Consider the following 117,946-nt stretch of genomic DNA (forward strand, 5'->3'; position numbering starts at 1 on the left):
GCGCGAGAGCATGGTGGACTGAGCTGTTGAAGCGGAGGGAAGGCAGCTGGAGGAAGGTGGCGGCAGCAAGCTGCGAACCCAAGTAGGAAACGGCTGCAGATCATCTCAGACTGACCTCTGGGGACGAGGGAGGGGAAGAGACCGGCCCAAGGTCACCCAGCAAGCGAGCAGCAGAGCACACAGGAGCCAGCCCACCGACTCGCCTCTTTGAAGACCAGCAGAACCCGGGGGGCTCTAAGCCCATTGATACTCCTCTCCTGCCCTCCACTGAGCTCTCCTCCAAGGGACAACCCCAGAGGAAGCCAGGACACACCAGCCGACAAAGCTACAGCCGTGGGGGCAAACGGGCAGCAGGGTGTGGCCGAGACCAAGTCAGACCATTCATGTGAGGGGCCGCTGTGATCTCTGGCTCTTACCCCTTGGTTCTAACAACTGGGGACACAGGCTGCAAGAGGGCAGACCAACCTCCACCTTGCCAACCACTTTTAATTAGTGGCCAAGCTGACCGGGCCCTCCAAGGTCACAAAGCCCACGGAAGGGAAAGGACTTGAGTTACGTTCTCAGCATATTTATTGAGCATCCCCTGTACAGGGAGCAGTGACTGTCAGTCCCACCTCCCACCCTATCTTCCTAGCCACGGGGACTGCACTTCATTAAGGTCTGAGGTCTTCATCAACCCTCACATCAGCTTCTGCAGGACCCAAGACATGCAGGCCCTCAAGTTCAGTCCCACAGGAGGTGGGACTAGGGCCACAGTACCTGGCCAAGACCCTCACCCCAGGGGAGAGTTTAGAGGGAGGCAATGACTCATCCCATCCCCCATAAACGTAAAAGCTGGCAGGGAGCAAGCACTCCTTCCCTGCAGTCAGAATTTTTTTTTTTCTTGCGGGGTGGGTGGGGGGAGTACCCGGGATTGGACTCAGGGGCACTGGGTCACATCTCCAGCCCTATTTTGTATTTTATTTAGAGACAGGGTCTCCCGGAGTTGCTTAGTGTCTCGGCTTTGAACTCAAGGTCCTCCTGCCTCGGCCTGAATTTCTTCTTGGGGGAAGCTCACGCAGCTGTGGGTGGGGGAGAAGCTCCATCCCGGGGTGCCTCGAACTTCGAAGAGCACAGGAGTGGCCAGCGGATGCCAACTCCTGTCCAGCGATTCTGGGGCCTGAGCTCTGTACACGGTGATACAGCTTCACAATGGTGCTGGCGCAGCCAACCCTGGACATTTCTAGTCTAAGTTGTCAGGGTGGGAGGAAGAGGCTGAGGCTCTGGCGAGACCCCGGGAGCACCGCCACTCACCGTGGGCCTCCCCAACGTCTGGAGGCCTTTTCACTTCCTGCCTGGGAATGTATGAGGACTATGCAGTTGGTCCAAAATTGAAAAACGGAACCCAATGTCGGCCGATGCCCTTCTGGGATGGTGGCCAAAACTGTGGAGCAGCAACTGCCAGGACGCGTAGGTCCTGCTAAGCACTGGTCCAGCGAGCTCCTTGGTGAGATAAGTACTACCTGGGAAAGGACACCGGATGCTTAGAGACCCTCGACAGCAGCATGGACTGGCTGCATTGCCATCTCAGAAGTCCAAATTCCAGGGTTCTCTTGAGAACCACATCGCCTCCCATCTTTTATTGAGTTTTGTCACAGTGAGCTGCGCTGGTCCTTGCTTTCAATTTTAAGCTGGACAGCATTGCCTCTTCCTGCTTCTGTACTTTTCTTACAAGTTGAGAGAGACCACCACCAATTCCTCAAGTCTCCTGAGGGAGGCCCTGCTGATGGTCCACTCCAGGTGTCCGAGTGGAGACAGAGGTGCCCCACCGAGCCACGGGGAGGGGCAGGCTGAGGCAGTGGTGGTGAACTCAGGTCTGGACCCAGGGGTCTTGGCATCTATTGGCATGGCGGACGGAACGTGCTGATGCCGAGTCGACCCCGGAAGGCAGGCTCTGCTGGGCCAGGCCCACTTCTCTTCATAATGGAAGCTTTTCAATCACAGCATTTTCCTCCGTGCATAAAACCTCAACAAGAGGATTCTAATCGCCCGTGTCCTGGGGGGCTCCGATCTGAGGGGGCCGGGGCCCCAGGGGAGACAGCAACACGTGCTGTGGGGGCTGGGCATGGAGCCTGGCTACTGAAGGGAAGACTGACAAAGGCCCCGGAGGTTTGCACTGTCCTGTTTCAATCCAAACCACTCAGGGCTGACCGCTCACGCATGGCTGCCTGTGGGCACAAGCCTTCTCTTTCTCACTTACACACTGCAACCCGGACACCACCCCTTCCCTCCCGATTGCTGAGAGATGAAAGCTGGCTTCAAACACTCCGACATCCGAGTTGGCTGGAGAATGGAACTGTCAGGATACGGCAGTGAACCCCACATGTGGGCGGGGGCTGTCGATGGAGAGCCCTAACATGGGGATGATGCCCCTTGGAAATAACTCCCCCTATGCCCGTCCTGCCCAGCCAGGTCAAGGGGGAGAAAAGCTGGGCAGGCTGTACACTGGAACCCACAGGAGAGAACACACAGCAGCGAGCCCTCCAGGTGTGCTATGCAGAGCAGAGAGGCCTTGGGGGCCCAGGTAGGAAGTGTGGGCAGGATGGCTGACAGCAGCTGCACTCGGGGGTGTGAGACGGCTCCAGGCACCTGTCAGGTAAGGACCGGTCCTGCCTGGGTGGGAGGTTGGCTTGCAGGTGCTCAATCAGTAAGAGGTAGAGAGGATGTGACCCTGGGGGACCCACCCTTGGGAGTTGGGGTTTTGGGTCACAAATGCAAACACAGCAGAGGCTCCCTTTTTAAACACAAAGTCAAAAGGTAGGGAGCATCCTGGTCAAAGCCTAGAAAGCTTTCCCCAGGGTTTCTCTAGTGGACCCCGAGTGTGCATTCATGTCCCCGACTGAGCACACGCCAGGGAATCAGTGGCAAATTAGACGGCCAGAGCCCTGTTCTCAGCTAAATCAGTCTGGCACTATGCTGATTGGTTTTCTGGGATGGCGATTTTAGATGCAGACATGAAATCCAGCTCAAAAATCAAACAGTACACTTTACCTTCATTATTCTACCCTGACTAGCACCACTGAGGCCTCCCACCCAGAGAACCAGCGATGTGCTGCAGATGGGTGAGAAGATGCCACTCAAACTCCAGACGAAAACCAGAGGCGACTTGCAGACTGATAAGCCAAGCTCTCAGAAGCAGCCCTGACTGGCGACTTCACAAATGCATTCCCTGGAACTTCCATGAGGGAGCAGGAGTGCAGGAAGAGGAGGAGGATCTGACGTGACAGGGGGCACTGAGCTCCTGTTGACTTCAGCACACCCCAACTTCCTGGTGGACAGCATTGAGGCTCAGAGGCAAACAGACTTGTCCAGGGTCATAAAAGGAGCTGATTGCTAGTTGCAGCTTGGAGTTTCCTTGGTTACACCAGAGTAAGGGCGGGGGCAGATGCAATCGCGAGTGGCCAGAGTGCCAGCGGCAGTGTTCCAACGCGGCCAGTGGCGGCCTAGGCCTCTGGCTTCCCTGGAGCGCTCCGCACTTCCTGTGGCCCAGGGCCCGCCTGGCCGGGCAGCACTGCCGCGGGTCTGGAATCCAGCTGCTGTTCCGGCAGCAGTTTCACTTCACAGGCCCCAGCCTAGAAGTCCTGGCCACGCCCTTAAGAGCAGGCTTCTCCCCTTCCTTGAAGCACGTTGGGAGGCAGACGCTGAACACCGCAATTGTGCTGGACCAGCTCTTAGGGCTGACCCTGGAGGAATTCGGACAGCCTCCTGAGCAAGTGTGAAGACGTAGTGTGAGGAAGACCAACGGGTCACAAGTGCTGGCGGGATGGAGTGCAGGAAGGAACAGTCGCCTGTGCAGGAACCTTGGTGTCACCTCTGTTGCATGACACAGCAAAGACTTGGTCCAGTATGAACTGGTGCAGACATATGTCACCTCAAGGTCATACGGGGCCTGTCAAGTCCCGAGTTCTACAACCTCCTTCCTAAAATCTAGTCAAGCTCAAAAGCACTTCACCTCACCATCGGGGCATGTGACCCGCTTGGCAGTGTGCGCAGTTTGACAGAACTGGTTCTGAGGTCTTCTTGTTGGGGGAGGGGAAACGCACACAAGAAATACCTGTTTTGAGCCCTTCACTCTTCTTGAACAGTGCTATTCACTAAGCCTCAGCATCTAAACAAACAATGAAAAATCACCCATTCTCAGACAGGAAGTGGCGTCTGGCCTGGCAATAGCCACGGCCTTGTGCGTTGCCTGCTGCTGCCCGAGGCTGGAGGCATCTCCTGATGTTCTCGTCAGTGACAGTCAAAAAACAACTGAAGCTGCCCCAGAGGAACTGTCCGTCACAAAGGCATAAATCTTCAGCAAACATTCTAGCCATGTTTCAAATACCGTGACATGATCCTGCACGTAAGCAGGGGCTGGAGCTGGTGGCCGCTGTCCTGGTTTTTGTGGGCTGAACCCTGCCCACCACCACCAGCCGAGGGGCTCCTGGTGATGTACGGCCAAAGCCCTTGGAGCAGGACTCTGGGGAGCAGTGCTTAAAGGCCTCTTTTTAAGAGACTTGCAGGCGGAAAAAAACAATCCCATATTTTTTCGGAAAGTTCATTTACTTGCAAAGAATAATGCAGAACATTTTAAACCAACAACATTGATTACTGCTTAATTCTCAGTGCAAAGAGAGATGAGGCGAAGTCAGAGTTAAGTAACCTTTGTTGGTTATGAGATAAATGGCAAGATGACCTGGAACAGAGGTGACCCAACTTCTCACACCCTTTCAATACCTCCTAAACTTGTGCTTGCTGTTGGGAGGGTCTCGGCCCACATGACTCCTCTGTAGTCCTGGAAAGTCACCCAGTTTAGGTTATGCCAGTGGAGAGGTGGGCTTCGTGTCTCCATACTGGGCTGTCCCCAGGCACACAGTTGCTGCTCAGTGAACTCATTGTTCAAACTGGTGTCTACCATTCTGCAAATGTTAATCTGGGACCTAATGAATAAAGGGTTCCAATAACGTCAAGGCCAATGTTCTGCTCATTGCATGGTGAGGGCAGGGACAGTGGTGGCTGCAAGAACCTTCTTAAGATGAAAGTGACACTTCTCATAGGCCTGCACCGTGTTCTCAGTGCCCTGCACACAGTGGGCCCAGCGTGCGCACAACCCTCCTCCCTCAAGCCTGTGACAGGAAAGACAGGCTTTCCTGCTCAGCTGACTCTAAGTTTGGGTAAACAGGTAAGTCATCCCTTGGGTATTAGAACAGATTGTTCAAGGTACGCATTAGCTTCTAAGGGTAACCAGGCTCTGATCAAGGGCTGTAACTACACAAACCCAGCCACTGGACCGCATGGAAACCTCGCGCTGGATGACGATTCCAGAGAGAGAGAGAGACAATCATGGCCTCTTGATCTGGCAGGAAGTTAACAGTGATTCTAAACAATGAAGCTCCCAGATACACCCCTGCCTCCCCCGGGGAGGAAGAGGTGCGCATCCACCTGGGATTAAAAGGGTCAGAATGTGGGGGGACCCGAGCTTCCTGGCCCTCGGTCCTCACCTGTACCTGCTGCCCACATCGTGGCGGGGGGGGAGGCCACAGGGGCCATTCGGATTGCACGTTCACCTTGTGATTTCCTGGGGTGGGTGGAATGGAGGCCTCAGTCCCGGCACCGCAAAGTTCTGACCCCAAACTCCTTTTCTGGTAATGCGGCTCTGCTCAGATGCTGGTGCTGCCAGACCCCAGGTGACATTCCGAACAGCACTGGAGATCCCGGCAGATTGTCAGAGTGCCAGAAAGAAGATTCTGGGGAAAGACTCCTGGAAGAGCATCACCAGCTCACTCTGGATCCAGGGCAGAGTTAATAAAAGAGCAAGGACCTGGTGGGGGCTGGGGCTCAGTGGTGGGGCACTTGCCCAGCACGTGTGAGGCACTGGGTTCCATTCTCAGGATTGCATATAAATAACAGTCCATCAACAAACCACAACAACAAAAGCAAGGACCGAGATCAGGAAGCAGCCTGAGGGCAGTATTTTGTACCACTGCATGAAGGAAAAACAAAAAACTTTTAAGTGAGAAAATCAAAAAACAGTTTCAACATCAAATTGGGAAAACTTGATTTCTGGGATGCTGTTGACACGTCCATATTGGTCCCCAAATGACCTCCCTTGGCCATATACATGGTAGGTGCTAAGCACTCGACCACAGAGTCACATCCCAGGCCCAGAAAAGCCTCTGTTAAGAAAGCAAGCCACTCTCTCAAGCACCACTGCACTTCCACACGACTTACCTTGGAAAAGAATACGTTTCTTTGTTATAAAGTTTAGGCACCAGCTTCATTTATTTGGAGCTAAATAAAAGACCAAGATCTAAAAACCAGGATTAGCTACCCTGGGGCTCAACCTCAGTCCCGCCCAGAGGCCTGCCGCGCCCCCACAGTGGGTGCTGAGGCAGCTGCACTCAGGGTTCTTGCTCCCCGCAGGCTCATTACACCGCCCACCTTCTGGGGGTACAGACTGAACACACTACAAACACAGAGGGGACACCAACACCAAGCCACAACCCACCAACCCCCCGTTACCCTGATGAGCAGCTATGCACACGGGATACTGCTCAGGCAACTGGTACTCAAGTTGAAATCTGCCTCCCCCATCCGATATGTGAATTCAGATTTTTGAAAGGGGAGAGGAGGGAGGAAAAAGCCTGGCACAAACTGGAGGCCAAAAATGCAAGAGACCTGCGTCAGCATCTCAGCCACAAACACATACAGACGCACTCGAGAGAAAGCTGGTTGTTTTTTTTTTTTTTTTTTTTTTTTTTTTTTTTTTTTAAAGAAACTCTAATCCAAGGTTTCATTTAAAAATCCTTCGACATTCTTCAGTATATTGCTTTGATTATTTGTCACTAGTAACAATGATCCTGAGGTGGATAAAATAGGATACCCCCTCTACACACTCATTTTTTTCCTTTTCTCAAACAAAGTGATCTAAAAGATCCTTTCATGGTATTTCAGAAGAACATTTTCAAAGGGAAGCGAGATCCAAGAACTAGCAGACTTGGAGACTGGAAAGAACACGCTCTTTAAGAACCTCGTGTTATCCAAATGTACTTCAGTTCAACTCACTCTTCTGGGAAGGTGGTGAGATTGTTCAAATGCACAAGGAATATTTGATTTCCCACTTCAGAATATTAGCAAAAAGCCCCTGAGGCCAGCACTGAGACAGTCCCTTGCTCACTGCAGGCCACATGCAGCTGCCCCTCCTTTAGACACTGGGACCAACAGCTGGCCGGCGGGGCTGTGCTGGCCCGGAGGGGAGTCTAAATCTGAAGACACTTTTCCACAATGACGGCAAGTTCTTCACTTTCATGCTTTATTGAAAGTAGGATATGAGTCAAAGACAGGTATTGGTAAGCAGGTTATGTCTCTAAAGAATCACTGTTAGTTCAGAGCAGAATGCTGTCCCATCTACTGTGACACACATCCCTTCTGGACCAGCGCATCTGTATGGAACTTGAGCAAGAAGTAGAACAGAACTTCACTGCTGCCAGGACTACAGATCTCCTTTGTAAACATGATTCACGGTCACTGCTACTAAACTTGTTCAATCTTTACTTACCCGCCCTGCCACCGCCCCCCTTAAATATAAAATCTGAAACATTTCCTTTAAGTTTGATGTCCATCAGTGCAATCTGCTTTATTTGACATAAGGCATTTGGGACAGTCACTTTTGAATGGATCTTGCCTTTTGGAAGAGTCATGTAATGGTTTAATTCTTAAATCCACCTTTTCTTTAATGCCCTAACGTCAAATTCCTCTTCCCCTCTGGTCATTTCTTGGTGTCAGCAAGTGTTCAAAGATTAATGTCCAAGTAGACCAGTACCTGAGGAAAGAAGCACATGTGGAGGTACAGCTGTGAACCAGACACGAGTGCGCATGTTCCATCTGCCGGGAACACATCACCAACAGTCAACACACAACAGATGCACACAGCAGGCCCAGGGCCCTGCAGGTAGAAAAGCATGGGCAGGCTCCAGGCCTTTGGCTAAGCCACAGTTTTGTTGAAAGCTGTTTCCTATGCTTATCTTCGCACAAGTTCATCAGATTTTACTGATGCTTTCATTTGGTGGCCGTTTTTCATAAAAAAAAACTTTTTGCTTTAACCACCGGAGTTCCTCTGTAGTGGTAACATGGACACAACAAAGCCCCACGGAGAGGAAGACTTTAAATCTAGGCCAGCAGCTTTACTGCATATTTGCTTTAGCAAAGGGCCCCTGGTACTCAATTTAAACTTACTTCTTGGTAAAATCACTACCTGCTAGGACTCGGGGGTGGCCGGCCAAGAACCAACATGGCAACAGTCAAAGCTGGGAATGTCCAGCGTCTGTGTTTGAAGGATCACTGAGTATTGCCAGTGCATAATTACACTGGCCAAAGTGTACGAGGAGGAACCGCCACGTCTCCACCCAAAGTGAACAACCCAATAGTGCCCGAACTCCAGGTGGATGCAATGGGCCTTTCCTCAGGGAAAGGCATCTTCTCCTACTCCTTCTACCAGCCACGTACAACTGTGCTGGTCTGAGACGGGACAAACAGGAGGAGTGGGAAGTGCCGAGTATACAGTGGGAAACAGCCCTAGATCACTCCCAACCTCCTGTGAAGACGGAGGGGCTCAATGCAAGTAAGGGAAAGCCGGTGCCCTGGGCCCGAGCTCAAGGCCATGAAGCCCGAATAAAAACGCTCTTAAGTAGAATTAATTCCAGTCATGAGACTCGGATGGGATTAAATTTTAAAATCAAATTATAACCTTCACTTTAATAGAAAATTACAGTCTGACTCTGACATTCATGCACAAAAACATGACAAATGTAACTTACCTTTAAACCCTTCTTCTGGCATACAAACTAGAGAAAGAAAAAAAGAATTCCAAAGTCAAACGACTGTCATGCCAGACAGTCATGTCAGCAACAAGATCACTTCATGCTTCAAGATGAAAAGTCTAAAATAACTTTTAATTACCTCAGTCACCTGCAAATGATTGCTTTTGAACTGACGGATGACATTAATCTGATGATGATTTTTCTGTTTTTATTTTTATCAAAGTAATACACATGCATTTAAAAAGTCAAATTCTAGTAGAATTAAGTCTGTGAGAGGGTCCCAATACTGCAGGACTTCAAGGAGTGTCCTGGGAAAGACGGTATGACTGACTCCCAGGGAATTATGTCTCTCCCCATCCTCCTCCAGGTCCCAGATTCTAGAAGCCACTCTTGACTCTAGTACCAACTTCTTCTGGTACTTAGCCTCCTTGTTCCTAAATAACAGGCTTCTATTGCTGTTTTATATAAGAACTAATATTTTCCTCAATGGAAAATAAATTTAGTCCTCTGACACCTCCCACACACTACCTGCCCCTCCAGGACTCCAGGCACAGAGGTCCTCGCTGCTGCTCAGCCAGTCTCCATGCTGACCTTAGCTCTGACTCCATTAACTCTCATGGCTAATGCCCCGGTGTGCTTCAGCTGCACTGGGTGTGCGTGACTGTCCTTCTGGGCCTGCTCACCCCAGCCCCATTCATGGACTGCATTTTATCGTGTGTGTTTTCTGTTTTTTGCAGTGCTGGGGATGGAACCCAGGACCTCAAGCATGCTAGGCAAGTGCCCTGCCGCTAGGCCACACTCCGAGCCCTATCCAGTGTAAATCCGTAAAGGACCCAGAAGTCCCTTCAAGGCAGTTACCACCACTTCCGCTTTTTCTTGTGGATATCCTCTTCCCAAGTCCCGTCCCACACCCACGGGCCGGGCGGGAGGCCCCCCTGCCTGCTGCAGAACGCTCCTGGGACTTCCCTTCACCATCTGCTAGGACGCTGGGTCCTACAGTGGACCCACGTTTTAACAGTTGCCCTGTCAAACTCCTTCCTGGCTTGCTCTCGTTTCATTCTGTCCTCCTCCGAATAATCAGCTGACAGGGGTCTAGTAGTTTGCTGCTCCCTCTTCTCGTACTATTGTAGGCGATTTTTAAGCTTCCTCTCGCTGCCTGCGCTAGTCCCTTTCCAGCTGGCTGCCTGACATGTCTTGGTTCCAGGCTCTCCGTCTTCAATCGTCTGGTGCCCACTTCTACCTACCACAGAGGGTTACTAAACAGGTGCCTGGAGGCGCTGCTGGGTGGGTACTGGTGGGCATCACTGGAAGGTGCCTGGGAGATGAACCAGCTTTTTCTCATCTACAGGTTTTGTTCTTAAAGGGAGCTGTTCCCTGGAGAGAAGCTCCCTTGCCTCCAGCGTGGGAGGCAGGGGAAGTGCTGCCGGCCTGTGAGCAGAGGGCTGGGTCCTGCCTGAAGCTGGCTCCAGAAGGCCTCATTCCCACTTCCCAGCTCAATTTCTTCAAAACGTAGAAACACAAACCCCAGGCTGCTATCCTGAGAAGGTGGGGCGGGCTCTGTGCCAGGATGTGAAGGGAGGGTGGCAAGGATGAGCAAGGGGGAGCCGCTGTCCGGCTGCTCTTCTCACACCCAAGCCCACCGGCAGAGGTGCCCGGCTGGGGCGGGGGACCGAGTTCCCCTGCTTCCTGACCTTGGCCCCTGAAGGCTCACACCTACCACAGCTGTCTGCTCACTGAACAATTCCCATTCCCCATGCTTTCCACACTTGGGGACACTTTCTCTGCTTTCTACCATCTGTTAAAACTAATAGTGCAGATTCCACCATAAAAACACACAGAAACACTCTCAAGTTGAACAGTGAAAGAACCATGCACTAGAGCTCGGCACTGGGGCCCAGCTCCTAAGTCCACCAAGACTCCGCAAAGAGCCGTCTTTACCTTGCATGACGTCATCCATTGCAGCATAATCTGCAATCGGTTCATCAGCCTGGAAAACAAAGGAGACAACTGAGAACCACAGGGAGGGGGCACACGCTGAAGTTGGGGACCCACACGCCTGCAGACAGCAGGCTGCTCAAGTCACAGTCAGCAGGGGCGGCTAACTGCGGGCTGAGACTTGTCACCTTGGTGCTGTTTCCACCCTCCCAAAACAACTTTGGATGTGAAAGGTCTGAATGTCTAGATGCCCCAAGTCACCAGACCACTTTAACCATCATGAGTCAAGACCCATTGGTGGCACTAAGACTCAGGTAGAAATAAAAGGTCAGAGGCCTCTTCTCAAGATACCAACTGGGGTAGGTCACGATTTTTCCTCCTCTTCATCATCAAGAACAAAATATCCACTTTTATTAAGGCAGCGTCCACACTGAGGTCAAGCTCAGGATGAGATTAGCTCTCAGGGCAAAGAGGCCGATGAACAGCCCAGGCTCCAGCTGTGCAGCTGCAAGCACAAACCCTTCATAAAAGGGGTCACTTTAAAGAGTTTATCCAGGAGCGTTAGGATTTAGCAACTGAACAGTTTTCAACATCATTCTGCAAACTGTGCAGCAAAAAGCAGCCTGGGAGTTGTGGGAGGAGGGTGGCGTGTGTATGTCATGAGTGAGTGCCAGGCGACACTGCGCCAGGGCCACCTTACCACATCTGAACCGGGACCTGGGCACGGAAGGCACTAACCTCACGAATACCTGAAAACTCATTCTACATGTGACAAAGTACACAGGCCACAAAACAAGCGCCTTGAGGAGGGGAGAATGGGACCAAGGAGGTCTCAGGGACCCTGTGTCCTCACATGTCTTCAATGGCCACTAAATCCAAAGCCATGCCTGGGCAAGAAACCCATTAGGCGCCAGGGCATTCTGGCTTCTGTCAGACCCCGGGTCCTACAAGTGCTGCCCAGCTCCACAACTGGTACCAGCTGAGCATCACTAATCTAACACACAAAATGCTCACAAACCTGAAACTTTCTAGGTTGTGACATGAAGCCAACTGAAAAATTCTAACACCTGACCTCATGATGGGCTGGAGGGAAAACAGAGGCACTGAAACGATCACATTATATCAGCTCCAGGTGGACGCATGACAGACAAACGGACCGAACGCTTAGAGATATGTACGTGTGAACATTTCTGAGTACCTGGAGAGAAGGGGGGAAAGAAAGAAAAACAACCCTAAATCCAAGTCACTGCTGGCCCAAGCGCTTCGGGTAAGGGACCCTTGACCTTTCCTTCGGAACCAAGACAACGCATAGGTTCACGGGACTGTGGTCATTCTGCCAATCCTGAAGTTAGGTGGAAGGTGGGGAGAGGGATAAATGCATAATCATTACGTACACAAAAATCACACACCCCTCCTGTCTTCACTGAGACTATTTTTCTTAAAAATGGTAGAGGTGCCATTCACACTGATCACATCACCTGCTCCCTGCTCCATCTCGGGAGGACTGAGGCTGCATTTTAAAGTAAGTTACAGGCATCAGCACAAGCGTTTTTCCTATTGTTAAAGGACAGACTTTCCAGCTAGTCAAAACAAAATGTGTGTGTGTGTGTGTGTGTGTGAGCGAGAGAGAGAGAGAGAGAGAGAGAGAGAGAGAGAGAGAGAGAGAGAGAGAGAGAGAGAGAGAGAGAGAGAGAGAGAGATGGACAGACACAGACTGAGACACAGAGACAGACATGGCCCACAGAAACTCAGTGACCAGACACCAAGAGCCCAGCTGGCCCAGTAGAACACGGTGGCTGCTTATGTGGCTGACAGTCAATCCTTACTGCTCGCGGGGCACAACGCTCCCTTCCTCCCCGTATGAAGGGGATAAGCACCAGTCTAGGTCTGGAGGAAGTCACAAGAAGTCCGCCAGGAGAAATGGGGGGCGGGTGAGGGAACAGGAGGTCAAGGTGCAGCCTGAGCTGGGAGGGGCTTACAGTCAGGGCAGGGGCTGCTTTGCAGTGTCACCATAGCCTGCTCTGACACCCAAGAACAAGACCAGGTGATGCAGTGACCTTGCTGAGCCTCTGGAGGCTGGGCGGACACTGGGTAACCCAGAAATGGGCCAACGTCCACAGCAGGGGCTGAAGACCTCGCCCGGGGAGGCCCAAGGCAGCTCTAACCACCATGCATGATGTGGCCTTGAAAACCCAGAGCTCCTGGGCCCTGGAGTTCTTACTTACCTTTAATAAAATCACAGACTCAGGAATAACGCCGAGGGTCCCAAGGGTGGCACAGTCGTCACTTAGAATCTTTCCATCAATAGACAAATTCTGATCGAAAGGAGCGACTGAAAACGCGTGCATGATCTGTGCCAACACAACAGAAGCAGAGTCTGAATAAGGCAAAACAGACCCATGCCTCCTGCGAACCGAAAGCAGAGATTCTAAGATCACAAAGGAAAAGGCTGCAGAGTAGCAAAGACCCTACTGCTTGCGGCCAGCCCGCCAGCTACTGGGCTGCTGAGCCTGCAAGTCCCTCGGAGGCCAGGGGCATCGTGAGCAGGTCCAGGAGAAAGCCGGGAACAGCCGCACACACGGACCCTGTGTTCTTCCTGTGCTGCAGTGAGGTGGAGGGGCTGGCGCGAGGACTGGGCTGGGTAGTCACTGTCCTCCTGCCACGCTTGGGCCCCACATCCTTTCCCACACAAGTTGAGTCCGATTCTATCTTAAAACCATCTGTAAATCAGCCAGCAGCCTATTTGGACTTTTCTGCCTTATGTTTTTACTTCTTCAGCAACAGCTTGGTGATGTCAGCGCTTGGGACTGTCATGCCTTATCTCTAGGAATCAAAACACAAGGCAGGGGCCATGTGCCCCACCCCAACTCTGGCCCAGAGTTAAAATTTAAATGCTTTCTTAATGACTTACGCATAATAATAATATTTAAACACTTTTTCAAATTCATAAAGTTTTTAAAAACTTTTATCGTATCTGGATAGTATTTACCTTGAGGTCAAGTAGGCACTGGGCTCAGAAAGGCACATACAGGTACCTTCAGTGATGCTGCTCTAATTCAAGTTTAAGAGAACTCATTTTACTTCCTCTGTAGCTGAGTGACAATGCCATCAAGTGCAAGCAGTGCATGTGTCTTCTGCTGGCCAGCATCCATGACGTCACTGGCAATACACTGCTCTCCCTGCACTCCATCCGGTAGATCCCAAAGGGAAAACCGACTCTACCCTCCGTTTGCCCTGCTCTCTGAGCACCCTTTGTCATAACCGAAACCCAGCCCGAGCCAGGTGCCCACTGGCCTAGCCCCACTTTCACCACGGCTTGTGGCGATGCTGACAGGCAGAAGCGGATAAAGCACGCGATGGCTATCACTGAACAAGAAGCCAATGAGAAATCTGTGGAAACAGGCAAAGGCAGAAGAGTCTGACACAGAAAGGTCGTCTGTGCAAACCCAAAGACTGAAGATCGTGGAATATAATGAGAGGACAGAAAAACACATTGAGCCGCAGAAGAAAATTCAGATGTCCAATGTGATGAATCAAGCAAGGCTCAAAGTCCTCAGAGCAAGAGATGACCTATCACTGACTTACTGGACAAAGCAAAACAGACTCAGCGAGACTCGTCAAGGTGGTAAGAGATACAACCAGGTACCAAGTGCTGCTGCATGGACTGTTCCTCCAGGGTCCGTACCAGTTGCTGGAGCCCCAAATGATTGCTCATGGCAGGAAACAAGACTTTCCTCTAGTAAAGACTGCAGTGCAGAAAGCTATTCCTCCGTCCTAAATCACCACCAAGGAGGATGCAGATGTCCAAATTGATCAGAGGCTTAGCTGCCTGAGGAAATAGCTGGTGGAGTTGAGATCAATAATGGGGATCGTAAAATGAAGGTTTCCCACACCCTGCAAAGCCAGCTGGATCTCACGCCCAGCAGATGGTGCCTGAAGTACAAGGAGCCTCGTCTGGTGCAAATGCCAACAGGAGATCTTTGGACGAAGCCCTTGGGAGGTGACATTAACACCCTGCTCTACTTCTAAGAGGCAAGATGGTCTACGTAGCCTCTTCTTTGTTGTTCTGATATTGTACTTATCAGTGGACATCCTTCTGTAGCTAAGGACCTTGGCCTAAAGTTAACCATGGGAGGTTTCCTCGGTGGGATCAGGACCCACTTGTAGTTTGTCTGAGGTACCACAGCTGTGATCTGGTTCTGCAGCGTGTACAGGAGGGGTCAGACAGTGCTCCCTGGACTACACCAAGTGCCCGTTCTTTTCACGATTGTGCTTACCTAGTCTACACGGTGGTGTGCATGGTGTTCCTTGCCCCTCATGTGGGGGGGGTGCCTTCCAGCAGGAGGACCTTCACTGGTACCTACTTGGACCTAGAATTTTTCTTCATCTGTAAATGTGATTTAAAATCTAAGCCATGAACCAAAACAAAATATCTATGCGGAAACAAACAGAGAACCCAAGTTCAGCACAGCAGCCTAGACTAGCTTTCTCCTGCCTCAGCCTCCTGAGTCACTGGGACTGCAGTGTGCACTACTGCGCCTGGCAAACGCTCCCCTTTCTAAGGCAGGCAAAGCCAATTCACTGAATAAAATAAGAACTATGGGGCTCGTGGTATAGCTCAGTGGTGGAGCACAGGCCTAGCTTGTGTTAGGTCCAGGGTTTGATCCCCGGGCTCCACAAAAACGAACTCAAACAAGAATAAAAAATAATGCAATTAAACACTAAGCACCTTCTAAGAAAAGAAATAAACTATACTTCCTTTACTTTATGGCACCAGAGAGGTGGTGGGCAAATTAGTAATTAGGTAAATCAACTGTTTATGGTGCATAGGTCTAGTATCTAACATTTAGCTTGCAAAGTTTTTTCTATTGTTTTTTGAGAAACAGGAAAAAAATTTTTATTGCTTTGCTAGCAAAGGAGAAACACAGGGGGACTCCTGACCCAGAGGCTGTGATTCTCCTCATCGAGGGAACAGAGGACTCTAAAAGACGGAATTCAAAGGCCACACTCCATGTATTCTGTCGGGAGTTGTAATTCACTTGTTCATTTGGAAGACGTTGATTATGGGTTGTCATCACATTGGTTAATATTGATGACGTACAGTATCCCCATAGGAAAGCTTCATCAAACATTTAAAAATGAGGGAGGGCTGTGGGTGTAGCTCAGAGGGAGAGTATTTGCTTAGCAGGCCAAAGGCTCTGACTTCCACGTGCAGTGCTGCAAAAAAAACCCCTAAACAACAACTGAAAAGGGAATTACACCTTTTTTTGGTACTGGGGATTGAACACAGGAGCACTTGACCACTCAGCTGGGAGGGGGTCTGGCTATGTTGCTCAGGCCTCGTTAAGTTGCTGAGAGTGATTTTTGAACTTGAGATCCTCTCAGCCTCCTGAGTCGCTGGGATCACAGGTGAGCGTCACCACATCCAACCATCATGCCCTTTGTTTAAAAAACCACCCAACAACAACTGAAGCTCACACAGAGTCTACCACAAACTCTCATGCTACCCAGGAAGCCCTGCGACAGGGTCATCTCTAGTTGAAGCGCTAAAAGCTACAGCCACTGAGCAGTGAGGGAGTCACATCCCACTGCTGGCTCCTTCAGTTCTGCCTGATCCCAGTGGTCCTGGACATGAGAGGAAAGCAGGAGGGCCGCTGCAGAGGGAGCACCCGAGGGGAGCACGCCTTCAGCAGCTCACAGAGCAGGCACCTGGCTCCTGCTCCCAGGAGAGGTTATTTCTGTTGGTTTCTGATTTATTCTTCAAAAATAGTCGTCCACAATAAGAACAGCACAGGCTTTTAAAAATGTCCTTATCCACAGGGGCTCTTTTTGTAATTGAAAGGTTCTGAATGTTCGAGGTTTACCGCTGACAACCAGAGAGCAGGCAATGGAAACAGGCCTGCTCAGATGGGAAGGGCACAAGGACAGCGAGAAGACATCATGCCAACACGCTTATTTTCAGAGCCATGGGCTCAACCAAGGGAAATACTGTTCTCAAGACGATCTGGAACACATAACACCCTCAAAGAAAGCCTGTACTTTTGCCTCAATTACAACGAAAAATATCAGTAAGGAGAAAAATGCGTAACCAGTAAACTACACCACATGAAAGTAGCAGAGAGGGGAACTCAGTCAACTTTTTGATATCAAGCAGCGACTGAAACAGATCGAGGCCAGATTTTCTTTCACGGACATCTTGAATGAATCAGCTCCTTGTGCTGATGTTTTGAGACACCAGCAGGATGCTCATGAACAGCACTTTCAGTATTGATAACACGTGGGGACACGATCACGAGCACTCTCACGAAGCCTGCACTGCCACCACCGATGACCTGCAAGCCATGCGGGACGCAGCGGGAGATCTGAGGTGAGCCTCTATCAACAATTTGAAAACACCACCCTACAAATATAAAAGGTAGAGTTGGGCGTGGCAGCACACGCCTATTGCCCCAGTGATTTGGGAGGCTGGGGTAAGAGGTTCGCCAGTTCAAAGCCAGCCTCAGGAACATAGTGAGACCCTGCTCAAAATAGGACAAAAAAGGGGCCGGGGATGTGGCTTAGTGGCTATGTGCCCCTGGGTTCAATCCCTGGTACTGAAAAGGAGGAGGAGTGGGGTGGGAGCAGGGAAAGGTAAAGATACTGAAAATTCTATCAAACACTATTCGGGCAACAAAAGTACTGATAAAAGAATTTGACTCATCCTAATAAACAGGCTATCAGAAGATATTATCTCCCTAAACTTCACAGCTGACTCTGATAATAGGCCAAATGTCTATTAAGTGGTCAAAGAGTGCATGGGGCACCTTAGAGGGGGTGAACAATTATTCAGGAACAACTCGACAGGTGATAAATTGAAAGATTCTCAATGTTTCTCATTGTTGGAAAGCTACTCAAAGCTGGTTCAAGGTTTTAGATCTTAAAAAAAAAAATCACTTTCACCTTCACAGAAAGGTTCATGGCTACTTTGAAAACTAAGTCTTTTTAAAGAGTCACTCTGATTTGGGGGCATTATTTTGAAATGAAAAAAGCCTCTTCTCTCAATGGCTTAATACTATCCAAGCAAAGGGCTGTTTTAAAGGTCAAACTGAAAGTAAACAGATGTTCGCATGAACATAGATGCCAAGCAGGAATTCACAAAGGCCTCGAATCCAGAGACCAACTGAACAAATGTTAGATTTTCTCACCTGAATTTTCAACTCTTTCAGTGTTTGATTAGCAGAAACTAGAAGTGCCTTCTCTCCGCGGACCTTCCTATGCCGCATACTCCGCCGAATGACTTGCTTCTGATAGGCTGTGTAACTCGGATGCGCTATCTTCTGCCGCTTTGCTCCGCCACTGCTCTACAATGAAAATCCAAACCAAAGAAAGTCCTGAAATTATCCAGGGTGACCTTTGCTCATGAAGTTCTTTAGGCAAACAAAATCACTGGGCTTACTGACCCCTTAACCCTATGAAATTCAAAATAAACAATGAGCAGAAATTCCCCGAGAGGCTAGCTGTGCTGGAACCCCACCAACTCTTGAGAGATGAGCAGGAGAATCACAAGTCTGAGGCCAGCCGTGGCAACTCAGTGAGACCCCGTCTCTAAAGGAAAAAGACAAAAGGCTGAGGACCTAGCTCAGTGGCAAAGCAACACCGGGCTCCTTCCCAGCTGTCCTCCACCTCCCACAAAAAAAGATTATAAATTCAGTCCTAATTTCTTTGTTTTATGTTTTTTTTTTTTGTTTTGTTTTTTTCAGTTTTACATGGAAGCCAAGCATATACCATTGAGAATTTTAATTCTAAGACTGCACCTTAAACAAGAAATCAAACCTAGCTTAACTAAAAATAAGAAGTGACCTAGTGCCTCTGGTCATATTAGTGACATACGCAGTTTTACGTTATTTTTCCAAGAAAAGAATTAAAGCCAAATGTAACCAAACACTCAGAACTTAGAGTAATTGGAATGTAAAGCATAGGCAAAAAAGTTAAAAATGAGTATGGAAGCCACCAGTCAACTCCAGAACGTGGAACAATCTCCAGGAGATCAAACTGGTCTGAAAGTCAAGTCAAGGAAGGCAAAAAGGGGGCAGAAGGGGATTGGGAAGGTACAGGACAGCTGTAACAGTTCACGGTGACATAAAACCATGCACGCTGCAATTGCAACATGGTTTAAAAATTCCAGTATGGGTATTAGATAATTAATACAGGTGTTAGGAGTATTTTGCTAGTTTTCTTCTTCTGAGCATATTACAAGGATTATATAGGACACTGTCGTTACTTTTAGGATATGCAGGATTGAGCATTTAGAGGTGAAATGTCATGACAGTTTTGAAATGCTTACAGGTTTGATGAAAAATTACAGACATGTATGGGTTTAATGCACACTGTAGTCACCTAAGCAAAAAAACAATATTAGCCAAATGTCCTAGAAATCTGTCCCCTTCTTACCCCAGTGCTGGATCAAACAGGGTCTCATGCAAGCTAAACAAGCATTCCACCACTGAGCTACACCCCAGGCCCCCAAAATATGCTTATAAATGCTCAAGAGGTTAATGCCCAGCACAGTGGTATACACCTGTAATCTGAGCTACTGGGGAGGCTGAGGCAGGAGGATTCGAGGCCAACCTCAGCACCTGAGGGAGACCCCATCTCAAAATAAAATAAAATCCCCAGGGCTGGGGATGTGGCTCAGGAGCTAAGCACCCCTGGGTTCAATTTCTCGTACCAAAGGAAAAGAAAAAGAGGTTAACAAATGACCAAGGTCCGTTCTCTGGTTGCACAGTTGTCACTGAGCACCAGCTGTGATAAGCAGAGTGGTCAGGGGTCAGTATGGACACAGAGGCCCCATGTGCACCTCCAGTGGAACCCCGCAGGTTGATCAGGACACAGACACAGAGAGCAGTGTTCTGCGGCTGCACATTAGTACGGCTCAGGAAGCGTCAGTCACCTCTACGCAGCACTGATACACAGGTGAGTCAAAGATTCACTTAACAAAACACTGAGTGACCTACGGGGAATGGAAGGTGTGTTGATAAAATGTTTTTTTCTCAATCTCGACTGGTGAAGGAAAGAAAGGTCAAACTGAACCTACGTTCCACACTTGGGAATATAAGGAAAAATATCTACATTGTATTATTTGACTTTAGAAGCACAAAACACAACCGAAAACCAAAGCCCTGAGTATTTAAAAACACTGGTGACATACTGGCTTAAAGGAGTCGAAAGGCTTCTGCTAGAACTATTTTCCTTTTAAATCCATAGAATTTATATCCAACCTAACTGACAAACACCAGTACCCCTGCTCCATAAGACTTCCCATTACCTAAGTGATACCCAACGCCAAGCGTATTGTTAACCTACATTTCAGATAACATCGAAGGCACTGGGTTGATGGAGCTTAGAGGAGGAGGAAGGGGATTTGTTCAACTCCATTAAGGACAAACAGAAATGCATCATTTTTTATTGCAGGGATTAGCAGTGGTAATCGCGGCAGCTATCTACAGGCGGAAACACCATGAGACTCTTCAGGGATTACCTACTCTTTTCCAAACTAGGACAGTTAGACTTGAGATTTTTTTGTGAACCAAAAACATTTAAAACATTCTTGAGAATTACAACATCCAAACAAGGAGAAGGAAGACAGAGGAAAATTACAAAGTATAAAAAATAATTACAGCATAAAAAGCAGTGTTCCTCCACATTCTCTATCGTATTTATAAATGTAAAATCTGTTGTCATCCACAACTGAGGAGAACGATTCCACATCTAGTTTAAAAAGCATTGCTGTGGTTATGACCACAATGAATAAAACTAGACATTCAAAAAAAAGCCTTTCAAAAACTAAATCACTTGAAAATGGAAACAGTTTCTAAGCAACTCTTAGATTGAAAAGCAAATCATGAAATAACAGGAACTAAGGACAATAAAAATATATGTATCGATCACACCTAGATTATTTACTAGGGAATAAACTGGTGACAACAGACAATAGAAGATTTGAAAACAGAAGAGAGTCCCAACTGATTATTAAACCATACTACTAATCGACAGTAACTAGGCCAGTATGGCCCTGTAGGCAAAAAGATATGAAGGGGAACAGCCTGAATCCAGAGGCGTGTCCAGTCCTGGGGAGCACACAAGGCATGTTTGTAACCTATCAACCAAAAAGTGAAAAGTCTGCTTGGAGATAAGTGACTTAGAAGGTTGATTGTATATGGAGATGAAGACAAAAACAATGGGTGACAACAGGTTAGAAGGCACAAATTTTTTGTTAGCAAACTCCTGCCAAGAGAAACAAGAGCCTGGTGTGGTGGCCCACACCGCCATCACAGTGACTGCGGAGGTTGAGAGAGGAGCTCCAACTCCAGGCAGCAAGCTAGTGAGAGCGATCTCCAGATAAAAAATGAACAGGGCTGGGGCTGTAGCTTAGTGTCAAATGCTGCGGGGATCCATTCCCGATACCAAAAAAGGAAATGGGAAAAGCAGAGGCCAGAATATTAGAGTACCTGCGTGTGCAATCTCAAGGAACACAAGACACGCACACGTACATAGATTTTAGTAAGGCCATTATCTATTATAGGAAAGTAGCCCCTCGAAAATAAAAACCTACATTCCTACGAAATGCATGGATTTGACTAGCACGAAAGCAAAGGGCAGGCCAAAGTGCACAAATTAAAAATTCAAAATTTAGGAGAACTTTAACACTAGAGCTGTCAGCACAGGGGTTCAAGCGGCTGGGCCTTGACAGGTGGTTTAAGCTTAGTTTATGAGATCCCAATGAGCTGGGAAAATGAATTCCGATACGTCCTTACAACACTGGGAAAACTACAAGGACACTCTCCTTGGATAGACTAAGGTTCAAGACCTGATCTACACTGAGGGAAAGGAAGTAGCAGTGGCCAAGAAGCCCAGCTGTCTCTGCCCTGCAACACACAGCCGATGGAACACCTTCTGGTTTTCACAGAAAATGCTAGCCATAATTTGACTACCCCTCGAGACAAAAAGAAAGATACCTCATTCTTTAAAACTGAACCTGGCCAGGTGCAGTGGTGCACAACTGTAATCCCAGCAGCTCAGGAGGCTGAGGCACAAGGATTGTGAGTTCAAAGCCAGTCACAGCTAAAGCAAGGCGCTAAGCAACCCATCGAGACCCTCATCTCTGAATAAAATACCAAAAATAGGGCTAGGGATATGGCTCAATGGTTGAGTACCTCCGAGTTCAATCCCCAGTACCCACCCCCCATCCCAAAAAAGAAAGAACTGAGGAGAAATTCAATGGATTTAAAATATGTATAGAACATGCTGGGAACAGGGTGGTCTGACCTTCTGAGAACTGAAACTCATCTACGCATACATCAACCAAATGCCTACACTGTCCTGAACACATGCCGAGACTATTCTTCAGACAATTTCCTCTGGGAAAGGGTAGGAAGTCTTAACTAAAAAGGTCAATCTTGATGGAAAAGTTAAAGTTGTTCACAATGGCGAACAAGAGCCTATGCGTCAGATGATCTGGTCATCTGACTAACACTGCAAGGAAGACAGGAGGGTCCACTCTGTAAACTCCACTGTTCAGACTATTGCTTATTTTCTTTGAAATATCAGAATCCGAGTTAAATAAATTCTTGCATTCTTGAATAACCCAAGAATCAAAGCAACATGCCACAATACGGGGCCTATTTTAAGTATCTTCTTTCCGAGCTGAATATGTTACATTATACTTCAGCCTTCCTTTCTCAATGGTAAGAATCGCATTAATTCTGGAAGAAATGTGGTCCCCAGCGTTTCTGAAGTAATCAGGACAGCTGCAGCAAACCATCAAAACTAAGGAAATGGGTGGGGGGCACCCCACCCTGACAGAGACACGCCAGGCTGGGAGTGCCCTTCTGAGACCAGAGGGACCTGTGGCGATGAGCAGCAGCTTCAACACATACTTGGTTGAAGTCCGGATCTTTCTCTCCGTCTGGTTTGGCCTCTTCCTTGTCCTCCTCCGTCTCAGAACTACTCACGTTCAGCTCTGGAGCTGCATCCTTCATCACCTGCAAGTATGAGGACCACAAAGGAAGTGGCTGAGAACACCAGGCCATCGCCACCTTTGTCAGGAGGACTCGTTTCTCGTGGTGGGATAACAGACACAAAAGTGTATCAAGAACCACGTGCTGTTTGCTTTGCTTTTTAATGTTAGTTTTCTGACCCTATCACTTATTCTCCTCTTTAATGTGCTCACCATGAATTTAAGAGCTCTCTACAAAACAGGTGTTACTATCAGTCTGATATGATGATTTTACTGTACAGAACTTCAAAGTGTCATATACATTGCCAATACTGATAGTCGACCCTTTTCAAGCTCTGAAATGGCTGAGGCGCAAGGAGCCCAAAGAGAAATGAGACAGGTGCGGTGGCACACACCTATACTCCCAGAGACTGGGGAGGCTAAGGCAGGAGGATCATGAGTTCGAAGCCAGCCTCAGCAACAGTGAGGTGCTAAGCAACTCAGTAAGACCATCTCCAAATAACGAAGGCCTTAGCATTAATTTGTGAGGCAGAACCCTAGACATCTAGTGCATAATTTTTAAGTTATTGTTCTAAAAGAAATAACTAGCATCAAATAACATGCATTCTAGCATCTTTAATCACCAAATTCTGGAAACAAATTAATGAGATCTCCAGAGATCCAGGTCGGGATTCACCCAAGGGCCATTCTAATAATTATAGCGAGAACGGTCTACAATCCAACCTGCCCTTATAGATGAACACTTGATGCCTCAACTACCTTTTCTTGGTCCTGTCACACTCTTACCAATTCCAAACACAATGGCCAGAGTGACTATCTAAAACCATAAACCGGGTCATACCCTAACCTTGATTAATACCCTCCAGTGACCAACACCTATACTTGCAGTACAATCTCGAATCCAAGTGCACGTAAGACTCACTGAACTCAGTCTGTCGTTCCAGGTCACTATCTGTCCTTGGAACGAACATCACTGGAGAAGAACAGTGGGTACTACGGAGGCCACCAGCCACATGTGGCTACTCAATTTAAATGGATTAAAACCAAGTTCAGTTCCTCAACACAAGAGTCACATTTCAGGTGCTCCAAAGCCACACAGGGTTATGGCTACTGTGGTGCTGAGCAGACCCGAAACATGTCCTCTGCCCCCGAGCACACTAGTGGACAGCGCTGGTCTAGATAGGTTTCCCTGGGCACATCAGGGTCCAGCACTCCTTTGCCTGGAACACCTGTCCCAGACTGAATCCCTGGCAGCGAGTGACCCAACAAACAGCACCTCCCGACTCACCCTCTGGAACACTGGGACCTCTGCTCCACCAGCCTCTCACTTCACCCTCGAGAATTCCTTACACACACGCCCTGCTCTGCGACGTCATCGTGTGGACGTCGTCTAGTCTGGACCTTCCCATCTGTCGTCTTTATCACTGCATCCCTAGCACCAAGCCCTTTCCTGTCCACAACTGATGCTTAGTAAATACACAGCAGATTAACCACCAGATGAATCCACAAACAATTCCGTAACTATTTCCAACTCTGTCCAATTTCAAGTCTGATTCCAAACAGCTCTGGTACAAAACTGTGGTATGGTCCCCACAGTCCTCAGTGGAAACACAAATGCACGTCTGATCCCGACAGTCACGGCCCCAGGAAAGCACCAGTACCTTTTTATTGTCCACGACTTTGTGGACGTAGATGGTGGCTTGAGTGTACTCACGAAGGTCTCTCTGCTGCTGGCACAGTAAGCCTTCCCTGCATTCTGGACAGAGTTCTAAAAAGAAGTGAAGCAGAAGTGCATGAGGAGGTACCATTCAAGAACTGTGGGCCCAGTGGGCCCAGGGGCACACACTGTGATCCCAGCAGCTCAGAAGGCTGAGGCAGGAGGATCGTGAGTTCAAAGCCAACCTCACAAAAGCAAGATGCTAAGCAACTCAGTGAGACCCTGTCTCTAAACAAAATAGGGCTGGGGATGTGACTATTATTAATTATTTACGTTGATTGTTTTATGCTGCATGCAAATAATGACCATAAGGAAATCCATTTACTGTCCGCAAATAAACATACCTGAGTTATTTGGTAGTTCCCACTTAGGGAGTCTGAATCACTACAGGATCTTTAATTTTCAGTAGAGAAAATATTATTGACTTAGTCTTCCCTTTCCCCTTAAAATGTCAACATCGAACAATAGAAACCAAGAAAAATATGAAAACTTACTAGGCTCAGAAATATACTGCTTCTCTGAAGGGTTTGCATCTTCCACTTCAATTCTTGTGATTTTAATTACATGATCCACAACAAAGAGCTTTTGAATCAGTTGCCACTCGGTGGGCCATACGAGAGCTATACTGTGCAAAACAACACAACATGCCTTAAGACACAAGGGGCATGAGAGAAACGACCCACCCATTAGTCTGCCGACTGCAAGAACCAACACCAATGTTCAATGCAAGGAAACCGGGGAAAGGGTACAGAGGAAACCAGGTTTTTCATACAAAAAGACATTACAGCAACAGGGAAACACTTCAATGGTGGACACCACATGACTCAGTATGTTTCAGTAGAAACACAAGCTGGGTGAACATGGTCTGATGCAATTTTCATAGAAAATCCTCAATATGCAAAACATTACTGCAGGTATTATTCTTTAAAAGAATATATTCTGAGACTGACAGCCCTCAAATTTAGGGCAGTGATTACTAGAGAAGGGCAGGAAGGAGAGAAGAGAAGGAAGCACATGGGCCTTCGATTGTATTTGCACTGTGTGCCCTTTACGCTGACGGTAGCGTACATCGACTTGCTTATTATTAGGTATTTTCCTAAATGTCTGGCATTTACAATAACAGGAGCGGGAAGGAACTGGCTAAGAACACAGAAGAAAATACACATTCACACTTGGTTCCTTCAGATGATTTTAAAGAGCAATAAACTAATCCAGCATGGTCCTGAGGGACTGGGACGAGATGACTGGCGGCTGGCCTCACACACGTGGCGCGTGCGCTAACAGGAGCTCCACCCCCGCGTGGGAACTTCCTATGTGTGTCTTTCAATTTGTTCTCCCATGGCCTCCTCACCATGTTGGGGGCATACCACCTTCGTGTACACAGGGAACTAAAAATTATTTAACAAAATGAAACGGCCACACCCAGGCAATCCTCTCAGATGCGTTCCTCTGGAGGCACGTGGGAAGTGGAATACAACTCAGTGTGAAATGTTCAACTTCCAGATGGACAGCTCCACGGCACGGCGCTGCTGCCACAGCCCCTCCTCTTTCTCTGTTTTCTGAAGCTTGGCAGCCGCAGGAAAAAACTATAACCAAGACTGTGTTGATTCTGATTCTGGAAAAGATGTCTGCCTAGAGACACGGTGCTGGCTGCCAGCCGCTTGGGAGGAGGAAGTGGGACGAGTCTGGTCAACAGGACAGACAAGGAAGGAGCACAAGGAACACAGCAGCCCAGGAGGCCGTGGCCTCGTGGGAACAGTCTCTTGGTCTTTCTCTTTTCAAAGACAACTGCTCTCTCTACAGAGCATCCAAAAGACTGTAATTTAGTGAACAACCAGATTCTTAAAATAGAATGCTTATGTTGGATGAGAAGTTTCCAGAACATATTTTAAAAACCATTAGAAGTAGACAATCATAAGAAGAGAAGAAACTCACAGTTTCGAATCTTCTTTGGTCATGGAAGCAAATGTAAACATGAGTCCCCCATGGGGACACAGAAGGGCGCTGTTTCCAACTGATGACACAGGGCTGCATCTGGTAGGTTTTCTATTCAGAAGAGACAGAGGATAAACACACCTCACCATTACATGAAGGGAAGATTTAAAAAACGGTGATTATATAAAACTTAAAAGATATACGTAAAAGGGTCCTTGGTAATTCAGTGTTTGAGATAATTTAATAGAAAAGAAAAATTTCAGCGTATGTTCGTGAAAATAACCAAGAAGGGTGCCACAGACACCAATGCAAACCACGAACACTTCAAACAGCACGAGTCAGCTCCAAGAAGGGGAGTAGGTCTCTACCTGACAAACTTCCGCCATTCTTCTACGAAGAACTGGGACACGACATAGAGCACATCCGTATCCTAGAACACAAGAAGTCACAAGAAGACACGTTGATTCACCCCATTCTTCACTAAAATCCCTCGCACTATAACGTGGGTTTCCTTATTCAAATCCTACAGTAACATGGACGCAGCCCTCTGCCGACAGCACCTGCTGGAGGGAGCCCATCAGACCCCTGAAGGAGGGGATGGGTGCAGCTCAGGCGGCTCTGGGACAACTCACTGGGATGCAGCAAAGGCCTCAAGAGAGGCTTCTGGTCCTTAAGGGATGCGCTGTACCTCTGGCCAGTTACTGAGACAGGGTCTGTTTTTGTCCTGGAACAAATTTGGAAGAGAAGTCTTTTGCTCGTTGGCAATCATCTTATGTAAGGCTTCATTTTCTTCACCTTCTCTTTCTAGAATCTGAAAGACAACGAAGCGATCGGCTGTCTGCTGTGACAGCTCCAGCATGCCTCCTCTGCCCACCCACTGGAAGCACGCCCTGACTTCCCCTGGGATAGGGCGGAGGCGCCCTCACTCCGTGGAGAGCGCAGTACCTTGCACTGGGAGCAGCACTCTCTGTAACTTGGAAACTCGGGCGCCTTTGGGAAGTACTGCTGCAGTTTGCTCCAGGCCTCTTTAGAAACAAGTCTTCTTTCATTTTCTGATATGCACAACTCGCCTGAAGTTTAAAAAAAAAAAAAAAAAAAAAAAAAAAATTACATTAAAAAAAGATGAAAATATTTACTTTTCATTTATTAAATTTCAGAAAATTTCCCCCAAATCTATTTCCTACTCCTCGGACTTAATAAAAACTACAGGTCCTCTTTATCTCTTATTTGCAAAAATCTCTGATTTGTTCCTGGGGTCTGGCACACCCACATGCAACAAAAATCAAAAACAACAACAAAAAAACCCTCTAAATTTTTTATTTCACTTTAATTCTCAAAAAGCTACCCACTGGGCTGGGGATATAGCTCAGTTGGTAGAGTGCGTGCCTTGCAAGTACAAGGCCCTGGGTTCAATCCCCAGCACCGCAAAAAAAAAAAAAAAAAAAAAAAAAAAAAAAGGCTACCCACTAACCCCAATTTTCAGTCCTCATTCTAAGTCTGTGGTTGGAGAATCGAGAGAGAGAAAGAGGACATGAGGCTAGAAGCATGCATTTTCAAACCTTTCTCCCTGCAATTAAGGGGGCGTGGAGAGGGCCTGGGGTCTTGGAGCCCCAGAGTTCGCAGCACTTCATCTCCATAGTCTCAAAGGCCTGCAGGGTACTCTGCAGACCTCATGGGCTACCGTTCGGGAGTTACTGAAACCATCTTGTACTGAATTGACGGCTGTCATGGTTGGCTTGGCCTCACAGGGCCTGCAGTTCCCAATTCCATAAGCAACCTACTGATCAATCTGGAAAACTTCCAGGCAGGCTCCAATTTGCTATGTGCAGTCTATCTTCAAGAACCACTGCAATGTTCACAACTTCCAAGGACAACAAGAATGACGCTAGTCATGGCCACCTGCCTCTTCTCAGATCCCAGAAGTGTCAAGCGACCTGTAACCTCAGCAGACCTTCCAGAGTTTACATTTTGTTGCACACACTGAGCTCTTCAGGGACTTTCTCCTCTGACTCTAATTGTGGTATTTTCTACTCTTTCAACTGTTCCCAGAGACAAATTAGTGAACCACACTTGTCTCCAGACACACCTTAAGTTTCCCAAACCACTTGTTTCTACGCCCATTGGCAACGTACCTATATGTGTATTAAGAGTAATGAAGCCAAAGAGTTTCTAAATACACAATACGTACCATGCAAAAAATCCATAGAGGGATAAACAGAAATGTGAATTTTCTATCAGTATAAGGTTGTACCAAATTGTGATTTGATAATTGATTTGATCCTTTTTTTCCCCCCTCCCCAATAAATTCCTTAATTATATCTGAGAATAGGCATGTTGGATTAAGTTTTTTTTTAATTTCATGAAATTAAGATGAATAACCTTCTCAGAAAATAAACATACATATATTGACTGTACCACAGGCAACACAGGAGGTGAACACAGCTGGAAGGACACACAGGTCTGTCTGAACCACATCCCATAATCCTAACACATCAAAACCATCTTCTCAACTTCTAGCCCTCACCTCTTACTGTGCTTTGAATAATCCAAAGAAAAGATCATTTTGTTTTCATAAACTTACTTCCAGATAGACTAGTCATAATATATATATATATGTGTTTATTTTCTTTCTGAGGCTATTCATTATTCATCTTAATTTCCTGAAATAAAAAAAAAAAACTTACTCCAACATGCCTATTCTCAGATATAATTAAGGAATTTATTGGGGAGGAAAAAAAGGATCAAATCAATTATCAAATCACAATTTGGTACAACCTTATACTGATACACAATGCAGTCATTGTTAAAAAAAAAAAAAAAAGATTTAAGGTAGACTTCCACAACCCGATTCAGAAAGAACTGTGCAGTACCCTCTATTTTAAAGAGAGAAAAGCCAGGAAAGGGGGGCTAGATCAGCGTGAGCCCTTGTCCAGCAAACCCAACGTCTTGGGATCAAGGTGGGCACCAGGCCAAAAAAAAAGGGGGCGGCGGCTGGGGGCAGAGACTCTTCCTTTGTACTTTTGTGGTACAATTTCATGTGGTTCAGAAAAGAAAATGAAGGAAACAGGAACACACACACACTTTAATATGTCAATCAGCAGAAGGCTGGTGTGCAGCTCGGAGATAGAGCACGTGCCTGGCACATGTATAACTCACAGGGATAGGAAAAACAATCCTAACTTACTTCTGCAATCAGTATTCTCTCTTCAATTTTTACATCTTATTAATTTTTTTATGCAGTGCTAGGAATACAAAAGATTGTGTGAGTTTTTTGGGTGGGTGGGTGGGTTCTGGTTAACTAAGGATTGAACCCTGTGGTGCTGTATAACTGAACTACATCCCCAAGTCTTTTTTATACTGTTGTTGTTATTATTATTATTACTTTTAAATCGAGACAGGTCTCCTTAAGCTGCTAGGGCCTCACTAAGTTCCTGAGACTGACACTGAACTTATGATCTTCCTGCCTCAGGTTTCTGAGTCAGTGGGATTACAGGTGTGTGCCCCCCCCCCCCCCCCGCCCCCGGTGCCCCCATGCCCGGATAAAAGTATTTTAATAAGTCATTTACTGCAGTTTAATAGGTAATAAACAGAAAGTCACTCTACTTAGTCATGTTTCTAAATTTAATTTTCTGTCATTTTTTAAAGGAGTAGGATTCATTCAAGTGTGAAGAACAGAAACAGAAGTCTTGCAGAAGTAACGGGGACCCAATAGCATGTTGCTCTATCATTTAACCTATTGGTTTATTAATTAGAATTGATTAGCATATCAATTAGTATGTTAATATATTAGAATAGTGCCTGCAACTTCACCATAATCAACTTGAACATGTAACATACACATTTTTAGACATTAGATTAGTACCCTGCCATAAGAAACGTTTCTAAAATATCAAAAGAGAACGCCAACCTAAATTCGTCCTCTGAACACTCTTTCAATATAAGATCGAACCAGTTGTGAGGGATGTAATCCAAACATAACTGGATATCCTAATACGCAAAAGCTTCTTCTGGCAAAAATATAAATCCACTTTAGGGAATGGGGATATAGCTCAGTTGGTAGAGTGCTTGCCTTGCAAGCACAAGTCCCTGGGTTCGATCCCCAGCACCGCAAAAAAGAAAAAAAAGTGTATATAAATAAATCTACTTTAAAATGAGATTTGATTCTGTATAAACAGCCCTCCCTCCCCATCCCCAATAAAATCTAGTTCATACTATAATAATTTTGGCGAAAGAACATCCAAAGAGGAATTAAAAAGTCCCCAAACAAGAACTGTACAAGTTCTAAGCAAATTAGGAAATAAAAAAGATATGTTACAGGAAGATCAGAGGTTACTCACTTAAAGGAGTACATGGGGGGCTGGGGAGATAGCTCAGTTGGTAGAGTGCTTGCCTTGCAAGCACCAGGCCCTGGGTTTGATCCCCAGCACCACAAGAGTATATGGATATGGAAGATCCATGGATTTATTACATCTGCCAAACACGCTAAACATAAACAAAATTGGAAGAGAAAGGAAAAAAAGCCAGAAAAACGCACCAGCTGATGCCAGAACCTTGGATAATACTGATGTGTAGGTCTGTGGGGATGGAACCCAGGGCCTCGCGCATGCCACACGTACCCCCCAATGATTGTGCCCCCAGTACAAAGTCAAGTTTCAAAACTCTTTTTCAGTGCCTACCAAAACATCACTAAAATACAATGCAAAGGTTTTCTTAAATATACCAGCCACAATGATGAACAGAGAATAGAAGAAACAAAACTTTTAAAAGGCTAAATAAAGATGGATGAGAACTAAAAACAAATTAAGTTGGAAAAGTCAAGAAGTATTCAGACTTACTATAATGCATAACTGCTCGCCCAACCCAGAATCAGGCACGTGCAAGTCAGAAAATGCATTGCCTATTTAATTTTTAAAAAATAGTCTAAGAGGACAGGTAGGATTGGTGGCTCATGCCTACGTTCCCAGTGGCTTGGGAAGCTGAGGCAGAAGAATTTTGAGTTCAAAGGCAGCCTCAGCAATTTTGTGAGACCCTAAGCAACGAAATGAGACCCAGTCTCAAAAAATAAAAGGGCTGGGAATGCAGCTCAGTGGTTAAGCATACCTGGCTTTAATCCCTAGTACCAAAAAAAGAAAGCATGGCCGGACACAGGCACCACGTGTAGACCCAGCCACGTGGAGGACAGTGGGAGCCCAGATGTTCAAGGCCAGGTGGCCAACATGTTGAGACACCATCTCAAAAAAGGGCGAAAGCTTTGGAAAGTAGACCCTTGCATAGAACGACTCTCATCCCACACGGTGAATCCCTCGTGGGACCACGGTGCAAGTGTGTTGTAATCGAGGGAGCACTCGCCACGACCAAGGAAGAAACCCACAGGATTAAGTAAGGGTTAGATTTATTGCTCACTAACAGCAACCAGCTCATGGCATGTGGCATGTAGCAAATAGAAAGTACCAAAGAAACCAAACCAGAAAGAGCCCTAACAATAAAGGAAAATCTTTTCTTAAAGTGTTTAAGTTCAATGAAGGTGTAGACATGGAAACAAAGTCTTCCCACCAAACTCAAACGCCTTTGATGCCATAGGTGACAAGGAACCTGCTTGCTAGGGACTGCCTCTAAATACAGGTGAGACGGGAGGTTATATTTTGTGCAAGGTAAGAAGAAAAGGCGTGCAAGACTGGCAAGCCAGGCAAGAGAAACCCGTGGTTAAGACGGGCAGGACAGCAGAAGGTTAACCTCGAGCGCAGTTCAGATCCGGGTCCTGCAGGACACTGCCACACCGGATGAGGTACCTGGAGCAAGTGTAGGACAGTCACCAAGGCACGTACCATTCACCGAGGTCGAGCTAATAACAGGTTCATGCTTCCAGCTTACCATGTGGACACAAAATGTCTTCATTGAAATTTAATTCCTCCTCCTCTTCTTTTCTTTCTTCCTTTGATTCATCTAATCAAAAGAAATACAGATAACTGCACTCACAGATGGACTTAAGTTCAAGGCAGCAGACACACTACTGTGCACAATTTGGAACAAAGAAAACTTTCAATAATTTTGAAAATTAGATTCAATTGATTCCTACACAATTCTGTTCAAAACTATTACATTTTGCTCCCTTAAAAGGAATGAAAAATACCTCAATGACAGCTAACTTTAACAATTTAGGTTATGCAAGAAAATGTGCCGTTTTTCAATATGAAAAATAATTTACATACCCTATTAATTCTCGTTAAAGTCTTCAGAATATTTTGTTATAAACCACGTTACTCATCTACACGACATGCCACTTTCACCGACCTACTCTTGTAGGGGTTGAACACAAAGCTCCAAAGGCAAATCAAGTGAGAACTTTAGCATCAAACATACTACAAAAAATTTGCTTCTTTTCCTATTAACATTTCTCTTTCCTTATCTGCTTTTCCTACTTCACTACATACTATGGTACTACCAATTTATAGCTATTGTATCTACAAAGACCAAATTTTGTATACATAGGGAACATGAATAAAGACGTCTTAAGTACTGGGGGATTAGAATAAAATATTCTTTATACACACAAGGACCACTTGCTAACCAACAAACGCCTCTAGTACGGCGAGGGGTAGTGTGGAGGTAGAACACTTGCCTCGCATGCACGGCCCTGGGTTTGATCCCATTGCTGCAGAAAGCAAAGGAAACAAACAAAAAACTCAGGCAGAGCCAGGCAGAGAGCTTTGAGGGAGGCGAAGGCGGAAGCACCATAACTCTGAGGTCAGTCTGGGCGATTTAGTGAGACCCTGTACCAAAACAAAATATTTTTAAAAGGCCGGGGCATTAAGTGGTTCAGTGCCCCTGGGTTCAATGCTCAGTACTAGGAAAAAGAGAGGAGGATGTGGGGCAGGAATGCAGTTCAGGGTGGGATGCTCCTGGGTTCAGTGAAGCACTGCAAAACAAACAAACGAACAAAACACCAAAAACAAACCAACCTAAGGGCCTGGGGGTACTGGGGAGAAAAGGACAAAGGCCAAAGAAAAGATGTGACATCGTAACTGTGTCTATTTGCTGGGTCACACACAAACACAAGGAACTTTTCAAATGAGAAGCTGGTTAATCTCAATGGAAACTTTTGGAAAACAAAGCTCAACACTTCTACGTCATTTTCCTATATCAGACAGATTAAAAACTAATGTGTTTGATATATTCTTTTCTTTTTTTTAGTATTCTTATTAGTTGTTGATGAATCTTTATTCTATTTACTTATTTATATGCAGTCTGAGAATCGAACCCAGCGCCTCACACATGCTAGCAAGTGCTCTACTCCTGAGCCACAGCCCAGCCCTGATACATTTCTTCATATTGAAAAAAGGATGCAGAAACAAAACTCTAATACGCTTTCTGAAGGAAACTTATTAATATGTCCCAGTATGTGGCAAATGTAAGTAATTTTTTAACCCAAAAATTTCTTGGATTTTATCTCAGAAATAATCTGAAAATTTGTAAAAATGTCAGTGCAAGAACGTACAAGGGTGGGAACTACTTCTATACTTTACAGACTAGTTATGAAGAGTTGAAAGAGAACTGGGAGAATAAATGTAATATATTCACATCATAAAATAGAGCCACCAAACTAAAAAAGCTATGTTATTGTGCCTGGAAGGGGTACACAGCTGTGCTTGTAAGAGCTGTTATTAAAAGCCACTACGTCCGGGGACCAGGTCTTGTGGGAGGGCTTTGAAGTGCTACATTGTTACATTTATGCTGCATCAAGCTTTTAAATTTTTCCAAAGGGGGAAAGGAGAGAAGCCTATTATCCTGAAAGCAACAAGAAAAAATATTTTTTCAGCTAGGCCAACATCAAGGTGCTTTTTATTATGACATCCCACTTTACTTAAAACGAAGAGACCGATATTGATAAACAAGGAGGCTCAAAGAAACCGCCAACACTCAACACACACTGTTGTGGCAACACCCGCAACAGGTGTGCTTTTTAAAAAGATGGGGGGAAAATAGAAACCTGAAATCAATGTCAAATTCATAAATATTCTAATCAAAAGGCAAAACTCTTCATATTTGAAAATGTTTTTTTAGCAGCACAACGGAAGGGGCTGACGGTGTTGCCTGTGCCCCCTGACATCGCCCACCGGCCCCAGACCGAGGACGTGCTCAGAGTGCTGAAGAGGAATGGTGACAACCGTGCTTCCATTTTCTTCAAAAATGTGATGACCACGTGGCAAGGTCTATGCCAGATGAATGACAACAGAACACAAGATGCTTGATGTAGAGAGTACCAGATAGTTCAGGTAAAAGGTCATGAACATTAAGGTAATTAGAAATAAATACATGTTATGTGAACACTAATATTTGGAAATGAGAAATTAAGTGGGGTTGGGCATACAGCTTAGTGGCAGAGCACTCGCCTTGCATGTGGGAGGCCCTGGGTTAAAACCCCTGCACCACAAAACAAAAAAGAAAACAGAAAAAGGAAATCAAGTGAAGTAATTGCACATGGATTCCTAAATGTGGGTTAATGCTTAGGGTAACTATGCTCTGACTGAGTAAGTATCATCAAATCTCCAGTCCCATTTTAAACCTAAAAATAATTTCAATGCCTTAATTTCCTTTGTGTACTAAGTGCTAATTACAAAATAAAATTTAGTGATTTCAGTTACAGTTAACACAATTTCCTATTTGAAAAATGTTTCAGAGGGCTGGGGAGATAGAGTTGGTAGAGTGCTTGCCTCGCAAGCACAAAGCCCTGGGGGGTTCAATCCCCAGTGCCACAAAAAAAAAAAAAAAAAAAAAAAAAAAAAAAGTTTCAGATTTCTTGGGTGTCTCTTAAGAATTTACAAGCAAACAGCTATTTGAAACCTGCCCTCTCTCAATGGAAAGCACAGAAGTGCATACACGTTTTCTTGACCAGAGCAGCCCCAGAGTGTAGCATAGAACTACAACATAACAAACTTAATATATGCTCTGCAATTTCCAGATTTGCCTTTCTTAAAACGTTTAAGGTACAGCTAAATTAACATTAATTTTCCATGTGATTAAGTAGACGGATCTTGTACCCAGAAGCATAACTGACTATTAAAGAATTCCAGGTGAAAGTGAGTCTGTTTAAAAATCTTTTATTTGTCTGGGTACAGTGACAGACAGTAATCCCAATGACTGGGAAAGCTGAGACAGGACTGCAAATTCAAGCTCAGCCTTGACAACTTAGAGAGACTGTCTCAAAATAAAAACAAAAAGGACTGGGGGACGTAGCTCAGTGCCCCACGGTTCAATACCCGGAACCCACCAAAAACAAAAAACAAAAAACAAAACAAAAAACACATATTATTTGCCCTTACATCTCTTTTGAGATATTTAGACTGAACCAAGGTTGTCTTTACAGAGGGGTATTAAACCAACTCTACTGTGAACAAATGTTTCCAGTTTCACAACGAGCCCCTCGGTACCTTTACTGAAGCTGCTGCCGTTCACTTTACCATTGCTTTGGTCTGCTTCGCCATCTTGCTCATCTAGTTGTTCAAGGGCGAGCTGGCGCCAACTCCGCAAGGAGGATTTCCCCACCCAGAATCCATCCGTGCTGTGCAACAAAGCGACTGTTAGGATCACCGGTAACACTTCCTCTCATGCTCCTCCTTTCTATCCCTGTGCTGACCGCGCCAACGTGAATCCCTTTCAGAGTCAATCCCATTCAGAGTTGGCTGGGGAGCGGTTTTCTTTAACCCATTCCTCATTTCCACCCTGTTCACGCCTCCTATGCAGACTTGCAGGTATCTGGCGGTTTGTTTCCGTCCTGTCCTGCCTCTCCCACGTCCTATACACTTACGCTAATCATACCAGTTAAATAGGCACATTCTTTCACTCAGGTTCTACTCACAATTACATACAGCCTTACATTTATAGATCTGTGCTCCACGTCTACCCACACATGCATTCACATCACTCCGTGTGCTGTTTGTGAAATGACCCAAAATAGTCAACTACATTAATCTTCATTGCAGAGATATAGAAATTAAACTCAGGTACCATGAGTCCCATCCATGAGTCATTCACTGGTCTCTGAGCAGAGGCCCCTGGTAGGGTGGGGCTCAACACACCCCAATGCACCGGACTTGTCTGACAAAATGTCCCACTGGGCGCGCCGGCGGCCACGCTTCCTTCATCCTCCCTCAGGGGTCCCCAACACCCACAGGATGCTTTTTCAACCCAAGGACGCAAATCACTGCAAAATTTGCTTTTGATCTGGTTTGGCCATCTACCACAACCTTCTCATGGAAACCCCAACTCCTTTTTTTTCCCATCAGATGCTTAATTATTACTTGGAGATTTTCAGTATACCATTATCAATATGCTGTGCAACATACCCCTTTACTGTTGCTTTTAGGAGATTATTGACAGCTTTGTAATCTTCATTTAGCTGGTTCTTCAGACGCAAAACGCGACAACGCTCTACTACACATTCCTTACACAGGGCTTTCACTAGAAGAAAGTGAAAAGACACTTCATTCACACATGCTTCCTTAGGAATTGCTGTTAACACTTCATAAAACAGATGAATTCTGAATTGTCACAAACTTTGGTAACATAGTATATGGGTATATATCTTCAATTATTTTGGTGATTTGAATTTCAAGACAGCAATATTGTATCTGTATGAAGAGATAAAATGTTATAATTCACTATAACTATCTAAGCACAATGCGAATGCAATAAGATGATAATCACATAATTAAGGCTGGGGGAAGTCATTATATCTAACAACTATACATGGAAGGACCTTCATGCAGAGGTCATCTTCCAAGTAAAGAGCAGTTAAAAAAAAAGAAAGAAAGAAATATAAAGGGCCGGCTTTCCTTTCCGATAACGCTCCCGCAAACATGGTGAACGTTCCTAAGACCCGCCGGACGTTCTGTAAGAAGTGTGGCAAACACCAACCCCACAAAGTGACACAGTACAAGAAGGGCAAGGATTCTCTGTATGCACAGGGAAAGCGGCGCTATGACAGGAAACAGAGTGGCTATGGTGAGCAGACTAAGCCAATTTTCAGGAAAAAGGCTAAAACTACAAAGAAGATTGTGCTGAGGCTTGAGTGTGTTGAGCCTAACTGTAGATCTAAGAGAATGTTGGCTATTAAGAGATGCAAGCATTTTGAACTGGGAGGAGATAAAAAGAGAAAGGGCCAAGTGATTCAGTTCTAAGTTCATTGTTTTGTTATGAAGATAATAAAATGTTGAAGTTATCTTCAAAAAAAAAAAAAAAAAAGAAAGAAAGAAAGAAATATAAAGGGCCTGACTGAAATATTCACAATTCTAGGAATCATATAAAATGTGATTCTCTGAAAAGACCTTTCTGTTGTCGTTTGTTCCCTGGAACAGCTTATTAATTTTCACCAGATTTAGAATGGAAATTTAGAAAGCAGAACTCCAGGTGTGTATGTAAGAAGGACAGAAGTCTGTAGTTCAATGTCAGTTAAGAGTAAGTCGTACACAACCAGAAAACAGCATTTACTTTAGAAAGAAGGAGGGGCTCGTGTAATTTCCTCAGCCTCATGTGCAAACAGGAAGGGGCCTGTGCAGCCAGTTCTTCACTGAAAAGGAAAACGTTTCCAGGCGGCCAGAATCCAATAGACTCGGGATACTTTGTGGCCGGTCACAGCTCTACGCATTCACAGAGTCAAGCAGCTGCCATTCATGAACTAAGAAACAACCTCCAGTACAGACAGTTGCCTAGGGGGCTCCACAACCTGTCAGCAATCCCCAAGAGCCTGGGAGGAACAGGATGCTGAATTGACCAAAGGTTCAATTATCTTGAAGAGAATAATGTGAAACAAACTACCAGGGAGTAGTTTTTTTCAAAGGCTCCTATTTTGTTTACTTGGTAGGGGACACTGGGAGGGGACCAAGACCAAGCTTCCTTGAGTGACACTGATGGTTTAACTTCTACTCTGTTCAACAAACCCTCTTCCAAAGGACGAGAACATGTGGTCTAGACCTTTGGGACAAATCGCCAGACCCACTGAGAAGGCCCACGTACACCATGGTTTTTTTAAACCCGGGATTGAACCCAGGGGTGCCTGACCACTAAGCCACACTCCCAGCCCAGTTTTAATTTTCACTAAGATACTTAAGGCCATCCTAAATTGCTGAGGCTGGTGCTGAACTTGCAACTGTCCTGCTTCAGCCTCCTGAGCCACTTGGATTACAGGCATAGGACATCATGCCTGGCCCCCACGAATTCTTGATGCAGAAAAGTCATCCAGAGTTACCAGTTAGTCTTGGGCCTCCTCCGTATCTACTGTAGAAAATGTCCGCTGCATACTCAGATATTCTCTTCATAATTGATATTTTGTCTGGATGAAGCTTGTCATGGGAGCACAGGCAAGCGTGATTGTCAATAGGCTTGGTGGGTGTCGACTCATCCAGCCACTTTTGAAGCCATTCAAGGGAGACGAACTCATAGGGCTCTGGGGAAGAGAGCAACAGAAAGACACTATGTATTCTACAGTGTTTGTACCAAGAGATCCAGTCATTCTTCTCAAAAGACAATGCGGACTCTGTCCAAAGTTAGCAGCATCGTAGGATCACTGTTCAGAGGTGTCTAAAGAGCGAGGCCAAGCCCCAGTTAATTGCCTCCTCTGCATTAGGGACCAGGTGTGACGCACCTGCACAGCGCCCTAAGAGATCGGCTGGTATTATTAACCACATTCTACAAGACGCATCCACAGAGAGAAGTGTCTTGCTTGGTAGCACAGCAGAGCTTCGATCAGGACACCCATGTCTGGGGACTACCAGTCATGCTCCACACTGGCTCATAAATAACACAACATCATCCTTCACTATGTTTACTTCATCAATTACTTTTATAAACACTTCTCACAAATGTGTGACATATATTTGAAATTTTTTTAAAAACCAAGACTGAGCTCTAAGACAGTGATTATTCTCATTGGTTACTACCACCCTTAAAAAGCCTATTGCAACTACTGGACTTTTCTGCATCCAAGATAATACTGGTGTCAATTTGTCAATTAAGAAAAGTTATTTATTTCCCCCTCCGAAATCCATGTCACGATCCATTCATTATCACTTATTTCAAGAAAGCAACCTATTTTAAACAAGTTCCAGGGGAAAGCACACTACAACTGAATTATGATCAATTTTTCTGTTGCAGAAATAGAAAGATAAACCAAGCATGAGTTTTAATTTGGGGAAAGGGAATTCCAGCATTCCCTAAAAGCCAGAATTAAAAACAAAGGGACAGCTTTGATTACTTACAAAGGTCTCCAGTGAGTCCCAGCATAAAACATGGAAGAAAACATACAGAGGTTGAATCCATATGCTTGTATTAGATGCTACTTTAGGTGCGATCTGAAGGACAGATGCTTCAATTCAATGCCATTTTGACCGATTTTACACTCCAGAGAGTTACATGTCTAGAAAACTAACTCATTTTAGACTTCTCAATTTTTACAAAATCAAAATGTCGAACTGTCAGGTCTCTACTTGTGCTAAAACTGGACATCGTCAAAGAGCTTTCAACAGGGAGGCTCTAGGACAGGCAGGAAGGAAGAGCATGAGACCTCCAGGTGGGACCAAGGCCAATCCAAGTTCTGCCAATGAGAAACTGAACTTGAGCAAGTCACTTAAACTCTATGCTTCAGGTCTTTTATTTGTAAAATGAAGGTAATAATACCTGCCTTCTACCTACCTCACAGGGATGTTGTTGAGTGTAAAAGATAAGATATATGAAGCATTTTGAGCTTTTTGGAAGGAAAGAGATATAGAAAAGTTAATTATGCATTCACACAATATATAAACGAGGAGACCTTAAGATGCGGTACAGGTAACAGTTCTGGCATCTTATAACATAGTAAGATTAATTATTTTCTAGATACCTTGGAATTTCATTTGTTGTTTATGCAGTTTAACCTGCAAGGACAGAGCACACTGGGTATATAAAGAATGCAAGATAAATGATCACTAAGAGCAAAAATAAAAGGCTCAGCATATGTAATCTTGCCCCAGGTACATCACATACATTAAAACTTTGAGTCATGTGCAGACTCTCAAAGAAGGGAAAATCAGATCATGATACACAGTAATTATTCAAAAAAATTTACTAGGTGTTCTAGTTCACCCAGAAGCTAGAGATGGGTGAAGAGAAAGCAGTGTCTACCTTTACCAACTGAAAGAATAAAAGATCAGAAACCACCCATTAAAAGGAAAGGATTTAAGAAAATTCAAATGTACACAACATTTCTTTCCCAGGAAGTATCTGCTGGAAGCAAGGCCCAGGATGACCCTAGCGCCCTATGACTCAATGGCAGGTAGTTGAACCATTTCCATTCCCCTATTAGAGTCCTACTGAAAACTTCCCAACGAAGTTTGCTGTTCGAGCTTTTGAATAGGTCAAGATAAGATACAAAGATTTAGAAAAGCATGTGTGGTTTGGTTTTATAAGAGTAGAAGAGAACAGAGGCTGGGTTCATACTGTGATCTAACAGCACACATATTATACTCAGCCTGTTTTCCAGATTTCATTTTAGTGTGCTGGGGGACCCATAGTGGCTGTGTTCACGGGTCTTTCCATTTTCAATTTATTTTTAAGAACTGCATGGATCTCTCCAAGAGTTTCCCTGAGAACAGGGGTGGAGCACAAGGCTTATAACCAAGACAGACTTCGCTTGTGGCAAAGTTTTCACGCTACAGATTATCTCTCCTTAAAAGAGATTCGTAGCAAAGCTGTTAAAGTTGGCCCCTCGTATCAGTCAACTGCCAAAGTGTTACTTTCCGAAGGCATGGCAGCCCGCTACCAAGTAGGAGAATACACTCTCATGGTCAACTTGAGGATATCAGACTGTATGTCATCTCAGTGACCGAACCAGGAGAGCAACTGTTAAAATATTTACCAAAGGGAAATATCAGAAGTAACTCTGAACCAAAGGTGGGGAAAAAAAAAAAAAAAAAACAGATTCTGAAAGCAACAATTTTTCTTTTGGAAAGATAGAAGCCTAGAACAATCATAGTATCAAAGATATTTGAACAATTACAATACCAAAATATTTGAAACACTTTACCTAGAGATAATTTAAGTATGTTTCAAATTAAATAACAAGAGCCAAAAGGTTCAAGTCCTCAGTGATATTGGGGTAAGTGGCCCTTTTAAAAATAGTTCACAAAGATTTAGAAAATGCACAATAAAGACTTTACCAGCACAAAACCATAATCATTGACTTTGAGATTCTACATCATTTTAGGACAATGGAACTTCCCACATTGTAAATAAATTATTACTAATGGACAAAAAAATTATAAACTTTGTAATTGATAAAAGTGTAAACATGGAAAAATACTCTAAACATCAGCACAAGTTCATATATACTAACTAAGACAGCCATGGGATGCACAGTGACAATTTGACATATAACATCTTTGGACCATAAAGTTTATAGAGTGGTTCACAATATTCACAGCATTTGTTTCTTTCTTTCTTTGTTTCTTTCTTTTTTCTTTGTTTAGTGCTGGGATCCAACTCATGGCCTCTCGCGAGCCAGGCAAGCAGTCTACCACTGAGCTACACCCCCAGCCCTCACAACAGCATGTCACTTTAGATCCAGGAAGTCTTTTTCTCTTGTGCAGAATTCAGGAAACTGTGAATAAAGTTCAGAAAACATATTTCTAGGTTCCAGCTCCATTGAACAAAGGCGTATAAATTTAGAGATGTGAATCATGGGTTCATTTCCAAAAAAATTTCCTGTTGAATTAGCAGTCCAATTCTTTAGGATAATCCCAACCCTCAAACAACGTTCAAGTAACAGTTTACAAAGAAGGGTCAGAATCAAATGAAGAAGCAGTTAGAAAACTTTTTTTTTTTTTTTTTTTTTTTTTTTTTAAATAAAGTCGTGGGGGATTGAACCCAGGGCCTCACACATGCTAGGCAAGCGCTCTGCCATTGAGCTAAACCCTAGCCCCTAGAAAGATTTTTTTAAAGCTATTTCTTATGGCAATTTATAGTTATCTTTTGTTTAAAATTATAACCGTAATGGAAAAACATATCAAAAAGAAAACCGCAGTGCAAGCTGCCTAGAACTAAATTGCCTTCCATCAGCTGGAACTGGGTTTGGGGAATTGATGTCTATGAAATGACAAACATAACTTATAACCAAAGGCATGTCAGCCTTTCAAAAGGTTGGTTTCCTTTTTGAGACACTGGATACATTTGGAAACTTAGTAAAAAGGATGAGCTGGACTATGAGCAACAATCCGAATAAATCAGCAGTGAGCTAAAAAATATTCTACTCTATTGTAACACCTGATAATAAATACCAAGTTAATCAAAAGACTGTAAAAAATCATACTCATAATGAGTACATATGACTATTAATACCATTAGGGCACAGAGTATGCAAACCAACAAAACAAACTGTTTCCACTGAAATGCTATGAGATATGTCTTCAGAAATGAATGCATATCTCATCCAGGGGGGAGTCCTGTCTGCAGAATGCTGGCCTACACCTTACAATTGATTAACAGCTTCCCTTGAAAGTACATGATGAAAACCATAGGGAATGCCACACACCAGGTCATTACTGGTTTACATAGTAATTTCAAATGTATAAACTGGCTGTAGTTGGGTATCAGGAAGAGCAGGAAAAGCCTGCTCAGATACATTTTTTTGTGAACATAAACAACACAAGCCACTTAATGACAACAGTGCTGTCCTAGAATATCTTACAGACCAGCTCCAGGCAGGTAACTTTGGTACAGCTCCTTAACCTCTTCGTGTTTTGCTTTTCCTTTATCCACACTTGCTTACGCATCTCAGCCATTTCAATACACCACTCCTCAAATTGGAATTATCCCGATCTACCAGCTCTTGAAGAAAGGCTATTGAAAAAAAAAAAGATGAAAAACAACTTTATCCATATTAATCCCTTGATTATATCAAGTATTGGCTAAAGCTTTGAGGTCAACTTCCTACTGTGGTCTCCCCTTCTGGTAGAGGTTCTCTTTGACATCACAGTCGCCTAGAACCACCAAATGGCTCAGAAACACCACTTTGAACAGATGGTGCAGTGAGTGACTCTTTGCTCTACTGACTGAACATGATAAAACCAAAGGTCTTAATGGTTTCTCTAATTGTTTTAAGATTGTTCTTTCCCATTTTTGGGTTGGGGTGGCGAGGGGCAATGGAAGCTTTCTGTCCAAGGCTCTTTACTTCAAAAGCTCACAACTTAAAAAAAAAAAAAAAAAAAAAACCCCAAAAAAAAACAACATAATTACTCTTTTGTTTCATAACATTTATGACATAGAAACAGCCTATCATAATAAATTCATCGGGTGCTTATCATTGACCTTTGATCATGGCATTCCAAACATGTTCCCAGTATAATCCAAGGGAAAGGGGATTACCTGGAACTTCGACCATCGTGTTGGGCTTTTCTTGGGTCTGCAGCCGATAAACGCAGCATGTATGCATTTCGAGAGCAATGAGTCCCTTTGCCACACTTTGGTTCCGGGTCTGGGACTTAGAAGGTTCTGCGGGGTAGAAACACCAAAAGACAGCTTAACTAGAATGCCCACGGTTTGCTCATTCATTGGGTGGGGGCACCACAAAAACAATTCCAAACATACTTTAACATGGATCTAAATCATTCAAAGGCCATACAGGTTCTTTAGAGCTACTTAATTGATGATGAAAAATGTGGATTTTTAAAAGTTCAACATTCCTTCAGATAATACCTGAGCAACAAAGTCAGAAGACCACTGTACTACCATAGGGAATCAAACTATTCCAAGAGGGCTGGGGAGGTAGCTCAGTTGGTGGAGTGCTTGCCGCACATGCACAAGCCCTGGGTTCAATCCCCAGCACCACAAACAAACAACAACAAAAAACCACCAATTATTTGGAAGACAGAGGGAAAGGGAAGATGTTCACCTCCACCTGAAGAGTACCCAAGGCTTAAGATGTTCATTATTTTGTATAACAGAGGATATAAAATGACTCACACAAGTTCAGGATAGAGCACAGTAAGAGATGTCGAAGAGGACTTTTTTTTTCCCTTTTGTGGCACTGGGGACTGAACTCAAGACCTCACACATGCTAGGCACGTGCTCTACCAGCTACACCTCTTCTAACAGTTCAAGACCATCTGCATGTAGAAGATGGGACAACAACATAAGGAGACTTTTAACCCTAAAATTCTGACTAAAATGAATATTAATGAAATGAACCTCAGTTAAGAAGACTCAAACAGCTGGGCACCAAGGCACACCCCCTGCAATCCCAGCAATTCAGGAGGCTGAGGCAGGAGGACTACAAGTTCAAAGCCAGCCTCAGCAACTTAGTGAGACCCTGTCTCAAAAGTCAAAAAGGAATGAAGATACATCTCAATTTTGTTCCTAGGAAGAATCGCACAATAAAAAAATATAAATGAATATTAAGAACTGTGTACTCCCTATGTAAAATAGAAGATTGATAAAAGTCTGTAACCATGTGAATGTGACTTAAAATCAGAAAGTACTTCTCCAGTCTACAAGACATAGTCAGGGCCTGAGCATATACAGAGGCAACCGCGTGACTCGAGAGCACCCCGCCTGCCAATGCCCCTCCCTGTTGGACACCAGGGAAATCTGGCTCCGACCCATTAAACAGTAGTGGCCGTGGGGACGTGGGCCGACTCACATTCCTTTTCACCTATCCAGATCCCAACCTCTGAACCTCACCCAAAATGACAGGCAGAAGAAAATGCTTAAAAACTCCAGTAAGATGGTTCCAACAGGAAATAGTGTCCACAATTTGGGGCGGTAAATGGGTACAACTGGCCAAAGACAAGGAGATGAAGAGAGCTACGTGCTAGGATAGCATTCAAGGAGCTTTCCTGGGGGACTTAACCCCTACCTAACGCCAGGCAGCCGCTCCTCAGAGGCACCTCCTCACACTGGAGGGGGTGGATAAGTCACTCACAGGGAAGAGGAAACACTATTTCGACAGAATGAACTTCCCTTCCCAGAATTAAATTTCTTGACCCAAGAGAAAGGACTACAAATCTCACATTAAATCTACTCTTTATCTTATTCAGCTTAATTCTCATGGTCCTCACCTGCCCGGTGAAATACTCCTGGCAAAAGAAAAACTAATTATTTACCATTGAGTTTTCCTGAAAGCATGACATTATGGAACCATCTCTAGAACAAAACAAGTTTTCTTTTAAAAGCAGACATTACTAAGAAAGATTTTTTCAGTGGCTTTATGAGCACTTAAATGCAGACATCCTTGATAGTCCAAAACAATCCTGGGCCATAATAATGTATCACAAATATTTCCATTTTGTAAAAAAAAAAAAATTTATATTTTAAAAGGGCACTCACAACTTAAGGTTTTACCTAGATCTTCCTCAATCCCTAGCTGTAATTCTTCCCCTCCATCTTTTCTATGTCTTCATCATTAAACTTATACCATTCACCGGACTGTGGGTCTTTCACATGGGCGATGTAGTGGCCGGAATAAGCACTCACTCCTCTGTGTATGAGGACTGCGCTGAGTTCATAGGCATAGGACCCGGCCTAGAAGAGGAGAGAAGACAAACTTGAGCCCCATCTACGCAGGAACTGTGACGACCACGATTCTTCCCATCTTCCGAAATTCAAAGCGTGTCATCAAAGATTTTTAAAAAACTTTTAGTTTTACAAAACAACATAGATGAGAGCATCTTAAGCAGCATGCCTTTTGGTCTCCATTCCCTCTATAAACGTACTGATAGACACCAGGGTACTCGGGGCAGTCAGGGTTGATAAGCTACCAAGAGCCTTGCTGAGCTACATGCTTACCAAGAACTGATTGTTCCTACTCTCCATGCTGGAAATATGGGTTAAAACCTATACAAACCAATCAGATATGAGAGTGAATGAAAAGATTGCTGTTTAAAAAGTTAAAGGATAATATTTTAGGACTGGCTTGTGGCTCAGTGGTAGAGCACTTGCCTAGCCTGTGTGAGGCACTGGTTCAATTCTCAGCACCACATATATATAAATGAATAAAGTAAAGGTCTACTGAATCTTAAAAATTAAAAAAAAAAGAAAAGAAAAGAAAAGAAAGGAGTAGTTTACAAGAGACTGGAGGCAAGTGATTCAAGAAAAACTGCTTTCAGAACAGGTGTGCAGGGCGGGTTGTGGCCTCAGTGGAGGAGCACTTGCCTAAGCGCGCATGAAGCACTGGTTCCATCCCAGCACCCGCATTAAAAAAACTAAACAAAATAAAGGTATTTTAAAAAAAACAGGTGAGCAAGGGCATTGGTCAAAGGGTACAAATTTCTAGTTACAAAGAGGTTAAGTTCTGGGGATCTAAAACAGCATGGGAGATGACACATGCAAATTAACTCAATTGTGCCACATAATCATTTGAGAAAACACAAGTGTCAGCAGATTGTATACCTGAAGATCATGCAATTTTATTCTCCCATCATGCTGCAAGGAAGCTGGAAAAAGTAAAATACAAAACGTGTATACAAGACAATTAGAACAGGTCCAAGAGGACACTCTCTTGGTCAATGTTGTATCTCCCTTATCCTGGAGCAAGAAGTTCCAACAGAGCCTTGATTCAGGAGGGGGAGAAGAGAAAAGAGAAAACAAAGAATCTGCAGCGACTCTGCACTCAATTTCTTCAAAAGAATTTTATATGCCAATATCACTTAAAATAAAACCTGCAAATCATAGCCTTTATTATACATATGGTTTATGCAAGAAAACACTATGTGTGCATCAACATTTTGTTAAGACTGTCTCAAAATAAAAATAAAAAGGACTAGGGATATAGCTGAGTGTTAAAGTACCTTTGAGTTCAATAACCAATACAAAAAAGAAAAAAATGAGGAAATGTGTAAAGCTCTGGAAAAATCTTCTGAAAAGCCCAAACTTAAGTCAATTAGAAAGGGTAGAAAAGTTCTGGAAAAGATCACTTCTACTATACATAATTTATTAAAAATCAGAAAAGAAAGAGGCCAGGTGTGGTGGCACACGCCTGTAATCCCAGAGACTCAGGAGGCTGAAGCAGGGGTATTGCAGGTTTGAAGCCAGTCTAGGCAATTTACCAAGGTTGAAAGTGACCTAGTGAGACCCTGTCTCCAAAAAAATAAGAAAAAAGAAAAGAAAAAAAGAAGTACTGGGGATGTGGCTCAGTTGCTAAATGCCTCTGCATTCGGAAGAAAATCAGAACGTGGGCTGAGATGAGTGCGATGAGCACACCTAACACAGGTGAGCTCCTGATTCCCTCCCCAGCACTGCAAAATAAAAAAAAAAGAGTCCAGAGCAGTGATGCAAAACCATAAGCCCAGCTCCTGGGGAAGCTGGAAAGTTCAAGGACAGCCTGGGCAACTACGCAAGACTCTGTCAAAACAAAAAATCAAAAGGGCTAGGGGTGTAGCACAGTGGTAGAGGATCCTGGGTTCAATACCTACAACAGTGGGGTGGGGCATGGGGACAACCCAGTAATAATTACTCAAACTCATACAGTCAAGTAAAACACCAATTTCACAAACACATTTCTGGACTCTGAAAAGCCAGTAACCCATCAGATTTCCCTAATTTCACACAATAACCCAAAGGAAGGAGACAAGAAGCAAACTACACGATGTGTCTAGAGCCACGTTCGTTCATAATGACTTAATGATGAGGTCAAGAAGCAGAGTGGGTGGCGGCTCCCTCCTGGGGAAGTGCAGATTGGAGACCACAGGACCAATAGAGCATCACATCTGAAAGCCTATTTACTTATTTAACATTCTTCCCCAAAAAGTCTCAAATTCTTTAAAAGGTTTTTACAGCTTGTTTTGATTTTAAGATGCCTCTGAAACTTATCGGGGGCAAGTGACGGTTTATTGAATGTTTTCAATATTAAAAATTACATTAGTAGTAAGATCCGCGTTGAGAGTAATATAGTCCTTCTAGTCAAGGCAAGAAGAACACAAGCATAAGATGTTTTCTCTAACAGAAACCATGTGTCTGATAAGATAAATAGAACCCCCCCCCCAAAAGAAGCAATAGTTAGTTCTTATTCAAATTATACACAGCACCCTGGGGCACAGCAGTCATAGTTATGAAGAACTAGTTCCAGAGAAACACTGGAACTGTGCCATATAATGTTTCTCGTAAAGTAGGGCTTTTTGTTTGTTTCTTTGTTTTGCAAAATGTGAATCAGGCTGAGGGTGTAACTAGTGGTGGAGCATGCGTTCATCAGCACGTGTGAGGCCCTGAGTCGATTCCCAGCACCAAAATCTCAAACAAAATGTAAACAGGTTCGAAACTCTTAGTTTTATGAGACACATATAAACAATATTCAGACTAAGGTAATAAGGGCAGATTCAGAAAAAAGTAGAGTACCCTTTCCATTTTGCCAGATCCTTGTTTTTCCCAGTCCTCTGGGTTGAACCTGGTGACACTCATCACTGAGCTCAACCACCAATTGTTCTTTATTTGGAGAAAGGGTCTTGGTAAGTTGTACAGGTAGCACTTGAACTTAACCATCCTCCTGTCTCATGCTCCCAAGTAGCTGTGATTGCAGGTTACAAATTATAAAGTCCTTCATTATGTAAGTGTTGATGGATTATCTCATCTTTTATGTGCTCACTCACAGAAAATGAAATAACATATTGTCTCACCTCAGAAAATGTTTGTTCCCAGAAAGATTAGCGAATAGAAATTAGCAGTAAGTTGTTACTCTATATTTATCAGAAGCAGATCACAAGTTATCATCTCTCTCATAATTTTAACTCCTTGGTAAAAATATTACCTTTATGTTCCACGTAAGGCTCCATGTCCAGAATTTCTGAGAAGCCAATGTAGGTATTCAGTTTTTTCTTATGTCCAGTTTGCCTGATCGAGAGGAAGCCGGTTGTATTTAAAACAATCAGAAAACAATAAGCTCTATCAGCTACTTCAATAAACTCAACCGTAGCTAGGATTTATTTAGAATCTTGCATAAGAGTCTGTACCATTAGATAAGGACATAAATAATCCTTAACAGATTAAAAAGGTCTCAATGCAAAGTACTGATTCCCAAATACAAACTTTCAGAAGTGTAAAACATGAGCCTATGAATAAAACTGCCTTGACTTTAAATACGAAATGAATATCCTCATGGAAGTGGAAATTATTATAGTAAGTAAAAAGAATTTACTTAAAATCTACAGTAATAAAGAATGTCAAGGTGATTCAATTCATTGCAGCTTTTACCAATAATTCTTAAGATAAAAAGATTCCCTGATCTTCTAGTTCCTGGTTACATACAGTTGACTTCAAGAATTTTATGATAAAATCATAAAATGCTAACTTTTCAAAATCACAGGCTCCATCTATAACTTCCACATTCATATCTAGAGTTTCACTCGCCATCATTTTACTATCCCGTCCATGCCAAGTCTCATGCACCTACCACTTGCGCTTTCTCACCTGTCAAAGACAAAGCGCATCAGCTGCAAGTTCAGCGTGCAGGGAAGGCTAAGGAGCCGGATCTTCCTTGTGGCGTTCTGTTTACTTTGACAGTTTTCACAAAAGTATCGATTGTCTCCTTCTAATTTTTCTTCCTGATCAAGAACATGAGATATTTGTTTTTAAAAAGTAAAAGCTAGGATTTAAAACAAGCAAAAAACTCTATGTGAAGCAGAACTGTGGGTAGTTAACAGTTCCTATTAGGCAGTTTAAAACCAGGAATGACAATGACCAAAAGGCCCTGTTTGCAAGTCACCAATGTGTGCACGACGATATTCAAATGGATGAGCCTCCTTCCAACTTGTGAGTGTAAAAATATAAGTAGGTTTTTAAAATACGTGTCACATGTATTTTGATGCAAAATTAACTTAAAAATAGTGAAAGGGGGTAGAAACTACATTTATTTGTATATATTTGCGTAAAATTACTAAACCATGTTCATGAGATGAAGCTAAGAATACCATCCCCCAAAGAAGAAAAGCTATAGCTCAATGGGTTTCTTTGTTTTTTTGGTACCAGAGATTGAACTCAGGGGCGTGCCTAACCACTGAGCCACATCCCCAGGCCTTCTGGTGTTTCGTTTAGAAACAGGGTCTCATTGAGTTACTTAGGGCCCTGCCAAGCTGCTAAAGCTGGCTTTGACTTGCAATCCGATCCTCCTGTCTCAGACTCGAGAGCCGCAGGGATCATAGGTGTGCGCCACGGCGCCCGCTGGTCTTATTAAAGTTTTCCTATCTATTTCTGTAATACTTCTGAGATACAGATTAGTACAAGTAATGCTGCTGCCCTTCCTTTCCTCTCTTGCCTTCAAGGACACCAGCTCACCTACTGCGCTCCCAACTCACTGGCCATCTGCCACCACACACCTCTGGTGGCTCCTGGGTAAGCATCCTGGGCTCAGCAGCAGCCCTTGTCAGTCAGTGCACCCCTGACTTCTACCTTTGAACTATACCTATCAAAGGTAGCGAGCGCAAAATCAAACTTTTCTTTTGGGGAGGCAGAGATGCTGAGGGTGTAACCAGGGCCCATGCCTGCGAGACTGATCTGACTGAGCTACAGCCCCAGCCTGGACTCTTGGCTCCTCTCCCCCTGCCCCGCCTCCAGTCCCCCCATCCCAGTGATGACAACTCCACCCTCCAGCTCATCAGGCCACAAACCCTTGTAATCCGTGCCTCGCTCTCTCCATAATCCATACGGAAATGTTATTAGCTCTACTTTGAAAATGTATGTAAAGGCAAATAGCTTATCACCTCTCAGCAAACCCAGGCCCCTGCAGCCTCTTCCAAGACCCCACCCACAGTCTGGTTCAATGCACTGTATCACTCCTGTGCTCACACGCGACTGGCACCTGCCTCTCACAGTCAAAGCTGGACAAAGGTCTGCTGGCCTGTTTGCTACAAGCCGTCGCTACCTCAGGTACTCACTTTTCATCGTCTCCCCTGAGCTTATTTGGTCCACCCTGCCACACCCAGCCCCCCGCAGACTCCCCGCTCTTCTCCAGCCACAGACCTATCATCATCTCAGGCTCTAAACTCGGAGTTTCATCTGCCCAGAAGGTTCTTCTCCAATTCTCGTATGGCTCACTCTTTACTTTTGGTCATTTCTTTTCAAACTGCAACCAGCTTGCGCCCTCCCTGGCCTCCTGCCCTGCTCTCCTCTCCGCAGCACTCATTGCATGCTTTACGGAGGCCTGTGCTTCTGACCCTCTCTGAGATTCATGACACTGCACTGCCGGGTCCACAAAGGCTGGCTTCATCTGGCTCGTTCACTACTGTCATTCCCAACAGCTCAGTCAGCGCTTGGTACAAAGCAAACACCCAATGAGAGTTCTGGTTGTATGAATTCAAAAGATGGTAACCTTAGGCCTGCCAAGTATGATGGAGAAGCAGAAGCACAGGATAGTTTTAAGACAGGAGGGTATGCAATAAGCACATCTATTATGCTGTGTCTGTTTCCTCTTAGCAGTTTTCCACTCAGAACAAAAGGGAACACTTTCATTACCTCCGTGTAAATAATCATTGATATAAAATATTTGCATTTAATGCGTTTTCATTCTCATGACATGAAAAAGTAAATCAGTTGTATGATCAGAGCTCAGATTTCCTTAAACCCTCAACTAACCTCTCATTGCACACATATAAAACTTTGCATGACTGGCAATAGCCAAAAATCACGTTAAAGATGCAGCCTGCTTCAGTACCTTATCCAAAGTTTTAGATCATCACTGAAACTTCTTACATCAAAAAGGTTGAGATTAATACAATTAAATATCATTCAGAACATCATTTAACACTTAAAAACACAAACAATATATATGCCAAAATGTGAATACCTTTAAAAATTCTGAGATACAATCTGTTAACTGTTTGTGGCCTTGGATATTTAACTCCAGTTCATAGAACTTTGATAAAAGCTTAGACTCTCTGCCACAATGACTGCAACTACAATAAAATGAGAGCGACAAAATTAAGATCAGAGTGAGAAAAGCAGTCATGTTCACCACAGCACATCCTAGAAAGGGGGAAAGAAGCATTTGTACCCTTAATTAGTTCTTTCACAAAAATTTTGTACAATACATGTTTAAAAAAAATTAAATAAAAACAGAAAGTGGTAAGGTCGTGTTATTTTATGACTGGAAATTGTCAAAGAGGTACTGCCCATCTCTTAGTGTTCTGTCCGGCCAATCTTACTCTCTCAATTCACTCCACACACCCATAAAGGAAACGGCAAAAGCTTCACCAAGCACAGCTCTTGACGCCTGGATGGTTCTACTGCAGTCATCAAGTGGTTTGCTTCCAGGTTCCCGTGGAGGCATACGACCGTAACCACTGCAGGTCCCATGATCACCCACGCAAGCCATGCCTGGCCCTGAACCACGAGCAAGCAAGCGTCTTAGGAGAATAGGAGCCATGCAACGCTGAAGCACTTACACAGTTACATACGCATACTCCCCGCAGAACTGCTGCTGCACGATGTTCCGCACATCTGGATTCTTTTGTTTAGACAAAGTATCTTCCAATAAGGACATAAAGAGCTTTGAAAATTCTTGGGCATCCTACAAGTTTGGATTAATGAAAAGAAAAATTGTATCTTGCATGTCAACCTCTAATACAAATAGTAATCATTTTTCTAGAAACTGCCTGTGCATTCAAGTTAGCACTTTTGAACTAGAACTACCTGCTATATGGAACCAGTTTGTACCCACATGTGAATTTTCAGAAATGAAATCAAGTATCACGTGTAAATAAAGGATTATATATAACATCAATTAATTCAAAAGAAAAAAAATGTGTATTTTTTGGCAATACTGTGAATCAACCCCTGGTCTTTACTGCATGTTAGGCAAGAGCTCTACTACTGGACTATACTCCCCCCCCCCCCCCAGTTTTTTCTTTTTTAATGTCCCAATTCATCTTCCCTTAAAAGATTCCAAAGAACACTTAAGGTGTGGTGTTGCATGCCTGTAATCCCAGCAACTCAGGAGGTTGAGTCAAGAGGATCACAAGTTCAAAACTAGCCACAGCAATTTAGTGAGGCACTTAGCAACTCACTGAGACCCTGTCTCTAAATAAAATACAAAAAAGCGCTGGGGTGAGGTTTAGAGGTTAGGCATCCCTGGGTTCAATCCCTGATACCAACAACAACAAAAAAAGAACACTTGACATTCCTGCAGTACTGGGGCTGTAGCTCGGTGGCACAGCCTTTGCCTAGCACATGTGGCACTGGGTTCAATCCTTAGAATCACATAAAATAAACATAAAATAAGAGCATTCTGTCCATCTACAATTACAAAAATATTTTTTAAATTAAAAAAGACTTCTCTGAATATGAAAAAACAAAGTTCTTACCTGCTGTTGCCCAGTGTCCAATCCCAAGGCTTTAACAAATCCAGATGGATCAATGTATCGTCTATTACTGTTTTGCAACAAGGCAAACAAGTACTGCAGATGCTCACAAATCGTCTGAGGCTCATAATCTATTTAAAAAGTTTGTTTATTAAAAGTTGCTACTTTTCCACTTTAAAAATCCTACTTCCTTTTCACTTCAGTACATAATTAAACACCCCTACATTCAAACTACATTGTTTTATTATGGTTTTAAAACTTCAAATGAGGGCCAAGCACGGTGGTACACCCCTATGAGCCCTACAACTAGGGAAGCCGAGTCAGGAGGATGACAGTTCAAGGCCAGCCTGGGCCACAGGTAAAGCAGGAGTCTGCTTCAAAAATTAAAAGGGGCTGGGGCCCCTTCAGGCCAATCCCCAGTACAGCACCCCCAACATACACAGACAAGACACACACACACACACACACACACACACACACACACTTTTAAAGAAAAAAGTTAGCCATCATGCTTTGGAGGTAAGGAAGCAGCAAAGGCTGCCCTAAAGCAAGAGCCTGTGCACGCTTTGCACCATTAACAGCAATCGTGACCAATTTCTAGAGTATCAAATCATATCGAGACATCCATTCCTGTATCAAAAAACCTACCATATCTACCACCTGCATATGACGGCCAAATACTCTGAAATAATCTCATTAATATGGACTTGCCACAAATGGAAAAAGTAACAGGAATCTCAAACATACAATCCCCACTTGAGTGAAGAACACAAAATCCTAGCCAGGCGTGGTGGTGCATGCTGGTTATCCTAACTACTGGAGGGGCTTAGACGGGAGGACCCCAAGTAAGAAGTCAGTCTGGACCACACAGAACTGGTTTCATAATTTAAACTATACACACACTCCAGAATTTTCAAATGTTTTTGTGTTTTTCATTCTGTGTACTGGAAACCAAATACAGAGATGCTCTACCACTAAGCTCCATCCCCAACCCCTTCTATTTTTTAAGACAGGGTTGCCAAGATGCTCATATTGGCCTTGAATCTGTGATCCTCCTGGTTCATCCTCCCAAGTAGCTGGGGTCACAAATTCTTAAATTTGAAGATTTAGGGAGGATACGTAACTAGGGAGCCTGAATCTCAAGAGCCCTAGAAGACCCGAGTCGTACCTTCTATGCCAAATACTAACTGACTGCTTCTGAGCTCCAAACCCATCATTCTTGTCCTGCGCTGTGATGAGATAAGCTTTACAAACATGTCTCCTCTGCAGGCATCAGGAAATCCGGTCTCTGCACCAGAGGGCACCAGAGTGTGGAGCTGATCAGCCTCAGCACTGGCCCTCCTGGGGGCCAGCTTTCTTCAGAGCTCCAGGGTTTCCTGCAGGGATGCCCAGGAAGGCACCCAGGGGTCACTGCACTGCAGGCTGGGTGCTCAGGGTGGCACAGGTGCCCCACACCTGCTAGGCCTGCGTTCCTTAAAACCCTCTGCAGTCCGCACTAGCCATCCCCCATTACTCCCTCTAATAACCCTCCCCAAGCTTTTCCTTATTTGAATCATGGCATAGCTTCTCTCTTCTGACTGGACAGTGTTTATCTCTTCATCACAATTATAACTTTCAACAAATTGATCTGTCACATATAAAATAAAATACATGAAGTCTTCCTACTTGAACTGGGTGCAGTGGTGCACAACTATTAATCCCAGTGACTCAGGAGGCTGAGGGAGGAAAACGGCAAGTTCAAGGCTAGCCTCAGCAAATTCGAGGCCCGTCTGGGCAACCTGGTGAGACTCTATCTCAAAATAAAAAATAAAAAAGGACTGGGGATTGAGTGCAGTGATAAATCACCCCTAAATTCAATCTCCATTACTGTAAAAAATGAATAAATAAATCAAAATCTTACTCCTTGGGATGCAAGAGCTTTCTAAGGTGTTAAAAGTCATTCAAAGCTGGGTGTAGGGCTGGGGCTGTGGCTCAGTGGTAGAGCACTTGCCTAGCATGTGTGAGGCCCTGGGTTCGATTCTCAGTACCACATATAAATAAATGAGTAAAATAAAGATCTATCAAGACCTAAAAACAAAATTAAAAAAAAAAAAAACTGGTATGGAACATGCCTTTAACCCTAGCCACTCAAGAGGCTGAGGCGGAAGATCACGATCAAGGCCCTACGAGACTTGGCACCTTAGTATCCTGTCTGGAAAGAAAAGAAATCCTGCGCCGCCCGCTCCCCCCTCAATTTTTTTTTCTCTTGCGGTGCTGGGGATCGAACCCAGGGCCCTTTGTTTGAAAGGCAGCCAACTGGGCTATAAACCCAGCCACCCCCCTCAATTTTTAAATAAAAAAAAGAAAAGGGGCTGGAGATTGGGGAGCACAGCTCACTGAGTTCATGTGGTTTCAACCTGCAGTAAAAAACAAATTTGTATCTGACTCGTTTTATAGACTATTCTACACGGTTGAGCATCTCTAACCTGAAAACCTTAAATCCAAACTCTGACTTTTTTGGGCATCATGTAAGTGCTCCAAAAACTGTGGATTCTGGAACATTTTGGATTTTGGATCTAGTTAAGGATCATCAACCAGCAAAGCCAACGCAAATATTCCAAAAGCCAAAAAGCTCAAACATGTCTGATCCCAAGAATTTCTTTTTTTAAGATGAGGTTTATTTACTTTTTTGTTTGTTTATATGCGGTGCTGAGGATCGCACCCAGCGCCTCACACGTGGCAGCCAAGTGCTCCACCACTGAGCCACGACCCAGCCCCTCGGAGAAGATTTACTCAACCTGTGTGAGATCTTAAATACCTCAAAACCCTGTTGGCTTTCCTGTCTATAAAACAAGAAAATGGTTGAGCTGCAAAGAGAATTCAGATCCCACGATTTCTTAAAAAACACCCTTCCCATTATACTGTAAACATCAGCATAAGGGTGCAAATTTTTATTCAGAGAGCACTGTCAATGACTGGTAAAACATAAAATTTATGTATTTAAAAATGTTCTTGTAATTGCTTAAAGATATACTTTAAAAGTCATAGAACCAAAAACCAGGGCATATCATTTCATAAGACAAATTTAAATTTTCACTATGTTCTCACTAGCCCATTAATAAATTTACACATCAGCAAGACTATGCTAAAAATTGAAAATAACCCATTTAAAATTATTTATCTTTCTTACACACTATTTCCTTTCCTTTCCTTGGGTACTAGGGATCCAGTCCAGGGGGACACTTTAACACTGAGCTACATCCCCAAGCCCATTTTGGTTTCTGGTTTTGAGACAGGGCCTCACTAAAGCTGAGAGGCTTGTCAAGTTGCTGAGGTTGGCCTGGAACTTACAATCCTCCTGTCAGTCCCCGAGCCACCAGGATTACAGGTATGCACCACTATGCCAGTCACACTACTACTTTAAAGAATATACTATGAACACAAATTTAGACGTGCACAACTAGCCGGGCATGGTGGTGCACGCCTGCAATCCCATCTATTCAGGAGGCTGAAGCAGCAGGATCACGTTTCAGACCAGCCTCAGCACCTTAGCAAGACTAAGGTTAGTCTCAAAAAGGGATGGGGATGTAGCTCAGGACAGAATGCCCTTGTGTTCAATTGCCAGATTAAGAAAAAGAAGAAAAGGGGGCTGGGATATATTTCAGTGGGTAGAGCCCTTGCCTTGCAGGCACAAGGACCTGGGTTCAATCCCCAGCACCGTCAAAAAAAGAAAAAAGAAAAAAGAAAAAAAAACTTTTGGGTTTGGAATTTGTTTTTGTTTTTCTTTTCTCTGGTGCAGGGACCAAATCCAAGCATGTCAGGCAAACACTACCAGTCAGCAATACCCTCAGTCCTAAAGAATTTTTCAGCTGGGCTTGGTGGTGCATGCCTATTATCCCAGCAGCCTGGGAGGCTGAGGCAGGAGGATCAAAGTCAGCCTCAGTGATTTAGGGAGGCCCTATGCAACTCGGTAGACCTTGCCTCTAAATTAAATATAAAAAAGGGCTGGGGAGGTAGCTCAGTGTTAAAATACCTCCGTGTTTAATTCCTGGTACCCTAAAACTTTTTTTTTTTCTTTCTTAAGAGTTTTTTTGAGCACCATGTTTTGAAGCCAAGATTGATATTAACAAAGACTAAAGTATTACCATTGTCTAGGCAGCCGCATGATGTCATGGGCCTAAGAAGCCTGTTTTCTATCTTGGAGCCCAAGACTGGCCATGCGCCTCAATCAGAGCATATAAAACAACAGCACAGGTCTTGCAGAAGGGAGTAAGAGTGGAAAGTTCCCACGTGGAGCTCCCAGACCTGCATGATCTTAAAATACACCCCCCACCTGCCATCTCTGGGAAGAATCTGGTTCATTCCAGAAAGCCCCAACTCAAATAGGAAATTCCTAAACATAAAGCAATTACTGTACATGAAAGTAAGTGATTACAGTAGCAACAGTTTGAAACTAATTCTGTCCAAATTACAATGAGGATAGTAACACCAGTGGGTGGCTTTGCTATGGTTAATGAATTTAATCTTTATTTTAGAGAATTTCACTTAAGTCTGCCTTTTGGGAATGAGGACCAAAGACTGTGGTCATATTGAAACCGTGGCCTCGTGGGAACAGTCTCTTGGTCTTTCTCTTTTCAAAGACAACTGCTCTCTCTACAGAGCATCCAAAAGACTGTAATTTAGTGAACAACCAGATTCTTAAAATAGAATGCTTATGTTGGATGAGAAGTTTCCAGAACATATTTTAAAAACCATTAGAAGTAGACAATCATAAGAAGAGAAGAAACTCACAGTTTCGAATCTTCTTTGGTCATGGAAGCAAATGTAAACATGAGTCCCCCATGGGGACACAGAAGGGCGCTGTTTCCAACTGATGACACAGGGCTGCATCTGGTAGGTTTTCTATTCAGAAGAGACAGAGGATAAACACACCTCACCATTACATGAAGGGAAGATTTAAAAAACGGTGATTATATAAAACTTAAAAGATATACGTAAAAGGGTCCTTGGTAATTCAGTGTTTGAGATAATTTAATAGAAAAGAAAAATTTCAGCGTATGTTCGTGAAAATAACCAAGAAGGGTGCCACAGACACCAATGCAAACCACGAACACTTCAAACAGCACGAGTCAGCTCCAAGAAGGGGAGTAGGTCTCTACCTGACAAACTTCCGCCATTCTTCTACGAAGAACTGGGACACGACATAGAGCACATCCGTATCCTAGAACACAAGAAGTCACAAGAAGACACGTTGATTCACCCCATTCTTCACTAAAATCCCTCGCACTATAACGTGGGTTTCCTTATTCAAATCCTACAGTAACATGGACGCAGCCCTCTGCCGACAGCACCTGCTGGAGGGAGCCCATCAGACCCCTGAAGGAGGGGATGGGTGCAGCTCAGGCGGCTCTGGGACAACTCACTGGGATGCAGCAAAGGCCTCAAGAGAGGCTTCTGGTCCTTAAGGGATGCGCTGTACCTCTGGCCAGTTACTGAGACAGGGTCTGTTTTTGTCCTGGAACAAATTTGGAAGAGAAGTCTTTTGCTCGTTGGCAATCATCTTATGTAAGGCTTCATTTTCTTCACCTTCTCTTTCTAGAATCTGAAAGACAACGAAGCGATCGGCTGTCTGCTGTGACAGCTCCAGCATGCCTCCTCTGCCCACCCACTGGAAGCACGCCCTGACTTCCCCTGGGATAGGGCGGAGGCGCCCTCACTCCGTGGAGAGCGCAGTACCTTGCACTGGGAGCAGCACTCTCTGTAACTTGGAAACTCGGGCGCCTTTGGGAAGTACTGCTGCAGTTTGCTCCAGGCCTCTTTAGAAACAAGTCTTCTTTCATTTTCTGATATGCACAACTCGCCTGAAGTTTAAAAAAAAAAAAAAAAAAAAAAAAAATTACATTAAAAAAAGATGAAAATATTTACTTTTCATTTATTAAATTTCAGAAAATTTCCCCCAAATCTATTTCCTACTCCTCGGACTTAATAAAAACTACAGGTCCTCTTTATCTCTTATTTGCAAAAATCTCTGATTTGTTCCTGGGGTCTGGCACACCCACATGCAACAAAAATCAAAAACAACAACAAAAAAACCCTCTAAATTTTTTATTTCACTTTAATTCTCAAAAAGCTACCCACTGGGCTGGGGATATAGCTCAGTTGGTAGAGTGCGTGCCTTGCAAGTACAAGGCCCTGGGTTCAATCCCCAGCACCGCAAAAAAAAAAAAAAAAAAAAAAAAAAAAAAAAAAAAGGCTACCCACTAACCCCAATTTTCAGTCCTCATTCTAAGTCTGTGGTTGGAGAATCGAGAGAGAGAAAGAGGACATGAGGCTAGAAGCATGCATTTTCAAACCTTTCTCCCTGCAATTAAGGGGGCGTGGAGAGGGCCTGGGGTCTTGGAGCCCCAGAGTTCGCAGCACTTCATCTCCATAGTCTCAAAGGCCTGCAGGGTACTCTGCAGACCTCATGGGCTACCGTTCGGGAGTTACTGAAACCATCTTGTACTGAATTGACGGCTGTCATGGTTGGCTTGGCCTCACAGGGCCTGCAGTTCCCAATTCCATAAGCAACCTACTGATCAATCTGGAAAACTTCCAGGCAGGCTCCAATTTGCTATGTGCAGTCTATCTTCAAGAACCACTGCAATGTTCACAACTTCCAAGGACAACAAGAATGACGCTAGTCATGGCCACCTGCCTCTTCTCAGATCCCAGAAGTGTCAAGCGACCTGTAACCTCAGCAGACCTTCCAGAGTTTACATTTTGTTGCACACAGTGAGCTCTTCAGGGACTTTCTCCTCTGACTCTAATTGTGGTATTTTCTACTCTTTCAACTGTTCCCAGAGACAAATTAGTGAACCACACTTGTCTCCAGACACACCTTAAGTTTCCCAAACCACTTGTTTCTACGCCCATTGGCAACGTACCTATAGTGTATTAAGAGTAATGAAGCCAAAGAGTTTCTAAATACACAATACGTACCATGCAAAAATCCATAGAGGGATAAACAGAAATGTGAATTTTCTATCAGTATAAGGTTGTACCAAATTGTGATTTGATAATTGATTTGATCCTTTTTTTCCCCCTCCCCAATAAATTCCTTAATTATATCTGAGAATAGGCATGTTGGATTAAGTTTTTTTTAATTTCATGAAATTAAGATGAATAACCTTCTCAGAAAATAAACATACATATATTGACTGTACCACAGGCAACACAGGAGGTGAACACAGCTGGAAGGACACACAGGTCTGTCTGAACCACATCCCATAATCCTAACACATCAAAACCATCTTCTCAACTTCTAGCCCTCACCTCTTACTGTGCTTTGAATAATCCAAAGAAAAGATCATTTTGTTTTCATAAACTTACTTCCAGATAGACTAGTCATAATATATATATATGTGTTTATTTTCTTTCTGAGGCTATTCATTATTCATCTTAATTTCCTGAAATAAAAAAAAAAAACTTACTCCAACATGCCTATTCTCAGATATAATTAAGGAATTTATTGGGGAGGAAAAAAAGGATCAAATCAATTATCAAATCACAATTTGGTACAACCTTATACTGATACACAATGCAGTCATTGTTAAAAAAAAAAAAAAAAGATTTAAGGTAGACTTCACAACCCGATTCAGAAAGAACTGTGCAGTACCCTCTATTTTAAAGAGAGAAAAGCCAGGAAAGGGGGGCTAGATCAGCGTGAGCCCTTGTCCAGCAAACCCAACGTCTTGGGATCAAGGTGGGCACCAGGCCAAAAAAAAAGGGGGCGGCGGCTGGGGGCAGAGACTCTTCCTTTGTACTTTTGTGGTACAATTTCATGTGGTTCAGAAAAGAAAATGAAGGAAACAGGAACACACACACACTTTAATATGTCAATCAGCAGAAGGCTGGTGTGCAGCTCGGAGATAGAGCACGTGCCTGGCACATGTATAACTCACAGGGATAGGAAAAACAATCCTAACTTACTTCTGCAATCAGTATTCTCTCTTCAATTTTTACATCTTATTAATTTTTTATGCAGTGCTAGGAATACAAAAGATTGTGTGAGTTTTTTGGGTGGGTGGGTGGGTTGTGGTTAACTAAGGATTGAACCCTGTGGTGCTGTATAACTGAACTACATCCCCAAGTCTTTTTTATACTGTTGTTGTTATTATTATTATTACTTTTAAATCGAGACAGGTCTCCTTAAGCTGCTAGGGCCTCACTAAGTTCCTGAGACTGACACTGAACTTATGATCTTCCTGCCTCAGGTTTCTGAGTCAGTGGGATTACAGGTGTGTGCTCCCCCCCCCCCCCGCCCCCGGTGCCCCCATGCCCGGATAAAAGTATTTTAATAAGTCATTTACTGCAGTTTAATAGGTAATAAACAGAAAGTCACTCTACTTAGTCATGTTTCTAAATTTAATTTTCTGTCATTTTTTAAAGGAGTAGGATTCATTCAAGTGTGAAGAACAGAAACAGAAGTCTTGCAGAAGTAACGGGGACCCAATAGCATGTTGCTCTATCATTTAACCTATTGGTTTATTAATTAGAATTGATTAGCATATCAATTAGTATGTTAATATATTAGAATAGTGCCTGCAACTTCACCATAATCAACTTGAACATGTAACATACACATTTTTAGACATTAGATTAGTACCCTGCCATAAGAAACGTTTCTAAAATATCAAAAGAGAACGCCAACCTAAATTCGTCCTCTGAACACTCTTTCAATGTAAGATCGAACCAGTTGTGAGGGATGTAATCCAAACATAACTGGATATCCTAATACGCAAAAGCTTCTTCTGGCAAAAATATAAATCCACTTTAGGGAATGGGGATATAGCTCAGTTGGTAGAGTGCTTGCCTTGCAAGCACAAGTCCCTGGGTTCGATCCCCAGCACCGCAAAAAAGAAAAAAAAGTGTATATAAATAAATCTACTTTAAAATGAGATTTGATTCTGTATAAACAGCCCTCCCTCCCCATCCCCAATAAAATCTAGTTCATACTATAATAATTTTGGCGAAAGAACATCCAAAGAGGAATTAAAAAGTCCCCAAACAAGAACTGTACAAGTTCTAAGCAAATTAGGAAATAAAAAAGATATGTTACAGGAAGATCAGAGGTTACTCACTTAAAGGAGTACATGGGGGCTGGGGAGATAGCTCAGTTGGTAGAGTGCTTGCCTTGCAAGCACCAGGCCCTGGGTTTGATCCCCAGCACCACAAGAGTATATGGATATGGAAGATCCATGGATTTATTACATCTGCCAAACACGCTAACATAAACAAAATTGGAAGAAAAGGAAAAAAAGCCAGAAAAACGCACCAGCTGATGCCAGAACCTTGGATAATACTGATGTGTAGGTCTGTGGGGATGGAACCCAGGGCCTCGCGCATGCCACACGTACCCCCCAATGATTGTGCCCCCAGTACAAAGTCAAGTTTCAAAACTCTTTTTCAGTGCCTACCAAAACATCACTAAAATACAATGCAAAGGTTTTCTTAAATATACCAGCCACAATGATGAACAGAGAATAGAAGAAACAAAACTTTTAAAAGGCTAAATAAAGATGGATGAGAACTAAAAACAAATTAAGTTGGAAAAGTCAAGAAGTATTCAGACTTACTATAATGCATAACTGCTCGCCCAACCCAGAATCAGGCACGTGCAAGTCAGAAAATGCATTGCCTATTTAATTTTTAAAAAATAGTCTAAGAGGACAGGTAGGATTGGTGGCTCATGCCTACGTTCCCAGTGGCTTGGGAAGCTGAGGCAGAAGAATTTTGAGTTCAAAGGCAGCCTCAGCAATTTTGTGAGACCCTAAGCAACGAAATGAGACCCAGTCTCAAAAAATAAAAGGGCTGGGAATGCAGCTCAGTGGTTAAGCATACCTGGCTTTAATCCCTAGTACCAAAAAAGAAAGCATGGCCGGACACAGGCACCACGTGTAGACCCAGCCACGTGGAGGACAGTGGGAGCCCAGATGTTCAAGGCCAGGTGGCCAACATGTTGAGACACCATCTCAAAAAAGGGCGAAAGCTTTGGAAAGTAGACCCTTGCATAGAACGACTCTCATCCCACACGGTGAATCCCTCGTGGGACCACGGTGCAAGTGTGTTGTAATCGAGGGAGCACTCGCCACGACCAAGGAAGAAACCCACAGGATTAAGTAAGGGTTAGATTTATTGCTCACTAACAGCAACCAGCTCATGGCATGTGGCATGTAGCAAATAGAAAGTACCAAAGAAACCAAACCAGAAAGAGCCCTAACAATAAAGGAAAATCTTTTCTTAAAGTGTTTAAGTTCAATGAAGGTGTAGACATGGAAACAAAGTCTTCCCACCAAACTCAAACGCCTTTGATGCCATAGGTGACAAGGAACCTGCTTGCTAGGGACTGCCTCTAAATACAGGTGAGACGGGAGGTTATATTTTGTGCAAGGTAAGAAGAAAAGGCGTGCAAGACTGGCAAGCCAGGCAAGAGAAACCCGTGGTTAAGACGGGCAGGACAGCAGAAGGTTAACCTCGAGCGCAGTTCAGATCCGGGTCCTGCAGGACACTGCCACACCGGATGAGGTACCTGGAGCAAGTGTAGGACAGTCACCAAGGCACGTACCATTCACCGAGGTCGAGCTAATAACAGGTTCATGCTTCCAGCTTACCATGTGGACACAAAATGTCTTCATTGAAATTTAATTCCTCCTCCTCTTCTTTTCTTTCTTCCTTTGATTCATCTAATCAAAAGAAATACAGATAACTGCACTCACAGATGGACTTAAGTTCAAGGCAGCAGACACACTACTGTGCACAATTTGGAACAAAGAAAACTTTCAATAATTTTGAAAATTAGATTCAATTGATTCCTACACAATTCTGTTCAAAACTATTACATTTTGCTCCCTTAAAAGGAATGAAAAATACCTCAATGACAGCTAACTTTAACAATTTAGGTTATGCAAGAAAATGTGCCGTTTTTCAATATGAAAAATAATTTACATACCCTATTAATTCTCGTTAAAGTCTTCAGAATATTTTGTTATAAACCACGTTACTCATCTACACGACATGCCACTTTCACCGACCTACTCTTGTAGGGGTTGAACACAAAGCTCCAAAGGCAAATCAAGTGAGAACTTTAGCATCAAACATACAAAAAATTTGCTTCTTTTCCTATTAACATTTCTCTTTCCTTATCTGCTTTTCCTACTTCACTACATACTATGGTACTACCAATTTATAGCTATTGTATCTACAAAGACCAAATTTTGTATACATAGGGAACATGAATAAAGACGTCTTAAGTACTGGGGGATTAGAATAAAATATTCTTTATACACACAAGGACCACTTGCTAACCAACAAACGCCTCTAGTACGGCGAGGGGTAGTGTGGAGGTAGAACACTTGCCTCGCATGCACGGCCCTGGGTTTGATCCCATTGCTGCAGAAAGCAAAGGAAACAAACAAAAAACTCAGGCAGAGCCAGGCAGAGAGCTTTGAGGGAGGCGAAGGCGGAAGCACCATAACTCTGAGGTCAGTCTGGGCGATTTAGTGAGACCCTGTACCAAAACAAAATATTTTTAAAAGGCCGGGGCATTAAGTGGTTCAGTGCCCCTGGGTTCAATGCTCAGTACTAGGAAAAAGAGAGGAGGATGTGGGGCAGGAATGCAGTTCAGGGGGGATGCTCCTGGGTTCAGTGAAGCACTGCAAAACAAACAAACGAACAAAACACCAAAAACAAACCAACCTAAGGGCCTGGGGGTACTGGGGAGAAAAGGACAAAGGCCAAAGAAAAGATGTGACATCGTAACTGTGTCTATTTGCTGGGTCACACACAAACACAAGGAACTTTTCAAATGAGAAGCTGGTTAATCTCAATGGAAACTTTTGGAAAACAAAGCTCAACACTTCTACGTCATTTTCCTATATCAGACAGATTAAAAACTAATGTGTTTTGATATATTCTTTTCTTTTTTTTAGTATTCTTATTAGTTGTTGATGAATCTTTATTCTATTTACTTATTTATATGCAGTCTGAGAATCGAACCAGCGCCTCACACATGCTAGCAAGTGCTCTACTCCTGAGCCACAGCCCAGCCCTGATACATTTCTTCATATTGAAAAAAGGATGCAGAAACAAACTCTAATACGCTTTCTGAAGGAAACTTATTAATATGTCCCAGTATGTGGCAAATGTAAGTAATTTTTTAACCCAAAAATTTCTTGGATTTTATCTCAGAAATAATCTGAAAATTTGTAAAAATGTCAGTGCAAGAACGTACAAGGGTGGGAACTACTTCTATACTTTACAGACTAGTTATGAAGAGTTGAAAGAGAACTGGGAGAATAAATGTAATATATTCACATCATAAAATAGAGCCACCAAACTAAAAAGCTATGTTATTGTGCCTGGAAGGGGTACACAGCTGTGCTTGTAAGAGCTGTTATTAAAAGCCACTACGTCCGGGGACCAGGTCTTGTGGGAGGGCTTTGAAGTGCTACATTGTTACATTTATGCTGCATCAAGCTTTTAAATTTTTCCAAGGGGGAAAGGAGAGAAGCCTATTATCCTGAAAGCAACAAGAAAAAAATATTTTTCAGCTAGGCCAACATCAAGGTGCTTTTTATTATGACATCCCACTTTACTTAAAACGAAGAGACCGATATTGATAAACAAGGAGGCTCAAGAAACCGCCAACATCAAACACACACTGTTGTGGCAACACCCGCAACAGGTGTGCTTTTTAAAAGATGGGGGGAAAATAGAAACCTGAAATCAATGTCAAATTCATAAATATTCTAATCAAAAGGCAAAACTCTTCATATTTGAAAATGTTTTTTAGCAGCACAACGGAAGGGGCTGACGGTGTTGCCTGTGCCCCCTGACATCGCCCACCGGCCCCAGACCGAGGACTTGCTCAGAGTGCTGAAGAGGAATGGTGACAAACCGTGCTTCCATTTTCTTCAAAAATGTGATGACCACGTGGCAAGGTCTATGCCAGATGAAGACAACAGAACACAAGATGCTTGATGTAGAGAGTACCAGATCGTTCAGGTAAAAGGTCATGAACATTAAGGTAATTAGAATAAATACATGTTATGTGAACACTAATATTTGGAAATGAGAAATTAAGTGGGGTTGGCATACAGCTTAGTGGCAGAGCACTCGCCTTGCATGTGGGAGGCCCTGGGTTTAAAACCCCTGCACCACAACAACAAAAAGAAACAGAAAAAGGAAATCAAGTGAAGTAATTGCACATGGATTCCTAAATGTGGGTTAATGCTTAGGGTAACTATGCTCTGACTGAGTAAGTATCATCAAATCTCCAGTCCCATTTTAAACCTAAAAATAATTCAATGCCTTAATTCCTTTGTGTACTAAGTGCTAATTACAAATAAAATTTAGTGATTTCAGTTACAGTTAACACAAATTCCTATTTGAAAAATGTTTCAGAGGGCTGGGGAGATAGAGTTGGTAGTAGTGCTTGCCTCGCAAGCACAAGCCCTGGGGGGTTCAATCCCCAGTGCCACAAAAAAAAAAAAAAAAAAAAAAAAAAAAAGTTTCAGATTTCTTGGGTGTCTCTTAAGAATTTACAAGCAAACAGCTATTTGAAACCTGCCCTCTCTCAATGGAAAGCACAGAAGTGCATACACGTTTTCTTGACCAGAGCAGCCCCAGAGTGTAGCATAGAACTACAACTAAACAAACTTAATATATGCTCTGCAATTTCCAGATTTGCCTTTCTTAAACGTTTAAGGTACAGCTAATTAACATAATTTCCATGTGATTAAGTAGACGGATCTGGTACCCAGAAGCATAACTGACTATTAAAGAATTCCAGGTGAAAGTGAGTCTGTTTAAAAATCTTTTATTTGTCTGGGGTACAGTGACAGACAGTAATCCCAATGACTGGGAAAGCTGAGACAGGACTGCAAATCAAGCTCAGCCTTGACAACTTAGAGAGACTGTCTCAAATAAAAACAAAAAGGACTGGGGACGTAGCTCAGTTGCCCCACGGTTCAATACCCGGAAACCCACCAAACAAAAACAAAAAACAAAACAAAAACACATATTATTTGCCCTTACTCTCTTTGAGATATTTAGACTGAACCAAGGTTGTCTTTACAGAGGGGTATTAAACCAACTCTACTGTGAACAAATGTTCCAGTTTCACAACGAGCCCCTCGGTACTTTACTGAAGCTGCTGCCGTTCACTTTACCATTGCTTTGGTCTGCTTCGCCATCTTGCTCATCTAGTTGTTCAAGGGCGAGCTGGCGCCAACTCCGCAAGGAGGATTTCCCCACCCAGAATCCATCCGTGCTGTGCAACAAAGCGACTGTTAGGATCACCGGTAACACTTCCTCTCATGCTCCTCCTTTCTATCCCTGTGCTGACCGCGCCAACGTGAATCCCTTTCAGAGTCAATCCCATTCAGAGTTGGCTGGGGAGCGGTTTTCTTTAACCCATTCCTCATTTCCACCCTGTTCACGCCTCCTATGCAGACTTGCAGGTATCTGGCGGTTTGTTTCCGTCCTGTCCTGCCTCTCCCACGGTCCTATACACTTACGCTAATCATACCAGTTAAATAGGCACATTCTTTCACGTCAGGTTCTACTCACAATACATACAGCCTACATTTATAGATCTGTGCTCCACGTCTACCCACACATGCATTCACATCACTCCGTGTGCTGTTTGTGAAATGACCCAAAATAGTCAACTACATTAATCTTCATTGCAGAGATATAGAAATTAAACTCATGGTACCATGAGTCCCATCCATGAGTCATTCACTGGTCTCTGAGCAGAGGCCCCTGGTAGGGTGGGGCTCAACACACCCCCAATGCACCGGACTTGTCTGACAAAATGTCCCACTGGGCGCGCCGGCGGCCACGCTTCCTTCATCCTCCCTCAGGGGTCCCCAACACCCACAGGATGCTTTTTCAACCCAAGGACGCAAATCACTGCAAAATTTGCTTTTGATCTGGTTTGGCCATCTACCACAACCTTCTCATGGAAACCCCAACTCCTTTTTTTTCCCATCAGATGCTTAATTATTACTTGGAGATTTTCAGTATACCATTATCCAATATGCTGTGCAACATACCCCTTTACTGTTGCTTTTAGGAGATTATTGACAGCTTTGTAATCTTCATTTAGCTGGTTCTTCAGACGCAAAACGCGACAACGCTCTACTACACATTCCTTACACAGGGCTTTCACTAGAAGAAAGTGAAAAGACACTTCATTCACACATGCTTCCTTAGGAATTGCTGTTAACACTTCATAAAACAGATGAATTCTGAATTGTCACAAACTTTGGTAACATAGTATATGGGTATATATCTTCAATTATTTTGGTGATTTGAATTTCAAGACAGCAATATTGTATCTGTATGAAGAGATAAAATGTTATAATTCACTATAACTATCTAAGCACAATGCGAATGCAATAAGATGATAATCACATAATTAAGGCTGGGGGAAGTCATTATATCTAACAACTATACATGGAAGGACCTTCATGCAGAGGTCATCTTCCAAGTAAAGAGCAGTTAAAAAAAAGAAAGAAAGAAATATAAAGGGCCGGCTTTCCTTTCCGATAACGCTCCCGCAAACATGGTGAACGTTCCTAAGACCCGCCGGACGTTCTGTAAGAAGTGTGGCAAACACCACCCCACAAAGTGACACAGTACAAGAAGGCAAGGATTCTCTGTATGCACAGGGAAAGCGGCGCTATGACAGGAAACAGAGTGGCTATGGTGAGCAGACTAAGCCAATTTTCAGGAAAAAGGCTAAAACTACAAAGAAGATTGTGCTGAGGCTTGAGTGTGTTGAGCCTAACTGTAGATCTAAGAGAATGTTGGCTATTAAGAGATGCAAGCATTTTGAACTGGGAGGAGATAAAAAGAGAAAGGGCCAAGTGATTCAGTTCTAAGTTCATTGTTTTGTTATGAAGATAATAAAATGTTGAAGTTATCTTCAAAAAAAAAAAAAAAAAAAGAAAGAAAGAAAGAAATATAAAGGGCCTGACTGAAATATTCACAATTCTAGGAATCATATAAAATGTGATTCTCTGAAAAGACCTTTCTGTTGTCGTTTGTTCCCTGGAACAGCTTATTAATTTCACCAGATTTAGAATGGAAATTTAGAAAGCAGAACTCCAGGTGTGTATGTAAGAAGGACAGAAGTCTGTAGTTCAATGTCAGTTAAGAGTAAGTCGTACACAACCAGAAAACAGCATTTACTTTAGAAAGAAGGAGGGGCTCGTGTAATTTCCTCAGCCTCATGTGCAAACAGGAAGGGGCCTGTGCAGCCAGTTCTTCACTGAAAAGGAAAACGTTTCCAGGCGGCCAGAATCCAATAGACTCGGGATACTTTGTGGCCGGTCACAGCTCTACGCATTCACAGAGTCAAGCAGCTGCCATTCATGAACTAAGAAACAACCTCCAGTACAGACAGTTGCCTAGGGGGCTCCACAACCTGTCAGCAATCCCCAAGAGCCTGGGAGGAACAGGATGCTGAATTGACCAAAGGTTCAATTATCTTGAAGAGAATAATGTGAAACAAACTACCAGGGAGTAGTTTTTTTCAAAGGCTCCTATTTTGTTTACTTGGTAGGGGACACTGGGAGGGGACCAAGACCAAGCTTCCTTGAGTGACACTGATGGTTTAACTTCTACTCTGTTCAACAAACCCTCTTCCAAAGGACGAGAACATGTGGTCTAGACCTTTGGGACAAATCGCCAGACCCCACTGAGAAGGCCCACGTACACCATGGTTTTTTTAAACCCGGGATTGAACCCAGGGGTGCCTGACCACTAAGCCACACTCCCAGCCCAGTTTTAATTTTCACTAAGATACTTAAGGCCATCCTAAATTGCTGAGGCTGGTGCTGAACTTGCAACTGTCCTGCTTCAGCCTCCTGAGCCACTTGGATTACAGGCATAGGACATCATGCCTGGCCCCCACGAATTCTTGATGCAGAAAAGTCATCCAGAGTTACCAGTTAGTCTTGGGCCTCCTCCGTATCTACTGTAGAAAATGTCCGCTGCATACTCAGATATTCTCTTCATAATTGATATTTTGTCTGGATGAAGCTTGTCATGGGAGCACAGGCAAGCGTGATTGTCAATAGGCTTGGTGGGTGTCGACTCATCCAGCCACTTTTGAAGCCATTCAAGGGAGACGAACTCATAGGGCTCTGGGGAAGAGAGCAACAGAAAGACACTATGTATTCTACAGTGTTTGTACCAAGAGATCCAGTCATTCTTCTCAAAAGACAATGCGGACTCTGTCCAAAGTTAGCAGCATCGTAGGATCACTGTTCAGAGGTGTCTAAAGAGCGAGGCCAAGCCCCAGTTAATTGCCTCCTCTGCATTAGGGACCAGGTGTGACGCACCTGCACAGCGCCCTAAGAGATCGGCTGGTATTATTAACCACATTCTACAAGACGCATCCACAGAGAGAAGTGTCTTGCTTGGTAGCACAGCAGAGCTTCGATCAGGACACCCATGTCTGGGGACTACCAGTCATGCTCCACACTGGCTCATAAATAACACAACATCATCCTTCACTATGTTTACTTCATCAATTACTTTTATAAACACTTCTCACAAATGTGTGACATATATTTGAAATTTTTTTAAAAACCAAGACTGAGCTCTAAGACAGTGATTATTCTCATTGGTTACTACCACCCTTAAAAAGCCTATTGCAACTACTGGACTTTTCTGCATCCAAGATAATACTGGTGTCAATTTGTCAATTAAGAAAAGTTATTTATTTCCCCCTCCGAAATCCATGTCACGATCCATTCATTATCACTTATTTCAAGAAAGCAACCTATTTTAAACAAGTTCCAGGGGAAAGCACACTACAACTGAATTATGATCAATTTTTCTGTTGCAGAAATAGAAAGATAAACCAAGCATGAGTTTTTAATTTGGGGAAAGGGAATTCCAGCATTCCCTAAAAGCCAGAATTAAAAACAAAGGGACAGCTTTGATTACTTACAAAGGTCTCCAGTGAGTCCCAGCATAAAACATGGAAGAAAACATACAGAGGTTGAATCCATATGCTTGTATTAGATGCTACTTTAGGTGCGATCTGAAGGACAGATGCTTCAATTCAATGCCATTTTGACCGATTTTACACTCCAGAGAGTTACATGTCTAGAAAACTAACTCATTTTAGACTTCTCAATTTTTACAAAATCAAAATGTCGAACTGTCAGGTCTCTACTTGTGCTAAAACTGGACATCGTCAAAGAGCTTTCAACAGGGAGGCTCTAGGACAGGCAGGAAGGAAGAGCATGAGACCTCCAGGTGGGACCAAGGCCAATCCAAGTTCTGCCAATGAGAAACTGAACTTGAGCAAGTCACTTAAACTCTATGCTTCAGGTCTTTTATTTGTAAAATGAAGGTAATAATACCTGCCTTCTACCTACCTCACAGGGATGTTGTTGAGTGTAAAAGATAAGATATATGAAGCATTTTGAGCTTTTTGGAAGGAAAGAGATATAGAAAAGTTAATTATGCATTCACACAATATATAAACGAGGAGACCTTAAGATGCGGTACAGGTAACAGTTCTGGCATCTTATAACATAGTAAGATTAATTATTTTCTAGATACCTTGGAATTTCATTTGTTGTTTATGCAGTTTAACCTGCAAGGACAGAGCACACTGGGTATATAAAGAATGCAAAGATAAATGATCACTAAGAGCAAAAATAAAAGGCTCAGCATATGTAATCTTGCCCCAGGTACATCACATACATTAAAACTTTGAGTCATGTGCAGACTCTCAAAGAAGGGAAAATCAGATCATGATACACAGTAATTATTCAAAAAAATTTACTAGGTGTTCTAGTTCACCCAGAAGCTAGAGATGGGTGAAGAGAAAGCAGTGTCTACCTTTACCAACTGAAAGAATAAAAGATCAGAAACCACCCATTAAAAGGAAAGGATTTTAAGAAAATTCAAATGTACACAACATTTCTTTCCCAGGAAGTATCTGCTGGAAGCAAGGCCCAGGATGACCCTAGCGCCCTATGACTCAATGGCAGGTAGTTGAACATTTCCATTCCCCTATTAGAGTCCTACTGAAAACTTCCCAACGAAGTTTGCTGTTCGAGCTTTTGAATAGGTCAAGATAAGATACAAAGATTTAGAAAAAGCATGTGTGGTTTGGTTTTATAAGAGTAGAAGAGAACAGAGGCTGGGTTCATACTGTGATCTAACAGCACACATATTATACCTCAGCCTGTTTTCCAGATTTCATTTTAGTGTGCTGGGGGACCCATAGTGGCTGTGTTCACGGGTCTTTCCATTTTCAATTTATTTTTAAGAACTGCATGGATCTCTCCAAGAGTTTCCCTGAGAACAGGGGTGGAGCACAAGGCTTATAACCAAGACAGACTTCGCTTGTGGCAAAGTTTTCACGCTACAGATTATCTCTCCTTAAAAGAGATTCGTAGCAAAGCTGTTAAAGTTGGCCCCTCGTATCAGTCAACTGCCAAAGTGTTACTTTCCGAAGGCATGGCAGCCCGCTACCAAGTAGGAGAATACACTCTCATGGTCAACTTGAGGATATCAGACTGTATGTCATCTCAGTGACCGAACCAGGAGAGCAACTGTTAAAATATTTACCAAAGGGAAATATCAGAAGTAACTCTGAACCAAAGGTTGGGGAAAAAAAAAAAAAAAAAAACAGATTCTGAAAGCAACAATTTTTCTTTTGGAAAGATAGAAGCCTAGAACAATCATAGTATCAAAGATATTTGAACAATTACAATACCAAAATATTTGAAACACTTTACCTAGAGATAATTTAAGTATGTTTCAAATTAAATAACAAGAGCCAAAAGGTTCAAGTCCTCAGTGATATTGGGGTAAGTGGCCCTTTTAAAAATATGTTCACAAAGATTTAGAAAATGCACAATAAAGACTTTACCAGCACAAAACCATAATCATTGACTTTGAGATTCTTACATCATTTTAGGACAATGGAACTTCCCACATTGTAAATAAATTATTACTAATGGACAAAAAAATTATAAACTTTGTAATTGATAAAAGTGTAAACATGGAAAAATACTCTAAAACATCAGCACAAGTTCATATATACTAACTAAGACAGCCATGGGATGCACAGTGACAATTTGACATATAACATCTTTGGACCATAAAGTTTATAGAGTGGTTCACAATATTCACAGCATTTGTTTCTTTCTTTCTTTGTTTCTTTCTTTTTTCTTTGTTTAGTGCTGGGATCCAACTCATGGCCTCTCGCGAGCCAGGCAAGCAGTCTACCACTGAGCTACACCCCCAGCCCTCACAACAGCATGTCACTTTAGATCCAGGAAGTCTTTTTCTCTTGTGCAGAATTCAGGAAACTGTGAATAAAGTTCAGAAAACATATTTCTAGGTTCCAGCTCCATTGAACAAAGGCGTATAAATTTAGAGATGTGAATCATGGGTTCATTTCCAAAAAATTTCCTGTTGAATTAGCAGTCCAATTCTTTAGGATAATCCCAACCCTCAAACAACGTTCAAGTAACAGTTTACAAAGAAGGGTCAGAATCAAATGAAGAAGCAGTTAGAAAACTTTTTTTTTTTTTTTTTTTTTTTTTTTAAATAAAGTCGTGGGGGATTGAACCCAGGGCCTCACACATGCTAGGCAAGCGCTCTGCCATTGAGCTAAACCCTAGCCCCTAGAAAGATTTTTTTAAAGCTATTCTTATGGCAATTTATAGTTATCTTTTGTTTAAAATTATAACCGTAATGGAAAAACATATCAAAAAGAAAACCGCAGTGCAAGCTGCCTAGAACTAAATTGCCTTCCATCAGCTGGAACTGGGTTTGGGGAATTGATGTCTATGAAATGACAAACATAACTTATAACCAAAGGCATGTCAGCCTTCAAAAGGTTGGTTTCCTTTTTGAGACACTGGATACATTTGGAAACTTAGTAAAAAGGATGAGCTGGACTATGAGCAACAATCCGAATAAATCAGCAGTGAGCTAAAAAATATTCTACTCTATTGTAACACCTGATAATAAATACCAAGTTAATCAAAGACTGTAAAAATCATACTCATAATGAGTACATATGACTATTAATACCATTAGGGCACAGAGTATGCAAACCAACAAAACAAACTGTTTCCACTGAAATGCTATGAGATATGTCTTCAGAAATGAATGCATATCTCACCAGGGGGGAGTCCTGTCTGCAGAATGCTGGCCTACACCTTACAATTGATTAACAGCTTCCCTTGAAAGTACATGATGAAAACCATAGGGAATGCCACACACCAGGTCATTACTGGTTTACATAGTAATTTCAAATGTATAAACTGGCTGTAGTTGGGTATCAGGAAGAGCAGGAAAGCCTGCTCAGATACATTTTTTTGTGAACATAAACAACACAAGCCACTTAATGACAACAGTGCTGTCCTAGAATATCTTACAGACCAGCTCCAGCAGGTAACCTTTGGTACAGCTCCTTAACCTCTTCGTGTTTTGCTTTTCCTTTATCCACACTTTGCTTACGCATCTCAGCCATTTCAATACACCACTCCTCAAATTTGGAATTATCCCGATCTACCAGCTCTTGAAGAAAGGCTATTGAAAAAAAAAAAAGATGAAAAACAACTTTATCCATATTAATCCCTTGATTATATCAAGTATTGGCTAAAGCTTTGAGGTCAACTTCCTACTGTGGTCTCCCCTTCTGGTAGAGAGTTCTCTTTGACATCACCAGTCGCCTAGAACCACCAAATGGCTCAGAAACACCACTTTGAAACAGATGGTGCAGTGAGTGACTCTTTGCTCTACTGACTGAACATGATAAAACCAAAGGTCTTAATGGTTTCTCTAATTGTTTTAAGATTGTTCTTCCCATTTTTGGGTTGGGGTGGCGAGGGCAATGGAAGCTTTCTGTCCAAGGCTCTTTACTTCAAAAGCTCACAACTTAAAAAAAAAAAAAAAAAAAAAAAACCCCAAAAAAAAACAACATAATTACTCTTTTGTTTCACTAACATTTATGACATAGAAACAGCCTATCATAATAAAATTCATCGGGTGCTTATCATTGACCTTTGATCATGGCATTCCAAAACATGTTCCCAGTATAATCCAAGGAAAGGGGATTACCTGGAACTTCGACCATCGTGTTGGGCTTTTCTTGGGTCTGCAGCCGATAAACCAGCATGTATGCATTTCGAGAGCAATGAGTCCCTTTGCCACACTTTGGTTTCCGGGTCTGGGACTTAGAAGGTTCTGCTGGGGTAGAAACACCAAAAGACAGCTTAACTAGAATGCCCACGGTTTGCTCATTCATTGGGGTGGGGCACCACAAAAACAATTCCAAACATACTTTAACATGGATCTAAATCATTCAAAGGCCATACAGGTTCTTTAGAGCTACTTAAATTGATGATGAAAAATGTGGATTTTTAAAAGTTCAACATTCCTTCAGATAATACCTGAGCAACAAAGTCAGAAGACCACTGTACTACCATAGGGAATCAAACTATTCCAAGAGGGCTGGGGAGGTAGCTCAGTTGGTGGAGTGCTTGCCGCACATGCACAAAGCCCTGGGTTCAATCCCCAGCACCACAAACAAACAACAACAAAAAACCACCAATTATTTGGAAGACAGAGGGAAAGGGAAGATGTTCACCTCCACCTGAAGAGTACCCAAGGCTTAAGATGTTCATTATTTTGTATAACAGAGGATATAAAATGACTCACACAAGTTCAGGATAGAGCACAGTAAGAGATGTCGAAGGGACTTTTTTTTTCCCTTTTGTGGCACTGGGGACTGAACTCAAGACCTCACACATGCTAGGCACGTGCTCTACCAGCTACACCTCTTCTAAACAGTTCAAGACCATCTGCATGTAGAAGATGGGACAACAACATAGGAGACTTTCAACCCTAAAATTCTGACTAAAATGAATATTAATGAAATGAACCTCAGTTAAGAAGACTCAAACAGCTGGGCACCAAGGCACACCCCCTGCAATCCCAGCAATTCAGGAGGCTGAGGCAGGAGGACTACAAGTTCAAAGCCAGCCTCAGCAACTTAGTGAGACCCTGTCTCAAAGTCAAAAAGGAATGAAGATACATCTCAATTTTGTCCTAGGAAGAATCGCACAATAAAAAATATAAATGAATATTAAGAACTGTGTACTCCCTATGTAAAATAGAAGATTGATAAAAGTCTGTAACCATGTGAATGTGACTTAAAATCAGAAAGTACTTCTCCAGTCTACAAGACATAGTCAGGGCCTGAGCATATACAGAGGCAACCGCGTGACTCGAGAGCACCCCGCCTGCCAATGCCCCTCCCTGTTGGACACCAGGGAAATCTGGCTCCGACCCATTAAACAGTAGTGGCCGTGGGGACGTGGGCCGACTCACATTCCTTTTCACCTATCCAGATCCCAACCTCTGAACCTCACCCAAAATGACAGGCAGAAGAAAATGCTTAAAAACTCCAGTAAGATGGTTCCAACAGGAAATAGTGTCCACAATTTGGGGCGGTAAATGGGTACACTGGCCAAAGACAAAGGAGATGAAGAGAGCTACGTGCTAGGATAGCATTTCAAGGAGCTTTCCTGGGGGACTTAACCCCTACCTAACGCCAGGCAGCTCGCTCCTCAGAGGCACCTCCTCACACTGGAGGGGGTGGATAAGTCACTCACAGGGAAGAGGAAACACTATTTCAGACAGAATGAACTTCCCTTCCCAGAATTAAATTTCTTGACCCAAGAGAAAGGACTACAAATCTCACATTAAATCTACTCTTTATCTTATTCAGCTTAATTCTCATGGTCCTCACCTGCCCGGTGAAATACTCCTGGCAAAAGAAAAACTAATTATTTACCATTGAGTTTTCCTGAAAGCATGACATTATGGAACCATCTCTAGAACAAAACAAGTTTTCTTTTAAAAGCAGACATTACTAAGAAAGATTTTTTTCAGTGGCTTTATGAGCACTTAAATGCAGACATCCTTGATAGTCCACAACAATCCTGGGCCATAATAATGTATCACAAATATTTCCAGTTTAAAAAAAAAAAAAATTTATATTTTAAAAGGGCACTCACAACTTAAAGGTTTTACCTAGATCTTCCTCAATCCCTAGCTGTAATTTCTTCCCCTCCATCTTTTCTATGTCTTCATCATTAAACTTATACCATTCACCGGACTGTGGGTCTTTCACATGGGCGATGTAGTGGCCGGAATAAGCACTCACTCCTCTGTGTATGAGGACTGCGCTGAGTTCATAGGCATAGGACCCGCCTAGAAGAGGAGAGAAGACAAACTTGAGCCCCATCTACGCAGGAACTGTGACGACCACGATTCTTCCCATCTTCCGAAATTCAAAGCGTGTCATCAAAGATTTTTAAAAAACTTTTAGTTTTACAAAACAACATAGATGAGAGCATCTTAAGCAGCATGCCTTTTGGTCTCCATTCCCTCTATAAAACGTACTGATAGACACCAGGGTACTCGGGGCAGTCAGGGTTGATAAGCTACCAAGAGCCTTGCTGAGCTACATGCTTACCAAGAACTGATTGTTCCTACTCTCCATGCTGGAAATATGGGTTAAAACCTATACAAACCAATCAGATATGAGAGTGAAATGAAAAGATTGCTGTTTAAAAAGTTAAAAGGATAAATATTTTAGGACTGGGCTTGTGGCTCAGTGGTAGAGCACTTGCCTAGCCTGTGTGAGGCACTGGGTTCAATTCTCAGCACCACATATATATAAATGAATAAAGTAAAGGTCTACTGACATCTTAAAAATTAAAAAAAAAAGAAAAGAAAAGAAAAGAAAGGAGTAGTTTACAAAGAGACTGGAGGCAAGTGATCAAGAAAAACTGCTTTCAGAACAGGTGTGCAGGGCTGGGGTTGTGGCTCAGTGGAGGAGCACTTGCCTAAGCGCGCATGAAGCACTGGGTTCCATCCCAGCACCGCATTAAAAAAACTAAACAAAATAAAGGTATTTTAAAAAAAACAGGTGAGCAAGGCATTGGTCAAAGGGTACAAATTTCTAGTTACAAAGAGGTTAAGTTCTGGGGATCTAAAACAGCATGGGAGATGACACATGCAAATTAACTCAATTGTGCCACATAATCATTTGAGAAAACACAAGTGTCAGCAGATTGTATACCTGAAGATCATGCAATTTTATTCTCCCATCATGCTGCAAGGAAGCTGGAAAAAGTAAAATACAAAACGTGTATACAAGACAATTAGAACAGGTCCAAGAGGACACTCTCTTGGTCAATGTTGTATCTCCCTTATCCTGGAGCAAGAAGTTCCAACAGAGCCTTGATTCAGGAGGGGGAGAAGAGAAAAGAGAAAACAAAGAATCTGCAGCGACTCTGCACTCAATTTCTTCAAAAGAATTTTATATGCCAGTATCACTTAAAATAAAACCTGCAAATCATAGCCTTTATATTATACATATGGTTTATGCAAGAAAACACTATGTGTGCATCAACATTTTGTTAAGACTGTCTCAAAATAAAAATAAAAAGGACTAGGGATATAGCTGAGTGTTAAAGTACCTTGAGTTCAATAACCAATACAAAAAGAAAAAAATGAGGAAATGTGTAAAGCTCTGGAAAAATCTTCTGAAAAGCCCAAACTTAAGTCAATTAGAAAGGGTAGAAAAGTTCTGGAAAAGATCACTTCTACTATACATAATTTATTAAAAATCAGAAAAGAAAGAGGCCAGGTGTGGTGGCACACGCCTGTAATCCCAGAGACTCAGGAGGCTGAAGCAGGGGTATTGCAGGTTTGAAGCCAGTCTAGGCAATTTACCAAGGTTGAAAGTGACCTAGTGAGACCCTGTCTCCAAAAAAATAAGAAAAAAGAAAAGAAAAAAAAGAAGTACTGGGGATGTGGCTCAGTTGCTAAATGCCTCTGCATTCGGAAGAAAATCAGAACGTGGGCTGAGATGAGTGCGATGAGCACACCTAACACAGGTGAGCTCCTGATTCCCTCCCCAGCACTGCAAAATAAAAAAAAAAGAGTCCAGAGCAGTGATGCAAAACCATAAGCCCAGCTCCTGGGGAAGCTGGAAAGTTCAAGGACAGCCTGGGCAACTACGCAAGACTCTGTCAAAACAAAAAATCAAAAGGGCTAGGGGTGTAGCACAGTGGTAGAGGATCCTGGGTTCAATACCTACAACAGTGGGGTGGGGCATGGGGACAACCCAGTAATAATTACTCAAACTCATACAGTCAAGTAAAACACCAATTTCACAAACACATTTCTGGACTCTGAAAAGCCAGTAACCCATCAGATTTCCCTAATTTCACACAATAACCCAAAGGAAGGAGACAAGAAGCAAACTACACGATGTGTCTAGAGCCACGTTCGTTCATAATGACTTAATGATGAGGTCAAGAAGCAGAGTGGGTGGCGGCTCCCTCCTGGGGAAGTGCAGATTGGAGACCACAGGACCAATAGAGCATCACATCTGAAAGCCTATTTACTTATTTAACATTCTTCCCCAAAAAGTCTCAAATTCTTTAAAAGGTTTTTACAGCTTGTTTTGATTTTAAGATGCCTCTGAAACTTATCGGGGGCAAGTGACGGTTTATTGAATGTTTTCAATATTAAAAATTACATTAGTAGTAAGATCCGCGTTGAGAGTAATATAGTCCTTCTAGTCAAGGCAAGAAGAACACAAGCATAAGATGTTTTCTCTAACAGAAACCATGTGTCTGATAAGATAAATAGAACCCCCCCCCCAAAAGAAGCAATAGTTAGTTCTTATTCAAATTATACACAGCACCCTGGGGCACATAGCAGTCATAGTTATGAAGAACTAGTTCCAGAGAAACACTGGAACTGTGCCATATAATGTTTCTCGTAAAGTAGGGCTTTTTGTTTGTTTCTTTGTTTTGCAAAATGTGAATCAGGCTGAGGGTGTAACTAGTGGTGGAGCATACGTTCATCAGCACGTGTGAGGCCCTGAGTCGATTCCCAGCACCAAAATCTCAAACAAAATGTAAACAGGTTCGAAACTCTTAGTTTTATGAGACACATATAAACAATATTCAGACTAAGGTAATAAGGGCAGATTCAGAAAAAAGTAGAGTACCCTTTCCATTTTGCCAGATCCTTGTTTTTCCCAGTCCTCTGGGTTGAACCTGGTGACACTCATCACTGAGCTCAACCACCAATTGTTCTTTATTTGGAGAAAGGGTCTTGGTAAGTTGTACAGGTAGCACTTGAACTTAACCATCCTCCTGTCTCATGCTCCCAAGTAGCTGTGATTGCAGGTTACAAATTATAAAGTCCTTCATTATGTAAGTGTTGATGGATTATCTCATCTTTATGTGCTCACTCACAGAAAATGAAATAACATATTGTCTCACCTCAGAAAATGTTTGTTCCCAGAAAGATTAGCGAATAGAAATTAGCAGTAAGTTGTTACTCTATATTTATCAGAAGCAGATCACAAGTTATCATCTCTCTCATAATTTTAACTCCTTGGTAAAAATATTACCTTTATGTTCCACGTAAGGCTCCATGTCCAGAATTTCTGAGAAGCCAATGTAGGTATTCAGTTTTTTCTTATGTCCAGTTTGCCTGATCGAGAGGAAGCCGGTTGTATTTAAAACAATCAGAAAACAATAAGCTCTATCAGCTACTTCAATAAACTCAACCGTAGCTAGGATTTATTTAGAATCTTGCATAAGAGTCTGTACCATTAGATAAGGACATAAATAATCCTTAACAGATTAAAAAGGTCTCAATGCAAAGTACTGATTCCCAAATACAAACTTTCAGAAGTGTAAAACATGAGCCTATGAATAAAACTGCCTTGACTTTAAATACGAAATGAATATCCTCATGGAAGTGGAAATTATTATAGTAAGTAAAAAGAATTTACTTAAAATCTACAGTAATAAAGAATGTCAAGGTGATTCAATTCATTGCAGCTTTTACCAATAATTCTTAAGATAAAAAGATTCCCTGATCTTCTAGTTCCTGGTTACATACAGTTGACTTCAAGAATTTTATGATAAAATCATAAAATGCTAACTTTTCAAAATCACAGGCTCCATCTATAACTTCCACATTCATATCTAGAGTTTCACTCGCCATCATTTTACTATCCCGTCCATGCCAAGTCTCATGCACCTACCACTTGCGCTTTCTCACCTGTCAAAGACAAAGCGCATCAGCTGCAAGTTCAGCGTGCAGGGAAGGCTAAGGAGCCGGATCTTCCTTGTGGCGTTCTGTTTACTTTGACAGTTTTCACAAAAGTATCGATTGTCTCCTTCTAATTTTTCTTCCTGATCAAGAACATGAGATATTTGTTTTTAAAAGTAAAAGCTAGGATTTAAAACAAGCAAAAAACTCTATGTGAAGCAGAACTGTGGGTAGTTAACAGTTCCTATTAGGCAGTTTAAAACCAGGAATGACAATGACCAAAAGGCCCTGTTTGCAAGTCACCAATGTGTGCACGACGATATTCAAATGGATGAGCCTCCTTCCAACTTGTGAGTGTAAAAATATAAGTAGGTTTTTAAAATACGTGTCACATGTATTTTGATGCAAAATTAACTTAAAAATAGTGAAAGGGGGTAGAAACTACATTTATTTGTATATATTTGCGTAAAATTACTAAACCATGTTCATGAGATGAAGCTAAGAATACCATCCCCCAAAGAAGAAAAGCTATAGCTCAATGGGTTTCTTTGTTTTTTTGGTACCAGAGATTGAACTCAGGGGCGTGCCTAACCACTGAGCCACATCCCCAGGCCTTCTGGTGTTTCGTTTAGAAACAGGGTCTCATTGAGTTACTTAGGGCCCTGCCAAGCTGCTAAAGCTGGCTTTGACTTGCAATCCGATCCTCCTGTCTCAGACTCGAGAGCCGCAGGGATCATAGGTGTGCGCCACGGCGCCCGCTTGGTCTTATTAAAGTTTTCCTATCTATTTCTGTAATACTTCTGAGATACAGATTAGTACAAGTAATGCTGCTGCCCTTCCTTTCCTCTCTTGCCTTCAAGGACACCAGCTCACCTACTGCGCTCCCAACTCACTGGCCATCTGCCACCACACACCTCTGGTGGCTCCTGGGTAAGCATCCTGGGCTCAGCAGCAGCCCTTGTCAGTCAGTGCACCCCTGACTTCTACCTTTGAACTATACCTATCAAAGGTAGCGAGCGCAAAATCAAACTTTTCTTTTGGGGAGGCAGAGATGCTGAGGGTGTAACCAGGGCCCATGCCTGCGAGACTGATCTGACTGAGCTACAGCCCCAGCCTGGACTCTTGGCTCCTCTCCCCCTGCCCCGCCTCCAGTCCCCCCATCCCAGTGATGACAACTCCACCCTCCAGCTCATCAGGCCACAAACCCTTGTAATCCGTGCCTCGCTCTCTCCATAATCCATACGGAAATGTTATTAGCTCTACTTTGAAAATGTATGTAAAGGCAAATAGCTTATCACCTCTTCAGCAAACCCAGGGCCCCTGCAGCCTCTTCCAAGACCCCACCCACAGTCTGGTTCAATGCACTGTATCACTCCTGTGCTCACACGCGACTGGCACCTGCCTCTCACAGTCAAAGCTGGACAAAGGTCTGCTGGCCTGTTTGCTACAAGCCGTCGCTACCTCAGGTACTCACTTTTCATCGTCTCCCCTGAGCTTATTTGGTCCACCCTGCCACACCCAGCCCCCCGCAGACTCCCCGCTCTTCTCCAGCCACAGACCTATCATCATCTCAGGCTCTAAACTTGGAGTTTCATCTGCCCAGAAGGTTCTTCTCCAATTCTCGTATGGCTCACTCTTTACTTTTGGTCATTTCTTTTCAAACTGCAACCAGCTTGCGCCCTCCCTGGCCTCCTGCCCTGCTCTCCTCTCCGCAGCACTCATTGCATGCTTTACGGAGGCCTGTGCTTCTGACCCTCTCTGAGATTCATGACACTGCACTGCCGGGTCCACAAAGGCTGGCTTCATCTGGCTCGTTCACTACTGTCATTCCCAACAGCTCAGTCAGCGCTTGGTACAAAGCAAACACCCAATGAGAGTTCTGGTTGTATGAATTCAAAAGATGGTAACCTTAGGCCTGCCAAGTATGATGGAGAAGCAGAAGCACAGGATAGTTTTAAGACAGGAGGGTATGCAATAAGCACATCTATTATGCTGTGTCTGTTTCCTCTTAGCAGTTTTCCACTCAGAACAAAAGGGAACACTTTCATTACCTCCGTGTAAATAATCATTGATATAAAATATTTGCATTTAATGCGTTTTCATTCTCATGACATGAAAAAGTAAATCAGTTGTATGATCAGAGCTCAGATTTCCTTAAACCCTCAACTAACCTCTCATTGCACACATATAAAACTTTGCATGACTGGCAATAGCCAAAAATCACGTTAAAGATGCAGCCTGCTTCAGTACCTTATCCAAAGTTTTAGATCATCACTGAAACTTCTTACATCAAAAAGGTTGAGATTAATACAATTAAATATCATTCAGAACATCATTTAACACTTAAAAACACAAACAATATATATGCCAAAATGTGAATACCTTTAAAAATTCTGAGATACAATCTGTTAACTGTTTGTGGCCTTGGATATTTAACTCCAGTTCATAGAACTTTGATAAAAGCTTAGACTCTCTGCCACAATGACTGCAACTACAATAAAATGAGAGCGACAAAATTAAGATCAGAGTGAGAGAAAAGCAGTCATGTTCACCACAGCACATCCTAGAAAGGGGGGAAAGAAGCATTTGTACCCTTAATTAGTTCTTTCACAAAAATTTTGTACAATACATGTTTAAAAAAAATTAAATAAAAACAGAAAGTGGTAAGGTCGTGTTATTTTATGACTGGAAATTGTCAAAGAGGTACTGCCCATCTCTTAGTGTTCTGTCCGGCCAATCTTACTCTCTCAATTCACTCCACACACCCATAAAGGAAACGGCAAAAGCTTCACCAAGCACAGCTCTTGACGCCTGGATGGTTCTACTGCAGTCATCAAGTGGTTTGCTTCCAGGTTCCCGTGGAGGCATACGACCGTAACCACTGCAGGTCCCATGATCACCCACGCAAGCCATGCCTGGCCCTGAACCACGAGCAAGCAAGCGTCTTAGGAGAATAGGAGCCATGCAACGCTGAAGCACTTACACAGTTACATACGCATACTCCCCGCAGAACTGCTGCTGCACGATGTTCCGCACATCTGGATTCTTTTGTTTAGACAAAGTATCTTCCAATAAGGACATAAAGAGCTTTGAAAATTCTTGGGCATCCTACAAGTTTGGATTAATGAAAAGAAAAATTGTATCTTGCATGTCAACCTCTAATACAAATAGTAATCATTTTTCTAGAAACTGCCTGTGCATTCAAGTTAGCACTTTTGAACTAGAACTACCTGCTATATGGAACCAGTTTGTACCCACATGTGAATTTTCAGAAATGAAATCAAGTATCACGTGTAAATAAAGGATTATATATAACATCAATTAATTCAAAAGAAAAAAAAATGTGTATTTTTTGGCAATACTGTGAATCAACCCCTGGTCTTTACTGCATGTTAGGCAAGAGCTCTACTACTGGACTATACTCCCGCCCCACCCCCCCCAGTTTTTTCTTTTTTAATGTCCCAATTCATCTTCCCTTAAAAGATTCCAAAGAACACTTAAGGTGTGGTGTTGCATGCCTGTAATCCCAGCAACTCAGGAGGTTGAGTCAAGAGGATCACAAGTTCAAAACTAGCCACAGCAATTTAGTGAGGCACTTAGCAACTCACTGAGACCCTGTCTCTAAATAAAATACAAAAAAGCGCTGGGGTGAGGTTTAGAGGTTAGGCATCCCTGGGTTCAATCCCTGATACCAACAACAACAAAAAAAGAACACTTGACATTCCTGCAGTACTGGGGCTGTAGCTCGGTGGCACAGCCTTTGCCTAGCACATGTGAGGCACTGGGTTCAATCCTTAGCATCACATAAAATAAACATAAAATAAGAGCATTCTGTCCATCTACAATTACAAAAATATTTTTTAAATTAAAAAAAGACTTCTCTGAATATGAAAAAACAAAGTTCTTACCTGCTGTTGCCCAGTGTCCAATCCCAAGGCTTTAACAAATCCAGATGGATCAATGTATCGTCTATTACTGTTTTGCAACAAGGCAAACAAGTACTGCAGATGCTCACAAATCGTCTGAGGCTCATAATCTATTTAAAAAGTTTGTTTATTAAAAGTTGCTACTTTTCCACTTTAAAAATCCTACTTCCTTTTCACTTCAGTACATAATTAAACACCCCTACATTCAAACTACATTGTTTTATTATGGTTTTAAAACTTCAAATGAGGGCCAAGCACGGTGGTACACCCCTATGAGCCCTACAACTAGGGAAGCGAGTCAGGAGGATGACAGTTCAAGGCCAGCCTGGGCCACAGGTAAAGCAGGAGTCTGCTTCAAAAATTAAAAGGGGCTGGGGCCCCTTCAGGCCAATCCCAGTACAGCACCCCCAACATACACAGACAAGACACACACACACACACACACACACACACACACACACTTTAAAGAAAAAAGTTAGCCATCATGCTTTGGAGGTAAGGAAGCAGCAAAGGCTGCCCTAAAGCAGAGCCTGTGCACGCTTTGCACCATTAACAGCAATCGTGACCAATTTCTAGAGTATCAAATCATATCGAGACATCCATTCCTGTATCAAAAAACCTACCATATCTACCACCTGCATATGACGGCCAAATACTCTGAAATAATCTCATTAATATGGACTTGCCACAAATGGAAAAAGTAACAGGAATCTCAAACATACAATCCCCACTTGAGTGAAGAACACAAAATCCTAGCCAGGCGTGGTGGTGCATGCTGGTTATCCTAACTACTGGAGGGGCTTAGACGGGAGGACCCCAAGTAAGAAGTCAGTCTGGACCACACAGAACTGGTTTCATAATTTAAACTATACACACACTCCAGAATTTTCAAATGTTTTTGTGTTTTTCATTCTGTGTACTGGAAACCAAATACAGAGATGCTCTACCACTAAGCTCCATCCCCAACCCCTTCTATTTTTTAAGACAGGGTTGCCAAGATGCTCATATTGGCCTTGAATCTGTGATCCTCCTGGTTCATCCTCCCAAGTAGCTGGGGTCACAAATTCTTAAATGTTGAAGATTTAGGGAGGATACGTAACTAGGGAGCCTGAATCTCAAGAGCCCTAGAAGACCCGAGTCGTACCTTCTATGCCAAATACTAACTGACTGCTTCTGAGCTCCAAACCCATCATTCTTGTCCTGCGCTGTGATGAGATAAGCTTTACAAACATGTCTCCTCTGCAGGCATCAGGAAATCCGGTCTCTGCACCAGAGGGCACCAGAGTGTGGAGCTGATCAGCCTCAGCACTGGCCCTCCTGGGGGCCAGCTTTCTTCAGAGCTCCAGGGTTTCCTGCAGGGATGCCCAGGAAGGCACCCAGGGGTCACTGCACTGCAGGCTGGGTGCTCAGGGTGGCACAGGTGCCCCACACCTGCTAGGCCTGCGTTCCTTAAAACCCTCTGCAGTCCGCACTAGCCATCCCCCATTACTCCCTCTAATAACCCTCCCCAAGCTTTTCCTTATTTGAATCATGGCATAGCTTCTCTCTTCTGACTGGACAGTGTTTATCTCTTCATCACAATTATAACTTTCAACAAATTGATCTGTCACATATAAAATAAAATACATGAAGTCTTCCTACTTGAACTGGGTGCAGTGGTGCACAACTATTAATCCCAGTGACTCAGGAGGCTGAGGGAGGAAAACGGCAAGTTCAAGGCTAGCCTCAGCAAATTCGAGGCCCGTCTGGGCAACCTGGCGAGACTCTATCTCAAAATAAAAAATAAAAAAGGACTGGGGATTGAGTGCAGTGATAAATCACCCCTAAATTCAATCTCCATTACTGTAAAAAATGAATAAATAAATCAAAATCTTACTCCTTGGGATGCAAGAGCTTTCTAAGGTGTTAAAAGTCATTCAAAGCTGGGTGTAGGGCTGGGGCTGTGGCTCAGTGGTAGAGCACTTGCCTAGCATGTGTGAGGCCCTGGGTTCGATTCTCAGTACCACATATAAATAAATGAGTAAAATAAAGATCTATCAAGACCTAAAAACAAAATTAAAAAAAAAAAAAGCTGGTATGGAACATGCCTTTAACCCTAGCCACTCAAGAGGCTGAGGCGGAAGATCACGATCAAGGCCCTACGAGACTTGGCACCTTAGTATCCTGTCTGGAAAGAAAAGAAATCCTGCGCCGCCCGCTCCCCCCCTCAATTTTTTTTTTCTCTTGCGGTGCTGGGGATCGAACCCAGGGCCCTTTGTTTGAAAGGCAGCCAACTGGGCTATAAACCCAGCCACCCCCCTCAATTTTTAAATAAAAAAAAGAAAAGGGGCTGGAGATTGGGGAGCACAGCTCACTGAGTTCATGTGGTTTCAACCTGCAGTAAAAAACAAATTTGTATCTGACTCGTTTTATAGACTATTCTACACGGTTGAGCATCTCTAACCTGAAAACCTTAAATCCAAACTCTGACTTTTTTGGGCATCATGTAAGTGCTCCAAAAACTGTGGATTCTGGAACATTTTGGATTTTGGATCTAGTTAAGGATCATCAACCAGCAAAGCCAACGCAAATATTCCAAAAGCCAAAAAGCTCAAACATGTCTGATCCCAAGAATTTCTTTTTTTAAGATGAGGTTTATTTACTTTTTTGTTTGTTTATATGCGGTGCTGAGGATCGCACCCAGCGCCTCACACGTGGCAGCCAAGTGCTCCACCACTGAGCCACGACCCAGCCCCTCGGAGAAGATTTACTCAACCTGTGTGAGATCTTAAATACCTCAAAACCCTGTTGGCTTTCCTGTCTATAAAACAAGAAAATGGTTGAGCTGCAAAGAGAATTCAGATCCCACGATTTCTTAAAAAACACCCTTCCCACTATACTGTATTAACATCAGCATAAGGGTGCAAATTTTTATTCAGAGAGCACTGTCAATGACTGGTAAAACATAAAATTTATGTATTTAAAAATGTTCTTGTAATTGCTTAAAGATATACTTTAAAAGTCATAGAACCAAAAACCAGGGCATATCATTTCATAAGACAAATTTAAATTTTCACTATGTTCTCACTAGCCCATTAATAAATTTACACATCAGCAAGACTATGCTAAAAATTGAAAATAACCCATTTAAAATTATTTATCTTTCTTACACACTATTTCCTTTCCTTTCCTTGGGTACTAGGGATCCAGTCCAGGGGGACACTTTAACACTGAGCTACATCCCCAAGCCCATTTTGGTTTCTGGTTTTGAGACAGGGCCTCACTAAAGCTGAGAGGCTTGTCAAGTTGCTGAGGTTGGCCTGGAACTTACAATCCTCCTGTCTCAGTCCCCGAGCCACCAGGATTACAGGTATGCACCACTATGCCAGTCACACTACTACTTTAAAGAATATACTATGAACACAAATTTAGACGTGCACAACTAGCCGGGCATGGTGGTGCACGCCTGCAATCCCATCTATTCAGGAGGCTGAAGCAGCAGGATCACGTTTCAGACCAGCCTCAGCACCTTAGCAAGACTAAGGTTAGTCTCAAAAAGGGATGGGGATGTAGCTCAGGACAGAATGCCCTTGTGTTCAATTGCCAGATTAAGAAAAAGAAGAAAAGGGGGCTGGGGATATATTTCAGTGGGTAGAGCCCTTGCCTTGCAGGCACAAGGACCTGGGTTCAATCCCCAGCACCGTCAAAAAAAAAGAAAAAAGAAAAAAGAAAAAAAAAAACTTTTGGGTTTGGAATTTGTTTTTGTTTTTCTTTTCTCTGGTGCAGGGACCAAATCCAAGCATGTCAGGCAAACACTACCAGTCAGCAATACCCTCAGTCCTAAAGAATTTTTCAGCTGGGCTTGGTGGTGCATGCCTATTATCCCAGCAGCCTGGGAGGCTGAGGCAGGAGGATCAAAGTCAGCCTCAGTGATTTAGGGAGGCCCTATGCAACTCGGTGAGACCTTGCCTCTAAATTAAATATAAAAAAGGGCTGGGGAGGTAGCTCAGTGTTAAAATACCTCCGGGTTTAATTCCTGGTACCCTAAAACTTTTTTTTTCTTTTCTTAAGAGTTTTTTTGAGCACCATGTTTTGAAGCCAAGATTGATATTAACAAAGACTAAAGTATTACCATTGTCTAGGCAGCCGCATGATGTCATGGGCCTAAGAAGCCTGTTTTCTATCTTGGAGCCCAAGACTGGCCATGCGCCTCAATCAGAGCATATAAAACAACAGCACAGGTCTTGCAGAAGGGAGTAAGAGTGGAAAGTTCCCACGTGGAGCTCCCAGACCTGCATGATCTTAAAATACACCCCCCACCTGCCATCTCTGGGAAGAATCTGGTTCATTCCAGAAAGCCCCAACTCAAATAGGAAATTCCTAAACATAAAGCAATATACTGTACATGAAAGTAAGTGATTACAGTAGCAACAGTTTGAAACTAATTCTGTCCAAATTTACAATGAGGATAGTAACACATCAGTGGGTGGCTTTGCTATGGTTAATGAATTTAATCTTTATTTTAGAGAATTTCACTTAAGTCTGCCTTTTGGGAATGAGGACCAAAGACTGTGGTCATATTGAAATAGTTATCAAGTCTGTCAATCTAGGCAACAGAATAATAACTTCTGCTCTATCACTACAAATTAATGCACTATAATTACAGAGTACGGTACCAAAAATCTGTAGACTTAAGCAATACTATGAATAACCAAATGTGCTTCCTTCATCGGAACACTAACCATTTTGGTGCCAACATGATCACTACACAGGAGAGAGAAAAAGACAACTACCTGGAATCCTGACTCCATTTATAAGCCCCAGGGCCTGTCCTGGGCATTCCGTTTCACTCCCTCCAGGTGGTTCAGAAGTGCCTGGCTGGTACCATACTCCCCTCCCGGGCCCAACCCACCTTTCTCTTCTGAGACACCATCTCCCATTATGTAGTCGCTACAGGTACTTGGACATAGGTACAAGGCCTGCCGCAGCTCCAAGTTCAAGAACCACACTTGAAGAAATGTGTTGACGTAACAAGTGGCTCCCAGGTTCGTCAGGCCCACAAATGAGTTCTGCAGAAATACAGGAGTGTGACAGTCATTCCCCTATAAACAAAAAGTCCGTAAGGAGCATTACTTAAAAGTTTTCAGATTGAAGATTTGTAAGAGCCTCCCACCAACGTGGCAGCCATCTTCGGCCTCAGCAGCTACAGGCAAGCAGCTTCAGGGAAAGCCCGTGGCTGGGGAGCCTGGTGGTGCAGCTGCTCCAGCCACCCACACCCAAGGTCACTGAAGCAGGGTTTAGAAAAGGTCAGCTCTGAACACACAACATATGCTTTCTGTTTGCTGTATTCCCAAACTGCCACAATTCAGTAGGACAACAAAGGAGTTTCTAGACTGGTTCTTTTATATCCTAGAGATCAGAGTCGGGTATGGGAAATTGGGGGAAGGAAAAGGGAACAGGTTCCAACATTTTACAAAGGCTGAAAAATCCTGATCTTTAACCACAATTATTCCTTTTAATAAACAAAAAACTCTAACAGCTGTTTCGTGAATGCCAAGTTTTATGGTTAGGAATATTGACCTTTTTTTAAAGTAAAATTGTTTTATATAAACATACATACAGTAACACAAATAAAAGCCCTAAAATGCAGTGTTATATCATTTCTAGAAGCTTGTTCCTTGAATCAGCACCTCCTTTAAGGACATTTTAAGTTCAAAAGAAAACATGCAATTAAGCAAACAGAGGATGGGTATTCAAACTAAAACAACGAAACACTAACGGGACTGCGCAGCTGCCTGTCTAAAGCAGAATGTGACAGCTGTTGCCCTCGAGTGGCTCAGGTCCAAGTCCCACTGCTTATCTGAGAGCAGGAGGTCACATGAAGTCTGCAAGGTCTTAATCATGAACGAAACAAGAACAAATACCAAGGACTAGGACAGAGCAATCACTTAGAAAATGAAGGATTACCTTTTTTCTCCTTTCACAATTGGGATCATCGATGTTATGGAAACTATTTTCGTCTATTTCTCCTAACCAAATATGCTCACCAATGCCAACCAAGCAATTTGGATTTCCTTTGCAGTTTCGTCTATAGGAAAGGAAACAATAAACATCATTTAATTTTAAAATACCCGGGAGAGGAACAGAATGACTAAAAATGGTTATGGAGCTTCTTTTTTATGTGGCAAAAATAGCCAAGACAGACTGTGATGGGCTGGGGATGTGGTTCAATGGCAGAGCCCCAGAGCAGCCTGCAGGAGGCCCTGGGGCCACCCTGAGCACTGCAAAGATATATATATATATATATATATATATATATATATATATATATATATAAAATGGATTGTGCCAATTTAGTGACATATTAAGAACCACTAGACTGCACACTTCAAATGGGTGAGTTGTATGCATGTGCATTATCTCAATAAAGCTGTTTTTTTTCCCGAAGTAAACTAAAAAATAAAAATTCCCACAATTTCATGATGAGAAGCAAATTAAAACTACAATAAGACATCATTTCTCATCTACTTACCATCTATAAGACTAACCAAAATCAGAATGCACAAGACACGATGCTATGCAGAAGTAGGCACGCATGCGCTGCTAGAGAAGTGTAAACTGGTGGGACTTTTACAGAGGGGGGTTTGGCAGTCTCTAGCAGGTCTCCCTTCGGACCTAGCAATCTCTTTTCAATGAATTCACCACAAAATATACCTTAGCAATGGAAAAACATCTGCATTAGGTTATTCATTACAACATTAAGTTGGTACTTAACCCAAAATATTAAAGCAGCCCAAATGCTCAAACACAGAATACTGCAAAAACTACAATGGAGTACTATACAACTGTGAAATGAAAAAAGATGCAACTAATGTGGAATCATTTCAAAGACACATCATTAAGTAAAAAACACTAAAGTTTAAAACAGCACCTATAGTACATTATGTTCATATGAGGAAGACAGGCAATCTGAAAACAGACATATATTGGTTCATTTCAGCAGAAAGAAAGAAACAAAGGGTAAACCGGTCTAATGAAACTACCTACAGATAGGAGTTCAGGGCTGGGGTGCAGCCCAGTGGGGTAAAACACAGCACTTGCCTAGCAAGTGCAAGGTCCTGGGTTCCATCTGCAGCACCGCCAAAAAAATAAATAAAAGACAGAACTAGAGAGCCAACAGGGTAGATGAATAGGGTACAAAAATAAGTGTATGAAACTTCCGAATTTACCTATTCATATGTTACTGAACTGGAGAGCACGTTACCGTTTCGTACCACACAGGCACACAAGGATGAAAGGCATCCTAAATTCAAGTACCAGAAACAAAACATATTTCCACAGAATGAAATATGGGGGGAGTGGAGGATGCCCAGGGTCAAGTCACTTGAGAGTCATTAATTAGCAGGCTCATTAGGTAATGTCCGCAGGCTAAAGAAAAAGAACAAACTCTAATCAAGTAGGCTTCCTTTTCATAGAGAAATTAGCTGCCAGTTTTAAAACACTGATCTGAATTTCTCAACATTCTTGACTAAAACCCCCCAAGCTTGCTAGCATGACGCCCAGCAAGACGGCAAACGCCTCTAAAGCCAGCCACTTGGGAGACTGAGGCGGCCTTGACCTCATCCTTGAAGCCAGTCTGGGCAACTTATGGAGATCTCGGCTCAAAAAATAAAAAGGGCCGGGGGTGTGGCTCAGCGGAACAGCCTTGGCGGCGGATCAAGGCTCTGGGTTCAATCCACATACCCCCTCCACCACACAAGCTGGCAGCAAAAAAACACAAAATTACAGGAAAAAAAATTAAACTCCAGAGACATGCAACTTTAAAACTGCCACAAAAGGTGTTTTCACTTAATCAATCAGCAAAAATTGTGCAACATTAATACTCTGAAGAACCAAGGTCAAGTGAGAGCCCCTATCCACTCACTGCTAATGAGAATAACTAACACCACCAGAGAAAAAAGTGCTTTTTCTCCACTCAAACAACACTTCTAATGCCAGACACACAAGCTATTCCCACACTGACCAAATCTAATGGTGGCAAAGTGTTCTAAGGTTCAATTCAATTCTGACACTGTACCTAGAGTTAGTGTTCGGTCCCCACAAGTTAAGGGCTCTGTCCCACAAGACTGCCCATTCAGATGCCAACCAAAGGTCTGCAGCACTCCTGCCCAGCTGTAAGTCGCAGGCTCCTGTAACCGCTTGCTCTAGTTCAATGGAGAGAATGGCTAACAGAACAGAGCAGAACGCTAGTTATACTTACTGGTTTGTTATCAGGGACACTGTAAAGGACACAGAGGATCGGTCAACTGAAGAGGTACACTGTGAAGTGTGGAAGGGTCAAACACAAGGAACGTGGCCTGGGAGCCTGAGGCAGGAAGACTGAGTTCAAAGCCAGCCTCGGCAAGTCAGTGAGACCCCGTCTCTAAATAAAACACAAAAAGGGCTGGGGATGTGGCTCAGAGGTTAAAGCACCCCTGGGTTTCATTCCTAGTATCAAAAATACCGAAAATACGAGGAAGGCCTGTCCCTATGGAACTGGGGAGCACCAGGCCGGCAGCACCTGCTTGCTGCACCTGCCCCTGGCCTGCCCTGTGTTTTTTGGGGGGCTCCAATAGGTAGGCATGATGGAAGAACTCACCAGACGCTGACGGTCAATTCTGTTACTCTCTGGTTCTTGGAAGCCAGGGGCCAGGCTGAAAGCTGCGACTTCCACTCCTCAGCCAGCCTGTCCCCATCAAGAGGCAATCTGGGAGGGCCAGCACTCAGCCACCTCATTAGCATACAAAAAGACACCTATCACTTTAGAAATTCCAAGAGTGTTGGGAGCTAAGTGCCAGAAATGGTACAAAACCCAAATATGACTATTTGTAAAAAACTATTTCTTATTATGAATCACAACACTGGATGTTACGAAAACTGGGAAAAGCAGAGAAAATGTCTCAAAAATGTTAAACGACACTAAGGTTATTTATAACAATTCTACTTCTGGGCAAATGTTCACGGAAGATGCAATCACACAGAGGCAGTGCAATGGCAGAATGGTGAATCTGACCCACCCTAATGGGTATTCTGCCCCAAATCTGCACTACATAAGAACACCAAACAGCTGCAGGACAGGCAGGGAGAGGCTCCTGGACATTCGGTATGGCTTTCCAGGAAGACCACTGCTCTGATTTTAAACAGGATGTATTAAGGACAGACTGCAAGCCTGGGCAACTCAGCAGGACCCTGTCTCAAAATAATTAAAAAGGGCTAGGGAACCAGGCACAGCAGTGCACACCTCTACTACAGGAGGGTGACAAAGGGGATCAATAGCTGAGGCCAGCCTGCACAACGTAGGGAAGTCCTGTTACCAAAAAGGGGGCTAAGACTGTCACTCAGAGGTAGCTCCTGGGCTGAATTCAGGGACGGGGATACAGTCCAGCATCAGAGCATGCGCCTAGAACGTGCAAGGCCTGGGTGCAATTCCCCGCAAGGGGAAGCAGGACTACCTCGCCTATAATCCCAGCAACTCAAGAGGCTGAGGCACATAATTGCCAAGTTCGAGGCCAGCTGCAGCAACTTAGTGAGGCCCTAACCAAATTAGGGAAACCCTGTCTCAAAATAAAAAAAGGGCTTGGTTGCGGCTCAGTGGCAGAGTGCTTGTCCAACTGGGCAAGGCCGGTTGGAAGAGTACCATAAAAACATACCTAAAGCATGTAACGAATGCTTCGAGGCGGCTGTGATGGCACACACCTGTGATCCCGGGACCTGAAGTCGGAGACAGGAGGATCACAAGTTGGAGGCCTCTCTCAGCAACTTAGTGAGACCCTGACTCAAAAAACAAAAAGGGCTGCGGGTATGGCGAGGTGGTAAGTTTCCTCTGGGTTCAATACCTGGAACTGTTACCAAAAGCTTGGTCCTTGTCCCTGATGCCAATCCAATAATGAGGACATGGTTGTGAGAAGAAGGAAAAAGAAGGTGTACTGCTTTGCTAGCAAAGGAGAAATGCAGGGGACTCCTGTCCCAGAAGCTGTGATTCTGCCCATCAGCAAGAACAGGGGGCTTTTAAAGAGGGATTCAAAGGCTACAGTCCATGTGTTCTCTGTTGTGAGTTGCACTTCACTTGTTAATTTGGGAGACAGTCATTTCTGAGACCTTCTGGTGCCATCCCCAAAGTAGGAATTACTCCGCTTCTATGGTGGTGTGTGCTCAAGACAGGTAACTCTCTAGGATGGGGAAGAGAGGTCATCCTGGGATTAGGGAGGGGAGAGGTCAGGGAGGCACATGGAGCAAGAGAAAGAACTACGTCCATTTTAACAATAAATTGCGGTGGCAGAACAGCAAGGGCTGTATTCGGAGCATAAAGAGGACACTGTTACAGGGGCTGCTCGCTCTCTACGAGTTTGGGAGATATTGTTCCTTCACCAAAAAGGTCTCTGAACACAGGAGCCTCTTCTCATCTCCAGAGATTCAGGCCGCTATGAAATATTTCATAGTATTACATTAGGATCTTTCATTTGAATTTCAATTTCTCTGGGCAATTTAAAAAGAAAAATTCCCAAGAGCAAATTAACTACTAAAACAACGTTAAAAAGTCCTCCAGGAGAAAGTTGGGCTCACTGTTTGAGAAAAGTGTTAAAGGCTGCCAGATGCCCTCCTGCAGAACCTGCAGAGGGCCTTCTCCTTGTACCACCATGAACTCTGAGAAGGAAAAACCTCAGCTGCTCACCCCTGCTTGTCAAAAAACGAAGACAAACAAAAAAGGGGTGGGGCTGCCGAGCGGAGACACAGCAAGTGCTACCAGCCTGTGTGAGGCGGAGGCGTGGGTCATAAATCTCATGCAACTGTAACAGCCTTTTAAACCAAGCAGATATATCGTGGATTTAATGCAAATGTTAAACTGCTAGGAGAACAAGAAGGCAGGATTCAGCCCTACCAGATACTGAATCTTAAGGTAAAGGCCTCGAATTAAAACAATGCAAAAATACACGTTGCCAACTTCATCCCCAATGCAAGTGCCTGGAAGTGCAGACTACTGGAAGCTGGTCAGGTCAAAAAGGCGATGCCCACTCGGGCCACGAGGCGTTGCCTCAGCTCAGGGAGGCTCTCCCTCCTTCACTCTTCGACCAAGTGAGGACAGTCCCTTGCCGTCCCACCTGCCCTGTAATAAAGCCCACTCCAGGTGCGGGTGCCCGGATGAACTTTCCAGCCTCCAGAACTGTGACAGAAGATCAAGGACAGCCTGGGCAACTTAGTGAAACCCTGTCTCAAAATAAAACACAGAAAAGGCTGGGGACGTAGCTCAGTGGTAGAGAACTCCAGGGTTCAATCCCCAGGACCACAAAGAAAAAAATGATAACAACAAACAACGCAAAATAAACTAGATGTAGGTGCCTTGCGTGGTCATGAGCATGCACTTCACTGGGCCTCTGTCCTCCTGCTGGATACCTCCTGAGTGAGCAGGACCATGAAATGAGCTTGGGTCAATGAGTTGTGAGCAAAAATGAGGCATGACTTCCAAGCCATGCATTTCTCATGGCCCTGAAATCCTCAAGTTTCCAGGGGTGGCTGCTGCTCTGGGTGTCCAAGTGACCAGGAGGAGCGAGCCTCCATGAAGCCTCCAGGGAGCCAGATAACACACCTCATTGTTTTCCACCACTGAGCTCTAGGACTTACCTGGTCCCATGGCATAACCTAGCCATCAAGTACATTCTGTCTTGCCTAACAGTGTGGCAAAAGTACAAATCCTCTAACCAGGTCAATGGGTCACAGGCAGCTTCTCATACACGATAGTGAGGACAAAAAAATGGAACAATATCTGTGATGGACAGCTTCTGATGTTCATCAACTTCTCCAGTGCATTATCTGGGTATTCTGCAATCCCGCGAGCACTTATTCTACATACACACCTGCACACATGCAAAACAAGTCAAAATCAAAGCCGCATCGTTGGAAATAACAAAGACTGAATGAAAGCAAGCCCAGGTTCTATTTATGGGAGATGGGTTAATTAAACTTGCAATGTATATACACACACACACATACACAACGTAACTGTACACGAGAATGAGGATCCAAGTAAAAATTAATGCAAACCTCCAGCTTGCTCACAAAACAGTTAAAAACTGCAAGCAAGGGCTAGGGGAGCAGCCCAGTCGTGGAGTGCTTGCCTAGCATGTGCCAGGCCCTGGGTTCGATTCCCAGCACTCCTGCCAAAGTGTATTAAAACCTACAAGTGATCCCAAATATCCGCCAACGGAATAAATTATATACTCATACCACAACACTCTTCAGCCACACTAACTCCTCAGTTTATAAATAAATTATTCTGAACAAAGGAACACAGACACAAAAGGATAACCACTCTTACAGCCCATTAATAGGAAGTTCAAGAAGAGGCAAAACTAATCTGTGTATAAAGAAATCAGAGCAGCAGCTGCCAACAGGGGTGTGCGAGCTGAACGGGAAACGAGTACCAAAGAACTTTCCAGTGACAGAAGCACTCTTGGGGCTGGGGTTGCCGCTCAGTGGTAGAGCACTTGCCTAGCACGTGTGAGACACTGGGTTCGATCCTCAGCACAGCATAAAAATAAATATAGTAAAGGTATTATGTCCATCTGCAACTAAAAATATACATATTTAAAAATCACTCTTGAACTTTGGATTGTGTCAAGGGAAATGAGGGGATGGGAGGAGAGGGGTGGAGGAAGGAAAGATGGTGGAATGAGACCAACGTCATTACCCTGTGTACGTGTACGACTACACAAATGGTATGACTACACCCCGCACAACCAGAGGGTGAGAAGCTGTCCTCCATCTGCATACAATGAATCAAATGCATTCTGCTGTCACGTAAAACTAAGTAGAACAAACAATTTTTTAAAAAGTGCTCTTTACCTTGATGGGTATGGACCAGAACTCAGTGACTGCAGAGCTCTCTGTATGTAATTTTGTCCTCAACCTCTAAAGCTTTGCTTGCCTTAAACAAAAACCTTGTGTGTGTGTTTGGGGGCTGGGGGGGGTGGGGGGGGGACTTTGGATGAAACTCAGTGGTTAAGTGCCCAGGGTTCAGTCCCAGGTACCCAAAAAAGAAAAGTCTCAAGTTTAATGTGAAAGACATAAGCAACAACAAAAAGAAAACAATGCTAAACATGTCACCTAGCATTTATATCCCCAATCTACCAGGGCAAAATACATTTAGAGAACCGATCTGCCAAAGCAAATTCAGTAATAACTGAATAAATAAATGTACGTTAAACTTCATGCGGGGCTAGGAGGCAGCTCAGTGGTAGAGCACTTGCCTAGCATGAACAAGACCCTGGAGTCAATCCCCGGTATCACAAGAAGATATAAAACATTTCTGGGGGAGAAGGCAGTAGTGGGGATTGAACCCTGGGACATTTTATCACTAAACTACATCCCACTCCTTTTTATTTTAAAATGAAGTCTAAGCTATGTCTAGTCTGGTCTCAAAGGTTTAAACTCCTGCCTCGGCCTCCCTAGTATGGTTTTTCAGATGTGTGACACTGCACCCAGCAAAAATATTTTTTTCAAGTCTAAGCATACATTTTTATTATTATTATTATTATTTTTTTTTTGGTGGTGCTGGGTAAGCATACATTTTAAAGCTTAAGACTTCAATCATCCAACCAAAAATGAAACACCTTCATTTTCCCAAATCTCAAAAGTTAGGGCTGGGGCAGTGGCAGGTCACTCGTGTAAGACGCACAAAGCCCTGGGTTCAATCCCCACCTCATAGAACAACGAAAAAAGACTTGGGTGGGTTAAGTTCATGGTATGTGATTATACTCCAGGAAAAAAATTTTGTAGTAACAACAACAACAAAAAAAAACAAAAAACTTAAAGAATCAAAAATCGCAGCTTAATGGCTGGGAATGTAGCTCAGTAGGGCACTGGTCCAACTTCACAGGTGACCAAAAGATACCCTCCCCCTCCTTCTTCTGAGAAAGTGGAAAGACAGGAATGTTCACACGTCACACAGCTGGTGGGAGCAGATCCTGGTGACCTGCACTGAAGGCCTTTAGAGTATTCATGCACTTTCAAAACTTCTTCCTGCTGCAGTGGCAACACCATTTGTCCCAGCTACTGGGGAGGGTGAGGCAGGAGGATCACTAGGTCAAGGTCAGCCAGAGACACTTAGCAAGCCTCTGTCTCAAAATAAAACACAGGGGCCTGGGGCTGAGCTCAGTGGCAGAGCACACTTGCTTGCCGCACCCCTGTGAGGCACTGGGTTCAATCCTCAGCACCACTAAAAATAAAAATAAAGACATTGTGTCCAACTACGAAAAAAAAAAAAAAAAAAAGGCTGGGGATGTGGCTTAGTAGTAGGGTGCCTCGGGTTCAATCCCCAGTACTTTAAAAAAAGAACCAGAACACCCCCCATTCTTGACAGCACGATGGGGAAACCAGATCTGGGACGAGGACGGCTTTCCCAAGTTCTTAACCTTCCTGGTGGGAAGCCGAGGCTTACCACAGCCCAGGACTGACTCCTGGATCCTGGCGAGCCCTTCCCAGCTCTGGGGCCTGACCTCCAGCAGCCCTTCTCCCTATCCTGAGTCGCTTCCTCCTGCGGCCCGCTCGCACCTGCAGCCCAGCACACGCAACCTGCGCAGGCTGTCTGGCGATGTGACAGTATCATTTCCAGAACAGTCGCGTGCTGCTTGGTTGTTTCCCTTCCGGTTGCTCACAGCGCCGCTTCTTCTAGCGGCGGCCGCGTTCACCGTCAGCGGTTATTCGAGGAGCACGGCTCTATTTGCTAAAATCACAGCTATGATTTGGACAGTTTGCGGGGGTCCCCCAGGTCCCATGAGTTGGACGTAGGGTCGTCAGGGTGGCAGTATTTGGAGGTGGTGGAACCGTTAAGTGATGGGGATTTTAGGAGAGGAAGGCCCCTTGGGAAAGGACGAAGGCACTTCTACAAGGTGCCCTCAGAGCCGTCTGCACCGGCCCCACCCAGCCTCTCTGGCTTCCCAAGCGGTGATGTGACTGCTTGCCATCCCAGGCCACCTGAAGCAGCCAAGAGGGGCTCGCCACAAGTGAGCCAACTGCCCTTCAACCTCCACACCTGTGGAAGTTAACTAAACCTCTTTTCTTCACAAGTGCCAGGCGTTTCACTGAAGTAATAAAAAGCTAACTAATACAATCACAGGGAACAGGTAATCCTAAATTCTTCCATGCCCTCCCTTCCCAACTGACAAGAATAAAAAGTTCATTCCGTCAGGCGCAGTGGAGGCTTGCAAGTTCAAAGCCAGCCTCAGCAACTCAGTGAGACCCTAAGTGTCTCAAAAAATAAAAAGGGCTGCGTTTGTTGCTCAGTGGTTAAGCGCCCCAGATTCCATTGTTGGTAACCCCACACACACCAAAAAAATAACAAAATAAAAAATGAAAAATAAAACGACCAGGAGTGACGGTGCACCCTCAGCTGCTTGGGAGACTGAGAGATGACTGCAAGTTCCATGCCAGCCTCTGTCATTTAGCAAGGTCCTGTCTCTCAAAATAAAAACTAAAAAGGGCTAGAGGTGGAGTTCAGCGGTAGAGCACTCCTGGGTTCGAGCCCCACTACCAAAAAAAAAAAAAGCAAGAGTAGAAGGTATCTGCAGCACGTATCTTCGCCAAAGCACCCGTATGGACAATAAAAGACCTTCGGGCAGGCAGAGGCACACCTGTAATTAATCCAGTTACTCGGGAGGCTCAATCAGGAGGATTCCCAATTCCACGCCCCCTGAATCCCCAGCCAAAATAAACAAATAAAGCAAGCAGGCAAAATGAGTTAGTAGGCAGTACTTTTAAGGCAGGACGCTTGTTATAAATGCAAATGAAAGCCATCAGGCCGCAACACAACACAACTATCATGAAAGCTAAAATTAAAGACTAAACCAATGTGTTACAACTGAACTCTCACTTACTGCTCACCAGTAAAATGTGGTGTGATCACTTTGGAAACAGTTTAACATTATTTTCTAAGGCTAAAAGGGGCTGGGGATGTGGAGGTCAAGCGCTCCCTGGGTTCCATTCCTGGTACCAAAAAAAAAAAAAAAAAATCGAGGCCAACCTCAGCAACTTAGCAAGAGCCTCAGCTTAGCAAGAACCTGTCTCAAAATGTAAAACAAAAAGGGCTGAGAATTAGTTCAGTGGTACAACTTCCCCCTAGGTCCAATACCACAAATGATACAGCATTCCAAATCATTTTTGGTCCAGACTTGTCTGATTCTAAAACTACAAACCCAATTAAGAGCTGCAAAATTTAAGATGTCAGTTGCTCTTCACACACACACACACACACAGAAACACAAGAACAACTGCAGTGATGGATGTCAATGCACTTCACTATAGTAACATTTACTACCTATACATATCCCACAACAGCATGCTGTATGCTTAAATAACATAATGAAATCTATTTCTGAAGAAAAAGGCAGGGCTGGGGATATATCTCAGTTGGTAGAGTGCTTGCCTCGCAAGAATAAGGCCCTGGGTTCAAATCCCCAGTACCGCAAAAAAAAAAAAAAAAAAAAAAAAAAGAAAGAAAGAAAGAAAAAAAGAAAAAGGCAAAGCTGAGGATGTAGCTCAGTGGTAGACACTTGCCTGGCACTCCTGCTCCCCCCCCACCCCCAAAAATTTAATTCAACAGATACACAGAAAAGAGGGGAAAAAAAAGAAAAAAAGGATAAGAAAATGCCTGGACCTAAGCAGGGGCTTTTGCTTTCATGCAGCAATCAGTGAAGGATGAAGTCCTGCCTGGTGTACATGTGCTGGACTGCAGAAAAGACAAGCAGCCGTGAACAATGACAGACAAGGGCCCTGGCTCATGAGCAGGACACCTAGTAAACCAATAATCACACAAAACTAGTGATTTTTAAGGATTCATTTGGGTTAAGTAGGAAAAGTGTGGTGTGCCAATGAAGAAATGAGACAAGCAGGCTAGGAATGGGACTCAGTGACAGAACACCAGCCCAGCACTGCCATGCTGAGTTAGATCCTTAGCACCACAAGCAAGAGAGGAAAAGAGTTAGAATAGAATAGACATTTCTCTAAAGAAGATATATAAATGGCCAATAAACGAAATGATGTTCAATATTATTAGTCATCAGGGAAATGCAAATCAAAACCACAAAAGCCAGACATGTAAGATGAGGAATCGGGAATCTTCATACCTTGCTGTGAGCCACTGAACTTGACAGTTCCTCAAAATGTTAAGTTACCATATGACCCAGCAAATCCACTCCTTGATATATTCCCAGGAGGAATGAAAACAAATGTCCATATAAAAATTCATACCAAATGTTCATATCATTCATAACAGCCAAAAAAGCAAACAATCCAGATGTCCATCAACTAATAAATGGATATGTAAACTGTCAGACATACATATGCCCAATGCATTATCAGACAATAAAAGACATTAAAATGGCCAACAAGCCATTAGGAAAATGCAAATCAATCACAAATAGGGGTAGAGGGTATAGCTCAGTGGTTGAGCACTTGCTAGCATGTGCAAGACTCTTGTTCCATCCCCAGCACCAAAGAAAATTAAAAAAAAGTATCACTTCACGCCCTCTAAGATGGTGTAATTAAAAAGAAAAAAGGAAACAAGAGTTGGTGAGGATGAAGATACTGGAATCTCACGCAGAGTTGGTGGCAAGATAAAACAGCACAGCTGTTCTGGAAGAGCCTGGCAGTTCCACGTTAAGATAAATGCAGAATTACTGTACGACCTAGTAGATGAAATCCTAGGTATGTATCCAAAAGAACAGACAGTATCCATTCACTTTTGAGTGGACAGTCAGGGGCAGAGGTGCATGCCTGTAATCCCAGTGACTCAGAAGGATGAGACAAGAGGACCACAAGTTCAAGCCCAGCCTGAGCAACTTGAGCAAAACCCTGTTTCAAAATAAAAAATGAAAAGGGCTGGAGATGTTACCTGAGGGATTCAATCCCCAGCATCTTGTGTGTGTTTGTGTGTTTGTGTTTGTGTGTGTGTGTGTGTGTGTGTGTGTGTGTGTGTGTGTGTGGTGTTTACATCCATACAATAGATTATTCAGTCATAAGGAATAAAATGATACATGCTTCAACATAGAGGACCCTTGAAAAATTAAGCTTAGTGAAGGCCAGATACAAAAGGCCACATATTGTATGATTCCATTTACATGAAATCCACAGAACAGGCTGAGACAGAAAGTATATCAGTGCTTGCTTAGACGGAAGGCAAGTCAGGGAGACAAGGGTGGAGGATCTAATGGGTACAGGCTTTTTTTTTTTTTTAAGTGAGTCAATGATTTTATAACACCAGATTGTGGTGATGGCTGCACAACTTTATGAATATACCAAAAAAGAACCTGGATGGTACACTTTAAATGGGTGGACTGATATGCTAAATATGGCTCAATAAAGCCCTTTAAATTCTATACACAGGCCAGGTGCAGTGGTGAAGGTCTGTGATGCCTGTAATTCCAGTAACTCGGGAGGCTGAGGCAGAAGGATCCAGTTCGAGGCCAGCTTTAGCAAATTATAGGGGCCCTAAGTAATATAATGAGAACCTGTCTCAAATAAAGATAAGGACTGGGAATGTGGTTCAGGGGTAAAGTGCTCCTGGGTTCAATCCCCAGTACCAAAATAAATAAATCTATCTACACACAGACGTCTATCATTTCAACAACTTACACCTGGGAGTCAGATTTGCCAACCTTGTGAGCCAGATGCCGGGGGCTTGGAATAACTGGCTTGCTTTACGTTTGGAACCTTCCTAACTTGTTTCACTTTTTAAACAAACCAACTCCAAAGCCAGAGACCATAACTTCCATTCCTTCTGGATCCTCCAGCGGAATGTAAAAACTCCAGAAAGCGTTCACTAAATGCCTGCTGAAAGAAGCCTACTTACTGAGCATGCCCAGCTTGACCAAGCCAATTCAACAACACTCCCGAACGAGAACTAGAAATACAGTTACAAAGCGAAAAAAAAAAAAAAGGCAAAAGCCTGGCGCAATGCCTAACGATTCAATCTAAAAGATGGTGTTGAGAAAAGGCAAGGTTCAAAGGGAAAGCAAAAGGGAAAAACAACGTAGCATAGCTCAAACACGTAGTCGCATGCAATCAGGAAGACCAAAAAAACCAACAACAACAAAAAAGGCTGAAGAAAATTAAAGTACTAGATCTAAGAGTGAGGGAAGGTCAACTGGGGATGGAAGGTGCCGATGACGTAGGTTAACCAAAGGTTTTCCTGAAGCTGCTCCCTCCAAACATAACACTGAAATGAGAAGGCCTTCGGTGTCACTGCCTACAGAAGGTACACCATGATGAAGCTCACTTCCAGCAAGTTCCTTTTAAAAAGTGAAAATGCCTGGCGGTGGCCAAGACAGACAAACCATCAGTGTCTGCTTGGTTCTCGGCCCCTACCTTCAACCATCTCCACCGCCATCTTCTGGATGAGAACTCAGCACTCTTTCTAAAGGGCTTTCAACAGCATCACCTCCGCGCAGACCCGGGAGGGTGCGTTTCCCAGGTCGCGCAGACCGCGGAAAGGGGGACCCTCCACCTGGCTCTTCTCTGCGCATCCCGAATGCACGCAAAGGGCCGCAGTCTTCCTTCCCGCAACCCGCCCCGGCTTTCCAAGTTCCAGCGCCAGGGGCCCGCGGAGCCCGGTGCGCGGGCCTCACCTGCACACGCCGCGGATGCAGGGCTCCAGCCAGATGCGGTAGGCGGTCTCGATGTGCTCCTGCGACACCTCCTCGGGCCGCACCGTCTCCGCCCAGCGCCAGGCCGCCTTCTCCAGCTGCAGCCGCGGGGCCATGGCCCTAGCCCAAGGAGCGCCCCGCAAGCCCGGCCGCCGCCGCCTCCGCTGCCGCCCAAACGGGCTCCGCCACCTGCCAGCGAAGAGGACCAAGCGCTCCCTCAGCCAGATGGCCAGTCAATCACCTGTGCGCGCCACTGCCGCCGCGCCCGCCCGCGCCCAACCCGCACGACCGGCCGCAAAGCGCCGCCGCCGCCACCCGACACCACCCGCGCCCACGGACGTTGAAGGTGTACTCCCCGCAGCGGTGGGCGCATGCGCGTTCCCAGCAGCCCCTGCGCCACCCGCGCCTCTAACCGGACGGGCGGCGGAAGGGGGAGAGGCTGTCCAAGGCGGTGTTGCCACGTCCTCACCGCCGCAGCGGGGGAAGCAGCGTCTCAACCCCCGGGTGGCATCCTGCGTACCACTATTCTAACAAGCCTGCGCCCCGAGGGCAGAAGGCTGAGTGTCCTTGCCTCCGGTACTTCCCCTTTAACAGTGGATTCACGCGAGAGGTTACTCAACGCACACCATAGGTCCTCCTGGATTGCGGGGCGGGCCCTGTCTACAGCAGAAGCCGGGTCACCAAAGAAACCAGGGTCACCTCTCTGGAGGAAGATTTAACTTGAGCCTGAGCTGGTTCCGACTCCTTTCCCGAGCCCTGCTGACGTCACGGAGCGTTCTTGGCTTTTCCTGAGGTGGAACGGGACTACGTGTCCCGGCACGCACTGCGCGCCGCCACTCAAATGCGAGGCACGCTGGAACGTGTAGTCTTGCAGGTGCGTGGGCTCGGGCAGCTGCAGATGCTGCGGGGCGCGCGCGCAGGGACCTGCAGCGGGCTCCCTTTTCTTGACTAGTTGTTATAACTGGGGGTCGAATCCGGGGGCTCTTTACCTGTTTACCGCTCAGCCACATTCCCAGCCTTTTTTTTTTTTTTTTTTTTGAGACAGGGTTTCGCCAAATTGCTGAGCCTGGACTCGAAGTTGCCACCTCCCCAATTGCTGGGATTTCTGGCATGCGCCACTATACCTGGCTCGCTCTTCCTAACTCTACCCCATGTTGATATCGTAGTTATTTAGCAAAGCTCCTTCCTAGCTCCCGGGTACAAAATCATTTCCTTTCTGCCATTTCTGCCACAAGGCATAAAGTAATCTTTATCTAAATGGTATGCAAGCTGCAAAGCGCACTGTTAGTTTACATTTGAATGAGAACGCTAAGGGGGCTAAGGTCGAGTTCTGACACCTGCTTACAAGCTGGGTAACCTTGAACTGGATTCATTAAGCACTTAACTGGAAGGTCTGACAAAAATAAGTGGTTCCTGACCTTGGAATTGGCTGAGGGGTGAGCCATAGAAATTCAAAGATACTCTTCCCAGTTTGTTAAAGGGTGGGGGGTGATGTACTTGGAAAAAGGCTTCCCGGAAGAACCCCTGAGCCCACCAATTAAAAGATGAGTGGAATAGTGTGCCATAACACACCTATAATCCCAGAGACTGATATTTCGCTGCTGAGAGGCCGTGTTGCCAAAAGCTCAGTCCCTGTCTCCGATGTCAATCCAATGAGGACACAATTTTGAGAAGGAAAAAAGTTTTATTGCTTTGCTAGCCAAGGAGGAACACAGGAGGCTCCTATCCCAGAAGCTGTGATTCTGCCCATCAGCAGGAACAGGGGACTTTTAAAGAGGCGATTTAAACGCTACATTCTGCGGGTTCTCTGTTAGAGAATTTACTTGTAATTTACTTGTTAATTTTCCCAAATGGTCATTTCTGATATCTTCTGGTACCATTCCCAAAGTCTGGATTACTCCATTCCTGTGGTGGATGTGTGCTCAAGGACAGGTAAATCTGCCTAGGATGGGAAAGAAAAGTTATCTAGTTACCTGAAGATTAGGAACAAGAGAGATTAGGAAGGAGGAGGGAAAGAGGGAGAGAAAGAAACGTGTGCATTTTAAAAATTAGATCTCAGGGCTGGGTGTGGTGGCACACACCTGTAATCCCAGCAGCTTGGGAGGCTGAGGCAGAAGGATCTTGAATTCAAAGCCAGCCTCAGCAATTTAGTGAGGCCCTAAGCAGCTTAGTAAGACACTGTCTCAAAACATAAAAAGGGCTGGGGATGTGACTCTGTGGTAAAGCACCCCTGTATCCAATCCCCAGTACTGAAATAAAATGGACTTGAACTGGGGCTGGGGCTCAGTAGTAGATCATTTATTTGCCTTGCACTTGGGAGGCCCTTGGTTCAATCCTCAGCACCATGTAAAAATAAATAAAATAAAGGTATTGTGCCCATCTACACTAAAAATTATATATATATATATATATATATATACATAAAGTGAATAAGTTACAGTGGCAGAGCAGCAAAGATTGTTTATATTCAAAGCACAAAGTGGACCACTGTTAGACTGAGATATCTCCGTTTCATGAAGCGACAGATGGCCTCCATTTTGAATTTAATTGCTGAGGTTGATACCAAAAATGATCCTTGTGCCCTATGCCAATCCAATAACCAAGACAAGGTTGAGAAAAAGGAAAAAAGTTTTATGACTTTGCTGGCAAAGGGGAAACGGGACTCCCGTCCCAGAGGCTGTGATTCTGTTGGGGGGAATAGAGGGTTCAGAGGCGATTCACAGGCTGCACTTCAGCTGTGCCCTGTCAGAAGTCATAATTCTTTTGTAGCCTTGAGAGAAAGCCATTTCTCAGATCTGTGGTTGCTAACTCCCAAGTCTGCACTCCTTCATTCCTGTGGTCTGTGAGCCAAAGCACGGATAACTCAGCCTAGGGTGGGAAGAAGGTTGGGCTTGCGTACCACTGTGATCAACGGGGAGAGGGAGAAAGGGGCAAATGTCCGGTTCGAGATGAGGTTCAGTGGCAGAGCAGTAAGGTTAGGTTCTAAGCATGAGTGGGCCCTGGTAGGAGATGGAATGAGTCTAGGCCTTGTTTGAGTAACCCACCCCCCAGCACCACGTGCCAAGCACAGCCACAGGGCATAAAGTGATGAATTAAATGAGCTCATAGAAAGGCCCGCCTGTGAACTTACTGCATTAATCAGAAGCACGTGGATGCATGGGCATATCAAACACCTATCAGAAAAACCTGGCCCATAAGCTTGTAGAACATGTCAGACCACCAAATGAAGCAACCCGCTCACCCAAGGCCCATAAAATTATGGAGGATCATCCTGAGACTGGTCGCAGAAGCACTTCAACCCCGTCACCTCATCGCTACTCAAGAACCTTTCTCAGGCTGGGGAGATAGCTCAGTCGGTAGAGTGCTTACCTTGCAAGTACAATGATGAACCTCAATCTCTGTCCTTGGGCTTTGGCAGAGTGTGGTTTCTCTTGCCATGTGGACCATCCGCTCCAGGTGACACTCTGAAAAAGGGCATCTGTCCCTCTGGACCTTGTCCTAGAATAAGTTCCTGCGCTTTGGCAGTTCTATGCCCTAAGTAAGTTCTTACAAAGTTTTTTTGTTTGTTTTGTTTTTCGTTTTTTTTCACTTTTGTATTGGGGATCGAACCCGAGGGTTCTTTACATCTGAGCTAAATCCCCAGCCCTTTTTATTTTTTTTCAGACAGAGTCTCACAAAGTTGCTGAGGCTGGGCTGGCTTCAGACTTGCAGTCCTGCCTGAACCACCCAAGTCACTGGGATTGCAGGTTTTTAATTTCTTTTATTTCACTGTGAACATCTCACATTTAGAGCCTGGTGTGGTGGTGCATGACCAGAATCCCAGCGACTTAAAAGGTTGGGGCGGGACTCGCCCAAGTTCCAGGGCAGTGTCCATAATTTAGCAAGCCCTCAGGAATTTAGGGAGACCCTGTCTCAAAAAATAAAAAGGACAGGGGTGATAAAGCACCCCTGGGTTCGATCTCCAGTACCAAAACAGCAAAAAACCTGTCATTACCCTGCTCCTGACCAGCAGGTGACCCACGAGTATTCCACTTACTGTCACTGCTGAAACTGGTGTTGTCTGTGATTTTGTTATTCAATAAATCCTGGGGCTGGGGTTGGTAGAGTGCTTGCTTCACACGTGTGAGGCCCTGGGTTCGATTCTCAGCACTGCATATAAAAAAATGAATTTTTAAAAAGACTGCACATTCAAAAATTAAAAATAAGTTCTGACATTGTGGAAAGATACAAGCATGTCTGGTCTAAGTTAATGGCACAACTCCTTCATGACACCGCTTCTCAAAAAATAGCTCAGTGGTAGGGTCCCTAGGTTCGATCCCCAGTACTGCAAAAATAAAAGATTAGTGCAACCTTGTCACGATAAAGACATCATTCCAGATCAGGGACACAAACTAAAAAAAAAAAAAAAAAAATAGCTGTGGGGGAGCCACACAGTATGAGACGGGAGATGAGAGATTAGAATCGAAAGGCAGGTTAGGACCCTGCTTTTATCCAAGGGACTCACTGGAAATTTTAAGTTGAATGATAGAATGGAGATTTGCAGTTTGTATGGTTTCTTCAGTCTGAGTCAGGGTCAAAGGCAGAGAAACCTCTTGCACAACTGTTGCGGTAATAGTGCCAGAGATAAAGAAGGCGGGCTGGGGCCAATAACAGGTGGGTGAGGTGAGAAATTCCAAAGGTATTCAGGGCCTAGACTTGCTGCCTGCTACTTGGTGTTGTCTGACCAGTATTTCTCCCCCTCTCTTACTTGACTTTCGAGTCATCCTTGGTGTTGACGTGGTGCAGCACACACCTGTGATCCCCGCAATTTGAGAGGCTGAGCGAGGCTGATCAAATTTCACAGCCCTCTTGATTCCCTTATCCCCTCTCCAACCACTGTCCTTGTTCCTTTTTTTTTTGGTACTGGGTGTAGAACCAAGGGTGCTTTTACCACTGACTACCTCCCCACTCCACTTTTCTCATCTATGTTAAGGCAGGGACCTTGCTAAATTCCTTAGGGCCTCCCTAAATTGCTAAGGCTGGCCTTGAACTTGAAGCCCTCATGCCTCAGCCTGGAGTTGCTGCGAGTTCAGGACGAGCCACTGTGCCGGGCAGTGAAATGAATTTTTTTTTTTTTTTTTTTTCCCCGCACTACTGAGACTTGAACTCAGGGTCTTGCCCGTGCTAGGCAAGCCCTCTCACCTTGAACTCCTTGCCAAGGACACTACCACTGAGCCACATCCCCCTTTTTTATTTATTTATTTGAGGCAGGGTCTCAATTGCTCAAACTGGCCTTGAATTGGTGATCCTCCTGCCTCAGCCTCTCTAGTGGCTGGTGTTATGAGAAGCTTGGTCTTTGTCTTGATGCCGATCCAATAATGAGGGCACAGTTTTGAGAAGAAGAAAAAAGAAGTTTTATTGCTTTGCTAGCAAAGAAAAAAAAAAAAAAAGATTCCTGTCCTAGAGGCTGTGATTCTGCCCATCAAAGGGAATAGAGAGCTTTTGAAGAGGTGATTCAAAGGCTAAATTCCACGTGCTCTCTGTGGGAGTCTAATTCACTTGTTAATTTGGAAGATCGTCATTTCTGAGGCCTTCAGGTGCCATCCCCAAAGTCTGGAGTACTTGTTCCTGTGGTGGGTGTGTGCTCAAGGACAGGTAACTGCCCAGGATGGGGAAGAAGGTCATCCTGTTTCCCCTGAGATTAGGGAGGGGAGAGTTTAGGGAGGAGCAAGGAGAGAACAGGGGAAACAGGGTCTTTTTAAAAATTGGTCGCCATCGCAGAGCAGCAAGGGCTGTGTCAAGAGCGAAAAGGGGGCCACTGGGACACTTGCATGATTTCCCTTGTTGCTCTGACACTGCCATGTCTCTTCTTTCTCCCAACCTCCTCCTCCCTGGCCTCCTGGGTCTTCTTCCTGATCTCTCCTCCCTAATCTCAGGAAACAGGATTTCTCTGAATTACCTCTTTAAAAAAAGAAAGAAAGAAAGAAATACTTGGGGAAGAAAGAAAAACAAAAAACAAAAAAAAAACCCTCCCCTTGAGAGAATCACAGCCTCTGGGACAGGAGTCCCCTGTGTTTCTTCTTTGCTAGCAAAGCAATAAAATTTCTTTTTCCTTGCCTTGGTTATTGGATTGGCATCAGGGATGAGGGCTGAGCTCTTGGTAACAGGACCTCACGCTCAGTTGCTCAGGTTGTCTTTGAATTTTGAATCCTCCTGCGTCAGCCTCCCAAGTCTCTAGGATTATAGGCCAGCCAAGAAAGAAGCCCCAGTTCACAGGTGCAGAGGCGGGTAAGTCTGATCATCCAAAGATGAGTGGGCGACTACAAGCAGCCACTTCCCTTCCTTCCCTTTGCACAACTTACTAGACGTGTGGCCTCGGTCCTCAGCATCCTCTTCAGGAAATTCTGGGAATTCACCTTCACTCCCTGCTTTCCCTTTTTAGAGGGCTGTGCCATCCTGGGGATCAGCCCAGGGCCTCCCACGTGCTAGGTAGTGTCTACCACTGAACCACAGCCCAGCCCCTTCCTCCTCAAACCTGTTCCAAACCAAAGTCTTGCCTCTGTTACCCCCAAAACCACCATCAAAAGGCAAAATTACAGCTGGGCACAATGGTGCACACCTGTAATCCTAGTTATTCAGGAGGCTGAGGCAGGAGGATTGCAAATTCAGGCCAGTTTTGGCAATCTAGAAAGATCCTCTTTCTAAAGAAAAAAAGGGGGGGACTGGGAACTAGCTCAGTGGTAGAGCGCCCTGGGTTCAGTCAGACCAAGAGGACGACCGCAGCAACAACTGATTGATTAAGGGCAAGTTCCCTCCAATTTGCGTTTGTTTTATTGGTCAGGATTAAAGCAGAAGGATCTTCTTATAAGTCCATTGAAACTGGCCAGGTGGAAAATATGACCGTCTCATTCTGGTATTGTTACTGGAATCCTAGGCCAGGGTCCACTCTGGAGAGCCAACAAATCAGGTATGGCCAGAAGCCCCAAAAACAAACAAAGATAATGGTGTAAAGCATGAAGGGAACTTTCATTAGTGCAGCTATACCAGGAAGCCAAGGGGACCCCTGGCCTTAGCCCTGTCTTGAGGTTTTATAGACAAGGAAGGAAGGCGAGGGCTGGGGTTGTGCATAGCTGCCAAAGCAGGTGATCTTGATCAGGGTTGGTGTGTCCATCATTATCTCAGAATTGGTCCCCCAAAAGAAGGCTGCTACTGCCAGGAGGTGGCTTCTGTTTCCTCACATGATCTTTATAAGATTAGACCTTGTTCCTGGAATCTAAGGCATTTGATAGAAAAGAGATAAAAGCAAAATAAAAGTAGAGTTGCCAATTTTTTTTTTTAATACCGGGGGCTAGAACCCAGGGGTGCTTTAGCACTGAGATACATCGCTAGACCTTTTTTTGTTTTGTTTTTGGTGCTGGGGATTGAACCCAGGGCCTTGTGCTTACAAGGCAAACACTCTACCGACTGAGCTATCTCCCCAGCCCTAATACTTTTATTTTTATGTGGTGCTGAGGATCAAACCCAGGGCCTCACACATACTAGGCGAGTGCTCCACACTGAGCCACAAACCCAGCCCATCTCTAGCCCTTTTCAAAAACAGGTTCTCACTGAATTGCTGAGACTGGCCTCATACTTATGATCCTCCTGCCCTGCCATTTGCCATCCTTTGGACACTTGCAGGCAAAAGTGAAGAATCTAAGTCCTCGTTACAATTTCCCTGAAAGTCAGGGCTGGGGTTGAAGCTCAGTGATAGAGCACTGGCCTAGCATGTGTGAAACTGTGGGTTCAATCTCCAGTACAGAGGGAAAAAAGAAGCAATTTCCCTGAAGGTCAGGTAATTATTAAGTTTCGGTTTGGTGGAACTTTAGCATGAGTAACTCCATCTTGATTTTTTTTTTTCTTTTTTGCAGTGCGGGGGATTGAACCCAGGGCCCTGTGCATGCAGGCAATCCATCTTGATTTCTAATCTGCTTTTTTAGCCTAGTACAGGAAATCAGTACAAAACAATGGCCTCCTGAATTATTTTGAGCCCTATAGCTTTGCTACCACTCAGATGCAGGTTGCCAAGGGCCTCCACCCTGTGCAATCCAGAGGTGAGCTCAGACTGTTCGCTAGACCTGTCAGCAGCGCTCGGCCCAGGTGTTCACTCCTTCCTCCTAGAAACACCTCAGCACACAGGACAGCACACTCTCCCTGGGTCCCTCTTTCTCCCTGGCCCTTCCTTTCCAATGTCCTCGGCTGTTCTTCCTCACCTCTCCAGCCTTCTGGCTTGAGTGGCCTGTAGGTGAGATCTTTGGGCCTCTCCTCTGCCTACGCTCACTGCCTCCTCCTCTCCTCTCCTCTCCTCTCCTGGCTTTAAGAACCACTCTTGTGGCTGACTCCCGAATTCTATCTGCAGAGCTGCCTTCACTCCTAAAGTGCCAGTCTTGCTTGTCCTCCTGCCTACTTGGCATCTCCTGTGTACAGTAGATGTCACACACTCTCCAGGTCCAAAACGTATCCTTATCCCAACTGTCCTCCCAAGTGCCCTTTGTAGTCTTGCACGTCTCAGTAGGTGGCAGCTCTACCCTTCCAGAAGCCCAAGAGGCACCCTTGACTTCTCTTTCTCTCACATTCAGTCCATCTTCAGAACCTCAGCTGGGGCTGGGGCTCAGTGGTGGAGCGCTTACCAGCACGTGTGAGGCACTGGGTTCCATCCTCAGCACCACATAAAAATGAATAAATAAAAGTATTGTGTCCAGCTAAAAAAAATTAAGAAAAACCCAAAACTTTAGCTATACATTCAAAATACGTGCACAGTGTCATATGCCTATTCTTCCAGCTACATAGGAGGCTGAAGCAGTAGGATCATTTGACCCCAGAAATTTGAGACTGGCTTAGGCAACATGGACCCCATCTCTTATTAAAAAAAGGAAATCTGGGGCTGGGGCGTCGTGGCAGAGCGCTTGCTTAGCATGTGTGAAGCACTGGGTTTGATCCTTAGCACCACATAAAAATAAATAAAATAAGGGCATTCTGTCCATCTACAACTACAAAAAAAAAAAAGGGAAATCGTGGTGTAGTGGTGCACACCTATAACCCCAGTGACCAGGGAGGCTGAGGCAGGAGGATCGCAAGTTCTAGGCCAGTTTCAGCAATTTTAGCAGGACCCTGTTTCAAAAACTAAGTTGTGTGTGTGTTGTGGGGTAAGCTGAGGATGTAGCTTGGGAATAAGAGGGGCCCTGAGTTCTATCTTCAGTACCAAAAAGAATAAAAGTAAAAATAAAATAAATAAAAAACCCAAATTATTCTCATAGTTCTGGAGGCTAGGAATACAAATTATGATTGTGTTTTTTTTTTTTTTTTTGTGGTGCTGGGGATTGAACCCAGGGCCTTGTGAGGTAAGCACTCTACCAGCTGAGCCGTCTCCCCAGCCTATGATTGTGGTTTGACTTGGTGGGGAATCAGGTTCTGAAGTCAACCTATTGGAAAAATGGACACGTGTCAGAGATAAGGGTTCAGAAAATCCACAAAGGGTTGCCACTGGAACGCTTTTCATTCGGAAAGATAACTAGAGCCTCTTATTTGTACTCTCGGCCCCCACAATCGTTAATGTCTCCATCTAGACTCTCTGTCTCCATTTGGGACGTGGGGATCATTTTAAGGTGTCAGGAGGAAGCTGTTTATTGTGTGATCTAGACAGTTTATTTTGCCGGATCTTAGTTTCATTTCCCATTTATCTCACACTCACCTGGCCCATCACATCTTTTTGTCATTTCTGCTTCTGTAGGGTTATGAAGCATGGAAAAGTTCTTTGTCTTCTTTATTGGCCCAGGCCCATTTCCCTACTCTGTGTTCGGGGCTTGAGTCTGTGCCGGGGACAGGTCTCACAACCCACTAAGTGTGTCGGTTTGGTTTGTCTGGTATTCTCTGTGCAATCCGCACCCTGAAGAAGTCCCCACATGGACATATCTGCTTCCCCTGACCCCATCAGCGTTGCTGTAGTCAGTCTGTCCCCCAGATGGCTCCTTGGCCAGCTTTTTGGGTTTTTTCCAGGTTTCAACAATAGCAAGTCTTGGCAGATCAAAAGATTTTTTCTGGACAATTTTTTAGGTGTGTGCTGGGGTTAAATCCATACCGAGGATTTAACCCAGGGCGCTCTGCCACTGAGCAGTACCCAAGCCCTTTCTTTTATTTTTATTTTGAGGCAGGATCTCATTTGCCCCTCCTGCCCCAGCCTCCTGACTGGCTGGGGTTGCAGGCGTGCCCCTCTCTACCTGGTTTAGATTTTGCGCCTTTTTTTTCTTTTCTTTTGTCACTGAGGATGGAGCCCGGGCCACTTTACCACTAAGCAACCTCCCCAGCCCGTTTAACTTTTTAATTTTGATACAGTTTGTCTCACTCAGTTGCTCAGGGCCTTGCTAAACTGCTGAGGCTAGTCTTGAACTTGCTGTCCTCCAGCCTCAGCTTTGCTGGGATTACCGGTGTGCACCACTGTGCCCGGCTGTATTTTGCTTTTTAAGTTTTACCTCTCTGAGTGCCAAGACGTTCTCCACTGGTTTTCTGTGTACCAGCCGCATGTTTATTAGGCATGACTTGTTTTCCACTCTGAGTACCAAATTGTCAGGTCCAAGGCTACTGCTCCTGGATCAGAATTCCAGGTGGCTCCAGGACGCCTCTTCTGTGATGTATGATTTATTGGCAGTTGTATTGATTTACTGTCATCACGCTGGACTGACTTGCCTGTGCCCCCACCTGCCGGCGTTTCCATGTGGCACGAGGCTGCGTTCCTACTCGCTCGCTCCCTGTAGTGCCAGCGGGCACTCCCCTCCCCGAAGCAGGCTCAGCAAGGGTGCCCCTGTGGCAGCAGCTGTCTCCAGGGTGTCGGGTGAGGCACTGCCTGCCTCCCTGCTGGGAGCTCAAGGCAAGTCAAGAACGGCCAAGGCGAGGCCCAGTCCTACTCATGCACGGGGATGTGCCCTGGCCAGCTGTGTCTTTTCCGGCACAGGCCACTTGCGTCCCTGAATAGTGCAGCGGCTACCCTGGTTTTTGTTTTCACCTTGTGACACTGAGGATTCAACCCAGGCACGCTTTACCACTGAGCCACACCCCCAGTCCTTTTTATTTTTTATTTTGAGATAGGGTCTTGCTAAGCAGCCCAGGCTGGCCTTGAACTTGCGATCCTGCTGCCTTAGCCTCCCGAGTCGCTGTGATGATAGGAGTGTGCCACCCTGCCTGACTCGGCTCCTGTATTCTATTTCTTTCTTTTCTTTTCTTTTGCGGTGCTGGGGATTGAACCCAGGGCCTGTGCTTGCAAAGCAAGCACTCTACCGACTGAGCTATGTCCCCAGCCCTCTTTTTATTTCTGTTGTCTGTTATTGAGCTCCGTTCTCTTTCTGGCCTCACTAGTGACTTGTAGGCACTAAGTCTGCCTAATTATGCCTTCTTTTTAAATTTTGTAAAAATGACTGATCTCATCATTTCATTCTTTTTTAAAAAATATTTTTAGGAACTGGGGATATAGCTCAGTTGGTGGAGTGCTTGCCTCGCATGCACAGGTCCCATAGCCCTGGTTCTTACAGTGCCAAACTGTACAGTTTTTTTTTTTTATATATATATATATATATTTTATATATATATATTTTATATATATATATAGTAGATAGATAGGCTTTTATTTTATTGATTTATTTATATGTGGTGTTGAGGATGGAACCCAGTGCCTCACACGTTAGGCAAGTGCTCTACCACTGAGCTACAAGCGCCGTCCCATTATTTCATTCTTGATTTTTTTTTTTTTTTATTGTATTGAGAATTGAACGAGGGACACTCTACCCCTGAGCCACATCCCCAGCCCTTTTTATTTTATAGTTTGAGACAGGGTCTCACTAAATTGCCCAACTTGGCCTTGAACTTGTGATCCTCTGCCTCTGCTTCCCAAGTAGCTAGAATTATGGGTGTGAGCCATTGTGCCCAGCCATTCTTGAATTTTGTGTTGGGGGGTATTAACAACTTCTGCCAATAGGTGGGTATCAGAGGGGAAAGAGCTGTCTTCCCACAGTTGAGAAAACTTGCTTAGTATCATGGAAAGAGCTTATATTTGGAAATCAGATGGACCCTGAGTTCAGATCCAGGCTCTGCTACTTCCACTGGGAACTGAACCCAAGCACCACGCCTGGCCTGTGTGTGATGTGCATGAGCCCGCTGGGGCCAGAAGGGGGCGCTTTCTCCCACATCTGATAAAAACTGTCAAAGATGGGCTCTCCCAGCCTTCCAGCCCTGTGCCCACTTCTCGGGCCTGGAACACTGCCTACCTTCGCTCACAGTGCTGGGTTCTCTCCAGGCTTCAGATTTCAGCCCGACAGTTCCTCCGCTGGGACCAGACTGCACCCACTTCCTAGTCATGACCATCTCTCTACTTCACATCTTTGTGCCTCAGCTTCTTCCTCTGTAGGGTGAGGCTGAGAGCACCTACCCCATGCACTGTTATGCAAACTCCCTGCCAAACAGAAAGCACTC

General features: G+C 44.0%; 2 protein-coding genes, 1 long non-coding RNA gene and 2 pseudogenes across 5 annotated transcripts; 3 read left to right on the plus strand and 2 right to left on the minus strand.

The window, feature by feature from the left end:
* Window positions 1-6,310: 6,310 nt before the first annotated feature.
* On the minus strand, window positions 6,311-105,658 carry USP48 (ubiquitin specific peptidase 48). The gene is given in 38 exon segments (XM_079128599.1): window positions 6,311-7,843; window positions 8,838-8,864; window positions 10,779-10,827; window positions 13,001-13,126; window positions 17,960-18,115; window positions 22,691-22,795; window positions 24,432-24,538; window positions 24,982-25,112; window positions 26,423-26,533; window positions 26,791-26,852; window positions 27,111-27,233; window positions 27,368-27,492; window positions 32,294-32,365; window positions 35,851-35,981; window positions 36,766-36,880; window positions 38,667-38,864; window positions 43,141-43,209; window positions 43,212-43,251; window positions 43,257-43,288; window positions 43,814-43,865; window positions 43,867-43,916; window positions 43,919-43,939; window positions 45,788-45,817; window positions 45,820-45,967; window positions 49,185-49,187; window positions 49,189-49,267; window positions 49,844-49,977; window positions 52,215-52,323; window positions 52,813-52,937; window positions 53,731-53,858; window positions 81,242-81,324; window positions 81,901-82,034; window positions 84,274-84,382; window positions 84,875-84,999; window positions 85,800-85,927; window positions 90,709-90,865; window positions 91,764-91,884; window positions 105,452-105,658. Coding segments are annotated over 38 exon segments (3,672 nt in total). The 5' UTR covers window positions 105,586-105,658; the 3' UTR covers window positions 6,311-7,820.
* LOC306653754 (V-type proton ATPase subunit E 1-like) lies at window positions 13,901-17,953 on the plus strand (annotated as a pseudogene). Its single transcript has 2 exons — window positions 13,901-13,968; window positions 14,074-17,953. The product of its transcript is annotated as a V-type proton ATPase subunit E 1-like (transcript).
* On the plus strand, window positions 37,256-37,642 carry LOC306654530 (large ribosomal subunit protein eL42-like). Its single transcript, XM_079128258.1, has one exon. It carries the CDS (start codon window positions 37,279-37,281, stop codon window positions 37,597-37,599), a length of 321 nt encoding a protein of 106 aa, XP_078984384.1. The 5' UTR covers window positions 37,256-37,278; the 3' UTR covers window positions 37,600-37,642.
* LOC306654811 lies at window positions 58,460-64,556 on the minus strand. Its single transcript, XR_013762061.1, has 5 exons — window positions 64,359-64,556; window positions 59,443-59,567; window positions 59,186-59,308; window positions 58,866-58,927; window positions 58,460-58,608 (listed from the first exon to the last, which is right to left on the minus strand). It is a non-coding gene; the product is annotated as an uncharacterized lncRNA (long non-coding RNA).
* On the plus strand, window positions 69,294-69,676 carry LOC306654584 (large ribosomal subunit protein eL42-like; annotated as a pseudogene). Its single transcript has one exon. The product of its transcript is annotated as a large ribosomal subunit protein eL42-like (transcript).
* Window positions 105,659-117,946: the final 12,288 nt, after the last annotated feature.

The sequence above is a fragment of the Sciurus vulgaris genome, assembly GCF_902686455.1.
Source record: "Sciurus vulgaris genome assembly, chromosome: 1".
Lineage (NCBI taxonomy): Eukaryota > Metazoa > Chordata > Mammalia > Rodentia > Sciuridae > Sciurus > Sciurus vulgaris.

What these genes read in the sequence shown, in the direction of transcription:
- LOC306654530 (XM_079128258.1), top strand. Translation starts at nt 37,279, where the DNA reads ATGGTGAACGTTCCTAAGACCCGCCGGACGTTCTGTAAGAAGTGTGGC.